The sequence below is a fragment of the Anomaloglossus baeobatrachus genome, chromosome 2 (assembly GCF_048569485.1).
Source record: "Anomaloglossus baeobatrachus isolate aAnoBae1 chromosome 2, aAnoBae1.hap1, whole genome shotgun sequence".
NCBI classification, from domain to species: Eukaryota; Metazoa; Chordata; class Amphibia; order Anura; family Aromobatidae; genus Anomaloglossus; species Anomaloglossus baeobatrachus.
In genome coordinates this window covers 719665787-719809965 of record NC_134354.1, presented here as the reverse complement: position 1 = coordinate 719809965, position 144179 = coordinate 719665787, and the positions used below count along the sequence as shown (strand labels likewise).

The 144179-nt window shown below is 47.7% G+C and overlaps 2 protein-coding genes and 1 long non-coding RNA gene across 6 annotated transcripts in view; 1 reads left to right on the top strand and 2 right to left on the bottom strand.

Annotated features, from left to right (window-relative positions):
- N4BP2L1 (NEDD4 binding protein 2 like 1) overlaps nt 1-12329 on the bottom strand; it is a 51390-nt gene extending 39061 nt beyond the window's left edge. The window contains exon 1 of the mRNA XM_075337341.1: nt 12041-12329. Coding sequence (XP_075193456.1) covers nt 12041-12213 — 173 coding nt within the window. The 5' untranslated portion in view covers nt 12214-12329. The remainder of the gene's footprint in view (nt 1-12040) is intronic.
- A 32916-nt stretch (nt 12330-45245) lies between these two features.
- On the bottom strand, nt 45246-65576 carry LOC142292171 (NEDD4-binding protein 2-like 2). 2 transcript variants are annotated; one of them, XM_075337339.1, is made up of 6 exons: nt 65470-65576; nt 53696-55029; nt 49841-49965; nt 48315-48403; nt 48135-48211; nt 45246-45959 (listed from the first exon to the last, which is right to left on the bottom strand). In XM_075337339.1, the coding sequence occupies exons 1-6, from the start codon at nt 65515-65517 to the stop codon at nt 45761-45763; spliced, it is 1872 nt and encodes a 623-aa protein (XP_075193454.1). In that variant the 5' UTR covers nt 65518-65576; the 3' UTR covers nt 45246-45760. The 2 variants fall into 2 exon arrangements, with proteins under 2 accessions (XP_075193454.1, XP_075193455.1); XM_075337340.1 differs by lacking the exon at nt 65470-65576 and adding an exon at nt 57555-57644.
- On the top strand, nt 65566-141970 carry LOC142292173 (uncharacterized). Of its 3 annotated transcripts, XR_012750588.1 has the most exons (6): nt 65566-65669; nt 67235-67370; nt 68873-68980; nt 70358-70467; nt 79238-79368; nt 141048-141970. It is a non-coding gene; the product is annotated as an uncharacterized LOC142292173 (long non-coding RNA). The 3 variants fall into 3 exon arrangements; XR_012750589.1 differs by lacking the exon at nt 141048-141970 and having other exon boundaries at nt 65567-65669; nt 79238-80325; XR_012750587.1 differs by lacking the exon at nt 79238-79368 and having other exon boundaries at nt 65570-65669.
- The last annotated feature ends 2209 nt before the right edge of the window (nt 141971-144179 follow it).

Sequence of the window (144179 nt, the reverse complement as noted above, 5' to 3'; positions counted from 1 at the left end):
TAGAAGCCTTGCAGTCCAGATCGGTCCTTACACAGGCCCCGGGCACTGTTGGATCATCGCCTCCAGGCCCCTCTCGATCTGCTCCGCAGCGTGCTCCCGGGGTGGCCCCTAGATCTCACGTGGAGGACTCCGGCACGGACCACAGTCCCAGACCGGCTAAGCGGGCTCGCTGGGAATCTTCCCCGACTTCCTCACGCTGCTCGGGGTCTCAGCTTGAGGACTCTCTGGAGGATGAGGCGGACGTCGCAGCTCAGGGCTCTGACCCTGACGTTGCTCTCAATCTTGATACACCTGAAGGGGACGCCATAGTAAATGACCTTATAGCGTCCATCAACCAGGTGCTAGATCTTTCTCCCCCAACTCCACCTATAGAGGAGTGGGCTTCGCAGCAGGAGAAACACCAGTTTAGGTTTCCCAAACGTACACGGAGTGCGTTTTTCGATCACTCTAACTTCAGAGATGCTGTCCAGAAGCACAGAGCATTTCCGGACAAGCGCTTTACTAAGCGCCTTAATGACACACGTTACCCCTTCCCCTCTGACGTAGTTAAGGGTTGGGCTCAATGTCCCAAGGTGGATCCTCCAGTCTCTAGACTGGCGGCTAGATCTGTAGTATCAGTTGCAGATGGCTCATCGCTCAATGATGCCACTGACAGGCAGATAGAGCTCCTGGTGAAATCCATCTATGAAGCCACGGGCGCGTCTTTTGCCCCGGCCTTTGCAGCCATGTGGGCACTCCAAGCTATCTCAGCTTGTCTGTCTGAGATTAATGCGGTCACACGTACCTCTGCTCCGCAAGTTGCGTCTTTGACTTCTCAGGCGTCGGCTTTTTCGTCCTACGCCATGAACGCCGTCCTGGACTCTGCTAGCCGTACAGCGGTAGCATCCACTAATTCGGTGGCAGTCCGCAGGGCCATGTGGCTACGTGAATGGAAGGCAGACTCTGCTTCCAAGAAGTTCTTAACCGGTTTGCCGTTTTCTGGCGACCGATTGTTTGGCGAGCGATTGGATGAAATTATTAAGGAATCCAAGGGAAAGGACTCGTCCTTACCCCAGTCCAAACCGAAGAGACCTCAGCAACGGAAAATACAATCAAGGTTTCGGTCCTTTCGGCCCTCAGCCAAGTCCCAATCCTCCTCGTCCAACAGGCCAGAGAAGGGCCAGAGGAACTCTTATGCGTGGCGGTCTAAGTCACGTCCCCAAAAAACCGCCGGAGGCACTGCCTCCAAGGCAGCCTCCTCATGACTTTCGGCCTCCCCAAACCGCATCCTCGGTCGGTGGCAGGCTCTCCCGCTTTTGCGACGCCTGGTGGCCACATGTCCAAGACCGATGGGTGAGAGACATTCTGTCTCACGGTTACAGGATAGAGTTCAGTTCTCGTCCTCCGACTCGTTTCTTCAGAACATCTCCGCCCCCATCTCGGGCCGGCGCACTTTTTCAGGCTGTGGGCGTCCTGAAGTCAGAAGGAGTGGTGATTCCCGTTCCCCCTCAGGAACATGGTCACGGTTTCTACTCCAGCTTGTTCGTGGTGCCAAAGAAGGACGGATCATTCCGTCCCGTTCTGGACCTCAAACTGCTCAACAGGCATGTGAGCACCAGAAGGTTTCGGATGGAATCTCTCCGCTCGGTCATCGCTTCGATGTCACAAGGAGACTTCCTAGCATCAATCGACATCAAGGATGCTTATCTCCATGTGCCGATCGCACCCGAGCATCAACGCTTCCTGCGTTTCGCCATCGGGGACGAACACCTTCAGTTCGTGGCACTGCCTTTCGGCCTGGCGACAGCCCCACGGGTCTTCACCAAGGTCATGGCATCCGTTGTGGCGGTCCTACACTCTCAGGGCCACTCGGTGATCCCTTACTTAGACGATCTCCTAGTCAGGGCACCCTCCCGGGTGGCATGTCAACACAGCCTGACCGTCGCTCTGGAGACTCTCCAGCGGTTCGGGTGGATCATCAATTTCCCAAAGTCCAAGTTGACACCGACCCAATCGCTGACTTACCTCGGGATGGAGTTTCATACTCTCTCAGCGATAGTCAAGCTACCGCTGGACAAACAGCTTTCGCTGCAGACAGGGGTGCAATCTCTTCTTCGGGGCCAGTCACACCCCTTGAGGCGCCTCATGCACTTCCTGGGGAAGATGGTGGCAGCAATGGAGGCAGTCCCCTTCGCGCAGTTTCATCTGCGCCCACTCCAATGGGACATTCTCCGCAAATGGGACAGGAGGTCGACGTCCCTCGACAGGAACGTCTCTCTTTCCCTTGCAGCCAAAACCTCTCTTCAGTGGTGGCTTCTTCCCACTTCTCTGTCGCAGGGAAAATCCTTCCTGCCCCCATCCTGGGCTGTGGTCACGACGGACGCGAGTCTGTCAGGGTGGGGAGCGGTTTTTCTCCACCACAGGGCTCAGGGAACCTGGACTCCGACAGAGTCCTCCCTTCAGATCAATGTTCTGGAGATAAGGGCAGTGTATCTAGCCCTAAAGGCGTTCCATCGGTGGCTGGAGGGCAGGCAGATCCGCATACAGTCGGACAACGCCACGGCGGTCGCGTACATCAACCACCAGGGCGGCACGCGCAGCCGTCAAGCCTTCCAGGAAGTCCGGCGGATTCTGCTGTGGGCGGAGGCCACAGCCTCCACCATCTCCGCAGTTCACATCCCGGGCGTAGAAAACTGGGAAGCAGACTTTCTCAGTCGTCAGGGCATGGATGCGGGGGAATGGTCTCTTCACCCAGACGTGTTTCGAGAGATCTGTCGCCGCTGGGGAATGCCGGACGTCGATCTCATGGCGTCACGGCACAACAACAAAGTCCCGGCATTCATGGCACGGTCTCAAGATCACAGAGCTCTGGCGGCAGACGCATTAGTTCAGGATTGGTCGCAGTTTCGACTGCCTTATGTATTTCCCCCTCTGGCGATGCTGCCCAGAGTGCTGCGCAAAATCAGGTCCGACTGTCGTCGCGCCATTCTCGTCGCTCCAGATTGGCCGAGGCGGTCGTGGTACCCGGATCTGTGGCATCTCACGGTGGGTCAACCGTGGGCGCTCCCAGACCGCCCAGACTTGCTGTCACAAGGGCTGTTTTTCCATCTGAATTCTGTGGCCCTCAACCTGACTGTGTGGCCATTGAGTCCTGGCTCCTAGCGTCCTCAGGGTTATCTCAAGATGTCATTGCCACCATGAGACAGGCCAGGAAACCAACGTCTGCCAAGATCTATCACAGGTCTTCTTATCCTGGTGCTCTGATAATGGTTTTACTCCCTGGCCCTTTGCCTTACCCACTTTTCTTTCATTCCTTCAATCCGGAATGGACAAGGGTTTGTCTCTCGGCTCTCTCAAGGGACAAGTATCGGCGCTATCCATATTTTTTCAAAAGCGTCTAGCCAGGCTTCCGCAGGTCCGCACGTTCCTGCAGGGAGTTTGCCACATAGTCCCACCTTACAAGCGTCCGCTGGAACCCTGGGACCTTAACAGGGTGCTAACGGCTCTTCAGAAACCACCTTTCGAGCCGCTGCGGGATGTCTCTTTATGACGTCTTTCGCAGAAGGTGGCATTTCTAGTGGCAGTTACATCGCTCCGTAGAGTGTCGGAGCTGGCAGCGCTGTCATGCAAAGCCCCCTTCCTGGTTTTTCACCAGGATAAGGTGGTTCTGCGTCCTGTTCCGGAATTTCTCCCTAAGGTGGTATCTCCTTTTCATCTCAATCAGGATATCTCCTTACCTTCATTTTGCCCTAATCCAGTTCACCAATGTGAAAAGGATTTGCACTCATTAGATCTGGTGAGAGCACTCCGGTTTTACGTGTCTCGCCCTGCGCCGTTCTGATGCGCTCTTTGTCCTTGTCGCTGGCCAGCGTAAGGGTTCGCAGGCTTCCAAGTCAACCTTGGCTCGGTGGATCAAGGAACCGATTCTTGAAGCCTACCGTTCTTCTGGGCTTCCGCTTCCTTTGGGGCTGAAAGCCCATTCTACCAGAGCCGTGGGTGCGTCCTGGGCATTGCGGCACCGGGCTACGGCTCAGCAGGTGTCAGGCAGCTACCTGGTCTAGTCTGCACACTTTCACGAAACACTATCAGGTGCATACCTATGCTTCGGCAGACGCCAGTCTAGGTAGGCGAGTCCTTCAGGCGGCGGTTGCCCACCTGTAAGAGGGGGCCGTTTCGGCTCTTTTTATCGAGGTATTCTTTTACCCACCCAGGGACTGCTTTTGGACGTCCCAATTGTCTGGGTCTCCCAATGGAGCGACAAAGAAGAAGGGAATTTTGTTTACTTACCGTAAATTCCTTTTCTTCTAGCTCCTATTGGGAGACCCAGCACCCGCCCCTGTTCCCTTCGGGCTGTTTGTTCTTTTGTGTACACATGTTGTTCATGTTGAATCGTTTCTTTTGGTTCATGGTTTTCAGTTCTCCGAACATCCTTCGGATTGAATTTACCTTAGACCAATTTATAAGTTTCCTCCTTCCTGCTTTTGCACCAAAACTGAGGAGCCCGTGATGCACGGGAGGGTGTATAGGCAGAGGGGAGGGGTTACACTTTTTAAAGTGTAATACTTTGTGTGGCCTCCGGAGGCAGAAGCTATACACCCCAATTGTCTGGGTCTCCCAATTGGAGCTAGAAGAAAAGGAATTTACGGTAAGTAAACAAAATTCCCTTCTTTTGTGGCAGAACTTTGGTCAAAAACTCTGCTTTGCAGTGCAAAACCCAAATGGCAAAAACAATTGACATGTTGCTTCTTTGAAAAGCTGAGTTTTTGACCAAAGTTCTGCCACAAAAAGGCAGCATTTTGAACAACATAGTGTGAACAAGAAACCCAAATTCCCATAGACTTTGCTTGAATAGAAGAACACATCCATTTTGGCATTAAACAGCGCAGAAGAAAAAGCAGCAAAAAAGCAGGTAAAAAGCAACGTGCACACATACCCTAAGGACAGCAGAGCCATAGATTAATATGAGAAAGGTAGATTACATGGACGCTGTTCATTTCAATAGGCACAAAGCTACATTTCATGCCTCCTCTGCTGCAGGAATATTAATCACTCTGTGCCAAGTTTCCCCACAAATTACAGCAAATTAAAGAGGGTCTCAGCCGTAGATAACTAACCATTAAGGGTTTGGGGTGGGAATGTCTATAGACTTAAAGGGAACCTGTCATCAGAAATTTAGCTATAAACCTAAAAGTTTCCCCCTCTGCAGCTCCTGGGCTGCATTCTAGGAAGCTTCCTATAGTTTTTGTGGCCCCTTTTATTCCAAAATAAATACTTTACAAACTTGTACCTTTTCGTATGCAAATTTCTTAAATCTTCCATGGGGGCGGGCTGCCTGATGTACGTTGCTGTCCTCCTGCCGATTTACTCCGCCCCCGAACACTGAATTTCAAACCTCAGGACGCCGCCCCTAGGCGCCCGTGGTCCCGCGCATGCGCTGTGCTACTGTAGCGGTGCCGTGCACTGTGTGACCGCTGGTGACGCTTTTGCGCGGGCACCGACTGCTCCGTCCGCTCCTCCCATCTATTTCCTGCTGCTGAGCAGGATGGGAAGGAGGTGACGTCCGGTCATCTGGCCAGCGAGCGTTTGCGCAGAACGCTGGAGGAATAGGCGAAAGTGCGGTCACGAGGTAATGGGCGGCACTTGCTGATGACACTCACAGCGCCGCCCATAACCTCGTGCCTGCGCAAAGAGTCACTAGCGGTCACACGTGCACACAGTGCACGGCACCGCTACAGTAGCACAGCGCATGCGCGGGACCACGGGCGCCCAGGGGCGGCATCCTGAGGTTTGAAATTCAGCGTTCGGGGGCGGCGTAAATCGGCAGGAGGACAGCAACGTACATCAGGCAGCCCGCCCCCATGGAAGATTTAAAAAATTTGCATACGAAAAGGTACAAGTTTGTAAAGTATTTATTTTGGAATAAAAGGGGCCACAAAAACTATAGGAAGCTTCCTAGAATGCAGCCCAGGAGCTGCAGAGGGGGAAACTTTTAGGTTTATAGCTACATTTCTGATGACAGGTTCCCTTTAAAGGGAACCTGTCACCAGTTTTTCGGCCTATAAACTGCAGCCACCACCAGTGGGCTCTTATATACAACATTCTAACATGCTATATATAAGAGCCCAGGCCGCTGTGTAGAACATAAAACACACTTTATAATACTCACCTAAACGGTCGCTCTGCGGTGGAGTTGGGTCATATAGGCGTCTTCGTTCTCTGGTATCGGCACCTCCTCTTTTGGCCATCTACGTCCTTCTTCTGAAGCCTGTGAGCATGATGCGTCCTACATCATACACACTCGCCGATCCCGTGCAGGTGCACTACAATACTTTGTTCTGCCCTGCCAAGTGCAGATTAAAGTGCACCTGCGCAGGACCTCAATGCCAGCGAGTGTGGATGACGTTGGACGCATCATGCACTCCGGCTTCAGAAGGACAAAGATGGCCGAAAGAGGAGGCGCCGCACCAGAGAACTGAGACACCCATATGACCCAACTCCACCGCACCGACCGTTTAGGTAAGTATTATAAAGTGATTTTTACTTTCTACACAGCGGCCTGGGCTCTTATATACAGCATTCTAACATGCTGTATATAAGAGCCTACTGGTGGTGGCCGCAGCTTATAGTCACCAAATCTGGTGACAGGTTCCCTTTAATCGGCATTAGGACTTTTGTTTTCCTGTTCTGTTATAAATGAACATTATTACTGCAGGGAATGGAATAGTCATATGATGGACACGAGAAGAGTTAGGTGGACCCCACTGAGTATAAAGGGGTCCATCAGGTTTTCGGTAATGCTGGTTATCATTTTATCAAGAAAAAAAAACAAAACAGTGGCCCCTCTAAAAGTAATGGAATCCGCCATGGAAGAGAGAAGCCTTTTGGAATTAATACAAGTTTTCTAGGTTCTGATATTTTTCATATTCAATCAGTGTTTGCACTATTCCTTGGATTCAGATGTGACATTCTCTGATGTGGGCCCAGATGCAGTGTGAACATGGCCCAAACCCACTGCACATAAAGTGTATGACGACACAATTATAGGGTATGACTTAGGGATGAATTTATCAAACCTTTCACATGAATTCTGAAATAAAAAGCATTGAACAGTCTTTCCACAACTCAAAGTTGAGATAAAATGTTGGCGTTCTCAGGCCATTTACACCTAAGTGGATGGAGCGGCGTGTGGTGACCACCGCTCGCCAAATTAATGGTGAGTGGCGCCATCAGCAAAGTGTACGAGAAGGTGCGCGCTGCTCGTCAGGATTCATGAAGAGGTGTATGGAGAGCACAGGAGACTCGCTCTCTACCCCACCCCCTCATCAAGACCGATATGAAGAGCCTCGATCCTGATGAATTAGGTCCAAAGTCTTACATCAACTGTGAATGTAAAAATCAACATCACTGCCCCTGCCGACAGATTATCTCAAGAGTCATTTCACTTGGCAGCGCTCTGTGCCCGTACCTGCCATGCCTGAAGAGGAAGGCAAATATTTGGATTTTAAACTCTTATGCAAATTTTTTTATTCTTCATCAAGACTGAAAACCGAACAAGTGTGAAAACGTTCCAGTGTGAATATACAATACTGCTGACAAAATCACTATATCTTTGCTTAGGCTTTGTGCGCACTAGACTTGTGAAGTTTCTCAAGAAAATTTCTTGAGAAACTTCTGGGAGTGGAAGATTTCCGGACCTCCGGAAAAAATCCGCACCAAATCCGCGGTAAATCCGCATGCGGATTTGCCGCGATTTTCCCGCAGGTTGTTCCCTGCGGATTTTGCAGGCTGTACTGCAGAAATCCGCAGGTACCTGCGGAAAAGAATTGACATGCTCATTTTCTCAAAAAATGTTCTCAAGAAAATCTTCTCAAGGAAATTTCTTGAGAAAAATCCGCAGCGTGCGCACAGCTATTTTTTTTTTCTCATAGGATTTGCTGGGAAATGTCTGCACAAAGATTGCAGACATTTCTCAAGAAATTTCCGCAGCAAATCCGCGGGTAAAACGGCCTAGTGCGCACAGAGCCTTATAAGTATAAACTCACAGCGCAAAAATTGTTCTTTAATCTGCTGGAGCCTTTGTACTGAAAAAAAACATATAGCGCAGAGACTGTAACTGCCTGCTGAATTGCTACATTTTGGACATATCCAGCGGTAATGCACTAGATGTGTTGTTAATATTTAACCCTATAAAGATAACTGCAGCTTATGTGGAGTGCTTGACTCAAAGTGACATTTGAAGACTCTGTGGTTTAGTAACACAAAAAATTATTCACCTGTAATCCGGGGATTTGTTTTTGTGCCCTTTTTAAAGAATTTAGAAAAACCTTTCTTGAGATTTATATTCAGTCATTTTAAGTAAGTTTAAAATTATAATCAAGTACTTGTATTTTTGTCTTTTTGATCCTCAGCATATGACGCCGTCGGCCGAGGCTCCATATGCTTAAATGTTATGTGACGTTTTTTAGTAGAGAATATGGGATATATTTTTTTGTGTGAGTGGAGAATAAAACAAAATAAAATACTATTTCTCAATACATTGTGGTTCAGTGCAAATTTTATATATAGGTTTCTCTATAGATTATACATATGAATTTATTTGACCCTAGGCATTAAAGGTTTTTTGCCTAGAAAAAAATTAAAATTAGTTAACTAAAAATTAGCTGCAGAACCATTGAAACATTGGGTTTAGCCACTGACCCTAATTTTATTGATATCTTTGCTTATAAGACCCTCACTAGGAGACCCCTATAGGTAATTGTAGATGGGACAGTTGTTGATCCGACAGCTGTCTCCGAGTTCCCCATACACAGGGCCGCTCAGCCTCGGGGGTGGCTTACCTCCTGGAGAACAAAAGGATCAGGTGAGGTGCCAGATCCTCCTCCTCATGGCTTTAGGGGGTACGGTATAGCCCCCTCCTCTATTACATAAACAGTGAAAAATGTAAAGGGGTATTCTCATCATGGAGATCTAGGCTATGTGCCCACGCTGCGGAAAAGCCGCGGATTTTCCAGAAATCTGCAGCACAGCTACTCCCCAGCCATTTCTATGGCATTTGGGAAATGCTGTGCCCACGCTGCGGATTTTTCCGCAGAAAAATCTGCAGCATGTCAATTATTGTTGCAGATTTTCGTGCGGATTTTGCCTATTCAATTGAATTAAAAAAAACAAACAAAAAAAAACGCAAAATCCGCAACAAAATCCGCGTCAAATCCGCACCTATGAAAAGGTGCGGATTCCGGGGGAAAGCTGCGGATTTTGATGCAGAAAAATCCGCAGATACAGAGTCCCGTGGGCACATAGCCTTAAGGGTACTTTACACACTGCGACATCGCTAGCGATCTCATTAGTGATGTGAAATTCTAGAGCGCAAGTGTGATCTTTTGAGATCGCACATAGGTCATTAATGCATGTGCGATCTCAAAAGATCACACTTGCGATCTAGAATTTCACATCGCTAGCGATGTTGCAGTATGTAAAATACCCTAGCATATCCAGAGCATGTGCTAGAAATGTGATATGGAAGGAATGACACATCTCTGGCATCGCACCAAAAAAAGACTGTGCACAAAAGAGGACGTCTATTCACTAATACGGAAATTCCCCAAAAGATAAAGGTTATTTCCAGATCTCTCATATAAAGAATAGATGGTATCAGAACTGTGGAGGAAAGAAGGCGCATAGGGTCTTACCCGATAACATCAAGGTGTAAATAATTACAAGGTGCACTCACCTATACCTGTTGTGAAGAGGTCACACAACACCTAACAATACATATTCGCTGATGGAGACAGCTGCGGACCCGCAATTGTGGAGAAGAGCCTAAAGGGTACTTTACACACTGCGACATCGCTAGCGATCTCATTAGCGATGTGAAATTCTAGATCGCAAGTGCGACCTTTTGAGATCGCACATAGGTCATTTACGCATGTGCGATCTCAAAGGATTGCACTTGCAATCTACTATTTCACATCGCTAATGAGATCGCTAGCGATGTTGCAGCGTGTAAAATACCCTTTAATAGGAAACCGGGGATCACCGCCGCGATCGTCACCAATGACACATAAAGGATATTATTCCAAGTCATTCATTTGAAGCATAAATAACAGTATATTAATAACACAGAAGATCTTCCGTGTTATTAATATACTGTCCTGAGGAAGGGGCAGAGACCCCTGAAACGTGTAGGCCTGTATTATGCTTCAAATAAATGACTTGGAATAATATCCTTTATGTGTCATTGGTGACGATCGCGGCAGTGATCCCCGGTTTCCTTTAAAGACTCATAAAGAATAAATGGAAGCACATGTGTATGTCTCTCCTATCAAGAGAGCACAAACCAGTGCCTGAGTACAGAGGTATAGGGGGGCAGTGCACTCCCTCTTCAGGTGTATACAGCCCGCTCTCCCCTCCCCCTTCAGGTGTATACAGCCCTGCTTCTCCCCCCCCCCTTCAGGTGTATACAGCCTGCTCTCCCCTCCCCCTCAGGTGTATACAGCCTGCTCTCTCCTCCCCCTCAGGTGTATACAGCCTGCTCTCTCCTCCCCCTCAGGTGTATACAGCCTGCTCTCCCCTCCCCCTCAGGTGTATACAGCCTGCTCTCTCCTCCCCCTCAGGTGTATACAGCCTGCTCTCCCCTCCCCCTCAGGTGTATACAGCCTGCTCTCTCCTCCCCCTCAGGTGTATACAGCCTGCTCTCCCCTCCCCCTCAGGTGTATACAGCCTGCTCTCTCCTCCCCCTCAGATGTATACAGCCTGCTCTCTCCTCCCCCTCAGCTGTATACAGCCTGCTATCCCCTCCCCCTCAGATGTATACAGCCTGCTCTCTCCTCCCCCTCAGGTGTATACAGCCTGCTCTCCCCTCCCCCTCAGGTGTATACAGCCTGCTCTCCCCTCCTCCTCAGGTGTATACAGCCTGCTCTCCCCTCCTCCTCAGGTGTATACAGCTTGCTCTCTCCTCCCCCTCAGGTGTATACAGCCTGCTCTCCCCTCCCCCTCAGGTGTATACAGCCTGCTCTCTCCTCCCCCTCAGGTGTATACAGCCTGCTCTCCCCTCCTCCTCAGATGTATACAGCCTGCTCTCCCCTCCTCCTCAGGTGTATACAGCCTGCTCTCTCCTCCCCCTCAGGTGTATACAGCCTGCTCTCTCCTCCCCCTCAGCTGTATACAGCCTGCTCTCCCCTCCTCCTCAGGTGTATACAGCTTGCTCTCTCCTCCCCCTCAGATGTATACAGCCTGCTCTCTCCTCCCCCTCAGATGTATACAGCCTGCTCTCCCCTCCCCCTCAGGTGTATACAGCCTGCTCTCCCCTCCTCCTCAGGTGTATACAGCCTGCTCTCCCCTCCTCCTCAGGTGTATACAGCTTGCTCTCTCCTCCCCCTCAGGTGTATACAGCCTGTTCTCCCCTCCCCCTCAGATGTATACAGCCTGCTCTCCCCTCACCCTCAGGTGTATACAGCCTGCTCTCCCCTCCCCCTCAGATGTATACAGCCTGCTCTCTCCTCCCCCTCAGGTGTATACAGCCTGCTCTCCCCTCCCCCTCAGGTGTATACAGCCTGCTCTCCCCTCCCCCTCAGATGTATACAGCCTGCTCTCCCCTCCCCCTCAGATGTATACAGCCTGCTCTCTCCTCCCCCTCAGGTGTATACAGCCTGCTCTCCCCTCCCCCTCAGATGTATACAGCCTGCTCTCCCCTCCCCCTCAGGTGTATACAGCCTGCTCTCTCCTCCCCCTCAGGTGTATACAGCCTGCTCTCTCCTCCCCCTCAGGTGTATACAGCCTGCTCTCTCCTCCCCCTCAGGTGTATACAGCCTGCTCTCTCCTCCCCCTCAGGTGTATACAGCCTGCTCTCTCCTCCCCCTCAGGTGTATACAGCCTGCTCTCCCCTCCCCCTCAGGTGTATACAGCCTGCTCTCTCCTCCCCCTCAGGTGTATACAGCCTGCTCTCTCCTCCCCCTCAGGTGTATACAGCCTGCTCTCTCCTCCCCCTCAGATGTATACAGCCTGCTCTCCCCTCCTCCTCATTAGCCTCCTGTATACATGCCGCCCCTCTCGCCCTCACTACCTGGCCAGGCTGCTCTTCCCGGAGCCCGGGAGCCCCCGCAGCAGGTAGATGTGCTTGGTGAATCTGGAGGGCTGCGGGGCGGGGCTGGGCCGGAGCGGGGGTCTGTTCTGCCGCTGGGGGCGCCGCTCATCCAGGCGCAGGTTCCCAAAAGAGTGGATGAGCCGCTCTGCCATACTGCTCTGCTGCGGCCAGCGCTCCCCGCGCCCTCCAGCTGCCGCGGCCGGTATTACTGGAGGAGATCAGGCGGCCTGTCCGGGGCGGCGCCATGGAGGAGAAGGGCCTGGTGTGAGGCGGGGACAGCCCGGGAGTATCACTACTGCGGGGGGTGGACACACACAGAGCGGGAATACTTACACAGGTTGTACAAAACCTTCCCCCCCATCACCCGTGTAGTGAACCCATCCGTGTATGGACGCGATGTCGTTCTGGAGCGTACCATGATGGGAAGCGGGGGAGTGAGTGCAGCAGCACTGACAACACATGTACTGCGTTTACTTCCTGGAGGGCTGCACAGACCAATTCCGCATTCATTCATACTCGTGTACTGGGGAAAAAACTGCACAAAAACGTATCGAGAAAATTTCACCAAAATACTTCAAATTCATGGCAATTTTAATTTAATACCAATTTCAGGTGGCGAAGTAAGGAGCAGGCGCCAAAGTCAGTGTGAGGAGCAGGGCAGGGTTAGGAGTGGGAGCTGGGGTATGGAGAGGGCACAGGAGCCGGGGTACGGAGCAGGCACGGAATGCGGGGTACAAAGCGGGAGGTGAGGTATGGAGCAGGAACCGGGGTATGGAGTGGGAGTTGAGGTATGGAGCAGCACCCAGGGTACGGAGCGGGACGTGGGGTATGGAGCGGGACCCGGGGTACGGAGCAGGAGGTGAGGTATGGAGCAGGACCCAGGGTACGGAGCGGGAGGTGGGGTCTGGAGCAGGACCCAGGGTACGGAGCGGGAGGTGGGGTATGGAGCAGGACCCACAGTATGGAGCGGGAAGTGGGGTATGGAGCGGGACCCAGGGTACAGAGCAGGAGGTGAGGTATGGAGCAGGACCCAGGGTACAGAGCGGGAGGTGAGGTATGGAGCAGGACCCATGGTAGAGTGGGAGGTAGGATATGGAGCAGGACCCAGGGTACAGAGTGGGAGGTAAGATATGGAGCAGGACTCGGGGTATGGAGAGGGAGGTGAGGTATGGAGTAGGACCCAGGGTACAGAGCGGAAGGCGGGGTATGGAGCAGGACCCAGGGTATGGAGCAGGACCCAGGGTACGGAGTGGGAGCTGGGGTACAGAGAGGGAGGTGAGGTATGGAGCAGGACCCAGGGTACAGAGTGGGAGGTAAGATATGGAGCAGGACTCGGGGTACGGAGCGGGAGGTGAGGTATGGAGCAGGACCCGGGGTACAGAGCGGGAGGTGAGGTATGGAGCAGGACCCAGGGTACAGAGCGGAAGGCGGGGTATGGAGCAGGACCCAGGGTACGAAGTGGGAGCTGGGGTACAGAGAGGGAGGTGAGGTATGGAGCAGGACCCAGGGTACAGAGTGGGAGGTAAGATATGGAGCAGGACTCGGGGTACGGAGCGGGAGGTGAGGTATGGAGCAGGACCCGGGGTACGGAGCGGGAGGTGAGGTATGGAGCAGGACCCAGGGTACAGAGCGGAAGGCGGGGTATGGAGCAGGACCCAGGGTATGGAGTGGGAGGTGAGGTATGGAGCAGGACCCAGGGTACGGAGCGGGAGCTGGGTTACAGAGCGGGAGGTGAGGTATGGAGCAGGACCCAGCGTATGGGGCTGGAGGCGGGGTATGGAGCAGGACCCAGCGTATGTAGCTGGAGGTGGGGTATGGAGCAGGGGGCGGGGTATGGAGCAGGACCCAGAGTATGGCGCGGGAGGCAGGGTATGGAGCAGGAGCCGGGGAATGGAACAGGACCCAGGGAATGGAGCAGGACCCAGAGTATGGAGCGGGAGGCACGGTATGGAGCAGGATCCAAGGTACGGAGCGGGAGGTAAGGCATGGAGCAGGACCCAGGGTATGGAGCGGGTGGCGGGGTATGGAGCAGGATCCAGGGTACGGAGCAGGAGACGGTACGGAGACAGAGTGCGTCTGTGTACAGAGTTGGTGCAGGAGCCAGTGTACAGAGCGGGCAGAGAGGCTGGTGTATGGTGCGGGAACAGGAGACGAGTTCGCTGCCTATACTGCTGCCTTCATGGTGTGAGAGGTTGGCGTGATATAGCATGTGATCGGAGCCAAGATCACAGCCATTTAACCACTTAGATGCGGTCAATTTCTGACAACGTTATTCATAGGCTCTCTATCACCAGGTCCAAATTGTCTACTTCTTTGCTGTTATGTTATTCCCGCTGCTCCCCTGAGTATTTCAGGGTTTGTTTGTTTTTTTTTAAATCCTTATTTTAATACCAGAGATCTGGCCCGCTTTATTTAGTGCTAAGATTTAGGTCTTTAAGAGGGGGCATGGGTCACGGGGTCCCATGGGGCGTAGCTCATGACATCCCCTGGGGTGCAAGGCTTGTAAATCCCTTGGGGGGTGGGTATAGGCAGCTCTGCATTACTACCTTGTGGTATAGACCATAAACATCAGCACGAAATAAAAAGACTCACGAGACAGAGAAAAAAAAAAAATAAAGAATCGATACAATGCTTGTGTTCTGACATTGTGCTTTACTCTGTACAATACGGTGTTTCCTGTGTTATTGAAAATGTTAATAAAAGTTAAATTTATAAATAAAAAAAAAAAAATAAAAGAATACTCAACAGAGCAGTGGGAATAAAATAGAAACAACAGCTGACCGGAATACATAAACCCAAGAGAGGATGGGGGGTGGGGTGGCGATTTTTTTTTTTTTTTTTAATCATTTAATCTCATTTGGATTTTCTTTCACAATTTTTCCCAAAGTTTCAGCACTTTGCAAAAAATTAATGGTGATGCTCAAAACTACATGTTCAGCAAAAAAAAACAAAACTCTTAATTGTGTGTGCACGATGTCCAGGACAGTGACGTGAAGGCTATGTGAGGCGGGGGGAATGGCTACAGACACGCAGCGACTATTTCACACCATACAGTAATTGACATCCCAACAACACGGTCGTTCAAGATGGTTCCAGACGGCTGCCGGCGACCTCGCTCTTTTATTTCAAGTAAAGGAGGCAGAAGCCATAATGCTGTTTTACAGATATTATTCTTCATCTTTACTTCCCTGGAACAGTTTTGTACGGCACCTAGAAGGAATACAGGGGAAAGAAAGGGATTTGGAAAATTATATGAAATCTATTTTAGACCACGTGCACACGCACGGTGAGTATTTAGGGTCTGTGCGCACTGGGAAAACGTGTTCTTAAGTAAAATTACAACCCTCTGGCAGAATTCCGCACCTGCGGCAAAAAAAAAAACGCACCAAAACCGAACCCAACCGCGGTTTGTTGAGGTTTTGGTACAGTTTTTCCGCAGGTTAATGGCAAATCCACAGGTACCTGCGGAAAAGAAGTGACATGCTCATTCTTTTTGCTGCAGAAATTGCGCAGCAAAACCTGTAGGGAAAAAAAAATGCAGTGTGCGCACAGCATTTTGGATTTTATAGATTTTGCTGGGGAAGGACTGCAGGAAGGTTATGAATAAAAACAGCACCTTTTCTGCAGCAAAAAACAAGGCAAAAAAACCCAGTGTGCGCACAGTGAGTTTTTTATCTCAGTATTTGTAAGAAAAAAAACAGGAATGAATAAAACGAAATAAATAAATCCAGAAATGGTGACATGTTTCTATTATACTTCTCCGACGATTGTTCTACTCCTGGTTTTTCACTTACAAATACGGAAGTAAAAAACTGACCCAATACTCAGTGTGTGCACGAGGCCTAGATGCCGAGCCTGCATTATTCCTGGCGTATGATGGCTGTGTTAGGCCACATGCACACAAGTATTTGGTGAGTTTTTACCTCAATATTTGTAGCCAAAATCAGGAGTGGAACAATCAGAGGAAAAATCTAATAGAAACACGGCACCACTTCTGGATTTTTCTTACAAATACAAAAAGGTAAAAAAAAACCTCACCAAATACTCGTCATGTCCACGAGGCCTTACTACTAATAACAGAGTTTTTATGTTCACTGTATTTTTTTTCCCCACATCACTAAACAAAATAAATCGTGCAGTTTTTACTCGGGCCACAAAACCCAATAATAATCTGACACATCTTGTTCTGCATCAAGCAATGTCTACATAGAGATAATAAAGGATCACTTCGCACTAGATGACGGTCACAGCTCACACCCCCCCCAACCTCCATCTTCTCATCTTTAGAGTTCGCTCACATGGCCGTATATTCTCGCATGTGAGAGGATCGGGCTGATTTTGTTAATGACACTGATCAGAGTTTGAGCCTTGCCAGTCACTGTGATCCATCATATGCCAGAATCGGAGCACAGGTGAGGAGATGGCGAGATTAATTTCTCCATCTTCTCCCTTGTCTGTGTTGACGTATATCAGACTGCACTCCGATTTCCACACATCCTCAGACTTGTATAGGTGCATGTCATCTGATTATCAGATGCAGTCGCAGCATGCAGGGAATTTTTTTTTTCCCATGCCGAATCAGCATGAGGGAAAAAACAAGTAAGTGGGTATTGTCCCAAAGTTAGAGCTGGGTGGACTCACAGGTAAGCGTAATTTCACCACCTTGGATTCAAACCAGCAACTTTCAAACGTGTCCAGCAGCCCTCCTAGCTTTTCTAGCTGTACAGCCACTAGGAATGACGATGTCAGAGGGAGGATTTTATATACACCGTGTGCAGAATTATTAGGCAAGTTGTATTTTAGGAGGATTTTTTTTATTATTGATCAACAACTATGTTCTCAATCAACCCAAAAGACTCAAATATCAAAGCTTAATATTTTTGGAAGTTGGAGTGGTTTTTTTTTTTTAGATTTGGCTATCTTAGGAGGATATCTGTTTGTGCAGGTAACTATTACTGTGCAGAATTATTAGGCAACTAAAACCAAATATATTCTCATCTCACTTGTTTATTTTCACCAGGTAAACCAATATAACTGCAGAAAATTTAGAAATAAACATTTCTGACATGCAAAAACAAAACCTCAAAAAATTAGTGGCCAATATAGCCACCTTTCTTTATGATGACACTCAACAGCCTACCATCCATAGATTGTCAGTTGCTTGATCTGTTTACGATCAACATTGCGTGCAGCAGCCACCACAGCCTCCAGACACTGTTCCGAGAGGTGTACTGTTTTCCCTCCCTGTAGATCTCACATTTTATGAGGGACTCTATGGGGTTCAGATCAGGAGAACAAGGGGGTCACGTCATTATTTTTTCATCTTTTAGACCTTTACTGGCCAGCCACGCAGTCGAGTAGTTGGATGCATGTGATGGAGTATTGTCCTGCATGAAAATCATGTTTTTCTTGAACGATACCGACTTCTTCCTGTACCACTGCTTAAAGAAGTTGTCTTCCAGAAACTGGCAGTAGGTCTGGGAGTTGAGCTTCACTCCATCCTCAACCCGAAAAGGTCCCACAAGTTCATCTTTGATGATACCAGCCCATACCAGTACCCCACCTCCACCTTGCTGGCATCTGAGTCGGAGTGGAGCTCTCTACCCTTTACTGATCCAGCCTCTGGCCCATCAAGAGTCACTCCCATTTCATCAGTCCATAAAACCTTTGAAAAATCAGTCTTAAGATATTTCTTGGCCCAGTCTTAACGTTTTATCTTATGTTTCTTGTTCAAAGGTGGTTATTTTTCAGCCTTCCTTACCTTGGCCATGACCCTGAGTATGGCACACCTTGTGCTTTTTGATACTCCAGTAATGTTGCAGCTCTGAAATATGGGCAAGCTGGTGGCAAATGGCATCTTGGCAGCTTCACGCTTGATTTTCCTCAATTCATGGGCAGTTATTTTGCACCTTTTTTGCCCAACACGCTTCTTGCGACCCAGTTAGCTATTTGCCATGAAACGCTTGATTGTTCGGTGATCACGCTTCAAAAGTTTGGCAATTTCAATATTGCTGCATCCCTCTGCAAGACATCTCACAATTTTGGACTTTTCAGAGCCCGTCAAATCTCTCTTCTGACCCATTTTGCCAAAGGAAAGGAAGTTGCCTAATAATTAAGCACACCTTATATAGGATGTTGAGGTCATTACACCGCACCCCTCCTCATTACAGAGATGCACATCACCTGATTTACTTAATTGGTAGTTGGCTCTCAGCCTATACAGCTTGGAGTAGGACAACATGTATAAAAATTATCATGTGATTACAGTACTCATTTGCCTAATAATTCTGCACACAGTGTAGATGAACCTAAAATGCAGCCTCTCAAACAGGATATAGAGCTCCATTGTACAGAGTAGCATCTGTGTCCTGTGATCTACAGGGAGAGGAAAAGAGATTTTTTTTCTTCAAATAAAATTACTAAAAATAATAAAAAAAAATAGAATACAGTGGAACCTCGCTTAACGAGTAACCCAGCTAGCGAGTATTTCGCTTAACGAGCAAAGCTTGCTGTAAATTTGTAACTCAGTTTACAAGTAAGCTTTGCCGTACGAGAAAAATAGTCACCGCACACACTTCCGGTTCCGTACATCCACCGCGCTCTAACCCGCTCTTGCAGTCCGCAGAAACACACACAAACACAAATATTATGCTCACCTTACCTTTCGTTCCCTCGCCGACCTCATGGTTCTTATAGTTCGCCGCTACAGGATGTGTATCGGGTAACCATGGCGATCGATGGCGGAAGTTCCGCTGTCAGCTGCTACTCAAAGGCAACGCGCTGGCCAATCAGAGGCAAGCGGCTCTGGCCTTTGACGTCAGCGCTCTGGCAGCGGAAGTTCCTCCCTCGTCGCTATGGTTACCTGATACACATCATGTACCAGCAAACTGCAAGATCCAGGAGGCCGGCAATGGAACGGAAGGTAAGGTGAGCATAATGTGGGTATTTGTGCGTGTGTGGAATGGCACAATAGGGGACCAGGATGGGACATTTAGCAAGTTGTGGAAGAAATTGTCTGCATTGCAATGATTTCCTATGGGGAATCTTGCTTTGCTGAACCAGTAACTTGGTTAACAAGCACACTCCCAGAACGGATTGTTCTCGTTAACCAAGGTTCCACTGTAATGTAATTTTATTACACTTTTTTTTATAAAATAATAAACATCACAAATCAGCAAATAACATGGACATATTTGGTGTCCCTGTAATCGTAACGCCCCAAACAACACAGCGATCAGATTATTTATGGGGGATCGGTAAATGGCGTAAAAAAAAAGGCACAATTTTTTTTTCTTTATTAAAACCCATACAAAATGTAATAAAAATGTGTTGGTGAGGCCGTGTTCACACATAGCATAAATGCTGCGTTTTTTCTGCAGATGCTCGCATCACGAGCGCAATAACAATCTTCTCTGATTATTGCGTGTTTGCGGTATTTTTTGTGCATTGTCCCCTTATTTGATACAGGTTTGGTGCAGATGTGAATCCTGAAGCTTGTAAAGAAAAAAACCCCTCAAATCCGCACATTTCATCGGCGTCTTTAGATGCAAAAAGAGGCGGAGATTTCATGACGTCTCATCCACTTTGCTTGGACAATTACTCCGTGTTCACATGTAGTGTAAATGCTGCAATTTTTTTTCTGCCGATTTTCGTATATATATATTCTGCTGTGTATACAGTAATTGTCCATGTGCATGCGATTCTATGAACAGACGCCGCTGAACTCTGCGGTTTTGGTGCTTTTTTTTTTTCCTCTAGAGGTTTTTATGTGAAGCTTAAAAAAATGCAGGAAAAGCTTCTCTGTACAATAAAAACACTTAAAAACGCAGATTCACATCTGAACCAAAAACGCATTAAATAATGGAGAAAAGGAATAAAAAATGCAGCAGAAATCGATTGTGTAGTTTGGTGCAGACAGCAACAGAAACAAAAAGAAACAGAATTTATGCAACGTGTGAACACAGCTTTATAGGCACATATAAGCAACATGTCATATAGTGACACAAGTATAAGAAAATTCTGGCTGCTATGACTACATGAATGAACAGTCCGGGACATCTGCTGAATGACCCTTACTGCCAAATGGGTGTGGCTAGGGGTGTGGTCAAAATTTGCCTTTGTCCCTCTTTCCTCTTTTCAAAAGTTAGGAGGTATGCCTTATGAGTCTATATGTATTCAGTCTCAACTCACTAAGGCCCTGTGCCCACGCTGCGGATTTTGATGCGGATTTTGACGCAGATTTTCAGAAATCTGCAGCAAAATCTGCATGTCCATTGTGAAGCCAGCAAAGTCTATGAGAATTCAGAAGTGCTGAGCACACGATGAGTATTTTGCCCTTGTGTATTTGGTGCAGATTTCTTTTTTTCTGCACCAAATCTGCACCAAATACGCAAGGGAAAAATAAGCAACGTGGGCACAGCACTTCTGAATTCGTATAGACTTTCCTGGCTTCACAATGGACGTGCAGATTTTGCTGGAGATTTCTGAAAATACGCGTCAAAACTACACAGCATGGGCACTGGGCTTAAGGCTGCTTTCACACATCAGTTATGAGCCGGCGAAAACAATAGATGCAACGGATCTGGCGAAAAAACGGATCAGTTGAATCAGTTTTTTTCCATCAGTTCCTTCAGTTTTTTGACGGATCCGTTGTGATACTGAGCATGTTCAGTTAAAAAAAAAACGGATCCGGCGGCCGTATCCGTTTTTTGCCGCATTACACTGGATCCGGCGTCCATAGACTTCCATTATAAAACACGACGTACGGCGCCGGATACGGTTTTTCGCCGGAGACAAAAAACGTTCCCCTCAGCGTTCCATCCAGCCGCCGTACAAGCAAATTGTGCTGGATCCGGCGAAACACGGATGGAACGCAAGGCCAACCGGCACAATCTGGCGCTAATAGAAGTCTATGGGGGAAAACAACAGATGCCGGATCCGTTTTTTTCACGTTTTTGCTGGATTGTGCCTGATGGGAAAAACTGATGTGCGAAAGCAGCCTAAACCTGACAGCTGCAGCTTGCTCTGAGCAATGAGAGATCTCAGCGGAAGCAGGGAGGAAAGAAACTTAGGAGTTGTCAATCAAGCATGGCGGGCAGGGATTGAATTGCATTTTTTAAACAGCCTGCAATGTCAAAGTAAGTACACCAGTCTCATCAGGTGAAGGTAAAATGTTGTGATATATAGTTTTTGTTGTGAAATCTAGACTGCTTTAATGATAAAAAAAATTAAATCAGACTCTCCACTTCCATGGAAAGCTTCAAGAGGAACCTCAAGACCCACCTCTTCCAACAAGCCTACAACCTACAATAGCCCTCAGTCCAGTAGACCACTGCACAACCAGCTCTGTCCTCACCTATTGTACCCTCACCCATTCCCTGTAGACTGTGAGCCCTCGCAGGCAGGGTCCTCTCTCCTCCTATACCAGTCTGTCTTGTACTGTTAATGATTGTTGTACGTATACCCTCTTTCACTTGTAAAGCGCCATGGAATAAATGGCGCTATAATAATAAATAATAATAATAATAAATGCAAAATTGGTGCAAAAGAAAAAGGTTGTCCATCTACTACAGTGTTTGCATTTACAAGTAAGAATGTAATAAGCTTATTTTGTGCACTTTGCAATTTTTTTTTTTAATAAGTTGCTGCAAAAACCTTGTGTGACCTTAACAAGTGTGCATTGTTTGATGTTGCTTTTTGAGCCATAGCCAGAAAAAGAAGACCTACCTCGATATTTGCTATATTGGTACATCGATTTCTCGTTTTTGTTAAAAAGAAAAATTGCATTAAAAATACATATATACTGTACCTCCAGTGACTTTTTCCATTGCAGATATATTCTTCGAGCCAGGTCATATCCAAGTGGCACAATGAAGTCCTTTGGTTCTAATGCATCTGTAGTATAACGATAAAAGCTTTCGTTTTCTGGAGGATGGTATATATCTATAAATCAAACAAGCACAAAAAGCAGCGGCGGCAGCGGCACACTGCGGGTGATGAGGGATGTGGGCAGAGTTTCACTACCCGTCACAGTACAGCATCACTCCTGCTTGCGGCGCTCTGCAGCGAAGGAGAGCGCGCGATGCTGGGCTGTGACGAGCGGTGAAACTCCACCCACAGCCCAGTCACTCAGGGAGACTGGGGTCCGCCTCGGTGATGTTAACATACATGCTAACAAGCTTTACAATGCCCAGTGTCTTGGCAACACACTACAAAGCCACATATGTTCGCGACTTTGTGCCGTTAGCATTGAGCTCCTTTGACGCCAGGTGTATGCACTCTTGCTTTAAAGGCGCAGTGCTCAGAAGCAGGGAGTAATGTGTATGACCAGAAATGCGGACAACTTCTGATCATGGGCAATGAGCGTCTTTGAAGCCAGGGTGCATACACCCAACATCAAAGGAGCTCAATGCTAACGCGTACAAAGGACTTTGTATCACATTGCCATGGCGCTGGGCATTATAAAGCATGATAGCACGCTCACAGGAGCATGATAACATGATAAGTGGGCCGACTAGCCAAGGAACCAACGCCCCTGTGACTAGTCCCTGGCCTCATTAGCATCTCATAAGCGATCTTTAGAAATACTTTTTCTAAAGGTCTCTTTATGTATACTACTAGATGCTGGGACAGTTAGGAAGGAATTAGAATATGCAACCAGAACTGCTCGTGATTCTGGGTGCACTGGGGACCTGACAGGTTCACTTTAAATTTGGTGTTATCACTCACACACACTCTTACTGGTCACTGGAAGATCAACATGGCTCCTCATGACAAAGAATTCTCTGAGGATCTGAAAGAAGAATTTGTGCTCTACATAAAGATGGCCGAGGCTATAAGATTTGGCAACACCCTGACACTAAGCTGCAGCACGGTGGCCAAGACCATACAGCAGTTTAACAAGACAGGTTCCACTCAAAACAGGCGTCGCCATGGTCAACCAAAGAAGCTGAGTGCACATGGTCAGCGTCATATCCAGAGGTTGTCTTTTCAAAATAGACAAATGAGTGCTGCTGGAATTGTTGCAGAGTTTAAAGGTGTTGAGTGTCAGCCTGTCAGTGCTCAGACTATACGCCACATACTGCATCAAATTGGTCTGCATGGCTGCTATCCCAGAAGGAAGCCTCTTCTAAAGATGATGCACAAGAAAATCTGCAAATAGTTTGATGAAGAGTATGAACGTGGATTAGTAGAACCATGTCCTGTGGTCTGATGAGACCAAGATAAACATATTTGATACAAATGATATCAAGCGTGTGTGGCGGCAACCAGGTGTGGAGTACAAAGACAAGTGTGTCTTGCCTACAGTCAAGCATTGTTGTGGGAGTGCTTTTGTTTGGGGCTGCAAGAGTGCTGCCAGCTGTGGGGAGCTACAGTTCATTGAGGGAACCACGAATGCTTACATTTACTGTGACTTACTGAAAGCAGAGCATGAACCCCTCCCTTTGGAAACTGGGCTGCAGGGCAGTATTCCAACATAATGACTTCAAACACACCTCCAAGACTACTACTGCCTTAAGAAACCAAAGATAAAGGTGCTTGACTGGCCAAGAAAGTCTCTAGACCTAAACCCTATTGAGCATCTGTGGGGCCCCCTCCAACGGAAGGTGGAGGAGCACAAGACCTCTAACATCCACCATCTCCATGATGTCGTCATGGAGGGTGGAAGAGGATCCAGAGAGTTAAAACAGTACTTGAAAATAATGGTGGTTATACAATATTGAAATAGCATATATTCAACACCAATAGGTATCAGAATGGAACTCTTACATGTGTGATTAATGTGAAAATAGCAACATGTGACATTTAAAACTTAGCTTTTAATTGGGTTGTATTAAGAAATATAGCAATAGGTGCAAACAGTGATCCACACACCAATTTAAAACCTGAAAATGATGAGGCCAATCAAGGAATATAGCGCCATCACTTTCATGCTGTAACACAGGTAAGAAAGAGGGTAGAATACCCTGTATATAAATAACCCGTCCAATATCATCAGCTGTAAGGACACTGGGTGAATGTGGCCTACAATATTATGAGAGGCTTTACAACAACCCAGAATTATAAACAGCAATGATGATATTGAGCAAAAAATAAATATATAAATAGCTGCCTAGCTGTAGAATCACAACCTGTACATTATCAGACAAAGGGACACCTCAATAGGTGTATACAATATAAAATGGGGTATCCAATAGATGGTGACTCTGGGTGGATCTAGTATGATCAGAAAAGAACCCTGTCTGTAGATAGGCAATAGGCAACAATTACTATATAGTGTTATAGACACAAAAAAAAGGAGTGATCTCACCCAATTCCTATGTCCTGTTCAGGGGTCAAATTTCTCCTGTGTTACCGAAATCCATGGGTCAGGGTGACGGGAGAAGTGACTTGGTCGCTGGCCCTGTCAGGGATAAAGCTGACCCTTTTTCACAAACTCCCGCCCTGACAAGGGCAGTCCACAGCTGGCCCTGTTGTGGCTAGCCCTAGTATCCAGACCAAGTGCCACCCGACGCGTTTCACATCGTATCATATGCTCATCAGGGGAGGTATATGGCACTTGAAAATGGCGGTAATGGCTCAATGCAGAGCTCAACCCTGTGTGGCCTGGTATCAATTATACCAATGATACCAGGCCACACAGGGTTGAGCTCTGCATCATGACATATTATATTATATATATCAGTTAAATACACTTTCCCATCTGGGTTGCCAACCATTCAGAAAATGCAGGACATTCCGTAAAAATTGGTCACTTTTTTGCACTGTCTGTAAAAAAAAATTAAGAAGACCATTATTTTTTTGAAGATGGAAAAAAAAAAACAAAAACATTTTGACTGTAATTATCATTTTACAGTGAATGCAGCTGATGTCTACATATCAGAATTATGGGCTGTATACTTGGATCACATACAGTGGGGGAAAAAAAAAAGTATTTAGTCAGCCACCAATTGTGCAAGTTCTCCCACTTATAAAGATGAGAGCAGCCTGTAATTGACATCATAGGTAGACCACAACTATCAGGGGGGAAAAATGAGAAAACAAATAAAAAAAAAAAATCACCTTTTTGCATGATTTTTTTGCTAATTATGGTGGAAAATAAGTATTTAGTCACTTAAAAACATGCAAGATTTCTGTCTCTCACAGACCTGTAACTTCTTCTTTAAGAGGCTCCTCTGTCCTCCACTCATTACCAGTAGTAATGGCACCTGTTGTTATTATTAATAATAATAATAATAATTATTATTATTATTACCTGTTTGAACTTATCAGTATAAAAGACACCTGCCCACAACCTCAAACAGTCACACTCCAAACTCCACTATGGTGAAGACCAAAGAGCTGTCGAAGGACACCAGATACAAAATTGTAGCTCTGCACCAGGCTGGGAAGACTGAATCTGCAATAGGCAAGCAGCTTGGTGTGATGAAATAAACTGTGGGAGCAATAATAAGAAAATGGAAGACATACAAGACCACTGATAATCTCCCTCGATCTGGGGCTCCATGCAAGATCTCATCCTGTGGGGTCAAAATGATCACAAAAACGGTGAATAAAAATCCCATAACCACACGGGGGGACCTAGTGAATGACCTGCAAAGAGCTGGCACCACTGCGACAAACACTACCATTAGTAACACACTACGCCGCCAGAGGCTCAGATCCTGCGTGCCAGACGTGTCCCCCTGCTTAAGCCAGTACATGTACGGGCCCGTCTGAAGTTTGCTACAGAGCATTTGGATTATCCAGAAGAGTATTGCGATAATGTCATATGGTCTGATGAAACCAAAGTAGAACTGTTTGGTAGAATCACAACTCGTGTTTGGCGGAAACAGAATGCAGAGTTGCATCCAAAGAACACCATACCTACTGTGAAACATGGGGGTAGTAATCATGTTTTGGGGCTGTTTCTCTGCAAAGGGACCAGGGTGACTGATCCATGTACATGACAGAATGAATGGGGCCATGTATCATGAGATTTTCTGTGCAAGCCTCCTTCTATCAGCAAGGGTATTGAAGATGAAATGTGGCTGGGTCTTTCAGAATGATAATGATCCCAAGCACACCGCCAAGGCAACAAAGGAGTAGCTTCGTAAGAAGCATATGAAGGTCCTGGAGAGGCCTAGGCAGTCTCCAGATCTCAACCCCATTGAAAACCTTTGGAGGGAATTGAAAGTCCGTACTGCCCAGTGACAGTCCCAAAATATCACTGCTCTAGAGGAGATCTGCATGGAGGAATGGGCCAACATATTACCAATAGTGTGTGCCAACCTTGTGAAGACTTATAGAAAACGTTTAACAAAATATTGAGATGAACTTTTATTATTGACAAAATACTTATTTTCCACCATAATTTGCAAAAAAAAATCTTGCCAAATCAGACAAGGCGATTTTCTAGATTTGTTTTCTCATTTTGTCTCTCATAGTTGTGGTCTACCTGTGATGTGACATCTTTTTAAGTGAGAGAACTTGCACAATTGGTGGCTGACTAAATACTCCCCCCCCCCCCCCTACTGTATAATTATGATTTATGGTTTTCCAATGTGTCAGTGAAAAGTACGGTCTGTCCATGATTTTTTTGATAAGCTGTCCAAAAAAAGGTAAAACATCAAGTTGGTAATCCTGCTTCCCACCTGCTTGTTTTCCTCTTTATCTTTTATAGAGCCAGAAAAGGGCAGAGATAGATGGAAAACAAGTAGGTGGAAGGTGCAGTGAAATGTTTGGCCATGTCTTGATGCACTGAGCGCCTGTACTGGCTTGGACAGTAATTCTGTGCCAACAGAGTCTTTTTAAAAAGAGGACTTTAAAGAGGTTTTCTATTCCTTTCTATAAATTTACATATGACCCCAGTGTGGTAGGAAAATAAGAAAAGAGAGTAAATAAGTTAAGTAGTTGTTTGTTAGTAAAAAGAAACAAAAAGGAATAGTTGCTAAAAGTTTACCTATTTCTACACCCGGGCATCCAAATATTTCCACCAGCTGCCTGGCAAAATCCTCTGGTAAGCTGAGTCTGGCACAAGACTGGGCACTCGGAAGGAAACCTGAGTAATTTCCTGTCTGAATATCGGAGCACACAGGGGTCATTGTGGAGAAGTCATCTTCAGAAGTACCTGCTTTCCATACACTTGTATCTTTAGCCCTATGACTATGACATGTACATCTTCTGGTCAAATCATCGTTACATTTATCAGAAACTGATCCCGTTAGGCCGTTATCTTCTAGTGGATTCTGCATTCGCAATGTTGCGTCTGTTCCTTTATGAATGTAAACTTCATCTCCATGCCCATTTGCTGAGAATATTCTTGGATGCTGGAATGTTGGCACTAATTTGCAGATTGTCCTGTGATGCTTATGGCATCCTGGCAATGTTTGCTTTGTTTCCATGTGAAGAATATTGTCCATAATCTGAGCAGCCTCATGTTCACTTATCTCCATCCCCAGATAGAGTGTAAAAGACTGGAAGATCTTCCAGAAGTTCTTCTTAGACTTTTTAGCTTGGTTTTCTTTTATTTTTATGGTAAGTTGATGTTTAAGAAGAAGGGAATTTTGTTACTTACCGTAAATTCCTTTTCTTCTAGCTCTTATTGGGAGACCCAGACGATTGGGTGTATAGCTACTGCCTCCGGAGGCCACACAAAGCATTACACTAAAAAGTGTAAGGCCCCTCCCCTTCTGGCTATACACCCCCCGTGGGAGCACGGGCTTACTCAGTTTTAGTGCCAAAGCAAGAAGGAGGAAAGCCAATAACTGGTTTAAACAAATTCACTCCGAGTAACATCGGAGAACTGAAAACCGTTCAACATGAACAACATGTGGACCCGCAAACAAACCAAAAATCCCGAAGGACAACAGGGCGGGTGCTGGGTCTCCCAATAAGAGCTAGAAGAAAAGGAATTTACGGTAAGTAACAAAATTCCCTTCTTCTTCGGCGCTCTATTGGGAGACCCAGACGATTGGGACGTCCAAAAGCAGTCCCTGGGTGGGTAACGAAATACCTCATGTTAGAGCTGCAAGACAGCCCTCCCCTACGGGGAGGCCACTGCCGCCTGCAGGACTCTTCTACCTAGGCTGGCGTCCGCCGAAGCATAGGTATGCACCTGATAATGTTTGGTGAAAGTGTGCAGACTCGACCAGGTAGCTGCCTGGCACACCTGTTGAGCCGTAGCCTGGTGTCGTAATGCCCAGGACGCACCCACGGCTCTGGTTGAATGGGCCTTTAGCCCTGATGGAACCGGAAGCCCCGCAGAACGGTAGGCTTCAAAAATTGGTTCTTTAATCCATCGAGCCAGAGTGGCTTTAGAAGCCTGCGACCCTTTGCGCTGACCAGCGACAAGGACAAAGAGTGCATCAGAGCGGCGCAGGGGCGCCGTACGGGAAATGTAGATTCTGAGTGCTCTCACCAGATCTAACAAATGTAAATCTTGTTCATACCGGTGAACCGGATGACGACAAAAAGAAGGTAAGGAGATATCCTGATTAAGATGAAACGAGGATACCACCTTAGGGAGAAATTCCTGAATGGGGCGCAACACTACCTTGTCCTGGTGGAACACCAGGAAAGGAGCCTTGGATGACAGAGCTGCCAGCTCAGACACTCTCCGAAGAGACGTGATCGCTACCAGAAAGGCCACTTTCTGTGACAGGCGAGAAAGGGAAACCTCTTTCAGAGGCTCAAAAGGCGGCTTCTGGAGAGCAACTAGTACTCTGTTCAGATCCCATGGATCTAACGGCCGCTTGTACGGGGGCACGATATGACAGACCCCCTGCAGGAACGTGCGCACCTTAGAAAGGCGTGCCAGACGCTTTTGAAAAAACACGGATAGTGCCGAGACTTGCCCTTTAAGGGAGCCAAGCGACAAGCCCTTTTCTAACCCCGATTGCAGGAAAGAAAGAAAAGTGGGCAATGCAAATGGCCAGGGGGATACTCCTTGTGCAGAGCACCAGGATAAGAAAATCCTCCACGTCCTGTGGTAGATCTTAACAGAGGTGGACTTCCTAGCCTGTTTCATGGTGGCAACGACTCCTTGGGATAATCCTGAAGACGCTAGGATCCAGGACTCAATGGCCACACAGTCAGGTTCAGGGCCGCAGAATTCCGATGGAAAAACGGCCCTTGGGACAGTAAGTCTGGCCGGTCTGGGAGAGACCACGGTCGGCCGACCGTGAGATGCCACAGATCCGGGTACCACGATCTCCTCGGCCAATCTGGGGCGACGAGTATGGCGCGGCTGCAATCGGCTCTGATCTTGCGTAAAACTCTGGGCAAGAGTGCCAGAGGCGGGAATACATACGGGAGCCTGAACCGCGACCAATCTTGGACTAAGGCGTCTGCCGCCAGAGCTTTTTGATCGCGCGACCGCGCTATGAATGCCGTGACCTTGTTGTTGTGGCGGGACGCCATTAGGTCGACGTCCGGCACCCCCCAGCGGCGACAGATTTCCTGAAACACTTCCGGGTGAAGGGACCATTCTCCTGCGTCCATACCCTGGCGACTGAGGAAGTCCGCTTCCCAATTTTCTACGCCTGGGATGTGAACCGCGGATATGGTGGATGCTGTGTCCTCCACCCACGTGAGAATCCGCCTGACTTCCTGGAAGGCTTGCCGACTGCGCGTCCCTCCTTGGTGGTTGATGTAAGCCACCGCTGTGGAGTTGTCCGACTGGACTCGGATTTGCCGTCCTTCCAGCAACTGCTGAAAGGCTAGGAGGGCAAGATACACTGCCCTGAGTTCCAGGACATTGATCTGAAGGGAGGACTCCTGCTGAGTCCATGTCCCCTGAGCCCTGTGGTGGAGAAAAACTGCTCCCCACCCTGATAGACTCGCATCTGTCGTGACTACTGCCCAGGATGGGGGTAGGAAGGATCTTCCCTGAGACAACGAGGTGGGAAGAAGCCACCATTGCAGAGAGTCCCTGGCCGTCTGGGAAAGGGAGACTTTCCTGTCTAGTGACGATGACTTCCCGTCCCATTGGCGGAGAATGTCCCATTGAAGTGGACGCAGATGAAACTGCGCAAAGGGAACTGCCTCCATGGCTGCCACCATCTTCCCTAGGAAATGCATGAGGCGCCTTAAAGAGTGCGACTGGCCTTGAAGGAGAGACTGCACCCCTGTCTGTAGTGACCGCTGCTTGTTCAGCGGAAGCTTCACTATCGCTGATAGAGTATGAAACTCCATGCCAAGGTATGTTAGCGATTGGGTCGGTGACAGATTTGACTTGGCAAAATTGATGATCCACCCGAAAGTCTGGAGAGTATCCAGCGTAATATTCAGGCTGCGTTGGCATGCCTCGAGAGAGGGTGCCTTGACAAGTAGATCGTCCAGATAAGGGATCACCGAGTGTCCCTGAGAGTGCAAGACCGCTACCACTGCCGCCATGACCTTGGTGAAAACCCGTGGGGCTGTCGCCAGACCGAATGGCAGAGCTACGAACTGAAGATGGTCGTCTCCTATCACAAAACGTAGGAAACGTTGGTGCTCCGTAGCAATCAGCACGTGAAGATAGGCATCTTTGATGTCTATTGAGGCAAGGAAGTCTCCTCGAGACATTGAGGCAATGACGGAGCGGAGGGATTCCATCCGGAACCGCCTTGCGTTCACGTGCTTGTTGAGCAGTTTTAGGTCCAGAACAGGACGGAAGGAGCCGTCCTTTTTTGGAACCACAAACAGATGGGAGTAAAAACCTTGCCCTCGTTCCTGAGGGGGGACCGGGATCACCACTCCTTCTGCTCTCAGAGAGTCCACCGCCTGCAGTAGGGCATCTGCTCGGTCGGGGTGTGGGGAGGTTCTGAAGAACCGAGGTGGAGGCCGAGAGTTGAACTCGATTCTGTACCCGCGAGACAAAATGTCTGTTACCCATCGGTCTTTGACCTGTGACAGCCAAATGTCGCCAAAGCGGGAGAGCCTGCCACCGACCGAGGATGCGGAGGGCGGAGGCTGAAAGTCATGAGGTAGCCGCTTTGGAAGCGGTTCCTCCATTTGGTTTTCTGGGGCGTGCGTGAGGCCGCCAGGAATCTGAGTTCCTGTGTTCCTTCTGAGTCCCTTTGGAAGAGGAGAATTGGGCCTTGCCGGAACCCCGAAAGGACCGAAACCTCGACTGCCACCTTTTCTGCTGTGGCTTGTTTGGTCTGGACTGTGGTAAGGAAGAGTCCTTACCCTTGGACTGTTTAATGATTTCAGCCAATGGCTCACCAAACAGTCTATCTCTAGATAATGGCAAGCTGGTTAAGCATTTTTTGGAACTAGCATCTGCTTTCCAGTCCTTTAACCACAAGGCTCTGCGCAAAACCACAGAGTTGGCGGACGCCATAGAGGTACGGCCTGTAGACTCAAGGACAGCATTGATAGCATAGGTTGCAAACGCAGACATTTGCGAAGTTAGGGACGCCACTTGCGGCACTGCTGGATGCATGATAGCATCCACCTGTGCTAAACCAGCTGAAATAGCTTGGAGTGCCCACACGGCCGCGAATGCTGGAGCAAACGACGCGCCGATAGCTTCATAGACAGATTTCAACCAAAGGTCCATCTGTCTGTCGTTGGCATCTTTAAGTGAAGCGCCATCCTCTACTGCGACTATGGATCTAGCCGCCAGCTTGGAAATTGGTGGATCCACCTTTGGACAGTGGGTCCAGCGTTTGGCCACGTCAGGGGGAAAAGGATAACGGGTATCCTTAGAACGTTTAGAGAAACGCTTGTCTGGATGAGCGTCGTGTTTCTGGATTGATTCTCTGAAGTCAGAGTGGTCCAAAAAAGCACTTAATTTACGCTTGGGATATAGGAAATGGAATTTCTCTTGCTGGGCAGCTGCCTCCTCTGCTGAAGGAGCTGGGGGAGAAATATCCAACAGTCTATTGATGGCCGATATAAGGTCATTAACCATGGCGTCCCCATCAGGGGCATCCAGATTGAGAGGGGTTTCAGGGTTAGAATCCTGATCCCCGTCCTCAGATTCCTCACAGAGAGACTCTCCTCGCTGAGACCCTGAGCAGTGTGATGACGTGGAGGGTCTTTCCCAGCGAGCTCGCTTAGGGTGACTGGGGCTGTCATCTGAGTCAGAGATTTCAGCCTGTGATGCCTGGGACCCCCTTGAAGTACGGATTAGTTCCAACTGAGGGGGACCTGGGAGCAAGGGCATAGCAGTGTCTATGGCTTGTATAACTGGCCTGGACTGCAAGGTCTCCAGGATTTTTGTCATAGTCACAGACATCTTATCAGCAAAAACTGCAAAGTCTGTCCCTGTCAACGGGGCAGGGTTCACAGGCGGCTCTGCCTGGGCAACTACCACCATAGGCTCTGGCTGACGAAGTGCCACTGGGACTGAACATTGCACACAATGGGAGTCGTTGGAGCCTGCCGGTAGATCAACCCCACATGCAGTACAAGTAATGTACACAGCCCGTGCCTTGGCACCCTTGCGTTTTGCGGATGACATGTTGCTGTCTCCTCAGAGCAATACAGGGTGTCCAGCCAAGAAGCGACCTTACAGTGCAACTATATAATAATTATATATATATATATATATATATATATGGTACCAAGTACACTAATATATCACTGAGGCACTAGTGGGGCCAGCGCTGAAGCGCTGCTTACCGCCCGCTTAAGAGCGGGTGTGTGGTCGCCAGAAATCCCTCCAGTCTGGGTCTCCCAGAGCCTGCTGCCTTTCCCCAGCCAGACCGCACGTGTAATGGCTGCCGGCGTTCTGTGAAGGGAGGGGGGCGGGCCCTGGGCGTGCACAGACAAAGAGCGGGAAGCCTGCGTTCCCCTGTGCCTAGTGAGAGGGCTGGAGCATGTAAATAAGGCTCCAGCCCTCGGCGCTGCCTATTGAGCAGCGTCTCTCCCCTACCCTGAGTGACAGGGTGGGGGCGGGAACGAAACGGCGCTAGGCCGCAGAAACCGGGGACTATAGTTAGAAGCGCCGCCGCCGTAAAAGCGCGGTCGGCGCGAAGTCCCCGGCGCACTACAGGTCGCAGTTGCGCCGCCGCTCCAGGAGCGGTCGGCGCAGTAGTTCCCACCATGAAAACGTCACTCAGCAAAGCTGCAGTGACCTAACCCCAGCGCACAGCGCTACTGTCCCCGGCGCACTACAACACTCAGCCAGTCCTGAGTGTGTCCGTGCATGCCAGGGACACCGAGTACCTGAAAGATGCAGGGCCATGTCCCTGACTGTACTCGTGCTCCTCATCCAGCAGGTTCTCTGGGTCTGTGGATGGAGCCCGGCCTCAGGGCTTGAAGGCCGGCAAGATCCCACTTCCACAGAGCCCTCCAGGGGATGTGGAAGGAAAACAGCATGTGGGCTCCAGCCTCTGTACCAGCAATAGGTACCTCAACCTTACAAGCACCACCACGGGTGAGAAGGGAGCATGCTGGGGGCCCTATATGGGCCCTCTTTTCTTCCATCCGATATAGTCAGCAGCTACTGCTGACTACAAACAGTGGAGCTATGACCTCCTTCGCACACAAAGCTTGAAAACTGAGTAAGCCCGTGCTCCCACGGGGGGTGTATAGCCAGAAGGGGAGGGGCCTTACACTTTTTAGTGTAATGCTTTGTGTGGCCTCCGGAGGCAGTAGCTATACACCCAATCGTCTGGGTCTCCCAATAGAGCGCCGAAGAAAGTTAACATTTTGCAGCTTGAAACTACCATACAATTTCAAGCAGAAGTTCATGAAGTCCTGGCCTCTGGAATGGGCCTGGTCTGTAACATGAAACATGGAACCTTTGGAACAAGCTTGAAGCCAACTAGAGAAAGGCCTTACCTGGTTTGTTCTTGTGTATAACATACCACCGACCACCAGAGAGAGCAGAAGGAGAGAACGAAAATACTGTCTATGGGTAACTAAAATTTGAGTGTTCGGTATTAACTGAGTTTCAGGACAGTCTATAAGCTCCACGAGTCTGGAAATCATTCCACATAATACAGGAATACTAATATTTGAACAACGCGGTAGTAACACAGCTAGTGCATCTGATAAATTGCTTTCTTTTCCAAAAATATTCTTCCCTTGTACTTTTTCAATTTCCTCAGCATCTGTCACACAATCCTTCACGTTACAGCTACTTGTGGTCTCTTCTGCTGCCAAGTTCTCCAGTCCTTCATCCTTTTCAGGTGACAAACTGGGTTTCCTACTTCTAATTTTCTTTCCATTCTTCCAATACCTTCTCCCGTGATGTTTCTCTCTCAGCTTGTGGGCCCTTTAAAAGATGAATAGAGAGAAGTTGTTTTTTTCTCTATATTTGTGCTCAGAAGATTTTTTTTTTTTTTTTTTTTTTTACATAATTAGGTTTTACAATTCATTTTCTCAACACATACAATTCAGTAGGAATGTAGCCTTCTAGACCGGAAGGGAAGATGCCTGATGTAAAACCTATTCCTTAGACCGTATCTAAGAATTATAACTAGTAGGACCGAACCTTACATGAATACTTCAGATGCTGTCGGTCATTAGTGGTTTGGTTTTTCTACTACAGGTCATGGACTGTCATGGGAACATCAAAATCTACAATCCAATGCAATGTGTCTACTCTGGGGAAAAGCTTATGGCTCCCAATGCAAAATCTGTAAGTGGGTGGCTCCCCATTTATAATACTGCGGTCTTGTGTAATTGGTAGGCCTTCAGTCCCCTCATCCTACAGGGCCCATGTGGCCCCTGCAATTTTCTTCTGTTTGACTACACCTGATTAGAATGTAGAGTGTGATTTTTATAAAGAGGTCTTCTGCAACTCAACTGTTAAGCGGGCTTTACATGCTACAATATATCTTACGATGTGTCGGCGGGGTCACGTCGTAAGTGACGCACATCCGGCATCGTAAGTTATATTGTAGCGTGTGACAGTTACGTGCGATTCATCGCACGCACGTCGTTCAATTGCAAAAAATTGAACGTGAGGTTGTTCAATGTTCCCAAGGTACCACACATCGCAGTGTGTGACACCCCGGGAACGATGAACAGATCTTACCTGCGTCCCGCGGCTCCCGCAGGCAATGAGGAAGGAAGGAGGTGGGCAGGATGTCCCGCTCATCTCCGCCCCTCCGCTTCTATTGGCCGGCTCCCACGTGATGTCGATGTGACGCCGAACGTCCCTCCCACTCCAGGAAGTGGACATTCGACGCCCACATCGAGGTCGTAAGGAGGGTAAGTACGTGTGACAGCAAATAATCGTTTGTGCAAAACGTTCAACAAATTGAACGTGTCGCACATACGATGGGGGCGGTTACGATCGCATATGATATCGTATGCTTAATCGTAACGTGTAAAGCAGGCTTTAGATTCAGAATTTTAGCTATTTAGGAGCTCCAATAGAAGTCAATGGAGGGAGCAGCGCATGTAAGACCACTGTCAGCGAACGATGCACATTCAAAGTATAGAAAGTAAAGCTCTATGTTCTGTGCTTTGAATGGACTGTGGAAGGAAGTATGAAGCTGGAGGTCACATCTTCACATGCTACAGCTGAGGAACAAAGCAGAATTTTAACAGTAAGTAAATTACGAAATTTCTTAATTCCTGATAAACTTTACATTGCTTTAATAATCTGTGTGATTGGAAAACCCCTTTAAATAAAACGCTTACCTCCGTATCCCATGTACAATGCTTGAATTACTAAGTATGGCATCTCCAGAAGAATATTAAATGTCAGTTAAAAAAAGGTAATAAAATTACAAAAAAGCAAATATTCATTATTCAAAAGACATTCAGTACAAACACACAACTGGAAACCCTAAATAAACCATAGAGGCATATAACTGTTGAGAAAGAATCCCATACTTTACTTTGTGATCCCTCATATTCATTATGCATTAGTTGATGCCCTGGACCAGAATATACCACATTGGGTTTTTTTTTTTATCCAGCTCACTAGTTTTTCTGTAGAAACTGCTAAAAAAGCCAAATGACAACTCATGCTGTTGAAGCAGAAAAAAAAAATTTTTTGGAAAGCTCCGTAGAATAACCGTTGCCCTGGGGCTCTCCATATTTTGACAGTGTCTTGCTTATACTATATCTAGAGACTGCTAAGGTAATATAGGGTATATCTATTCAAGTCTTATCTTACCTTCTGGGTCTCCGGTTCTGGTAGACACCATGTGACCCAAGATAGCATTCACTATTCTTTGAAGTGAACCAAATTATTATTATTAATATTTATTTATAGAGCACCATTGATTCCATGGTGCTGTACATGAGAAGGGGGTTATATACAGAATACATATAAAAGTTACAATAGACAGACTGGTACAGAGGGAAGAGGACCATGCCCTTGCAGGCTTACATTCTATAGGATTTTGGGGTGGAGACAGTAGGTGGTGTGTAGGTTGGGCGGCAGCTCTGCACGGTGGTGGGGCGGCAGCTGTGGTGGTGGTGAAGCAGTGAGGTCATTGGAGACTATAGGCATTTTTGAACAAATGTGTTTTCAAGTTCCCTTTGAAGCTTGCAAGTGCAGCAGTCTGATGTGTTGAGGCAGCGAATTCCAGACGACTGGGGATGCTCGGGAGAAGTCTTGGAGGCTGTTGCATGAGGAGCGAATGAGAGAGGAGAGGAGATCTTGGGAGGACCAGAGATTACATTTTGGAGTGTAGCGGGAGATTACATAATCACAGACGAGGATTCTTTACTGTACGAGCAGTGAGACTATGGAACTCTCTGCCGCATGATGTTGTAATGAGTGATTCACTACTAACATTTAAGCAGAGCCTGGATGCCTTTCTTGAAAAATATAATATTACTAGTTATGTATATTAGATTTTATGACAGGGTATTGATCCAGGGAACTAGTCTGATTGCCGTATGTGGAGTCAGGAAGGAATTTTTTTCCCCATTGGAGCTTATTTGACACATTGGGGTTTTTTTGCCTTCCTCTGGATCAACATGTTAGGCTACGGGTTGAACTAGATGGACTTAGAGTCTCCCTTCAACCTTAAAAACTATGAAACTATGAAATTAGTTCAGAGATATACGGAGGAGATAGATTATGGACAGCTTTGTAGGTCAGTGTTAGTAGTTTGAATTGAATACGATGGAAGATTGGGTGCCAATGGAAGGTTTTGCCGAAAGAAGCGGGGTGGTATTGAGGACAGAGGTGGATCAGTCGGGCAGCAGAATTAAGGATGGACTGGAGAGGGGTGAGCGTGTTAGCAGGGAGGCCATAGAGGAGGATGTTGCAGTAATCGAGGCGGGAGATTATGAGGGCATGTACTTGCATTTTTGTAGATTGATAATGAGGAAAGGACGGGTTATGGAAATATTTTTGAGTTGAAGACGGCAGGAGGTGGTGAGGGATTGGATGTGTGGTGTGAAGGACAAGGCAGAGTCAAAAGTCACTCCAAGGCACCAAACTTTGGGTACTGGGGAGACCATGATATTATTTATTGTAATAGATAGATCAGGTAGAGAGTGTTGGTGAGATGGAGGAAATATGGTTAGTTAAATTTTGGCCACATTGAGCTTTAGGAAGCGAGAGGAGGAGAAGGAGGATAAAGCCGATAGACACTCTGGGATTCTGGACAGCAGAGATGTGACATCTGGATCAGACAGGTAGATCTGAGTATTATCAACATATAGGTGGGTACTGAAAGCCATGCCATGGGACTTTATAAGTTGTACCAGGCCAAATATATAGATGGAAAAAAGTAAGGCCCTGTGCGCACTAGAAAATGGAATTTTCTCAAGAAAATTCTGCAGGCACTGAAAAATTTCAGCACCCGCGGGAAAAAAAAAACACAAAAAAACGCACCAAAATCCACATGCCTTTTGTTGCGGTTTTGGTGCAGTTTTTACGCAGGTTGGTACATGTGTTTTAATGCATTCAATGCAATACAGCACATTGAGAGAAAAAAAAAAAAAGGTAATTTCCTTCTGAGATAGATAGCTAGATAATGGATAGATAGATAGATAGGCAGAAGATGGTACAAAAAGCAGAAACGTGCCTTCAGGAGCAAACTCATCTTCATGCATGACAATGCACCATCTCATGCTGCAAAGAATACCTCTGTGTCATTGGCTGCTATGGGCATAAAAGGAGATAAACTCATGGTGTGGCCACCCTCTTCCCCTGACCTCAACCCTATAGAGAACCTTTAGAGTATCATCAAGCAAAAGATCTATGAGCGTGGGAGGCAGTTGACATCAAAACATCAGCTTTGGGAGGCTATTCTGACATTATGTAAAGAAATTCAAGCAGAAACTCTCCAAAAACTCACAAGTTCAATGGATGCAAGAATTGTGAAGGTGAAATCAAAGAAGGGTTCCTATGTAAGGCCTGTTAGGATGTTTTGGATTTAAAGAGCTTTTTTACTTCAGTGAATGTGACCTCCTAATGCTGTATATTCCACAAATGAGCATTTTCAGTTCTTTAAAACATATAAAATGTTTAGAAATTCTACTGTGCCTAATAATTTGGAACAGTGCATTTTGAGTTTTTTTTAAATTTTGAAGATTATACCATTATCATTGGGAGGTTTCTTCAATAAAATTAGATGTATACTCTAATGGGTGATGACTTTTATTAGACTGACTGTCATTTGCACCGACCATTTAGGAAAATCAGAGAAAAGTATCATTTGCATAATATTTTGGAACATGGTGTAATTCCTAAACCCAGGAAAGATCCGGCTGAATATTTACGTTACCGATGGTGATGGCTGGACACGGACTGTAAAAGACTGGATCCGCACGGTTTCCAACGTACCCTAGTGGCAGACCCAGGCCCGGAGTTCTCAGGGAATTCTGGCTAATGATCCGGGTCCTGCAACTCAAAAAATAAAAATAAAGAGAATAAGAATGAAGCAAGAGCTTCATACTTACCGAGATTTCGGCGAGGCTGTAACTGTGCCTCTCATTATTGCTTATCCATATGCACTATTTTCCCTGCCCACCAGCCATTCTGGCGTCTGTGATTGGTTGCAGTCAGAAGCGCCCTCAGCCTGTGTGACAGCGTCTGCCTGCAACCAATCACAGGCGCTGTCTGTGGGTCACTGTAGATTGGAGTAAAAATAAATAAAAAAAATTGCTGTGGGGTCCCACCCTATTATGATATTCAGCACAGATAAAGCATAAGGCTACAGGCTGCAGCACCCAGCCGTGCGCTGATCTTGGCTGTGTATCAAAATAAGAGGAACCACATCATGCAGCTTAAAAAAAAATAAATAAATAATAATTTAAAAAACAGAGTGCTGTCCCCACAACTGTGATCCCCAGCTATGATAAAGCCCAACAGCTGGGGGCTGGTATTCTGAGGCTAAGAAGACTCTTGCTTATTGGACCTCATCCAGTCTAAAAGCAGCATCAAGCCGACCAGAAATGCCACATCCATTTGATTCGACAATGCCAGCAGGGCTCGGGGTAATAAGGGGTTAATCGCAGCTCACAGCTGCCACTAAGCCCTAAATTAGAAATGGGAGGCATCTATTAGAGAACCCCATTACTAATCTGTAAGTGAAAAGAAATAAATACAAACACTGAAAAAAATCCTTTATTTGAAATACACAAAAAAGCCCCCTCTTTATTAACCACTTTATTAACCCCCAAAACAGCCCTGCAGGTCCAAGGTAAACCACGAGTCCCACAATGATTCCAGCTCTGCTACAACTGAACGCATAGCGATCGGCCATAGGACAATGAGATAGGACACTGAGTGAGCCTGCGCGATCAGTGGTGACATCACTGATTATTTGCGGTCACAGCTGGAGGACCATTGAAACCTTCAGCTGCGACCGCAAATCATAAAAGTGACGTCACCGCTGAGTGCATGAACTCACTGGCCTGAGAATGTCACCCCTGAGCTGTTGGGCTTTATCATGGCTGGTTATCAATCAAAATTGTGTGTGGGGGGGGGGGGGGGGACCACAGGCATTTTTAAAAACAAAATTTAAATAAAAATAAAAAAACAAAAAACAAAAAACACACATGCGGTTCCTCTTATTTTGATAGACAGCCAAGATAAGCGCACGGCTAGGGGCTGCAGCCTGTAGCCGTATCCCTTTTCTGTGCTGGGTATCATAATATGGGGGAACTCTACGCGAAATTTCTTTATTTTTACTCCACTCTACAGTGACCCGCAGACAGCGCCTTTGATTGTGCCAGGGTCTGACTGCAACCAAAGAGTTGGGGGCGTGTCTAACTGCAACCAATCACAGACGTCAGGACTGCCAATGGGCGAGATAAGTAGTAAATATGGATGAGCAATAATGAGCGGCCCCGAAAGAAGAATGAGCAGCCGCAGAAGCAGTTACAGCTGTGCCGTAGACTCGGTAAGTACGAAGCGCTTGCTTCAATTTCCCTTTCCCTTCTACCACTATTTTTAAGCGCCAGATTCTGGTCCCCATAAGACTTATATGGGGACTGGCGTCCGGCCAGATATCCGAGATCAATTCCGGAACTGGATTATTTTTTTTTTTTTAAATCCGGTTAGGTCCACCAGTCCCGGTTATCTGCGAGTCCGTTCATCACAAGTTATTGAGCTATTTCATTGTTGAATGGAGATCTGAAGATTTTTCATAAAGACCAGGTTGGATTTGGACTACTCGGCCAATCTGACATTAGACGTGATAGACATTGTGAACAGGAATGGATTGTCAAATATTTTTATTAAGCCTAAAAGCAGAAAAGGTGATCAATTGCCTATAGTGGCTATTCCAGTTTGCAACTTTAAAATGTTTTGGTTTCTTGGGTCCCTACCTGAAAATTATACATGCTCTCTACTCCTACCCAAATGCTGTGATAAAATTACCACATGCCTCCTCGTCTAATATTTCAATCAGTAATGGAATGAGACAGGGTTGTCCTCTCTCACACCTCTCATTTGTGATTTTTATAGAGCCATTGGCATCGCCGATTAGGAATAATCCATATATTAAAAGGAATTTGGGTTCAGGATCGGGAGTTCAAATTCTCGTTTTTTGCAGGAGATATCCTGTTGACCATATGTAACCTGCAAATTTCTCTCCCAAACTTACATTATATCTTGGAAAAGTATAGCCTACTTCGGGTTATAAAATAAATGCAAGTAAAACCTTGCCTCTAAATGTCCCCTATAACTTCCTGAACACGCTACGTGAAACCTATCACTATTCTTGGAAAGGCTCAGCTTTAAAATATCTTGGGATCTCGCTGACCACACCAAACCTTCTATAACATGAATAAGTATGAATAGTCCGAAACGCGTTTGTGTGAACTTTGATATCTTTGGCCATTGTGTTTTTACCTTTTTCATATGGAATGAAAGTGTTTAAGGACACTTTAATAAAATTTCTATTTAATGGATCTTGAATGCCGGATTACCTCTTTTTCTATGGATACTTTCTTTCTGTAATGCTAACTTCCTCCCACTCTTTGATAATATCAGATATTTGAGAGGCCTGAACCTCTCTCTACTGCATAGGATAGCTGCAATAAAGAGGTTTATCCTGCTGAAGTACCAATATCTTTTGGAAACTCTGCTGATCCTCAAAAACAGACTAGCCATTAGGAAATTTCAATCTTCTCTTCTGAATTTCATTTGTGCCAATGGGAGACATAGAATATCAAAATCAGTACTATTAGATAAAAAAATCTCAAGCAGGTCTATCGGTTCCAGACGTTTATACTATTTTGTGGTCCATCTCCGCAAGATACCAAAAGGGTCTTCCCTATGAGCTTACAACAAATGGACTGAGATAGAAAAATTATGGAAGGCATCTTACCACCGTAATTCACTTTTGTGGTCCTGTTCCACTAAGATACCTCATGTTCGGCTCCTTGGCTCAATATTCTTCACTAGATATACTGTGTTTTTCCAAAAATAAGCCCTAGCAGGGATTCTAAGCATTTTCGTAGCAAAGCTTGAATATAAGCCCTACCCCGAAAATAAGCCCTAGTTGCAGTTCAATAATAGTGTCCATACAGCTAAAAATGTTAAAGAATCCTGTATTACACTTCATATAAAACAGCAGACACCCCCAAAAGAAAGAAGACAGAAAACCCCGCAATCATACTCACCAGAGGCCGAGCGGGAGGATCTACAGTGGATAGCACACCCACACACAAACATTAGATCACACACACAATCACACACAAAATCGCGCACACACTCACCACATCCAGCAATACAGATTTCTTCTGGCCGACAGAAAATCCTGAGACGCAGTGCGGTGGAACGTATCAATACGTTCCATTGCCGGGTACTCCATGCGTTCCACTGCACTGCGTCCCATCTTTCCCGGCTGGCCGGAAGCAATCGGTATTGCCGGATGTGGTGAGTGAGCGAATCTGATGTGTGATTGTGTGAGTGATCTGATGTATGTGAGTGTGTCGGCCAAAAGCAGGGGATGAAGCATGGAGATTACCTGCTGGGAGTGCCCTAAGAAGATCACAGGAGGACCTGGGAGCCATGCAGACGTCTGGGGTCTGGTAGGTATGAATCTCCTTCCAAGAGGGAAGTCAACTTACCCCCAACCATGTTTCTGCAAGGATAAAACCTATCCCGAAAATGAGCCCTAGTGCTTTTTTTCGGGGCAAAAAAAAAAAAAAAAAAGTATAAGGCTATGTGCGCACGTGTGCGTAATTCATGCAGTTACGCTGCGCTTTGTAGCGCAGCGTAACTGCATGCGTCCTGCGTCCCCTGCACAATCTATGGAGATTGTGCAGGGGCCGTGCGCACGTGGCGTATTAGAGCGCAGTGCTTTGGCTGCTGCCCGAAGCGCTGCGTTCAAGAAGTGACATGTCACTTCTTCCGTGCGCTTTGCCGGCAGCTCCTGCTCTGTCTATGGCAGGAGCTGCAGGCAGAGCGCATGGAATCGGCTTTTTTTTGTTTTATCTACAGACATTTTCTGCAGCGATTTGAAGTGCACGTGTGCGCTTCAGATCGCTGCAGAAATTTCTGCAGGGCTAGTACGCAACGTGCGCACATAGCCTAAGACAGTGTCTTATTTATGGAAAAACACGGTATTTGACTAATACCGTGTTTTTCCAAAAATAAGACACTGTCTTATATTTTTTTTACCCCCCCAAAAAAGCACTAGGGCTTATTTTTGGAGGAGGTCTTATTCTTGGAGAAACACGGTTGGGGGTAAGTTTACCCCCCAAAAAAGCAGACCCCCCCCACTTCCCAGGGGACTCATACTCACCAGACCCGGACATCTGCGTGGTTCCCAGGTCCTCCTGTGATCTCCGGTCGGTGCTGCACGCCGTCCTACCCTGCTGCTAGCTGACACACACAGCAGATCACACACAGCAGATCACACACACAAACACACACACAAACACACACAGAGCAGATCACACACACAGCAGATATACACAGCAGATCGCAGGCACACACAGCAGATCGTAGGCACACAGCCGATCACAGATAAACACATCCGATCGCAGGCACACACACACAGCAGATCACACACACACACAGCAGATCACACACACACACACAGCAGATCAGATCACACACACACACACACAGCAGATCAGATCACACACACACAGCAGATCAAATCACACACACACACACACAGCAGATCACACACACACACACACACACACACACACAGCAGATCACACACACACACACACAGCAGATCACACACACACACAGCAGATCACACACACACACAGCAGATCACACACACACACAGCAGATCACACACACACACAGCAGATCACACACACACACACAGCAGATCACACACACACACAGCAGATCACACACACACACAGCAGATCACACACACACACAGCAGATCACACACACACACACAGCAGATCACACACACACACACAGCAGATCACACACACACACACAGCAGATCACACACACACACAGCAGATCACACACACACACAGCAGATCACACACACACACAGCAGATCACACACACACACAGCAGATCACACACACACAGCAGATCACACACACACACAGCAGATCACACACACACACAGCAGATCACACACACACACAGCAGATCACACACACACACAGCAGATCACACACACACACACACAGCAGATTGCAGACACACACACAGCCGATCGCAGACACACACACAGCCGATTGCAGACACACACACACAGCCGATTGCAGACACACACACACAGCCGATTGCAGACACACACACACAGCCGATTGCAGACACACACACAGCCGATTGCAGACACACACACACAGCCGATTGCAGACACACACACACAGCCGATTGCAGACACACACACACTCACATCACATCCAGCACTTATGGCCGCAGGGAATGAGAGCAAGTCACATGTCCGGCCGCAGGTCCTGTTCGTTGTGCTCCACTGCACTGCCTCTCAGGATTCTGCCGGCGAGAAGAGATCGGTGTCGCTGGATGAGGTGAGTGTGTATGCGATCCGATGTGTGTGTGTGGTCTGACTGTATGTGTGTGAGATCTGGTGTGTGTGTGTGTGTGTGTGTGTGTGTGTGTGAGAGAGCTGATGTGTGTGGGGGTGTGATCACTGCAGGTCCTGCCGCTCAGTGTTGGGTGAGTGTAATTGCAGGGTGCCGCTGTCTATAATGATGTGTCCTGCAGTATCTGTATCTGTTTTAGCTGCACGGACACTTCATTATTGATCCGCGACTAGGGCTTATTTTCGGGGTAGGGCTTATAGTTAAGCCTTTCTCCGAAAATGCTGAAAATCCCTGCTAGGGCTTATTTTTGGGGGAGGTCTTATTTTTGGAAAAACACGGTAGCAACATGAAATTCATGTTAGCGTCTCCAAAATCGCCAATGATTTTGTTTCTATTTACACCACATTTACCAGATAGCACAATTGCAAACATGACTTGCCCGTGGATCAAGGCAGGCCTTCTCCATTTTGCTGATATTGTAGACCTATTTTCTAGGGTGCACCTCTTCATGAATTTGAACAATCTGACTCCACCGCGTCCCCTCATCAAGAACAGTGAGAAAATCCCTGCTCTTGATGAATCTGAGCCTATATGTTGCTTGAGCAAAGTCCAGAGTCCAAAGTTCTGACCAGACTCCTGCAGGGAGCAGGAACATTTGCATTACATATTACCACATATACTGTATATTACAAGTTTTATATTTCGAAAATTATCTTTTTCGGAAATGGTTTTTAACTTTTCTAACTGTAAAGTAAGATAGGTGATAATTATCAATTCTGGGCCGAATCCTTCGAGGTAAATTTACAGGGAATGGACAATAAGTATCTAATCATTACATATTTGCATGACTTAAGACATCTTAAGAGTGAAAATTTATTTTCAATACGCAAAATAAATTAGTATACAATTTACAGTACGCCAACAAGAGGTCCCGTTTTTATTAGTTTTGCTTTTTTGTTTGTTTGGGTTTTTTTGTTTTTTTTACAAGAAAATGTTTACCGAGAAGTCTTTAAAGTCCTGTGCTGTCTTCCAAAATGCAAGACATAAAACAGATACTGATAAAAATAGGTTGCCTTTTGTAAACAGAAGAAATAAATGTGAACTTGCCCTGAGAGCCTTATTAAAATACATTTTTACAGAATATGGTTTGGCTTGCACCATAGTAATCTTCTAAAATAAAAAGATGTTCGTGGCATAAAATCTGCTGGACAACACTTGTGCGCGTCTGTAAGGTCATAAATTAAAAAGGGGGAAAAAAGTTTGTGGGGTGGAGGATATGCACTTTGTCATACGCAAGCAGAAAAAAAAAAAACTGATCTCACTTCTAGAATTTGATGTCTGTCTACTGCTAGCGCAATTGCAGACTGCTGACTGTTATCTGCTATGGAATGATGAGCTGTTATGTGAACAGTCAACAGAGGCTCCCCACCTCGGCGGGGCCTCCGGAGGTGGGCGATTAGAGCGAACACGACGGGGTTCCACCGAGTTCATAACCACAGGGACAGTCATATCATGCTCATATCGTTCCAACATTTGGGAAATTTTGTCTCGTGGGACTCTGTGTGTGTTCCTCCTGAAAAAGAAAGAAATTTAATGTATTTATTTCAACCACTAGCAGAGTTGTGAATGCATTTGTGGATTGTAATACATTTGGCGAAAAGCGATCAACAAATCATCCGACCCCATGGGCCAACCCACTGCCGACCCCATGGGCCAACCCACTGCCGACCTCATGGGCCAACCCACTGCCGACCTCATGGGCCAACCCACTGCCGACCTCATGGGCCAACCCACTGCCGACCTCATGGGCCAACCCACTGCCGACCTCATGGGCCAACCCACTGCCGACCTCATGGGCCAACCCACTGCCGACCTCATGGGCCAACCCACTGCTAGTGGAAGCATTTGAGCATGCTCACTGTAGAGCCAACCACGCCCTTCTTCCTTGTTCATATAAGCAGGTGCTCTGTTAAAATAAAGCCTGTTTGAAGCTGTGACATTCTCTGATCAAGGAGAGCTTACATCCGACTGTCTGATATTCTTTTGTGCATGCACTTTATCCATATCCATTAGGTCAGGAGCAGGCAACTCGGGAACACAGCTAGTGTGCACCCCAACACAGTACCCGTAGTGACCTGAAGAATTATGTTATAACGTCACTTTTAACACACTTCATAAAAATAAAATAAAAAATGGTGGGTTTGTGTTTTGTTGTTTGTTTTTTTAACCATGTCATCCCACTTGGATTTTGCCTGATATTTCAATACATTAAAGGGGTGGAAATTAGCTCCTTCCTATGAACAGTATAGGCAAAAACTTGATGAACTGTGTGGGGCCAACCTGGTTTTCATTGGCCAACCCGTTTAAGTGCTAAAGTGAGTAGTAAAACTACACCTCGTCCACCAAAAAAAACAAACCCTTACAGGGAACCTGTCACCAGGATTTTCCCTTATGAGCTGCAGCCAAAACCAGTGAGCTCTTATATATACAGTATTTAAGAATCAAGGCCGCGCTGTATAACATAAAAAAGATCTGTATAATACTCACCTAGGGGTGGTCCGGTCAGCGTCGCTGCTTCTATTGCATTGTCTCTATTGCATTGATCAATTCAGTAGCTAAATTTCTCTTTATTCATATATTCATGGCAGTAATGCAGATTCCATTTTTCACATTTCATCCTTACATATAGCTATTGAATTTTTCATGTCAGTATTCACACAGCAGTTTCTGCTATTACATGTATTCCCCTTGCATAGTCACTGGTGTGCATACCTTATCTCCCCATAGCGTCGCTGCTTCGGCACCTCCTCTCTGCTGTGCTCACCGGCCTCTTTCCCAGCTCTGTGTAGATGACCGTCCTACATCATCCACACGGGCTGACATTGTGGTTCTGAGCAGGCACACTCACAGTATTGGAGTGTGCTTGTGGTCTTTGACCTTACCTCATGCCTGTGCCTTACAGTACTTTGAGCTGCCCTCAGCAAGACAGATCAAAGTGCCCTTGCGCAGGACCGCAATGCCGGTCTGTGTGACTGACATAGGAAGAAAAACGGTGATCGCAGGAGTGAGGAAGCAATAGACCCGCGAGCAGCAACACCCATCAGACCGGCCCTCATAAAGGTGTTTTTTACGTTATACAGAGCGGTCTGGGCTCTTATATACAGTATTCTAGAATGCAGTATATATAAGGGCTCACTGCTGGTGGCCGCAGGTTATAAGGGACAAATCTGGTGACAGGTTACGTTTATACACGTGTTAACACAGAAGTTAAAAAGTTATGACTCTTAAGAAGCAGAGGACAAACTAAGGCACAAGAATGAAGACTTTGGGGTTAATTTCCTTCCAAGACTGAGTGCTATGTCTTGTATATGCAGAGTCCCTGTAGACACTTGCACAAGTCTAACTCGGAGCGAACCAAACATGAATGGTTTTTCTACAGAGCTGTGCTCCTGACCACGCACAGCGCATGAAACCGTACCATCAACCTATTCAAGTGAATACGGCCGGCTGCAGGTCCCTGTGCAGATGATTTGCTAAGAGCACAGCCCTCAACACGTCAATTAAAAGCTGGTCCGACTTGCCTAATCCCTGAGAATCCACAAATAGTTTGAGAGCAAACATTTGTAACATTACCAGACATTCAGATATGGCATGAGTAAGCCGGGACCAACAGAGCAGAAGCCGCTATCCATTTTGGCTCATAGTGAGGGGTCCGAGGAGCTGTTTGTTGATATAAACAAGGTCTTACTTTTCCAGTTCTTGGGCATCTTGTTTCCACCAGGTATCTGGCTCCAAAAATTCTACATCATAGCCCCTGTCTACAGCCTAGAAATAAAAAAAATAAATAAAAAGGTTAAAGTTAAAAGAGTGGAGCTGTTTTCTGCAGATACGTGTTCTCTGCCGTGACCTAACAGCTCAGGATCCTCACCATCTGTACGTACGGCTTCATTTCCCAGGCCTTGATATTAGTGTTATCGATAACAACAGGAGACCGTCCATCATCCATCGCCCTTCTGGCTGCAGAAGAAATAATTTCGAGCTTACAAGAGAACAGATCGCTCAGATATTTCACATTACAGCATAATACAAGGGATAGGACGTGCAACATTTTATCTGTCAAAAGCGTAAAGACCAGAAAAGAGGTAACGGGACCGGAAATGTCTCTGCAGCACTTCAGCCCCAGAGGCTTCCAGACAGAAGAAAGCATTAATGTTCCTCGGTTGCTACTTTTGTCAGAGTCCAAGAAAGGATCCATTTTCTCATTATGGCAACAATTCCAGACCACTTAGACTGAACATTATGGCTTGAGAACCAACAAAAGATACCCAATATTAAACTTGGGATCCTAAGCAAAGACACCCACCCTCAGGCTTCAGAACTTGCAATAAAGAGACCACCCGCGACTTGCCTTGCACGGCTATCGGCCATGGCTCCTAGGCGATGGGGCTGCCAATTCTCAAAAGACAGCATTATTACAATTCTTAATAGGATTATAAGACCAATTCTTAGGGAATTGGTTGTGGTATAACCACCATGGACCAACGCAAGGGTTTGAATAGTGCAGTTACCATTCATTGCGTATTAATAAATAACACCTTTGACCTGATTTGACCGTGATATTGCAGCAATGCAAAGTCATGTAGATGTTTGGTGTACAGGGCAAAGCACCAGTTACTATTGGTTTTTGGTCTTGAGTTATATATGGGCAAAGTTAGGCATAAATTTTATGCGACACGTTTTACAAGCTACTTTGACACAAAATTGTGGCTGAAATATTGTTTTGTCATAGCCGGTAATAATTTTATCGTGTTTAGCAGCAAAAGTTGAGCTAGTATGCCAAATTTCAGCATCATAGCCAGTATTAGAACTCTAATGGCTATGTGCCAAAGTTTGCAAAATCCTCTTAGCTGAAGCCGCAGGCTTGGTGGGACCTCCAGTGAAAGGTCAACAGTGCCCAATGTATTTGAGATCTTGCCCTAAAAATTTACAGAACCTCTTTTCAAACATACATGTACATCCTTATAAATTTTCAGCAAAATCGGAGAAGGTCGAGTGGGGACCACTGGTCCACTTGACATGGAATGACCCAAAACATAAAACTGCAAGTTGGGCTACACAATGATTTTGCCAATGGAACAAGTCAGATGGCCAAAGATCTGTGTGTGCCGCTGTCGCACTGCTGACCAGCAAATCACAGAAGAAAGTCCAACTCGTTCGCACTTTTTGCAAGTTTTCAATGTTCTACCCCCGGTTGAAAGCACAGGAGGCACATTGTCAGCACAGCCACCAGCGCCTGTACCGGACAGTAGATGACTGCTGGAGGCTCCATAGGCGATACCCATACAGCCGGTATCACCAATACAGGGTGCTGGATCCATACTAAACACACTATCTAGAGCTCTGTGCAATGAATAAAGCCTTCGTCTACATCCAGCCCCAGTATTCGTCACTTACCTCTGTTGTGATTCCAGTTATGGGCATCCCCGAGCAATTTCACATCGTACGTGTATCCATTTTCCAGGCTGAAGTAATCGTCGGTGCTGAGGACAATGCCGTCAGGAGACTGGTGGAGCACAGTACTGTGAAATTCCAGACATTAAACAGCTGGATCACACTGAATACAACACAGGGTGTAAGACAACAAACAAAGTGCTTTTGCATGGTATAACACTCCTATATAAAGTGAGTTTAATGGAAACCAGTCGCCAACCTCTGAGCCCATAAACTGGACATATAGTCCGGGAGAGCGTCAGAAATCAGGCTCCAGCAATCACGATCTTTGCCAAATATTTTCATGTGCCGTATAGCAACAGGTCATCCACTAGGTGTGGCGTGCGGCATAGTGCTTTCCCCTCCTGGCATCCCTCAGCCAACTCTACATACACGAGGTCCCAGGTGAGTGCACTGGGTAGACGCAGAACTGAGACCTTTCCTACTCTCTGGCCGCATTGTTGTCCTGCACAGCACTCTGCATACAATAGGTTTGCACAGGGCTTGATAAGAGACTTTGGGATATCAGGATGGACACAGATGTCACCAATTGTCCAAGATCCATCTAATTTCTAGTCGGCACTCGTAGCTAGAAGACATTGGTGCTCTATAGTAGGGAACATACCTCAAAAGGATAGTGCAAAACACCTCAGCACTCACATACATATGCAATTAAAGTGTAAGTGTACGTTCCCATGATCAGTGCAGCGTTTTGGATGCAGCGTTGTACAGTAGAAGCACGGTGGATGGGATTAATAATAATTCCATGCCCAATGTGTTCTTTTTTCTGCAGCGTAAACTGATCTGCAGGGCGACTTTCTGAGCCACTGAATGTCAATTTATGCTTGCAGAGACGTGAGTGTCCTCAGCGGGGAGAGCACAACGAAAGTCCACAGTCCAGACTCCTGATCGTTGGGAACGGACCGATGTATTCTCCAGTGGAGAGCACTTGCGTCTGCGCAGGAGGAATGACATTGTGTCCAGAATACAGTGTCTCCGGATAGTGGGCACGTATCCCAATTGACATGTCAGCATGTGGAAATTGCAAGGACGCCCAACAGTTCGGTCTGTCCTAGACCTTGATCACAGCCTTATGTGCTAACTCGTATAGTCCGGAACTAAGACGTAGAGACTGGAGCGAGCTGCCAAGCTGAGGCATTACTCCCAATCATCATATAGGAGGGGAAACATTATGAAAAGGTGAAATAGGAACAGGACAGGTCCTTTTAGATGACAATAGTGGTTTTACTTGGTTAAATGGTGCTGAAAGGTTCCCTTTAGGATGGCTGTAGACGAGCTTATAAGAAACTATGAGTTTTATCCACAACACTTGGAAGTTTTTTTTTCTAATTTTCATCCATGTGCCTATTTATTTACATCCATGTGCATCAGTTTTCATACAACTACATTAAACAATCTACATGATCAAATACGGTTTCCCAGGTTTATAATAAAAATATATCCATACAAATCAGAGGTCACAAGGATGTTGTGTGTGGGATCTGATTGTTCTACGCAGCCATACACTTGGGTGAGTCTCATCCGAGACTCGGAAGAATGTAGTGCATGCTGCAATTTATTCCTCACGGACACTCAGAAGAAGAAAAATTAAGAAGGGTCAGTGTGCAGTCCGGGGAGTGTCTTTCCCCTTTTCATAGCATTTAAGAACCAGGATTTATATTGTGATAAGATAGTTGCAGTAATAGTACATTTTATTAATAGGGGGAAAGTAGTGATTTTATTATTTTTACTTTTTATATGTTTAAAAAAAAACCCTTTTTTTTTTAAATGTAACTATTTTATAATTCCCTTTAGATGACTTAAATTAGCAGCCATCCGATCACTTCAGCTATATGCTGCAATAACGCAGTATTGCAGTTTCCTAGGATCACCAACAGTCTCCTATGAACTCCAGCCACAAGCTGGACTTCACATCAGCAATGACATGGCAGTCACAGAGCCCTTCATTAGGCACTCATATCCCATGGCAAAATATAAGCACCCAGCGATCGAGTCACGGGGGGTGTGGGGGGGGGGGGCAATTGGCGCAGAGCCCCCCAGGCTTCTAATACCACTGTCAGAGATTGGCAGCAGCATTTAAGGAGTTAGCAGCGGCAGGATGAGCTGCTGCTTATTAGCGGCAGATGCTGTGTAGCTAAACCCAAAAACAAAGCCAAATACAATATAGTTCCAAGAAAGAAAAAAAAATAACCAAAAAGACTTCTTGGAAATTCAAAAAGGTGCCAATTTTTATTAAATAACAAAAAAATTTACATAAAAGGGTAGCAGAATAAACACAGACGCTGCTTCTTGAGGGGCGAAAAAGCCAAAGCAAAACGCACGTCAGGGTGGCTGGACTATATGCTGATAATAACTATCATTATATATTTTTTACATGCAATGCATGTGATTGAAGTTAGGGATACATGTCCCAATTAGGAACAGTAATCATTTAGTTCTGTTGGCTGGAGTGATTATCTTTAAATTTATTTTTTTTGTGTGTCGAGGTGGAATTTGAAAGCACTGTTTTCATAAACTTTTTGTACATAGCACTTTGTTAGCACTGTTTTGTGGTGCTTGCTTGTACTAATGAAGTATGGTATATATGTATATTGCACATAGCACTTTTTTGGTGTAATTGTATTTAAATTACTGCATTTTTGTACAAATACAACCGTTTCTGTCACATTTTTCTCTTTTCCCTCATGCTTTATTAATTGCACATAGCACTTTAGGCTAGTTTCACACTTGCGTTCAGCGCATTCCGTCACTATGGAGAATAGCGCAGTCCGTTCGCACTGCGCTATTCTCCATAGACTTGTATGGATGACGCACTGTAACGCAAGTGTCTGCGTTGCATCCGCTGGACGACGCAGCGTCGTTATTTTGACGCGGCGTCGGGCGGATGGAACGCAGCATTTAACGTTTTTCTGCGCTTGGCGGAGTGTCAAAAAAACGCAACCTGCAGGAATCCGTTAGGCGTCCGTTGTTTTTATAATGGACGCCTATGGTTGCGGATTCCGTTAGAATGTGTCATTTGACGGATTCCGTTAACGCAGCTGTCTTTACACAACTGCGCATGCTCAGATGTGTAAAGACAAGGAAAAAAACTACAATGGATTGCTTTATTTTGTACGATCTGTAGCATGCGTTGTGCCACTATATGCAACGCATCCGTTGCATGCGTCACACAACGCAATGCTACGGATCCCGTCCAATGCAAGTGTGAAACTAGCCTTATAGGTATTTTGTATCACATATTTTTCATGAATTTTAGTATAATTTTATCTTCATTAGGGAATCATTCTTACACTATTTTTTATATCTGTTCCTATAATTTATGGACTGCAATTTTTGTTGTTTTTTTATATTTATGGTTATTCTTGCGTGATTTTGTATCCAGCCCCTTTGAACCGTCTGTGTTTATTCTGCTACCCTTTTATGTGAAATATTTTTATTGTTATTTAATAAAGATTATTGGCACCTTTTTGAATTACCAATGCGAGTGGAATGCAATGTTTCTCTCGCCCCATAGACTTGAATGGGTGCGAGTGAAACAGGATCGCGTTCCACTCGCAGCATGCTGCGATTGTTTTCTCGGTCTGATTAAGGCTGAGGAAATAATCACCTAAGTAAGCTGCCCCATAGAGTAATATTGGTCTGAGTGGAATGCGATTTTTTTATCACATTCCACTCGCTCCATATTACTCGATGTGTGTGCTGACCTTTAAGGTTAAAGAAACAAGAGGGGAAAAAAAAACCGAACACTTTCTATGGTTTCAACATTTCCCTACAGATTATGGTCATGTTGATACTAACCGAGCCAGCGTACTTTTACCCGAGCCAGGAACTCCTCTTAACAGCACCATTCTTCTTCTGCCGCTATCCCTGAATTTGCCAGAATACTGTTCCTGCGACACATTATCCGTATGCGGTAATATCCGTTCACCCAACTGTCCATCTTCCGGTCTACAATGATCACTCTGCTGAGGGTCTTGCCATGTCCTTTTACTTGTGCTTTGGGAAAATGGTTTGATATAAGGAATCTCTGGAGAGGGGAACCGGCTTTCAGGAGGTGCAGGTGGTCGGTGCCAAGGTGGAGCCTCATTTCTAGTGACATAACTAAAATTTGGACGTGGTGGTGGTGGTGGTGGGGGTAGGGTATTACTTGGCCTTTGAAAAGTCACTGGATAATTAAATCGTGGTGGGGGAGGACCATAAGGGACTATGAATGTAGGAGGATGGGTACTGTCAAACCTTGGAGGTCCCCTTGGAGGAGGGACTGCTTGGCTTACAGATGGAGAAATTGCTGGATAATATGGAGCTTGACCATAACAAGAAAACTGATTATTAGGAGGTAGTGGAGGTCTTTCAAGTTGTGGTCTTGGTTCTTCTCTTGCATGGCAGGTAAGTGATAGAAAGTGTGAAGGTACACTGGGGAAAGGCCCGAATGGCAGTGAGGTAGGCCCTTGGCCATGGTTGGGAGGGTACAAAGCTGGTGTCTTGCCAGGGTAAGAATCTATATGTTGCGTACTATCAACTTCTGTGCAGGTTTCCTTCTTCGTTTGGTCTTCAGCCACAGCTTCGAGCTCGTCTAACTCTTTATAAAACTGCCGCAGCTCGTAGTCCATGCCGTCCTGGCCTTTCGATTGACTGGCCAATTTACCCAGCTCAACAGTGGCAATTCTGAAAGAAGAAGCAGCATTTGCATTACTTGGTACTTCAGGTAAAGGTTTTGTTTGAGGAGATGGCTTACATAGTGGTCCGATAAAAGAAGTGCTGGTTCCTGAAAACATCACGTCTGAGTTGTTCTCCGGTTTCTCACTTTTAGGCAGTAGACTTGCATGCTGGTTGGTTTTATTGCCGCCTCGTTCTCTGGCGTCACTTTGACCCAAGCGATAACATAGAGAGTCCGACTCATATTTTACATCTATATAACCACTATCTCCTTCACTTCCACACTTGTTTGATTGATGGCATCTTTCCTCTGAGCCGGTGAAGAAGTCCCAATTTTGGGACTTTGCACCACGTTCTTTGCTCAGAGCAGCGTCTGTCCTATCACATGAGGAGGCCTCTTGTCTGGACTTTTTCAAGCAAGGTTCAATGGATGAATCGGGTATGTAGTGTGACAAGTTCTTTTCAGCATGAGGCATCTAAAAAGGATAAATATGGGTACAAATATAATTAATAAGGGTAATCCACATCTCAGGAACATTAAAAATATTCATGTATGTGTCACATCTCTAACCATCAAGGGGAGTCCACACGTACAAACCTGATGCAACACCTGAAGGTAACACAGACAAAAATCTGCAGAGGACAATTTCCACTACACGTAGACATATCCTTACAGTCAATGGAAAAGATATTTATGGTTTGGGGTCAGATTCTGCAGACACATGTAACATGATGGCATCGGACCTCATCCTTGGTATTAAATGTTAGGTTGATGTACAAAGCCTTAAAAAAGTTGGTCCAGTAGTGACAAATTTTGGAATTTTTTTTTTTAAAGCCCATGAAGCTAATATTCTGACTCTTAGCAGGGCAGTGTTGGTCTCTAATTACTTGTCCCATATGGACACTCCGGAAATGCTGTTCAGTCAATCCCTGGCTCAGGCGAGTCCCCATTGTGACCAGAATAGGCATTTACCAGTTGTATTGAAAAAGGACAAGTTGTAGGAACCGAGAAAACGGGACTGGTACTAAAAGGGGGTGGAAATTGCTGAGAAGAGTATTATGTGCTTCATTTTCACTCTGAGCCCTTTGAGGCCTTGAGCCCACATTGCGTATTTTCTAGCGTTTTCCTTGTTTTATTTTAATCAATAAAAGCAAGGAAAAAGCATCCCAGCAAAATCTATGAGAATCGTGACTTGTTTTGCACAAGTCGCTTTTTTTTTCTTTTTTTTTCTTTTACAGATTTTGTTGCTGAAGAAAGCAGCAGCATTTCAATTATTTCTGCGTTGCTTTCCTGCATTTCTATAATCCCCTGCAATGCTTTATCACTACAGGGGATTATATTGCAGCACTTCGCCTCATACACTATGCATACAGCATGGTATGCGAGGCTCTCCATAGCTCAGTAACCCAGGGTCGTCATGGTGATGACCCAGGGTTTCTATGGCAGCGATCGGGTGCTTGTGATTGTATTCCAGGGACCTGATTGCCAGGGAGAGGTAAAAGATCTTACTCCGAGCAGAGAGAGACAGGTCCCGACTGTGATTTCAGCTAGAGACCAGGCAGCGATCGCAGGGGAGGGGTACAGAACCTGAACCCCTGTGGTTGCCATGATTACAAAAAGCATGGAAAAAAGAATATGAAAAAAGGCGCAAACGCAATAAAAAAAGTGCATTTTCTCAGCTGCTTTTTCCTATAAAAGCATTCGTTTTTATGTGCAGATTTCCTGTAAATAAAAACCCAACATGGGGATATAGTCTAAGTAAAAAGGAAACCGTGCTGGCGGACTGGCCACGGCTCTCCTGAGCCATATAAAGAGGCTGTGGAGGTCTGGTCAGGAGACCCCCAGCCAGGCCGTACAGCACAGTCTGTACTCACACAGTGCACGGATGTGTGCAACCATCTGGATACAACGATGGTCAGCTAACTACACCACTACCACCGAATACTGCATCAAATTCTGGGTAGCTGTTGTTCTGCACCAAATGCTCCTGCACCTGCGTCCCCCTAGTATCAGCTTTTCTCCCTTAAAATCCCTGTTGATATTTTAATACTGAAAGAGCCTAACTATTTAATCATTTTTTTGAGGGATGCCCTTGTAAAAATAGGGATTAAAAAAAAATTCTTGCTACAACTCATTAAGGACCACCTTAGGAACCGTAACATTTTTTTTCTCCTGATGTTACTAAGTTTCTTTAGAAAAGTTACCGCAACATCACTCAATGGCTTTTGGGTGAGAGAACAGATTTTCAAATTTGCTATTAAGAATTCACTGTAAACGGAGACGTCTATTACTTTCACAGAGCCGAAAATTGCAGTTTTTGGGAACCCTGTTTTTTGGGAGCAGGTGCTGGGGAGAACGGAGGGATGGGATATCATCGGAGACGGTAACGGGGGGAGGAGAGGGGAGGGGAGCCGGCACCTACTCACACATCCCGGCGGTTGACAGGGGTAAAGTAGAGCAAACAGCACACGCTGTGAGCTCCACAATGATGGCGCTGATCTCCTCCCTCTGCTGTGATCTGGACAGCCCAGGGGGCGCGTCCAGGTCCCAGCAGACGCCCACTGTAACGTTACTGAAGGGGTCGGATTCCGACCACTGTTCTCTATGCACAGGGGCTGCCATAAAGGAATGAGTTACTGTCGTTACACACACGGCAAATCCAGCATGGACCCCAGTGCCTCCAGTAAAATAAGAATTAAATAAAAACTAAATAAGCTGCGATTTTCATTTTGTATTAGAAATACTTTATTTCATAATCACTATTTTTAATACAAAAATAAAAAAACGCGATACCTTACCTTTAACAAAAAGCAAATCATGTAAATAATGAGTGAACAGAGATTTAATCCAAGGCACATTGTTTAGGCAAACCCCTCATATACAGTATAGGGGCCACCTGCCATAACGGATACTGACAGCCCCTGACAACAGTTATACAGAATATATCCAATAGAGGCAACTGCTAACCCTCTAAATGTGCTCTATGCAGGGTATATATACCATTAATCCTAGAGAGGACATAGTAGTACGTGTACTTTCAGTTTGGTCGCTTCTCGGGCGTGTAGGGTGTCACCGGCCGACTTCGGTCTGGTATGCTCCTGAGGATGTCAGTTAAACGGCCGGTCATCCGTGAGCCACCAGCATGTACCGTAATGTCCTTGTGCCACATGATGCCAGCCAGGACTCAGGCGACACCAACCTGAAAGCTTTTCATTTTTTGCAGTTCAATAAAAGTCAATAATTAAAAATGTCATCTTACACAGAAGTTCACATCTGTGGGGTGTGAGCAAAGACCCCTACCAATAAAGCTGGTTTCATATATCTATCATTATGATCCATGTGTGGACTGTGATGTCCAAAGTAGCCGAGGACCTCCTAAGGCTACTTTCACACATCAGTTTTCTGTATTCAGGCACAGTCCTTTTTTTTCCTGATCCAACGGATCCTGAAAAAAAAGTGAAAACCGTATCCACCGGATCCGTTTTTTAACGGATCCGTTATGCCGGATCCGTTAAAAAACGGATCCGGTGGATACGGTTTGCATCCGTTTTTGCATCCTTTTCGTCCGTTTTTTGGCTGGATCCGTTTTGTTAATTACATTGGAGCATGCTCAGTTTAGAAAAACGGATCCGGCGGCCGCATCCGTTTTTTACCGCATTACGCCGGATCCGGCGTCCATAGGCTTCTATTGTAAAACACGCCGTATCGCGCCGGATCCGGCGCGATGCGTTTTTTTTGCCGGACAAAAAAACGTTGCAAGCTACGTTGCCTCCGGCCGCCGCTTTAACTAATTTTGCCGCATCCGGAAAAAAACGGATGCAACGCAAAGCCATCCGGTACAATCCGGTACCAATGCAAGTCTATGGGGAAAAAACGGATGCGGTACCGGATCCGTTTTACCCGTTTTTTTCCGGATTGAACCTGATGGCAAAAAACTGATGTGTGAAAGTAGCCTAACCCCAGCCAGGTGACCTCATTATATGTCCACAAAGAAGTCAAGTTTGGGTCAGGAGACCCTCAGCCGATCCAGGCATCGTGGTTATATATGGGCTGTAAATAACAGATGAGTGAAACTGGCCTGATCAGAATGGTGCACTATGGCTTTTTTGGGGGAGGTAAAGACTGTAGTTTATAACTGGTCTGCCCCCTCAGCAATGAACCCCACATCATCTAATGCCCAGCCCTCTACCCCCTCAAAAGGGGTATTCCAGCCTAAACAAGTGATCCCATATCCTCTGAATAGCTTGTAACTGTAGAGATCTCCACTGATCGTCCCGTTTGCCTTTATCCATAAGACTGTGGCCAGGAGCTGAATGGTGCGGAGGGTACATGAGCGCCATCCCACTGTGGTCACGTCAGTGATACTGGAGGAAATTGCCGAGAGCTGTGCTCATCTGTGGAGCGTCGGGGACCATTCATCTGTGTGCAGCCACAGTGACATTGGGGGACCCCTCCATGCGCCTCACATTTATCTAATAAGGCCAATTCACATGAGGAATAACAGAGCAGTATAACAAGTCTGGATCCAGTTATTTACTTTAACTGTAATGGGGAACACTATTATTATAACAGAGCAGGATAGGCGACAGGTCGTCCGGAGAGGCCCTCGCCGGTATGAAGCGCTTGGCAGCGTGAAACAGCCATTGCTCTTTTTTTGTCTGTCTCCTCCATCCGGTATGTAATAAAGGAATAACTTTTTAGCGACTCTTTTCTCTGTTCCGATTTTTAATGAGTACTGATTATTATTATTAATACCTAGGTTACCGGCCATCTCTGCAGGTAATCAGCAGTGGCTCGTTTCCTATAAAGAGTGCAGTGCTTACAAGCTCTGTGCTATAGACCTGTGTACGCTGCTTTAAAGCTTAAGTCTCCTGCGCGTCCTCTGCTTCCTGTATGGGACCGCATAATTCAGGACAGAGATGTAATAATGAAGCTGATCCCAACTGTGAATCAATCAGGAGTGCTGGAGGCAGGGAGGTGGGTAGCAGAGGAGTGGCTCTTTTGCTTTACAAGATGAGATAATCCTGTTCTATGGGAAAAGCTATGACTAGTAGAGATGAGCGGACCCGTAGAAGTTCGTGCTCGATGTTTTCAGTTGGACTTTAGATAAAGCTGGAGTCACACTTGCAAGTAACTCACGCGACAGGAGCGTCTCTCAGCTGCATAGAAATACATGCAGCTGATCCGCTCCTGTCAGGAGAGTGTCAAGTCGTGCCGGGGGAGGCAATAAGAGACTCGCATGCGTTTAACGCGAGATACTTGCAAGTGTGACTCCGTCCTAAGGGCTCATTCAGACGACTGTTCCGTTTGTCCTGGTCAGTTCCTGTTTTTTTTGCGGACCTAATGACAGGACCATCTTTTCAACAACTTTTGTTTAGGATCAGATGGCACAAGGAAGCACTTCCGTGTGCACCCGATCCTACAAAAAAAAAACAATACATCGGATGCTGTATGTCTGCTCCGTTATTATGCAACATGTCCTATTCTGTTCCGTAATAACGGACCATGACTCAATACAAGTCCATGAATCCGCAAAATCCCCGGAAGCCGCATGGAAGCACTTCCGTCGGGTGCCCCTGCAGTCTGAGTCCCGCTCCAGTGCCAGCCGCGCAGCTGCTCGCACTGCAGTGTGTCAGCAGCTGCGGGGATGACGAACGCCGACATTAGGAGATTAGTAAAGTTCATTACCTGCGGCGATGAAGTCCTGCACTCCTGACGTCAGCACTTGTCAATGACTTCCATGCCTGCCGCGTTCTCACATCAAGTATCGCGAGTGGCCCGAGACTGTGACTAGCGGTGACGTCACGGGCTCCCGCGATACTTCGCTTGTTAACACGGCGGACAATGGAAGTCAGTGACGAGCGCTGACGTCAGGAGTGCAGCGGCTTCCATCACCCAGGTAATGTACCTAGCTAACCTCATGAAGTCAGCGCTGGTCATGCCCTGCAGTGACCTGGGCTGACCTATTGATATTAGCTCAGGTCACTGCATTGCTCTCCCAGTCAATGGGGGACATTCTGTTCTTCATTTACTGGGACAGTGAGTATGGATCGTCGTGGGACCCCCTTATTGGACTACGTCGGAACCGGATTTGTTTTTTCTTTTCAATAAATTATTAAAAGGAGGGAATGTGTTGGGGAGTGTTTTTTCAAAAAAATATGTGTTTGTCGTCTATTTTTTTTTTTTTTATTACTGGCTGGGTTATGATGTCGGGTATCTGATAGACACCGTGACATTACTAACCCCAGGGCTTGATGCCAGGTGACAATACACAGATGGTGTCAAACCCATATATTACCTCATTTACCACTGTCGCATCTAATGAATGTGGCAATTATGGCCGGCTGCTGGTTGATATTTTTAGGCTGGGGGCTCCCAATACCATGGGTCTCCCCAGCCTGAGAATACCAGCCAGCAGCTGTGAGGCTTTATCTTGGCTGGTATCAAAATTGGGGGGGGGGGCTGCATGTCGTTTTTTTTTAAAATTATTTATTGTATTGTATAATATAGACCCGCCCAACCGGCAGCTGTGATTGGTTGCAGTAAGACAGCTGTCACATAGCACGGGGGCGTGTCTGACGGCAACCAACCACAGATGCCTGTGAACAGGGAAGCAGTGAATATGAAATGAGTCTAATGAGCAGCCGGTTTGGGAAGAACAGAGAGCTGCCACGGGAGCAGTGTGACAGCTGTGCTGGTGATCGGTGAGTATGTAGCACTTGCTCCAACCCCTTTGTGTCGGATTCTGTTCCCCATTGACCTTATATGGGTACCAGCAATTGGACGGATAGATACCCTAGACCAGGGTTCCCCAACTCCAGTTCTTGAGGGCCGCCAACAGTGCATGTTTTTGGGATTTCCTTAGCATTGCATGGGTGTTGGAATCATCAACTGTGCAGGTGATTAAATTATCACATGTGCAATACTAAGGAAATCCTGAAAACATGCACTGTGTTGGCGGCCCTCGAGGACTGGAATTGGGGACCCATGCCCTAGACTGTATGTAACTCTCCTTCAGGTTTTTTTTGCGGTTCCCAAAAAAATGGAAGTCACATGGATGACACACAGACCGTATATGGAACAGGACGGATGCGGTTGTCACACAAATGCATCCGTGGAAAAATAGGACCGTTTATTGCGGACTGCAAAACGGAACAGTTGTGTGAATGTAGCCTAAGGTTCAGTTTGTGACCTGGACTTAACCGAAACCTGATCCCAGAGCCCAAACCCCATTGGAAGGGAGGGGTGCACACTACATCCAAATCATGCTATTACCCCTACTGTGAGCTGATCAAACAAGTTGTTTGCATATGCAAAGCACCCAACTGCAAAATTGTTTTTTTTTTTTGTTTTTTTTTTTAAATAAGGGTACTTTCATACTTGCGTTTTTTTCCTTCCGTCACAATCCGCCCTTTTGGAAAACAGCGGAATCCGTTAACGGATTCCGCTGTTTCCCATAGACTTGTATGGATGACGGATTGTGCCAAAGGGACCTGCGTTGCTTCCGCTGGGCGACGCTCCGTTGCTTCCGCCCAGCGGGAGGAACGCAGCATGTAATTTTTTTGAGCAGTGGAATCCTCAGGATTTCACTGTGCATGCTCTTGCTGGCTCCCTGCACCCGTAACCAGGGTAAATATCGGGTAACCAAGCAAAGTGCTTTGCCTAGTTATACCTGAAATTTACCCCCCTGGCTACGTATGCAGGGAGCCCGACAGTTCTCTGCTTGGCTCCGCCCCCTCCCGCACTCCACTCCGCATGTATACACACACAAACACACACACACACACACACTCACCTGTCCTCAGCGCCATGGCCCCGCTCGGCTCCACCCACCCCGCCCCCGCACACATTCTCGGTGGCCGAGCGATCAGCTGATCACCCGGCGGCCGGCTGCAGGGAGCGATCAGCTGATCACCCGGCGGCCGGCTGCAGGGAGCAATCAGCTGATCACCCGGCGGCCGGCTGCAGGGAGCAATCAGCTGATCACCCGGCGGCCGGCTGCAGGGAGCAATCAGCTGATCACCCGGCGGCCGGCTGCAGGGAGCAATCAGCTGATCACCCGGCGGCCGGCTGCAGGGAGCAATCAGCTGATCACCCGGCGGCCGGCTGCAGGGAGCAATCAGCTGATCACCCGGCGGCCGGCTGCAGGGAGCAATCAGCTGATCACCCGGCGGCCGGCTGCAGGGAGCAATCAGCTGATCACCCGGCGGCCGGCTGCAGGGAGCAATCAGCTGATCACCCGGCGGCCGGCTGCAGGGAGCAATCAGCTGATCACCCGGCGGCCGGCTGCAGGGAGCAATCAGCTGATCACCCGGCGGCCGGCTGCAGGGAGCAATCAGCTGATCACCCGGCGGCCGGCTGCAGGGAGCAATCAGCTGATCACCCGGCGGCCGGCTGCAGGGAGCAATCAGCTGATCACCCGGCGGCCGGCTGCAGGGAGCAATCAGCTGATCACCCGGCGGCCGGCTGCAGGGAGCAATCAGCTGATCACCCGGCGGCCGGCTGCAGGGAGCAATCAGCTGATCACCCGGCGGCCGGCTGCAGGGAGCAATCAGCTGATCACCCGGCGGCCGGCTGCAGGGAGCAATCAGCTGATCACCCGGCGGCCGGCTGCAGGGAGCAATCAGCTGATCACCCGGCGGCCGGCTGCAGGGAGCAATCAGCTGATCACCCGGCGGCCGGCTGCAGGGAGCAATCAGCTGATCACCCGGCGGCCGGCTGCAGGGAGCAATCAGCTGATCACCCGGCGGCCGGCTGCAGGGAGCAATCAGCTGATCACCCGGCGGCCGGCTGCAGGGAGCAATCAGCTGATCACCCGGCGGCCGGCTGCAGGGAGCAATCAGCTGATCACCCGGCGGCCGGCTGCAGGGAGCAATCAGCTGATCACCCGGCGGCCGGCTGCAGGGAGCAATCAGCTGATCACCCGGCGGCCGGCTGCAGGGAGCAATCAGCTGATCACCCGGCGGCCGGCTGCAGGGAGCAATCAGCTGATCACCCGGCGGCCGGCTGCAGGGAGCAATCAGCTGATCACCCGGCGGCCGGCTGCAGGGAGCAATCAGCTGATCACCCGGCGGCCGGCTGCAGGGAGCAATCAGCTGATCACCCGGCGGCCGGCTGCAGGGAGCAATCAGCTGATCACCCGGCGGCCGGGAGCAATCAGCTGATCACCCGGCGGCCGGCTGCAGGGAGCGATCAGCTGATCACCCGGCGGCCGGCTACTGAGAGCGATCAGCTGATCACCCGGCGGCCGGCTACTGAGAGCGATCAGCTGATCACCCGGCGGCCGGCTACTGAGAGCGATCAGCTGATCACCCGGCGGCCGGCTACTGAGAGCGATCAGCTGATCACCCGGCGGCCGGCTACTGAGAGCGATCAGCTGATCACCCGGCGGCCGGCTACTGGGAGCGATCAGCTGATCACCCGGCGGCCGGCTACTGGGAGCGATCAGCTGATCACCCGGCGGCCGGCTACTGGGAGCGATCAGCTGATCACCCGGCGGCCGGCTACTGGGAGCGATCAGCTGATCACCCGGCGGCCGGCTACTGGGAGCGATCAGCTGATCACCCGGCGGCCGGCTACTGGGAGCGATCAGCTGATCGTTCACAATAGTCTGCCGCCGGTAAAACAGAAAAAAAAAATCAAAACTGATTCCGTTGTTTTGCAGCATCCGTTGCGCCACTACATGCAATACATCCGTTGCATCCGTCACACAACGCAATGCAACGGATACCGTTCAACGCAAGTGTGAAACTAGCCTAAGTCTGTGTTCGATACAAACACCAAACCACAGGTTCACTCATCTCTAGCTATGACCTAACGTGACCTGAGGGTTATCCTCTATCTGTAGGATCTGGTATAACTTTCCTATCGCTAGGCCCCCTGCAATATCAATATTTAGGCTTTGCTGACCCCCCTGGAGCGGATGTGCACATGCTCAAACACCTCTCCATTCATTATCTATGGGAGTGCTGGACATAGTGAAGAGTTGTACTCCCCGGTTGTCCCATACACTATGCAAGGCCTGAGCTCCACGCCACACAGGGGGCTGCAGAGACGAGAGCCCATGCATCACAGCTCATGAGTCACGGCCGTCAGACCCCCAGATATCAGTAAAATATCCCCCTAGCCAATGCTAAGGGACTTACTAGCTTAGGAATACCCATTTAAGATGGGGACAGCCCTTTAAAGGGAACATGTCACCACTTTTTCGGCCTATAAGCTGCAGCCACCACCAGTGGGCTCTTATATACAGCATTCTAACATGCCCGTGTAACATAAAAAACACTTTATAATACTTACCTAACGGTCACGTGGTGGGCAAGATGGGTGTCTCCGTTGTCCAGTCCCGGCGCCGCCTCTTTTGGCCATCTTTGTTCTCTTTCAAAGTATTGGCAGATCAAAGTATTGTAGTGCGCCTGCGCAGGACCGGTGAGTGTGGATAACATAGACGCGTCATGCACCCAGGCTTCAGAAAGAGGACGAAGATGGCCGAAAGGGGAGACAACCGCACCGGAGGACGAAGGCGCCCATAAGGCCCACTACACGACCATTAGGTAAGTATTATAAAGTGATTTTTAATGTTATACCCCCGGCCTGGGCTCTTATATACAGCATGTTAGAATGCTGTATATAAGAGCCCGCTGGTGGTGGCCGCAGCTTATAGGCCAAAAAAGTGTCTCCTAACACAATTGTGCCAGTGGTGAAGCTACAAGACAAACATGGCGACCGACACAGCTCTCCTGTATACACCGCAGAAACCAGGAACATGACTGCAAAAGCAAAGTGACAACAGCCAGGGGTAATGATGACATTCTGCACTCAGGTGTCTGACACAATGTATATATACACAAAAATGGCGCCACCCGGTAATGTGGGCGTAATGGCCGGAGCACAGCACAGCCGCACTGCACGTTACCTCAAGGGAACAGTCCGCCGACCCCAGGCCCCGGAGCGGCCGCCACATCCATACACCAGGCCCAGCACACAGCGCTCCATACACAAGCGTCGCGCTGTGACGTCATCAGATACGGCCGCAGAGAATGCCGGGAAGTGTAGTCCTGCCTGCAGCGTCGCGTCCTGCGCTCTGTCTGCGCCGGGCGGAGGTGGAGGGCAGCGGTGAGGTTTGCTGTAATAATCTGCATCCTGTGTGATCCTGTGTGATCCTGTGTGATCCTGTGTGATCCTGTGTGATCCTGTGTGATCCTGTGTGATCCTGTGTCCTGCACCTTCTCAGAATACACTTCATTTTTTTTAGAAAAAAAAATAAAATAATTTCTAGTTTTCCTACACAGGCAAATATATATAATGTAGTGTCATGTAAGGAATTCTATCCATCTATTGCAATGAATAGATGAGAATAAGAGATTTTATTGTAATTACAATCCTGGAAAAAAAATCAAAAGACGTTTGGGACTTGTAGAATCAGATCAGCCCTTCACCAGATGCTGAAAATAATGCAGAAAAACTATATGGAGTCATTAAATACAAAGAGCAATGTGACGGAGAAATGAATACATAATCAGTACCTAGCGATGATTTACAGCTAGAGACAGAATAATAGAAAACCAGATCAAACCTACAGTCCCTGACAGAAGTTCTGTCTTATCCATGTTATGTAAATAAAAGCTAATAACCTGACTTTAACCCCTTCAGCCCCCGGGCACTTTCCGTTTTTGCGTTTTTGTTTTTTGCTCCCCTTCTTCCAAGAGCCGCAACTTTTTTATTTTTCCGTCAATCTTGCCATATGAGGGCTTGTTTTTTTGCGGGATGAGTTGTACTTTTAAATGAAACCATATGTTTTACCATATGGTGTACTGGAAAACAGCAAAAAAATTCCAAGTGTGGAATAACTTCAAAAAAAGTGTGATGACACTATAGTTTTTGGGATGTTTTATTCACGGTGTTCACTATGGTAAAACTGATGTGTCATTATGATGCCTCAGGTCGGTGCGAGTTTGTAGACACCAAATATGTATAGGTTTACTTGTATCTATGGGGTTAAAAAAAATTCACAAGCTTGTCCAATAAAAGTGGCATACGTTTTCCGCCATTTTCCGAAACCCGTAGCGTTCTCATTTTTGGGGATCTATGGCTCAGTTATTTTTTGCGTCTTGAGCTGCCGTTTCTAACGGTACCATTTTTGCGCAGATGCTACGTTTTGATCGCCTGTTATTGCATTTTGCATAAAACTTGCGGCGACCTAAAAATGTAATTTTGGCGTTTGGAATTTTTTTGACACTACGCCGTTTACTGATCAGATTAATTGATTTTATATTTTGATAGACCGGGCATTTCTGAACGCGGCGATACCAAATATGTGTATATTTTTATTTTTTTAACCCTTTAATTTTCAATGGGGTGAAAGGGGGGTGATTTGAACTTTTAGGTTTTGTTTTTTTTTTATTTTTTAAAACTTTTTTTTACTTTTCTTTTAATTTTACTAGTCCCCCTAGGGGGCTATAGAGCAGAGCGATCGGATTGCTGATCACTATCTGCCTCCACTGAAGAGTGGGCTCAGTATGGAAAGGAGAGGGTAGTGTGTGGGGCATGTACCATAAGAGGGACAGTGTGAAGTCATATTTCGTGCAGAGAACACAATGAGGGGTCATTATTTATTCTGGGGCAAAGTGTAGGGCAGATATTTTTAAATAGAAGTATTCTAATCATTCTGCTATTTTTAGGGGCATCGTGCTGGGATGTGCTGCAGAGGACCGGAGAGGATGGAAATCTGCAGAGACGAGATGTGAATGTGAAAAGTCATCATGGCTCAAGATGAAGAATAGAAATAAATTACCCCGGGACAACATCATCTATAAGGTACCTGAATGGAAATGTTTATTTGTGATACTGACTGTGTCTCATCATTAGGCCTTTGTCCCACTTGTGCATTGCTTTTGATATGAGTGCAATGGGACCCCCACTGATGAGCTGTTCTTGGTTCATGTGGCTGGAAATGCTTATTTCTGGATCTGCTTTGTCCTCTGATAGTGTCTGTGGCCAGGTACTGCACATCCGCCTCATTGATTTTAATAGGAGGCTGATGCCACTATCCAAAGATGGAGCAGATCCAGATCTGAGCACTTCTGACCACCTGACACCACCGGCACAGCACCTAGAACAGGCGATGGGTGGGGTTGCCAGGTGCCGGACCCCGACCAGTCAGACATTGGTGACCTATCCGAAGGAAAGGCCATCAATGTGAAAGTAGTGGACAATCTCTTTAATAAAGTCTTTTGCCGTCTAATAAGTTAAGGGGTTACTATGTTTTTATTTATGTTGTTAGGACCATTAAAGGGGTTGTCCATGTTTGTGATGAGCCTGCAGTCACTCCGTGTGTCACTCTATGTGACTGTAGACTTCTGAATTCCCACAGTGTGCACACTGCACGCTGTCAGGATTCTCTGTTGCCGGTGGTGACAGTGGGAGGTTACGAAACTGCAAGTATGCGATTTACATAGATGTGGTCACGTGCTGAACAGACATGCATGGCCTCGCCCAAAGAAAATGAATTGACTGAGGCCGGACACGTCAAATCAGAATGTGGCCAGAAATATACAAATCTCATACTTGTGCTCACATGATCATCCACTCTTGTCACTGGCACCGGAGAATTCTAAAAGTGTGCAGAGCATGCGTTGTAAGAATTCAGAAACCTGAAGTCACGAATAGAGACACTGCAGACTTTCATCTTAAACCTGGACAAACCCTTTAATTATAAAATTAAGCCGTGTTGTATCCTCAGTTCTAACAGCGTGTAATATACTCAGTGTCGGGATTCAGCTCTGCTTGCTGGGTCCAGCAGTCAAAAATAGCTGCTCCACTGATATGTGTTTCTCATACTTGCATGTGACAACCGGCTTTTCTTCCCACGTTTCTCATTGAACATTGAGAGAATTATTAAGAGAAGCTCGTCATCACGTGACTGTAAGTGTGCAAATCACAAATGAGTGATTGGTCACATGACGACCACCCAAACTGCCCGGGGTGGGGGGGGTCGTCAAACTGAATTCTTGCCCCGGGTGCTGGAAAGCCTAGATACACCTCTGCTTGTGTGGTCCACTATCACCCTCCCCCCTTCAGCCTACATTATATTGGTAACACTGTGCCATATGTAGCTAGCTGTACTGCCATCTTCAGGCTTGTCTTGGTACTGTGTGTGTTTCTGGGCAAGTTTTTTCCAACTTTTTTTGCCACCACTGTGCACTTTGTTCACATTTTTATTCTGATCAATAAAATATATTTGTATTTGATTATTTATCTCTGTGGTCCTTTTTTTCTGTGAGTCCCTTGCACTGGCATTCGTTTATATTTTATTATAGGGAGTCACAATTTTGTGGTTTTGTAACCAGAGAAAAGGAAAACTGGGCAGCACATTTAGAGACCCCAAAAGATGAGACAAAGGATTGGCATGCATGAAGAAATTATGAGTAAGTAAATGAAGTAAATAAGTGCTGCAAATACTTAAAATGTGCACATACCTAAGAGTAGTCATTATGTAATAAAGAAAAGTTCTATACATAATAGAGAAAATAGAGAATAATAGAGAAAATGTTATTTAATAAGGGATTTAATAAGGGATGGCATTATAAATAAGAGAGGATATTGTGTAATAAGGGACAGTCTTTACATAATATGAGAAGATGTTTTGTAATAAGGACAAGGCTACACATAATAATAGAGGACACTATACAATAAGGTACGGAGCTATACATAAGGATACTATGTAATAAGGGATGGTGTTATATATAACAAACATAACAAAAAAGAGACTATGTAGTAAGGTATGGTACTATATGTAACAAGAGAGAAGGCTATGCAATGACAGATGGTTATATACATAATAAGAAACATTATACAATAGGTGACAGCACTATACATAACAAGAGAGGACAATATGTAATTAGGTATCAGAAAGCAATAGAGAAGGGTGTTCAATTGCCGCGCCAACAGATCACTCGTTCAGATGATGAAGACCAATGTCACTTTATTTGCATATAGGTCTACGCGTTTCAGGAGCACCTGCTCCCTTCCTCAGGACCGTCAGGTTAAAAATAACATCAAATCTGATTTTAACCTGACGGTCCTGAGGAAGGGAGCAGGTGCTCCTGAAACGCGTAGACCTATATGCAAATAAAGTGACATTGGTCTTCAACATCTGAACGAGTGATCTGTTGGCGCGGCAATTGAACACCCTTCTCTATTGCTTTCTGATATCTGCCACTGGGTGGCTGCAGCCGTGGATCGTGTTGTACATGCACATATAGTAGTTGTGACTGTCACAACTACATCAGGTGAGTAAGATTACTCCCCCCTCCCCACCCCACACAAATTGGGGTAAGACCCTATTTGCGCTTGTTTATCCACAGCTCTTTTCTATAATATGTAATTAGGGACAGCGCTATACCTATCAAAATGATGTTACGTAAGGGCTGGGGTTATACAGACACTTTCCCCAAACTAAGCAAAAACTGCAAACGAGGATGAACCTACACAAGCACACTATAAAGAATACCTGTGGAAAAACATTTCTCGGGCCCAGAACACAGTATGATAGATTTAAAAGTCTTAATACTGAAAGGTTAATTTAAGGAATGCAGAGAGAGAAAAATCTGGGAATGCAGGCTAAAAAGGATATTCAAGTATTTGGCAATAGGACTCAATTTAACACCTGTATTTATTACTCACTACATGGACACACTTCACACCTCCACCAAACAGACTCCAGATCACCAAGCCATCACTTCCACCAAATCTTCATTTGTAACAAAAACCTTAATTTTATTTCCTTGGCTTATCGTTTGGAGAAAAAGAGAAGTCCCAGAAGACTAGAGAAGAGCCACTGCCCCTATCTTCTTAAAGAGGATGAAAGTGAACCCAGAGAATTATAGGCCTGTGACCCTGACTTCTATACCAGGTAAGATATTTGACCAAATTATGTAACAACGTGTATGTAAGTACTTGGATAACAATACAGTAATTAACCAGAGCCAGCATGGGTTTTTAACTAATAAGTCATGTCAGACTAACTTAATTTCCTTCTATGACAGAGTCACTGAATGGGTGTATCAGGGAAATGCAGTAGCTATAGTATATCTTGACTTCACATAGCATTTGACAAAGTATCTCATACTATGCTTATTAAACAAATGACCAAGTATGGAATGGATAAGGCAACTGTTAGGTGGATTCATAACTGGCTCAGTGATCGGAACTAAAGAGTAGTCATAAATGGCTGTACATCTAGTTTGAAGAATATCTCAATTGGGGTACCACAGAGCTCTGTACTGGGCCCCGTGTTGTTCAACATCTTTAGCAATGATTTAGATGAAGGAATTGAGGGTGAAATGATTTAATTTGCTGATGATACAAACCTAAGAGGAATAGTTAATACTAGAGGAGAGAGAGAATTCAAGGAGATCGAAACAACCTGGAAAGTGGGCTTTACACACTACGATATCGTTAATGTTTTATCGTCGGGGTCACGTCGTTAGTGACGCACATCCGGCGTCATTAACGGTATTGCAGCGTGTAACACTTACCAGCGACCTTAAACGTCCTCCAAAGTGGTGAAAATCGTTCACTATGGAGAGGTCGTCCTAAAACCAAAAATTGTTAATGGTTATTTATAGATGTTGTTCCTCGTTCCTGCGGCAGCACACATCGCTGTGTGTGACACCGCAGGAGCGAGGAACCTCACCTTACCTGCGTCCCACCCGCAATGAGGAAGGAAGCAGGTGGGCGGGATGTTATGTCCCGCTCATCTCCGCCCCTCCGCTTTGATTGGCCAGCCGCTTAGTGACGTCGCGGTGACATCGCCGTGACGCCGAACGCACCTCCCCCTTGAGGGAGGGATTGTTAGGCAGTCACAGCGACGTCGCTGACCAGGTAAGTGCGTGTGACGCTGCCGTAGCAATAATGTTCGCTGCGGCAGCGATCACACAATATCTCATCCACGACGGGGACGGGTGCTTTTGCGTACGATATCGCTAGCAATTGCTAGAAATATCGTAGCGCGTAAAGCCCGCTGAATAGTGAGCAGCAACTAACAGAATATTTTTTAATAGGGAGAAATGCAAAGTTCTGGGCAAGAAGAATCTGGGCAAAAAAAAGCATATACAGAATAGAAGGCTTAGGACTAAGCAACAGCTCGTGTAAAAAAGACTTGGGCATACTAATAGATCACAGACTAAACATGAGTCAACAGTGTGATGCAGCAGTAAAAAAGACACAGTGTAGCGCCCATCCCTGCCGGGTCCTGGGGGGGTGCCCCTCCTCTCACCTGCCCAGTTCCAGCATGGCTCCCACGCGTGCTCCTGCTCCCAACCTCTGGCAGCGGCGGCCTTCCTCTCACCTGCCCCACAGCTCTGCAGCATCCTCTCCTGCTCCAGGTCCTGCTGCGGTCTCTTCACACTCCCAGGCCGTGCGCTCTGCTTCTGTCCCAGAGTCTGCTGCAAACTCTTCCTGCTTCCAGGCCACACACATGACCTCTGTAAGTGCTCATAGGGTGCGTGTGCGGCCATGCCCCCTTTCTTAAAGTGGTAGTGTCCCATTACCTGAAAGTGACCTCAGAGGTCACCTGTTACCTAAAGGGTATTTTAGTCCGCCTCCCCTGACAGTCGGTGCCTCAACAACATTGCCTGTAGCGCGTTGCTAGTTCTCAGGTTCCCGGTTGTTACTATGTCTAGTCCCTGTTCCAGTCTCTAGTTACTAACCTCTGTCTCATCCTAGAGCCTGCTCACCTCCATTGTCTGTGTGCCGTCACATCATAGCCTCTACTGCAGTGTCGTGCAACTGAGCTATGTGCGCACGTTGCGTAAATACATGCAGTTACGCTGCGCTTTGTAGCGCAGCGTAACTGCATGTGTCCTGCGTCCCCTGCACAGTCTATGGAGATTGTGCAGGGGCCGTGCGCACGTGGCGTTTAAGAGCGCAGCGCTTCGGCTACTGCCGAAGCGCTGCGCAAAAAGAAGTGACATGTCACTTCTTTCCTGCGCTTTGCCGGCAGCTCCTGCTCTGTCTATGGCAGGAGCTGCAGGCAGAGCGCATGGAATCGGCTTTTTTTTTTTTTTCACTACGGACATTTCTGCAGCGATTTAAAGAGCACATGTGCTCTTCAGATCGCTGCAGAAATTTCTGCAGTGAAGTACGCAACGTGCGCACATAGCCTTACCGCACCTGAGTCTTCACCATAGTGCCGTCTCATCCAGATCTACTCTTCAGTGCCATTTCGTCTCTGCCTCCATCTTGATGCCACTATATCCCAGACTCCTGTACTGGACATTGTAACTGTATCCGTCTGTAAGAGACGGCCCCCCTCTGGTCCCTGGCTGCCATGCATTTAGGCCTTCTGTTGGAAGTGCCGCACAGTCCCTGTATAGAGGTTCGCTGCTGGTCGCTTTCTCAGGGGAGTCCGGTGCACGGTCCAGTGGGTCCACCCCCGGATGCTCACCGCCTTTCATTGGGCGTCACACATAGTTCTGGGATTTATTAACAGTCTAGATCACGTAAAGTAATTATCCCCCTTTACTCCTCTTTGGTCAGACCTCATCTGGAACACTGTGTCCAGTTCTGGGCACCACATTTTAAAAAAGCCATCGAACCCACTGCAGAAAGTTCAGAGAAGAGCAACCAGGATGGTGACCGATCTGCAAACCATGTCCTGTGAGGAACGGTTACAGGATTTAGGAATATTTAGCTTGCATAGAGAGGAGACGTAGAAGATGTCTACATATGTCTCAAGCCCTGTCATACTGAGAGATCTGCCCCATTTTCATTTGTATAAGAAAAGACTAGAAGCAATGGGATGAAACTGATTAGGAGGAGACACAGATTAGATATTAGAAAAAACCTTGTGACGGTGATCAACGAGTGGAACCGGCTGCCACAAGTGGTGGTGAGTTCCCCTTCAATGGAAGTCTTTAAAAAGAGACTGGACAGACCTCTGTCTAGGATGACTTAGTGAATCCAGCTGTGAGTAGGGGGCTGGGCCAAATGATCCAGGAGGTCCCCTCCAACACTACCCTTCTATGATTCTAGGCATCTCGCCATCTTTCCCATGCACAAATGTCCTGTTGTAACACCTTTTAAAGGGAATCTCTCACCAGGTTTTTGCTACCTCATCTGATAGCAGCATAATGTAGAGACAGAGACCCTGATTCCAGCGATGTGTCGCTTTACTGAGCTGTTTGCTGTCATTTTCATAAATCACTATTTTCTCTGCTGCAGATCTAGTAGTTATACAGAGTACTCCATGAATATGCTGGACTACCTGCAGCACACCAAGTAGTCCGCTAATGATAATCTCCAGCTTATTAAACAGTGATTTTATCAAAACTACACTAAGCAGCCCAGTAAGTGACACATCACTGGAGTCAGGATATCTGCCCCTACATTATGCTGCTCTCAGATTAGGTGGCAAAAACCCTGGTGACAGGTTCCCTCTAAATCTTGTGCTTTTGTCTCAGTAATTCATTTCTAAACCTGCTTGAAAAAGGAGCCTTTGTGCTCTGCAAATATAATTTTTCTAGTTAGCCAATAAAGATACTCCGCCTAGAATACTTTTGGTCATATTTTTAATCTTTTTATTGAAAAATTCCTTAGACTAAAGATTACAAGCGTACAGTAACAGTATAAATTCAGATTCATTACAAACAGTTACACATTCAACACAATGATACACATGCAGGGCCAGATTAAGGTTGGTGGGGGCCCCTGGGCAGAAAATCTGGTGGGGGCCCCATAACGTTAACATTTTTAGCCATAACAGTAGAGCGCGAACTGTAGCATTTAGATATAAATCCAATGAACATGTATCTTATCCTGTTCTGCCACAATCAGATTTACAGTACTACAATACAGATACAGTCCAGGATCACTCACAGCAGACACTTATACACACAGTACAATACAGATACAGTCCAGGATCACTCACAGCCGTCACTTATACACAGATAGTAGAGTTAGGCTATGTGCGCACGTTGCGTAATTACATGCAGTTACGCTGCGCTTTGTAGCCTGGCGTAACTGCATGCGTCCTGCGTCCCCTGCATAATCTATGAAGATTATGCAGGAGCCGTGCGCACGTGGCGTCTTAGAGCGCAGCGCTTCGGCTGCTGCTCGAAGCGCGCGTTCTAAGAAGTGACATGTCACTTATTCCGTGTGCTTTGCCGGCAGCCCTTGCTCTGTCTATGGGAGGAGCTGCAGGCAGAGCGCATGGAATCGGCTTTTTTTTTTTTTCACTACGGACATTTTCTGCAGCGATTTTAAGCGCACGTGTGTTCTTCAGATCGCTGCAGAAATTTCTGCAGTGACTGTACGCAACGTGCGCACATAGCCTTAAGCCTGCTTTACACATTTCAATTACATATGCGATCTCGTATGCGATCGCACACGCCCCCATCGTATGTGCGGAACAGTCAATTTGTTGCCCATGTCGCACAAACGATTAACCCCTGTCACACGCACTTACCTTCCAAACGACCTCGCTGTGGGCGGCGAACATCCACTTCCTGAAGTGGGAGGGACGTTCAGCGTCACAGCGACGTCACACAGCGGCCGGCCAGTAGAAGTGGAGGGGCGGAGATGAGCGGGACTTAAACATCCCGCCCACCTCCTTCCTTCCACATTGCTGGCGGGACGCAGGTAAGCTGTGTTCATCGTTCCCAGGGTGTCACACGCAGCGACGTGTGCTGCCTCAAGAACGATGAACAACCAGACGTTCAATTTTTAGAAAATGAATGACATGTATGCGATCAACGTTTTAACGCACACTTAGGGTCGTTCGTAGCGGTCACACACTACAATATCACTAACGATGCCGGATGTGCGTCACTTACGACGTGACCCCACGCCGACACATCGTTAGATATATTGTAGCGTGTAAAGCTTTACTCACATATTTTTTATTAATCCCAATGTTAAGGCAGCCAGGGCCGGCTCCAGGTTTTTGTGGCCTCCGGGTGAAAGAGTCTCAGTGGGCCCCATCCACACACAGACACGCACATACACATACAGGCATACGTACATATACATATTTGAAGACAAATTCAGAAAAATACATATAAACAGACAAATATATGCACAGTCATATACACTGACATACATGCAGACACAGACGCATTAGGGCTCGTGCACACGTTGCGTAATTCCATGCATTTACGCTGCGTATAGCACTACAGTGTAAATGCATGCGTCCTGCGTCCCCTGCACAGTCTATGAAGATTGTGCATGATACGTGCGCACGTAGCTTTTATGAACGCAGCGATTTGGGTGCTAAAATGTAGACCCAAATCTGTGCGTTCATGAAATGAGCATGTCAATTATTCCGTGCGCTATGGATGCAGCTCCCACTCTGTCTATGGGGGGGGCAGCAGCCAGAGCGCAGGAAATCGGCTTTTTTTTGTACAGAAAAACTGCATCCATTATGCAGTGTTTCTGCAGCGATTTGAAGCGCACATGTGCTGTCAAATCGCTGCAGAATATTCAGCAGTTACGTGCGCATGAGCCCTTACAGGTATTAATAAGGGGAAGTCGCCAGCAGCCTCACTCACCTCTCCCGCTTGTTTCCGTCCAGCTCCTTCAGGACATGTGGCTGTGTTTCACGATGGCTGTCACTAACAGACATGACTGCACACTGACAGCACTGCTGTATATACATCACAGGAGGGGCAGGGGGCATAGACATTACTGGAGTGGAAAACAGCTCTGGTGGTGTACTCATTACTGGGATGGGTGACATAGCGCTCTGGGGGACCCATATAGTTCTGGGGGGGGGCCCACAAACTGCTCTAATTCATATATACACACACAGTACTGCTTCTTACACACACAGCTCTGACACACACACTCACACACACAATACAATGCAATGCACCCCCCATTACCCCTCCCCCCACACACACAGTTCTGACACACACACACACACACACACACACACTACAATGCACCCCTATCACCCCCTACACACACACACACACACACACACAATACAATGCACCCCCCCACACACACAATACAATGCACCCCCCTTCACCCCCCCCACACACACACACACCCCCATCATCCCACACATGCACACAATACAATGCACCCCCCATCACCCCCTACACACACACACACACAATACAATGCACCCCCTACACACACACACAATGCACCACACACCACCTCCTACACACACGCACACACAATACAATGCACCCCCCATTACCCCTCCCCACACACACAATGCACCCCCCATTACCCCTCCCCCACACACAATACACCCCCCCATTACACCCCCCCATTACCCCTCCCCCACACACAATACACCCCGCATTACCCCTCCCCCCACACACAATGCACCCCCCATTACCCCTCCCCCACACACAATACAATGCACCCCCCCATTACACCTCCCCACACACACACACACAATGCACCCCCCATTACCCCTCCCCCACACACAATACAATGCACCCCCCATTACACCTCCCCACACACACACACACAATGCACCCCCCCATTACCCCTCCCCACACACACAATACAATGCACCCCCCTTCCCCCTTCCCCCACACACAATACAATGCACCCCTCATTACCCCTCCCCACACACATAATACACCCTCCATTACCCCTCCCCCACACACAATACAATGCACCCCCCATTACCCCTCCCCCACACACAATACAATGCACCCCCAATTACCCCTCCCCCCACACACAATACAATGCACCCCCCCATTACCCCTCCCCACACACACAATGCACCCCCCATTACCCCTCCCCCCACACACAATACAATGCACCCCCCATTACACCTCCCCACACACACACACACAATGCACCCCCCCATTACCCCTCCCCACACACACACAATACAATGCACCCCCCTTCCCCCACACACAATACAATGCACCCCTCATTACCCCTCCCCACACACATAATACACTCTCCATTACTCCTCCCCCACACACAATACAATGCACCTCCCATTACCCCTCCCCCCACACACACAATACAATGCACCCCCCCATTACCCCTCCCCCCACACACAACACAATGCACCCCCCATTACCCCTCCCCACACACACAATACAATGCACCCCTCATTACCCCTCCACACACACACACAATACAATGCACCCCTCATTACCTCTCCCCCCACACACAATACACCCTCCATTACCCCTCCCCCCACACACAATACAGTGCACCCTCCATTACCCCTCCCCCACACACAATACAATGCACTCTCCATTACCCCTCCCCCCACACACAATACAACCCTCATCACCCCCTACACACACAAATTACACTGCCCCATCCCTACACACTCCTGCCTCCCCCTCCCTCGGAATACAGTTCTCCTCCTCTGCCTGTCACAAAGCTGTGTCTCCTTCACAAATGTTCCCCGTTATGTGTCCTGAGCCCCTCCCCACACATCTCCATTAATTTAACCTGTCTCTTAAGCTCCTTCATGGAGCGCTCGCTTCCTAATGTCCCCTGTGTGGCGCCCGCAGCACAGTGATGACGTCAGCATCAGCAAGGTGCTGATCTCATCACGTTGCTGCATGTCGGGGGCGGGGCCCAGTCCCGGCGCGCTGTTCAAATGTATTTACGTCTGAAAGACGCAAATACATTTGAATAGGAACGGAAAGAGGAAGCTGCGGTCATCGGCTCTGCTGCGCTCCTCTGCAGTGTACATGCCGGCACACAGCACACAGCAGAGCCGGCACAGCGCGCTGCCTCCTGCTCCTGCTAGTGTGTCTGGCATGTACACAGTGTAGAGGAGCGCAGCGGGGACAGCAGATACAGCGACCCACCACACCGTGCCCCTGCTTTTGGGGGGGGGGGGGCATTAGCACACCTCTGACCCCGGAAGTGCAAGCGGCCGCTGATACTTCCGGAGTCAATCAGCGTCCTGTGCCCGCAGTTTGTTTTTGCGTCTTACAGACGCAGATGCAAATAAGTCGCGGTGCTCCAACACCCCACGGCCCCCCCCCCCGAAAACACAGCTGATTTACGGAGGGGGAGAGGGTGTGAAGAAAAAAAAAATGCTGACAGGTGCCTAGTGCCAAGTATGGTGGGGGCCCCCTTTAGAAGCTCTTTTGGTGGGGGCCCCTGGGCTGGAGCCCCGCCTATAATCCGGCCCTGTACACATGTTATACTCTCAATGATGAACATTAGAATATAATAGGATATATTACTTTATAAAGCATTGCACTCCTTAACAGAATCAGTAGATCGCACCGTGAAGGTGGAGGTATATAGTAATTTAATGCCATAACAAAAAAAACAAACATTCTGCGGACCGTTTATATCAGGAATCTTATTCCATAAATTTAGGGACCTGAAGCACATCAGGGTACATATTGTGAGATTGAAGAAGCCATAGCATTGCGGGATAAATGCGTTAGTGGAGAATCACACCATTTTTCCTGAATTCTGTGGAACGTCTAGAGGCATCCTTTCTTTCTATATACTATATTCTCATATGGTATTATATCGTTCATCAATGTTTTCCGTTGATTGATAGTGGTTGGCTTCCTTCCCATCCATTTTAGTGCTATCGCCTTCCTGGTAATAAATGTAGCCTCACGGATAAATCTGCTATCATAGTGTGGCCATATGTCACGATTCATATATGACTACTCTGCAAAGCCTTTGTATATGTTTTTGTTTCTGCTGTCTGTATTCTCCAGGGTCAGGTCCAGTGGGAGGAGCCTATACTGCCGGAGCCTCGTTCCTGGGGTCATGCTGCGTTATCTTGGTTCTGATTCCCTTGATACGGCGCAAGTTATAGTTCCTGCTGCACTGTGCGCCTCTGGTCCCTGTAAGTCTGTTCTGATCCTGTCTGCTACCCAGTCCTCTTCTCCCTGACCTCCGTCCTCCCCTACTCGTCTGTCCTCCTCACTGTCTCCCTACCCACTCTCTGTTTAGTTATCCCATCTCCATGCCCTCTTCCTACTGACTTGTCCTCTCGGTCCCCGACTTCAGCTTGTTACCTGACAATGGCTCAGTTCCCCTCCGGCTCCTGACAATACCTCCTGGCTTCCGACTCTTGGCTCCCATGTGACTCTGGCTCCGCCTACTCCTCTGTACCTACGTGACTTCCTGGCTCTGACCTCAGCTTGTACGACCACTCTATTGCATCCTGGCTTGGATGCTAGTGACCTCTAGTGGACTTGCACCTAATTACACCTAGAAGCATCACATCTCGCCGGAGTACCGGCTCCCCCTAGTGGCAACTTCACACCATATTTCTTCATCCACAATTCCCGGACCACAAATTTCTGTGGCGCAATCAATTGGTGCCCTAATTGTCAGTGCTAATTTAGATATTACTTCTCTCCAATATTTCCTTATTATCCCACGATTCTATATAAGATGGAAAAAATCTGTGCCCGGTTCCCCACGCTTAAAACACTCATGAGGTAATCTGCCAAACCTACCGTATATTGTTTAATTGGGGCTAAGTAAGACTGATGCAAGATATATAATTGTATTAATTTGTTATTTGCGGCTGGCGATAACACCGTGTGGGCCTCTATAGCATCAATTCATTGTTCTTCACTTATCAAGGGTATTAATTGTCTCCACTTGCTCTATATGGGAAGTTGAGTAGATGCAATCATGGAATTCAATAAAAAGGTGTGTAGGATGGATATTAGGCTATGTTCACACACTGCGTTTTTCACCTGCGTTTTTGGTCCGTTTTTGGTCCGTTTTTGCTGCAGAAATTTCTTGAGAAATTCTTGTAACCTTTCTGCAGACATTCCCCAGCAAAACCTATGGCAAAAAAAATTAGCTGTGCGCACACTGCGTTTTTTTCTTAAGAAAATTCTTTCAGTAGATTTTCTTAAGAAAAAGAATGAGCATGTCACTTGTTTTCTGCAGCTAACTGCGTTTTTTGCCATATATAATTGGCACAATAACGCAGGGAGCAACCAGTGGTAAAAACGCACCGAAAACGCACCAAAAACGCACCGAAAACGCGGCAAAAAGGCAGGTGCGTTTTTGGTGCGTTTTTTTAACACAGGTGCACTCTTAAGAAATTTCCTAAGAAATTTCTTAAGAAAAATCATTTTTCTAGTGTGAACATAGCCTTATACCTGTGGGGTCTTGAGTAGTGAGCAAAGAGTATCTTGATATCCGCATCCCAGGCTGTGAAAACTGATGCATTATGGCATGTCCATAAAAGTCCCTGTTGGGGACACTATATTTTATATGAATTTGTTCAAATGATAATAGAGTTTCATTTTCAAAAATATGACTAAAGGGGGCTTTACACGCAGCGACATCGCAAATCGCTGCCCGTGGCGTACAAAATCGCTAGTACCCGTCACACATACTTACCTTCCTAGTGATGTCGCTGTGGCAGGCGAACAGCCTCTTTTCTAAGGGGGCGGTTCGTGCGGGGTCACAACGACGTCACACGCAGGCGTCCAATCGAAGCGGAGGGGCGGAGAGCAGCTGCATGAAAGTCACGCCCACCTCGTTGCCGGAGGACGCAGGTACGGTGTTGTTCGTCGTTCCTGGGGTGTCACACGTAGCAATGTGTGCTGCCTCAGGAACGACCAACAACCTGTGTCCAGCACCAGCAACGATATTTGGGAAATGGACAACGTGTCAACAATCAACGATTTGGTGAGTATTTTGCATCGTTAGCGGTCGCTCATATGTGTCACACGCAACGATGTTGCTAACGAGGCCGGATGTGCGTCACGAATTCCGTGACTCCAACGACATCTCATTAACGATGTCGTTGCGTGTAACGGGGCCTTTAGTGTTGTTAGTCCGTATTGCTTCCAGCATAATGGTTCTTGTAATGTTTTAAGGTGTGGGAGCTCTGGGTTATCTCATATCTGAGTCTCACCTATTTGGTCAATAAATTTTAATATTCATTTACTTTCTTGCCAAACCTGTATTGCTAAGCTGCCTGTAGGATCTTTCTCTTATTGCCCACACCGAGTTCCCATCTGAAAACTGCATAAGATGAGCTTCTGCATTAGTTAGATTATTTTGTTTTACTTCTGCACACGCGCCCCTGCTGCTTATAGTCTTCGCTGCAGTGTCTTCAATAAAATGGCACTGGAGTTTCCGGTACGCGCATGCATGCACTCCGGTACCATTTTAATGCAGACAAAATTACTGTGGCAATACGCACGCACCGCCAACAACAGCAATGTCGGCGCGATACTCAAATAAAGAAAAGGGGGCGAACTTGGAGGATGCCAGAGGAGGAATAAAGGCAGAGGACCCAACCCACAAAAGCCTACCCATGTTGCACACATCAATTAACGTGCAGGGCATTTCTGCAACTTTGATTAAAGATATTTCAGCAACCAAGCATCCGATCTTTTTACAACATGGATTCAGCATGTTAGTGCCAGTATGGCACCGCCTTTACTTCATATCACAAAATCCTGGTGGTTGGTTCTCTTTAAGTAATGCAGCTGGACAGCTAGATAGTATGAGTAGATTAGGTGCCATATGCCTACCTTGGTATTTGTATCACTTTTGTCATTTTTGGGCATAAAAATATTTACCGTATTTTTCGCTTTATAAGACGCACTTTTGTTCCCCCCAAATTTTGGGGGAAAGTAGGGGGTGCGTCTTATAATCCAAATATACGGGAGGGGGGGTGTAATATATATATATACACACACACACACACACACACACACACACAGAGTCCAGTGGAGGTGCGGGCAGCTCTGGAGCGGTGCTGGGGACTGCTTGGGGCTGGGAGCGGCAGCGTTTGATCTCCTGCTCCCGCTCGTATAATATGCACAGCCGCTGTCCATCAGAAGCGTGGTGCTGAAACTGCATCACGCTGATGGGCTGGGGGAGCTGTGCATATTATCTGCCTGTGCTTACCTTTGATCGCACAGGATCCCCCCTCCCCCTGTGTTAGCTATAGCCTCCCGTGCTGCTGCCCATAGTAAAATAATAAACTCTTTACTCACCTCCTCCAGCGTCTGCCCGGTCTCCCTCCTGCTGGCTGTGATTAGGCACGCAGAGATATCTCTCTCTGCTGTCCCGATCACATGACCTCCACTAGAACTAGGAAGTAGGAAGTGCAGGAGACAGACGATGCTGAAGTTGGTTTCTTATTCATCAGTTTCTTATTCGGCAATTTAGTTTTTTCAGTTTTTTATGCATTTATCAACAAAAAAAACACATCACAATAATAAAATACAATGCACAGGTGTGCCCAAATATAAGTACACTCAAAACCAGCTGCGAAAATTATAAAACTGGCAAAAAAATGGGCATCAAAGTGGGCACCAAAGTATGTTAGTGAAAGGGTTAAATGGCTTTGGGCCACTGATCTAACACCACAATTGCATATCTAGTGATGCCCCTAATCAAACTCAAGTGACTCCAGCCTGGCCCAAAGGGGTTCTGGGCATCAAAACTGGCATCAAAGTGGGCAAGCAGCCAATTTTCACAGATTTGAATAAGTAACTGGTGTTTTTGAGGGGTTAAATGGCTTTGGGCCACTGATTTCACACCACATTTACATACCTAGTTATACCACACATCAAATTCAGATCACTCCAGCCTGGCCTAAACAGGTTCTGGGCATCAAAACTGGCATCAAAGTGGGCAAAATCCCAGTTTTCACAGATTTGAATAAGTAACTAGTGTTTTTGAGGGGTTAAATGGCTTTGAGCCACTGATCTTACACCACAATTACATACCAAGTGACTCCACACATCAAATTCAGATCACTCTAGCCTAGCCCAAACAGGTTCTGGGCATCAGAACTGGCATCAAAGTGGGCAAAACCCACTTTTCACAGATTTGAATAAGTAACTGGTGTTTTTGAGGGGTTAAATGGCTTTGGGCCACGGAACTCACACCACATTTACATACCTAGTGATGCCACACATCAAATTCAGATCCCTCCAGCCTGGCCCAAACAGGTTCTGGGCATCAGAACTGGCATCAAAGTGGGCAAAATCCCAGTTATCACAGATTTGAATAAGTAACTGGTGTTTTTGAGGCGTTAAATGGCTTTGGGCCACTGATTTCACACCAAATTTACATACTTAGTGATGCCACACATCAAATTCAGATCACTCCAGCCTGGCCCAAACAGGTTCTGGGCATCAGAACTGGCATCAAAGTGGGCAAATGGCCAGTTTTCACAGATTTGAATAAGTAACTGATGTTTTTGAGGGGTTAAATGGCTTTGGACCACTGATCTCACACCACAATTACATACCAAGTGACTCCACACATCAAATTCAGATCACTCTAGCCTAGCCCAAACAGGTTCTGGGCATCAGAACTGGCATCAAAGTGGGCAAAACCCCAGTTTTCACAGATTTGAATAAGTACTGGTGTTTTTGAGGGGTTAAATGGCTTTGGGCCACTAATCTCACACCATATTTACATACCTAGTGATGCCACATATCAAATTCAGATCACTCCAGCCTGGCCCAAACAGGTTCTGGGCATCAGAACTGGCATCAAAATAGGCAAAACCCCAGTTTTCACAGATTTTAAGTAACTGATGTTTTTGAGGGGTTAAATGGCTTTGGGCCACTGATCTCACACCACAATTATATACCAAGTGATGCCACACATCAAATTCAGATCCCTCTAGCCTGGCCCAAACAGGTTCTGGGCATCTGAACTGGCATCAAATTGGGCAAATGGCCAGTTTTCACAGATTTGAATAAATAACTGGTGTTTTTGAGGGGTTAAATGGCTTTGGGCCACTGATCTCACACCACATTTACATACCTAGTGATGCCACACATCAAATTTAGATCACGCCAGCCTAGCCCAAACAGAGGTTTTGCCCAACTTGATGCCAGTTCTGATGCCCAGAACCTGTTTGGGCCAGGCTGGAGTGATCTGAATTTGATGTGTGGCATCACTAGGTATGTAAATGTGGTGTGAGATCAGTGGCCCAAAGCCATTTAACCCCTCAAAAACACCAGTAACTTATTCAAATCTGTGAAAACTGGGGTTTTGCCCACTTTGATGCCAGTTCTGATGCCCAGAACCTGTTTGGGCCAGGCTGGAGTGATCTGAATTTGATGTGTGGCATCACTAGGTATGTAAATGTGGTGTGAGATCCGTGGCCCAAAGCCATTTAACCCCTCAAAAACACCAGTTACTTATTCAAATCTGTGAAAATTGGCTGCTTGCCCACTTTGATGCCAGTTTTGATGCCCAGAACGCCTTTGGGCCAGGCTGGAGTCACTTGAGTTTGATTAGGGGCATCACTAGATATGCAATTGTGGTGTTAGATCAGTGGCCCAAAGCCATTTAACCCTTTCACTAACATACTTTGGTGCCCACTTTGATGCCCATTTTTTTGCCAGTTTTATAATTTTCGCAGCTGGTTTTGAGTGTACCTATATTAGGGCACACCTATGCATTGTATTTTATTATTGTGATGTGTTATTTTTGTTGATAAATGCATAAAAAACTGAAAAAACTAAATTGACGAATAAGAAACTGACGAATAAGAAACCAACTTCAGCATCGTAGGAGACAGGAGGAGTTCAACCCCAAGGAGGGACACACGAGACAGGACTGTGCTGCAGAAGGTAAAGAGTTTATTATACTAAAAGCAGCAACATGGGGGCGATATGTAACAGAGGGTGATGTGTGCCTGCCACAGTGGGCCTGTCTGCCTGCCACAGTGGCCCTGTCTGCCTGCCACAGTGGGCCTGTCTGCTTGCCACAGTGGCCCTGTCTGCTTGCCACAGTGGCCCTGTCTGCCTGCCACAGTGGCCCTGTCTGCCTGCCACAGTGGCCCTGTCTGCCTGCCACAATGGGCCTGTCTGCCTGCCACAGTGGCCCTGTCTGCCTGCCACAGTGGCCCTGTCTGCCTGCCACAGTGGGCCTGTCTGCCTGCCACAGTGGGCCTGTCTGCCTGCCACAGTGGGCCTGTCTGCCTGCCACAGTGGGCCTGTCTGCCTGCCACAGTGGGCCTGTCTGCCTGCCATAGAGGATGTGTGCCAGCCATAGGGGAAATGTGGCATCACTGGGGGACGTGTTCAATATAAGGTGGCCATATCCAGATTAAGGGGGCTAATTTTAGGACGAGGGGGCTATGAGGGACATATACCCTATATTATTTGTTAGACGGACACTGGCATTATAAGACGGACCCCATTTATTAAAAAATTCTCTATTCCTTCACCAAATTTGGGGGTGCGTCTTATAATCAGGGGCGTCTTATAAAGCGAAAAATACGGTACATACTTTTTCTGGCTAACACGGTACCACAATATAATTTTTGTATTGTACATTTGAAAGAGAATCTGTCACCAGGTTTTTGCCACCTAATCTGAGAGCAGCATGATGTAGAGACCCTGATTCCAGCAATGTGTCACTTACTGGGCTGCTTAGTGTAGTTTTGATTAAAATCACTGATTAATCAGCAGTAAATTATCATTAGAGGACTACTTGGCGTGCTGCAGGTAGTCCAACATATTCATGATCTGTGTATAACTGCTAGATCTGCAGCAGAGAAAACATAGATTTTATCAGAATGACAGCAAACAGCTCAGTAAATGACACATCGCTGGAATCAGGGTCTGTGCCTCTACATTATGCTGCTCTCAGATGAGGGAGCAAAAACTGGTGACAGATTCCCTTTAAGTCAGATGTAAAACAAGAAGCTTTTAGGAGATAGCTTTAAATAGACTGACTTTAATATACAAAATTAGTAGCTAATTTCAGAATCTTACTTTCCTGGAGATTTTGTTAGAGGAGCTTGATATGTTTTATGTGTTAATTATCAAAATTTGCAGCAGACAGGTTGTAAAAATAACATAGTTTAAAAAAGTGTAACAAGTAAAAGGGAACACAGTATATACTTATGTCCAAAAGCTATGTGTCTTCCATTTTTTAGAAAAGCAGGTTTCCGAGCTAATGCACATAGACGAATTTATAACAGCCCGTGAAGCAAACACCAATGGCAGATGTTAAATTTATTGCAACTTCCACATGCTCCAAATTATGATCATAAATGATAAAATCTCCCAACTACTAACTAGCGAACCAGTTACAGCGATTAGCTTTGAACTAGAAATGCATCTAAATCACGGTTGAGGAACTTTTACAAAAGCCATTTGGATAATTGTAACCTCATTCACAGGCCATACAAAATGATCAACTTAAAGGGAACCAACCACCAGGATTTTACTATATAAAGTAAAGGCAGTGCCATATTGGCGCTAGGATGCTGAATCCAGGCATACCTTTTGATTAAAGATCCGATGGTTGGTTGCTGAAATATCTGTAATCAAAGTTACAGAAATGTGCTGCACCTTTGATTGGCGTGTGCATTGGGGGCGGGCCTTTGTGGGTCTGGTCCTCAGTGTAAAATCCTCCTCCAGTATCCTCAACAGCAGCAATGGGGTGTGATGCAATATTTAAATAAAGAAATCGGGGCAAACCATAGAGGACGCAGGAGGAAGACTTTACACCAAGGATCTGACCCACAAAGACTCACCCCCGAAGCACATGCCAATCAAAGATGAGGTGCATTTCTGTAACTTTGATTACAGATATTTTAGCAATCAAGCATCCGATCTTTCCACAAAATATATGCTTGGATTCAGCATCCTAGTGCTAGTATGGCACTGTTTTTTCTTTATACAGCAAAATCCTTGTAGTTGGTTCCCTTTAACACTAAAACTACTGCACTCGTGACACCTATATAGAAATACATAGTGCAAAGTAGTCAAAATGACTACCTCAGTAGTTCTAGTGTTAAAAATATGTCTGTTGCATTTGGTCAAACAGTTAATTAACTCACTCCTAATGTGATGGCTGGAGCTGCTTCTCTTTGGTGAGACGTGTGATGTTAGGTGGTATTGATGATATTGGTACTCACAGCTCTTTTTACCGGTTTGTGTCAGTTGGGAGCCCAGTCAACTCTTTACAGTGGTAAGTTTTGAAAAGAATGTCTCACACCAGTAAGTTTTTGTGAACACATAGGCATATTACACTAAAGTCTCCTCAAAATGGGAAATTCCTCACTGCTCATGTAACATTTTCAAAACTCAAGCAGTGAGAGGTCTGCCATATATATCACATTGGAGAGACTAAAAATGCTGTGTACAATACATAGAAGTTACCAAGACTGCTGTATACATCCCATTGCAAATACATAAACTGCTGTATATACATCACATAGGAGACAGAGTCTGTTGTATATATTACATAGGGGATACTGAGACTATTGTATACATCACACAGAAAATACAGAGACTACTGTATATACTTCACACGGGAAACACCAAGACTGCTGTAAACATCACATAGGAAATACAGAGTTTGCAGTATAAACTTCACATAGAAGACAATAAAACTGCTGTATACCTCACATAGGATACAGTGCGACTGCTGTATACATCACATAGGAGATACGGAAGCTGCTACATACACACATACAGAGACTGCTGTATACTTTATATAGGGAACACCAAGACTGCTGTATATGTCACATAGAAACACTGAGACTAGTGTTTACATACCATAGGAGCCACTCAGACTGGTGTATATATCACATAGGAGACACAGAGTGCATACCATCACTTAGGAGATACTGCGATATGTATTTCATAGGAGATACCCTGATGAGCAAAAGGGTAACAATGATTTCTGGTGGTGGAAAAATCTGTTTCTTCCTGTATACTACAAATTACAACCTGTTCTCACATTCCCTAATAGCTCAGTGTGTCATTAGGATGATTCCCAAACAAAAGGTCACTGTTTCGAATTGAGGAGCAACCATGAAGAATATTTCTCAAGAAAAGAGAAACCGCATCATCCAGCTCATTGGTAACGATGTCTCGGCCAAAAAAAAATTCCGAAACTGCATCATGTGAGGCCATGAAAGTTGGAAGAATAAGAAATGAAGTCCATCCATTCAAAAGCAAAGAGGTGAACGTCCAGGCACAATATTGGTGTCAACAAGTTGACTCATCACAAGGTCTATCAGTCTTGGCGCAACAAACACAGCAGTGTAGATAGCTCGTATGCTTCATAATAGTGAGATAATAGCTATCCATACAAGCACCGTGTGACACACATTACACAAGTTTTGAATGGTTACTCGAAAAAAGGTGAAAAAGCCTTGACTTCAATATCATCATAAGAAGCATTGGCTCAAGTTTTCAAAAAAGTATGAAAAGTGTATAGTAGAAAATTGGAAACGGGTGATTTGGAGTGATGAGATGAAAGTCAATAGACCCATCACTCTGATGGGTGAAAATGGGTCTGGAAGAAACAATGGAAAAAGGGACTAATGGATTGAGAAATTGAAGGAACTGTCAAGTTCAGTGGAGGAAGCCTGATGATATGGGGTTGTTTCACTAGAATCAATGGTGGTCTCAATGCTGAGCTATATGTGAGTATCCTACAAGACGAGTTACTTCATACTCTTGAGTACTACAGGTATGAAAAGGACGATGAGTCTTCCAGCAGGACAACGACCTGAAACATGCGTCGAAATTGATGAAGAAATGGTTTAATGACAATGAAATAGAGGTGCTGGATTGGCCCCACAGTCCCCAGATCACGTCCCAATTGAACAAATGTGGATAGAGTTAAATAAAAAGCTTTGTACATACCCAAGTGAGTTGACCAGTATGCACCAATATTGGGAACATGTCGAAGAGACTTGGGATCAGATTTCGATCGAGACTTGCTTGAATCTGATTGCGAGCATGCCCAGAAGGATTCAAGCAGTGTTGTAAGCCAAAGGTGGATTTACAAAATAACATTTTAAATTTTGATTTTTAGGAAGAAAACTGTAACAATGCAGTGTCATGACAAGAATCTGCATAACTAATCATGTGCTAAATAGTTGCAAGTAAAATTTCTGTATGAGATAGGAGTCGGACAAGTCAGAGCACTAACTCTGCCAACAAAGAAGATCCTAGCTTTGGCCAGTGTTAGGATGTAATCCAACTCGATAATGTCCCAAAAAGTAGCACTCTCCATCCTTATAAAAAAAAAAAAAAATTTATTCTATAAATTCATATTAAAAAACATGAACATAGGAAGTAGCTGGAAATCCATGTGGATTTCCATCTACTACCTATCTTCATGTTTTTTATATGAATTTTTAGAATAAAAGGATTTTTTTTATAAGGATGGAGAGTGCTACTTCAATTTTTGCTTGTTTTGGGACATTATGAATATTGTCTTTGAAGTTTAGCACCTGTGTATCCTTTGGAGTCGTTCCATTTTTAATTAGAGGCATGTGAGTAGTGCCGAATTTTCCTCTGGTTACTTTACCTGTAATCCATCTCGGCGCTCAACAGAAAAATTAAAGGGTCAACAGCTAGAAAATGGGTCTGATGGCCCAAGCACTGTAGGTCATGAAGGATTGGCCAGAGACACTAATGTTTTAGAGGCACGGTGGCTCAGTGGTTAGCACTACAGCTTTGCAGCGCTGGGGTCCTGGGTTTGAATCCCACCAAGGACACCATCTGCAAAGAGTTTGTATGTTCTCCCCGTGTTTGCGTGGGTTTCTTCCGGATACTCCAGTTTCCTGCCACACCCCAAAGACATACAGATAGGGAATTGAGATTGTGAGCCCCAATGGGGACAGTGTTCCTGATGTATGTAAAGCGCTGCAGAATATGTTAGCGCTATATAAAAAAAATAAAGAAAGAAGAAAGACGTGAAGTTTATAAATGGCACTGTGGGTACTTTGCTTTTGTGATGATGGAATATGGGGGTTGTGTGGGTTCCTATTTTGGGCATGGTGTTCTGTCCATTCTGTGTACATTTACATTATCCTGTTTGCCAGTTAATCCCTCCCCTGCCGAGCTTTTGTTCCTAGGTCTGGGGGAGAGGGCCTGGGATCCACCTAAACTCTCTGTTTACTGGGAGATTGGTCAGTCTGTTTGAGAACTTCAAGAGAGAAGGAAGAAGATTGATTCTCTGGGCTGAAGCTGCGGCTTCTCAGAGAGACCTGGACATTTATCGCTTTCTGGACTATATTTGTTTTTCTGGACAATTTTACCCTCTGTATGGTGGATTATTGTATGGACCGTTTGATTTGCTTGGAATAAATGTTCTTTGGAATGTTCAGCCATCTCTCGCTCTGTTGATTGTGTGATATCGGAGAATGACCCTGTGACAGCTTTGGTATATCAAACTTGACAGCTGTCCTTTTTAGCTCATTTCAATAAGAGTATACAAGTTGCTTCTATATTCTGCTGGTACTATCTACCAATCTGTTATCTTCTTTTCTCTAGTGGTAATTCCTATGGTACTACAGGCCATAATCATAAGATGTATTGGCACTAGAACTCAGGGTGAGCGTCGTGGGCTATATACAGACTGCACAGCAGCTATGAATTACTTGGGGGTTGTTAACTGTAGGATTCTTTTAATCCAGAATAGGGCATTTCTTTGCATGCTGGATTAGCAGGATGTTTGGGATTGGTGGTTCCTGGAGAAAAAAAAATTTTTTTTAGGATTTTTTTTATAACAATTCCAAAAATAAAAGCAATTTATGTTGAATATTTTACAGTCTGAGCCATAAAAAAATCCTTCAGAATAATACACTTTAATATTGCTGCTATATAAAATAAGACTTTAAAGAAAATTCTGCAGAGATGACGAATGCGCACAGGAATAATGCCTGACATTTGTTTAGTCTGTTGAGCACGCTGTCAGCCAGGCATTACACATTGGAATTGCAGTAACATTAAATCAGCGAGCCGTGTATTGTAACAGCCTTTACACCGTTTCCAGTGTGTGAATCACATTATAGCAGCGAGGAGCCAAATGATGAACATTATTGATAAATCATACACATTGCTGCAACCTACAGGACCACGGCTTCTAGAACAAGATTACTACTTGTAAAACATGTTTAAGGGCTGCCTCTGCCTGAAACGAAGAAGAAAAATGTTTTGGTGCAGTAAAACAAGTAAAATAAAATAATCAGCATCGCTTCCTTTACCAAACCTGTTATTTTCCAAGGTACAATGTTAAATGGAAATATATGTAATTAATATTACCGTATAATATCAGGGTATGTGCACACTGTGTGATTTTGACGTTGGTGCAGCCAATGAGTCTTCCCGGATGAAGCTGCTTCAGCGTCGTTACCGTTGTGCTTGTAGTGGCTCCGCAGCTTTCACACGACACTGTAAAGCGGGCTTTACACGTTTGCGACATCGCTAATGCGGAGTCGTTGGGGTCACGGAATTTGTGACGCACATCCGGCCGCATTAGCGATGCCGTTGCGTGTGACACCGATAAGCGATTTTGCATCGTTGCAAAAACGTGCAAAATCGCTAATCGGCGACATGGGGGTCCATTCTTAAAAATCGTTACTGCAGCAGTAACGAAGTTGTTCCTCGTTCCTGCGGCAGCACACATCGCTGCATGTGACGCCGCAGGAACGAGGAAGCTCTCCTTACCTGCCTCCCGGCCGCTATACGGATGGAAGGAGGTGGGCGGGATGTTACGTCCCGCTCAGCTCCGCCCCTCCGCTTCTATTGGGCGGCGGTTCAGTGACGTTTCAGTGACGTCGCTGTGACGCCGCACGGACCGCCCCCTTAGAAAGGAGGCGGTTCGCCGGTCACAGCGACGTCGCCGGACAGGTAAGTATGTGTGACGGCTGTTGTGCGACACGGGCAGCGATTTGCCCGTGTCGCGCAACAGATGGGGGCGGGTACCCACACTAGCGATATCGGGACCGATATCGCAGTGTGTAAAGTAGCCTTAAGGCTATGTGCGCAAGTTGCGTTTTTTCATGCGTTTTGAGCTGCAGCGTTTTAATGCAAAATTGCGTGCGTTTTGATTTCCAGGCAAAGTCTATGGAAATTTGGGCTTTATTGTGCGCACAATGCTTTTAAAAACGCAGCGTTTTAGGTGCGTAAAATTTGTCAAAATCTCTGCGTTTGAAGAAGCAGCATGTCAATTGTTTTTGCCATTTTGGCAGCATTTTACTAACATTAAAGTCAATGAGAATTATCAAAACGCATCCAAAATCAAAATTCAAGCGTTTTACATGCTTTTTTGATGCTAAACGCGTGCTTTTTTGACAAAATTTAAGCATGCGTTTTTAGCATTAGAGTGAGGTCAAGAGGTTTCCATTTGCCCTCACATGCAGCCCGACTTAAAATAAAGAGTCAAACAAGAAGATTCATTTATTTTGAACATAAATATTAAATCTCAATAATCTTTTTATGAAAATTATCATTATAATGTTTGATTTAAAGGATATTTTTTTTTTCCACTTTTTCCTAGTGTTTGAATGTGCAAACTTTATTTAGTAGTGTCTTTGTATTGAAAACGCATCCCATTTTAAGCACTGAAAAAGCATGGAAAACGTGGCAAAAACGCGAGAAAAACGCATGCATTTTTCCTGCGTTTGTGTGGTCACAAAGAAATTTGACATTGACAAATTCTGCCAGAGGATGCGTTTTTAACTGCAAGGTACAGGACGCAACATGCGCACATGGCCTTAAAAAGAATCTGCCAGCAAGTTTCCCAATATACATTAAGCCATCACCCTTGACAGTTCTATTATCGTAGGATCTGCGGTGGAACGCATGGAGGACCCGGCGGTGGAACACATCGATAGCAGGTCCCATATGCGTTCCACCACACTGTGTCCCAGCATTCTCTGCTGGCTGGAAGTAATTGAATGTGGTGTATCTGTGCATGATTATCGTGTGTGCGAGCTGATGTGTGTTTGAGTGCATGAGTGTGTGTGATCTCATGTATTTGAGTCTCAGCCAGAAGCAGGGGAGAACCGCCTGGACCTGCTGGGAGCACCCACCGAAGATTGCCGAAAGACCTGGGAGCGACGCAAATGCCCAGGGTCTGGTAAGTTTGATTCTCCAATGAAGGTGATCTGGGGGGGTGAACTTTCCCCCAACTGTGTTTCCCCGAGAATAAGCCCTACCCCTAAAAAATATATAACACAGTGTCTTATTTTCTAGGAAACACGGTAGTGTGATTTTTACAGGAGCTAAGTGTGACGACATGGACACCCAATGCCTAGCATGGGTTAAAGTTTCTTAAAATTCAGCCAGACGTATTGCTCTTCTGTGTGCTAACTCATGTTTGCTAAACTATTGTTTGGGACCAGACCCTCTGAGCATTCATTGTAATGTAGTTGTGTATTGCTAATCTAATGTAAATTACCTTAGTAGCCATTGTCTAGTCTGTGACTTGCAGACTCCATGTAGATATCCTCAGTCTTTCTATCCACATCATTTTAATGAACATTATCCATGCAGCTTGAAATTCATCCAATAAGAGAAGCAATCTTGTACAACCAATCCGATAAGGGCACAGTATATCCATAGGGAATGCGCGGGCTATAAAAAGGGGACTTCTTTAAGTCACCAGTTGATGGATGTGCATGATCCAGTCTAAGCTCTTAGGAGCTGGCTAGGGGATCAGGACCAAGATACCTTGTGGACTCAGTCTAGGGACTTTGGCTCCAACTAGAGGATCACTTGGCTACATGGCTTCAACCTACGGACTCCGGTTCCAATTGGAGACCATATCCACAGTCTAGGGATTTCGACTCCGGCTGCCAGGATTATATCATCATACCAGAGACTACTTAAGGAGGAAACCCAGGTTGGGACAATCCAGTCACCTGGCTACAGACTTTGCAGTCCTCAGCCAGCTTCCTAAATCTGGCATTATTCCAGTCTTGGTGGGTGCCCGCCAAAAGCGGGGTGCTGCTTGATTGGAGTAAGTAGCCCTGGAAGCTCTGAAGCACGGACATTCAAATCCCTGGTGAGCCAGTGGAAGGGTGAGACTCTGTTGCCTGTTACATTTGTGTGTTTTGCTGGTTATGTGTTATGTGCCGTTAATATTTTGGGGATCCAATAAAGTCTTAATATTGTGATTCCCTCACCCTGTGTTGTCTGAGTAGAGTTCCGCCCACGGTTAAGGAGTAGTGATGAGCGAGTACTAAAAAGCTCGGGTGCTCGAGGCTCGGGCCGAGCATCCCAAGATACTCGTGTACTCGGCCCGAGCACCGAGCCCAATGTTATCCTATGGGAGACCCGAGTATTTTTATGAAATGACCCCCGGCAGCATGTAGAAACCCTAAAAATGTCACAAAAGTCTCAGAAGAGTGCTCAAATGACATGGCAACAGCATGGGGAAGACCCCTTGAAGCATTTATTACTCAAAAGTCACAGCTGTGAACAATTTTGTCCGCGTTTTACGCCATTTTTACGGACTCACCAGAAAACCTTCAAAATCGACACCAAAATTAATTTTCATGGCGGAAATGTTAAGGGCACATACCCAATAGTGAGATAGAGCTGGTGTAGGTTACTTTTGGAGATTACATGAAAGATTTTACGTGAAAACATTGTGTGGCACTCCGATGTCCCTGAGAAGAGATGTACATGAAGGCCTCTTGAGTCTAATGTGCCCATTTTGAGGAAGTGAGTCTTTGTAGTATTTTCCTTTGCCAGGGCAGTCCAAAATTGTGAGGTTCACCAATGCCCCTGCATACAGACGTGCATGAGGGCCTGTATACCTGAAGTGCCCATTGTAAGGAAGTGGGTCTATTGTAGTATAGCCCTTTGGCAGGACAGCCAAAAATTGGGAGGCTCCACATTGTCCCTGGATAGAGACATGCATGAGGGCCTGTAAACCTGAAGTGCCCATTGTAAGGAAGTGGGTCTATTGTAGTATAGCCCTTTGGCAGGACAGCCAAAAATTGGGAGGCTCCACATTGTCCCTGGATAGAGACGTGCATGAGGGCCTGTAAACCAGAAGTGCCCATTGTAAGGAAGTGGGTCTATTGTAGTATAGCCCTTTGGCAGAACAGCCAAAAATTGGGAGGCTCCACATTGTCCCTGGATAGAGATGTGCATGAGGGCCTCAAAACATTGTTCCCATTGCAAAGGAGCGGGTCTCCTGTCGTTGTAATGTCCATTCTGAAAGAATGGGCGAAAAAATTTACCACTGGGGGTATACCTGAAACAACGGCCTAACTATTGTAACGGTCATCATGGTGGCGCATGAGGAGAAGGAGGAGCAGTCCAGCGATTATCCAAAGTCCAGAAGTGTGTACCCATGGGTGAGTGGAGGTACATGGCAAACTCCCGTTACAAACTTTAAATTCCGCTCTCATTTGCTGGTGGTGTGGTGAAGTCTGGCCCAATCCAACCCTTGTTCATCTTGATCAGAGTCAGCCTGTCAGCATTTTCAGTTGACAGGCGGGTGCGTTTATCTGTAATGATTCCACCTGCGGCACTAAAAACACGCTCTGACAAAACGCTAGCGGCAGGGCAGGCCAGGACTTCCAAGGCGTAGAGAGCCAATTCATGCCACGTGTCCAGCTTGGATACCCAATAATTGTAAGGCACAGAGGAATGTCGGAGTACAGTTGTTCGATCTGCAAGGTACTCCTTGAGCATCTGGGCAAACTTAGGATTTCTTGTGGCACTACCCCGCACCTCAGGGGCTGTGGTATGTGAGGGGCTGAGAAAACTGTTCCACATCTTAAAGACTGTTCCCCTACCTCTGGCGGATTGGACTTGTGCCCCTCTCGGCTGTACGCCTTGGTTGTCCACTGATTCCTGACCTATGCCGCTAGCGTTTTGTGAGGGGAATGCTTTGCCTACTTCCGTGACTATGGCTTTCCGGAACTGCTGCATTTTGGCTGACCTCTCCGCCTCGGGAATAAGAGACATAAAGTTCTCCTTGTAGCGTGGGTCTAACAGTGTTACCAACCAGTAATGATTGTCGGCCAAGATGTTCTTAACGCGAGGGTCACGAGACAGGCAGCTTACCATAAAGTCAGCCATGTGCGCCAGACTCTTAACAGCCAGGACTTCAGTAGCCTGACCAACACGATGACTGAACATGCTGTCCTCCTCCTCCTCCTCCTCATCTACCCTGTCCTCTGGCCAGCCACGCTGAACCGAGGATATGACTGGTGTGCATGTCATATCCTCAATTTGGCCGGAGAGTTGCTCCATGTCTTCATCCTCCTCCTCGTCATAGTCCTCCACTGCACGTTGTGAGGAGACGAGGCTCGGCTGTGTGTTATCACCCACACCCACTACTGTTTCTTGCTCCAACTCCTCGCGCTCCGCCTGCAATGCATCATGTTTGTTTTTGAGCAGAGACCGTTTTAGAAGGCAGAGAAGCGGTATGGTGATGCTAATAATGGCGTCATCCCCACTCACCATCTTGGTGGAGTCCTCAAAGTTTTGGAGGATGGTACATAGGTCGGACATCCATCTCCACTCCTCAGGTGTTGTGTGGCGTTTGACCCATTTCCCGACGGCTTAGGTGATGCAGGTACTCAACAACTGCCCTCTTCTGCTCACATATCCTGACCAACATGTGCAGAGTTGAATTCCAACGCGGTGACATCACACACCAGTCTGTGAGCCGGAAGATGCAAACGGCGCTGAAAGCCGGCAAGGCCGGCTGAAGCAGTAGGTGACCCTCGAAAATGTGCAGACAGGCGGCGAACTTTTACCAGCAGATCAGACAGCTCTGGGTATGACTTTAGAAACCACTGAACCACGAGGTTGAGCACATGGGCCACGCATGGAACATGTGTCAGCTGGCCTCGCCTCAAAGCCGCCACCAGGTTCCGGCCATTGTCACACACGACCTTTCCTGGCTTTAGGTTCAGAGGTGTGAGCCAGTGATCTGCCTGCTGTTTCAGAGCTGTCCACACCTCTTCTGCATTGTGGGGTTTGTCACCTATGCAGATTAGCTTCAGCACAGCCTGTTGCCGCTTCGCCGAGGCAGTGCTGCAGTGCTTCCAGCTTGGGACTGGTGTGGAGGGTAAAGTGGATGAGGATGCGCAGGAGGAGGAGGAGGCTGAGGAGCATGACATTCCAGAGCTGTAGAGTGTGGGTGAAACCCTGACTGAGGTAGGGCCTGCAAACCTTGGTGTGGGAAGGACGTGTTCCGTCCCTCGCTCATACTGGGTCCCAGCTTCCACAATATTAACCCAGTGTGCCGTCAACGAGATGTAGCGGCCTTGCCCACAAGCACTTGTCCACGTGTCTGTGGTTAGGTGGACTTTGGCTGAAACAGCGTTGTTCAGGGCACGTGTGATGTTTTGTGACACGTGGTTATGCAATGCGGGGACGGCACACCGGGAGAAATAGTGGCGGCTGGGGACCGAGTAACGTGGGACAGCTGCCGCCATCAGGTCGCGGAATGCTTCTGTCTCCACCAGCCTAAAAGGCAACATTTCCAGCGCAAGCAGTCGCGAAATGTTAGCATTTAGAACTGTGGCATGTGGGGCGTTGGCAGTGTATTTGCGCCTGCGTTCAAAGGTTTGCTGAATGGATAACTGAACGCTGTGCTGGGACAAGGACGTGCTTGATGATGGTGTTATTTCTGCGTAGGCAACTGCAGGAGTAGGACCGGAGGAGTCTTGTTCGTGAAGCGATGGCCGAGAGGACCACCGCGGTGCAGAGTAGGTTACAGTACACAAGACGAGGTGCGAACAACAAGGGTGTATTTATTAACAGGCGGGGAAAGATGTGGAGAAGGCAGGTTCAGGCACGGGGTATACAGTGGCAAAACGTGATTTAACAACACCTTTGTATTCTCTAGCTGGTCCGCTCAATAGCACGGTGCTCCAACTATTACAGGTTCAAGAAACACAAAAACAGTCAGGTACAATGCCACTCTACACGTAACCTCTCTGGCCTCTGCTAAACGGGCCACACGGATGCCGTGTTCTACCTACTGAAGCCTACTTTAGCCCCTAGTATCTGCACAATATTCAACTCACAGTGATGCTGGGGATGTGGATCCAGTCCCGGGGGCCCCCCAACAATAGTCTCATCTGAAGGTGCGCACTTCTCCTGGGACGGGTTAAGGAGATCAAAATCTTCTTCTTGCTTTAGATTCCTCGCTGGTTCCCTGTTATCTGCAAGTCTCTCTCTCGATTCAGAAGAAAAACTCCAATCCTCCGAGACACACCGGCTGTGTGTTCCTTCACACGCTTCTAAAATCAAAACAGAAACTCACTTCTCTTCTTACACTCGGGCTGTCCATTAGCACACTTTCTGCAGGGGGAGCAGAACATTCCATTACCCCTCAACACAGGGAGGTTTCTGTCTCTTAAAGTGGCAGCGTGTTTCTTATTGTCCATAGCAGTAGCACCCCCCAATATGCCTCCCCACTTAATGATGGTCGTCCTCGGCCATCACAGCTTCGAGCCCACTGTGTTTTGAAGGAAGGTTCAAACCTCTAGAGGAGACAACAATGGCAGTACAGCAGACCTAGTACATTGTTCAACATATCGGATTGGTGGAACCCCTGCAGTAGACCTCTGAGATCTTCTAAGATCTTGACTATCAGGCCCGGCTTGACTAGCTTCTGGAGGAACACTTGCTGTGGGAGCTGCAGTGGAATCTTGGCTGGTCTCTTCTTCCCGTGGCAGTAGTGGCTCATCCATGGGATCTCCGTTTCCGGAAGGCTGAGGATCCGCCCCTGCATCGGGGACTGTCCACCAGTCATCATCGACTTCACACACAGATGACGTAATTTCAGGGAGTGGGACAGAGACTGCAGGAGATCTTGGCGTAGAAAGAGCTTCAGACCGGCATGGTCGCAACATATTTCTGTGTAGTACTCTAGGGCCAGACGCTCCATTCTCAATTTGCACCTTGTAGACCGGGCCGTCAGCATACACCTGTTCGATTACTCTGTAGGGTTGAACTTCCCATCTTTCACTCAGTTTACCCTTGGGGCGTTTCTCTCTGACTAACACTCGATCTCCAGGTTGAAGCGGTATCTCTTGAATCGGTTTAGGGCTCATATGTTCTTTCTTCTGTAGCTGTTGACAAGCCAACCGATGTATCGTCTGTAATCGTTGTCGATGTTCTTTCACCCACGAAGTGACAGTTCGTTCCATGAAATCCTCTGGCTGCTCCAAATTCAGCTCGATAATTTCTCGCCCAACTCTTCCAAACAGCAGTAGATATGGGGTGTAACCTGTAGTGGAGTGAACTCGGTTATTGTAGGCCCAGACCAGTTCTTCCAGGTAATCCGGCCAACATGCCTTCTTATCTTCCTCTAATGTTCTCAGCATTTGAAGTAGAGTTCGGTTGAAGCGTTCACATGCTCCATTGCCTTGGGGATGGTAAGGTGTAGTCCGAGATCACTCGATGTCATACATACGACATAATTCCTCCATCACCTTGCCTTGAAAACATGCACCTTGATCGGAGTGGATCCGCTTCGGGCATCCATACACCCGGATGAAGTCTTGGCAGACGGCCCGTGCCGCTGACTCAGCAGTCTGATCTCTAGTCGGGGTGACTACAGCGAACTTGGAGAAATGGTCGGTCATAACCAAACAGTATTGTAGTCCCCGAGTGGAGTGTCCCACGAGGAGATAATCAATCATCAACAGATCTAGCGGTTCTTTGGTCTGTATGGTCTGAACGGGTGCCCTTTGTTCGGTGCTTTTAACGAGGTCGCATACTCGACATTGCCGGCAAACCTCTTCCACCACAGACTCCAACCTGGGGCAGTACATGTACTGCTGTAACCATTGGTAGGTCTTTGCAGGTCCAAAGTGAGCGCCAAACTCGTGAGCTTCCTTAGCTACCTCTTGAGCCATTTTTCCGGGGATGACCACCTGCCATCTTGCTTCTATATCTTTTGGCTGTTGTCTCTTACGATATAACACTGATCTTCGAACTTCCAGTCTATCCCACTGGTATAAGACACTCTTCATCTCGGCGTCCAGGTTAGCCCTTTCTTGTTTGTCTGGCTTCTGCTTCTCAGTTACCCAGTGTTTCATCTGTTGCAGCCCTTCGTCTGCATCTTGAGCACGTCCCCATTCTTCATTGGTTCTCCCCAGGGACCGGGGCAGTGTGCAAGCCTGCCTACTCAACTGGGACGCAACCACCGAGGGCCCAAACTTGCTAAAGTCTGGCGTTTCTTCCTCCTCTAATCGTTCATCAAGATCCCCCACTGGGGTCTCCACCGTCACTCTTGACAGCCCATCCGCATTTGCGTTTTCGGTAGCAGGGCGATAACAGATGGTAAAGTCAAACTTTGCAAGGCGAGCCACCCACCGTTGTTCCAAGGCTCCCAATTTGGTATTCTCCAGGTGGGCCAGAGGATTATTGTCTGTCCGGACCTGGATCTTGGTTCCTGTCAGGAAGCCAGCAAATTTCTCTGTCATGGCCCACACTAGGGCCAGGAGCTCTAGTCGAAAGGAGCTGTAATTGTGTGGGTTTCTTTCGCTGTCCCGCAGGGACCTACTGGCGTAGCCAATGACTCTCTCATGTCCATTTTGCATCTGAGACAATACGGCACCGAGTCCATGAAGGCTACCATCTGTGTACAGCAGGAATGGTCGGTTGAAGTCCGCATAGGCCAGGATCGGGGCTGAAGTAAGGGCATTCTTCATAGCCTGAAAAGCCTCATCTTGTCTCTGAACCCAAGAGATGCCCTGGTTCTTCGACACTCCGGCGGTCCCCCTCAGCAGCTCGTTCAAAGGACCCGCCACCTTTGCGAAGTCTTTGACGAACCGGCAGTAATACCCGGCGAGTCCAAGAAATGCCTTGAGTTCCCTCACCGTTCGAGGGACTGGCCACTTCTGAATGGCCGCCACCTTTTCTGCGGAGGGTAGGACTCCATCTTGTGACACTGTGTGGCCCAGGTACTCGATCTCTCTCTTGAAGGGGTGGCATTTTTTGGGCTTCACCTTCAGGTTATGAGCCTGCAGTCTCCCGAGTACCTGTCCAAGCCGGTCAAGGTGTTCTTTGAACGTGGCCGAGAACACGATGATGTCATCCAGATAGATCAGGGTTGCTTCAAAATGTAGGTCTCCCAAGCACGTTTCCATTAGCCGTTGAAACGTGCCCGGAGCATTGGAGAGTCCGAAGGGCATCCGGTTAAACTCAAACAATCCCATCGGGAGGATGAACGCGGTCTTGGCTTTGTCTTTTTCCGCCACAGGTACTTGCCAGTACCCGCTTGCTAGATTCAAGGTGGAGAAGTACTTGGCCTTCCCCAAGGCTGTCAAAGATTCTTCGATTCGTGGTAATGGGTACGAGTCGCGAACGGTACAAGCGTTGAGTTTTCTGTAGTCTACCCAGGACCGGATGGTTCCATCCTTTTTCTTGACGAGTACCACCGGGGCCGCCCAAGGGCTCTGGCTGCCCTGCACTATTCCTGAATCCAGCATCTGCTTCAGTAACGTCTTTACCTCTTGGTACATCTTGGGAGGGATCTGTCGGTACCGTTCTTGAATCGGACGAGCTTCCCCGGTCGGTATCTCATGCATGATGGCTTCAGTGCAGCCGAAATCTTCAGCGTGGCGAGCAAATGCGGCCTGGTTCTCCCACAGCATAGCTTCTACTGCTTGCACACGCTCAGGGCCCAGCGAATTCACATCCACTTCCATCTGATCGAGGATGGCCTTTCCACTCCACTCTGGGGATGGCATCTCTTTGGCCCTCGCAGAGACTGCTAGGGTCCATCCCACACCTTCTATCGGCGATAAGGATATCTCTTTATGACTCATTACCTCGCCTTTATGTACGTACACCAGGGCCAGATCCGTCCCTCGAGGCAAGGTGGCCTCACCGGGGCCCACATTCAAGGCTCTGATAGGGACGCGTCCTTGTTGGACCACAGCTACCGTACGAGCTATCATAACTTCTTGGTCCACTCTTCCGGTTGCTACAGGCTGAACAATCACTTCTATCCCATCGAGATTGCGATAGGTTCCCACTGGGAGGTGTAATATACTTTCTCGGCCGGGAGGCAGGATTATAGGTTCCTTCCCAGGAGCCCTGATGACCCCTACCGTCTGATGAGATGGCACACTCTTCTGCGTCCCACAGACGCGGATCAGCCGTTGAAGTGCTTCCTGTGTAGGCTTATGTGTAGTAGCTTTCTTCCAGTATCCGGGTCCCCGTTTGGAGAACATAATCTGATCTAATTCACGTAGGACATTCATCCCCAATATTACAGGTACATCTTCGTTGATGGGCTCGGGGACTAGTAGGATCCCTTTTTTCCCCACTTCTTGCCCACAGATTCGAACATTCATCCACACAACTCCTGTGACCGGGATCGGTTGTTGATTAGCAGCAATCACTCGGATCAGGGTCTCTTTCTCTGGCCTGGCCAGTGTCTGGAAATGTTGATTGAAATATGCTTCTGGCATCGTCGTCACTTGTGACCCAGTATCTATCAAGCAATTCACTGGGACACTCTCGAATTCAGCACGTAGGATGGGACAACCAGCGATCAAATGTTCGTTATGATACGGAGCGGCCTCCCTTCTCGCCTCCCCCGCAGAGTGCCGCACTACTGCGGGGGTTGGTAGTTTAACGATGGCTTCCGTTGGCTTTGAGTGTTATTCCGGCACCCCCTGGCAATATGCCCCCGACCTCCACATCCCCAGCAGTGGATGTCTTCTCCTCGCTGGGGAATACCTCGTGCCTCTGGTGGCTGACGAGAGGAAGCCTGCAGCCTCCAGTCCCCCATTGGTAGAGCCGAGGAATTGTTGCGTGAGTATGATGGGCCAGGTTGGAAGGAGGAAGATACAGCTGGGTAGGGATGTTCACCAGACAAGTCCCTCATTCTTTGCTCCATCTGGGTCAGCTTCTCCTGTACGTTGAGAACGGATTTCTGTAAATCTTGCACCACCTGGACCAGTCCCACCTGGCAGTTTGGGTCCACTCTGGAGGTGGTGGTTTGGACGCGCACCACCCCAGATGCGTAACTTTCTTCTTTACTTCGGGCTACTGCTTCTGCTAGGATTTGACGAAAAGTAAGAGCCGGATTCGCTCGGACCCGTTCTGCCAGGGCTCGCCGCAAGGATACGCTATGCAATCCCAGAATAAACTGTTCCCGGAGTATCCGGTCGGTAGAGCCCATGCCGCCGAGTCCATCTGACTCCTTTCTCTGGACCTCCGCTAACACTTCTTATAGTGCTGTTGCATACTGAGAGATCCCTTCTTCTTCCCGCTGCAGCCTCGAAAAAAATTTGGCGCGAAGATGTCCTGCGCTAGCAGTCTTGCCATAGATCTCTTCCAAGAATCCAACTAACTCTTTCAGGGTACTACGGGTGGGTTCTGGTTGTAGACAGACATTTCTACACGCTTCTCCCTCTAGGGCAGTCAAAGCGATGTCCACCTCAAGCTCTGGGCCGATGTTATACACTTTTAGGGTGCTCTGCAGCCGGGACACCCAGTCGCACAGTGCCATATTATTGCCATCGAATTTTGGTAGCACACTAAATATGGTGCCCATTGGAAGTGTCCTTGCAGGGGTTCCACCATTGCCCACAGCACCCCCATTAATATTAGCGTTCCCGCCGTTGCTGTCTGCTGCCTCCATCTTGGTGACTGTACCCTGCTCGCAGCGCCACTTGAAGCGATGGCCGAGAGGACCACCGCGGTGCAGAGTAGGTTACAGTACACAAGACGAGGTGCGAACAACAAGGGTGTATTTATTAACAGGCGGGGAAAGATGTGGAGAAGGCAGGTTCAGGCACGGGGTATACAGTGGCAAAACGTGATTTAACAACACTTTTGTATTCTCTAGCTGGTCCGCTCAATAGCACGGTGCTCCAACTATTACAGTTTCAAGAAACACAAAAACAGTCAGGTACAATGCCACTCTACACGTAACCTCTCTGGCCTCTGCTAAACGGGCCACACGGATGCCGTGTTCTACCTACTGAAGCCTACTTTAGCCCCTAGTATCTGCACAATATTCAACTCACAGTGATGCTGGGAACGTGGATCTAGTCCCGGGGGCCCCCAACAGCAGTCTCATCTGGAGGTGCGCACTTCTCCTGGGACGGGTTAAGGAGATCAAAATCTTCTTCTTGCTTCAGATTCCTCGCTGGTTCCCTGTTATCTGCAAGTCTCTCTCTCGATTCAGAAGAAAAACTCCAATCCTCCAAGACACACCGGCTGTGTGTTCCTTCACACGCTTCTAAAATCAAAACAGAAACTCACTTCTCTTCTTACACTCGGGCTGTCCATTAGCACACTTTCTGCAGGGGGAGCAGAACATTCCATTACCCCTCAACACGGGGAGGTTTCTGTCTCTTAAAGTGGCAGCGTGTTTCTTATTGTCCATAGCAGTAGCACCCCCCAATATGCCTCCCCACTTAATGATGGTCGTCCTCGGCCATCACAGCTTCGAGCCCACTGTGTTTTGAAGGAAGGTTCAAACCTCTAGAGGAGACAACAATGGCAGTACAGCAGACCTAGTACATTGTTCAACATATCGGATTGGTGGAACCCCTGCAGTAGACCTCTGAGATCTTCTAAGATCTTGACTATCAGGCCCGGCTTGACTAGCTTCTGGAGGAACACTTGCTGTGGGAGCTGCAGTGGAATCTTGGCTGGTCTCTTCTTCCCGTGGCAGTAGTGGCTCATCCATGGGATCTCCGTTTCCGGAAGGCTGAGGATCCGCCCCTGCATCGGGGACTGTCCACCAGTCATCATCGACTTCACACACAGATGACGTAATTTCAGGGAGTGGGACAGAGACTGCAGGAGATCTTGGCGTAGAAAGAGCTTCAGACCGGCATGGTCGCAACATATTTCTGTGTAGTACTCTAGGGCCAGACGCTCCATTCTCAATTTGCACCTTGTAGACCGGGCCGTCAGCATACACCTGTTCGATTACTCTGTAGGGTTGAACTTCCCATCTTTCACTCAGTTTACCCTTGGGGCGTTTCTCTCTGACTAACACTCGATCTCCAGGTTGAAGCGGTATCTCTTGAATCGGTTTAGGGCTCATATGTTCTTTCTTCTGTAGCTGTTGACAAGCCAACCGATGTATCGTCTGTAATCGTTGTCGATGTTCTTTCACCCACGAAGTGACAGTTCGTTCCATGAAATCCTCTGGCTGCTCCAAATTCAGCTCGATAATTTCTCGCCCAACTCTTCCAAACAGCAGTAGATATGGGGTGTAACCTGTAGTGGAGTGAACTCGGTTATTGTAGGCCCAGACCAGTTCTTCCAGGTAATCCGGCCAACATGCCTTCTTATCTTCCTCTAATGTTCTCAGCATTTGAAGTAGAGTTCGGTTGAAGCGTTCACATGCTCCATTGCCTTGGGGATGGTAAGGTGTAGTCCGAGATCACTCGATGTCATACATACGACATAATTCCTCCATCACCTTGCCTTGAAAACATGCACCTTGATCGGAGTGGATCCGCTTCGGGCATCCATACACCCGGATGAAGTCTTGGCAGACGGCCCGTGCCGCTGACTCAGCAGTCTGATCTCTAGTCGGGGTGACTACAGCGAACTTGGAGAAATGGTCGGTCATAACCAAACAGTATTGTAGTCCCCGAGTGGAGTGTCCCACGAGGAGATAATCAATCATCAACAGATCTAGCGGTTCTTTGGTCTGTATGGTCTGAACGGGTGCCCTTTGTTCGGTGCTTTTAACGAGGTCGCATACTCGACATTGCCGGCAAACCTCTTCCACCACAGACTCCAACCTGGGGCAGTACATGTACTGCTGTAACCATTGGTAGGTCTTTGCAGGTCCAAAGTGAGCGCCAAACTCGTGAGCTTCCTTAGCTACCTCTTGAGCCATTTTTCCGGGGATGACCACCTGCCATCTTGCTTCTATATCTTTTGGCTGTTGTCTCTTACGATATAACACTGATCTTCGAACTTCCAGTCTATCCCACTGGTATAAGACACTCTTCATCTCGGCGTCCAGGTTAGCCCTTTCTTGTTTGTCTGGCTTCTGCTTCTCAGTTACCCAGTGTTTCATCTGTTGCAGCCCTTCGTCTGCATCTTGAGCACGTCCCCATTCTTCATTGGTTCTCCCCAGGGACCGGGGCAGTGTGCAAGCCTGCCTACTCAACTGGGACGCAACCACCGAGGGCCCAAACTTGCTAAAGTCTGGCGTTTCTTCCTCCTCTAATCGTTCATCAAGATCCCCCACTGGGGTCTCCACCGTCACTCTTGACAGCCCATCCGCATTTGCGTTTTCGGTAGCAGGGCGATAACAGATGGTAAAGTCAAACTTTGCAAGGCGAGCCACCCACCGTTGTTCCAAGGCTCCCAATTTGGTATTCTCCAGGTGGGCCAGAGGATTATTGTCTGTCCGGACCTGGATCTTGGTTCCTGTCAGGAAGCCAGCAAATTTCTCTGTCATGGCCCACACTAGGGCCAGGAGCTCTAGTCGAAAGGAGCTGTAATTGTGTGGGTTTCTTTCGCTGTCCCGCAGGGACCTACTGGCGTAGCCAATGACTCTCTCATGTCCATTTTGCATCTGAGACAATACGGCACCGAGTCCATGAAGGCTACCATCTGTGTACAGCAGGAATGGTCGGTTGAAGTCCGCATAGGCCAGGATCGGGGCTGAAGTAAGGGCATTCTTCATAGCCTGAAAAGCCTCATCTTGTCTCTGAACCCAAGAGATGCCCTGGTTCTTCGACACTCCGGCGGTCCCCCTCAGCAGCTCGTTCAAAGGACCCGCCACCTTTGCGAAGTCTTTGACGAACCGGCAGTAATACCCGGCGAGTCCAAGAAATGCCTTGAGTTCCCTCACCGTTCGAGGGACTGGCCACTTCTGAATGGCCGCCACCTTTTCTGCGGAGGGTAGGACTCCATCTTGTGACACTGTGTGGCCCAGGTACTCGATCTCTCTCTTGAAGGGGTGGCATTTTTTGGGCTTCACCTTCAGGTTATGAGCCTGCAGTCTCCCGAGTACCTGTCCAAGCCGGTCAAGGTGTTCTTTGAACGTGGCCGAGAACACGATGATGTCATCCAGATAGATCAGGGTTGCTTCAAAATGTAGGTCTCCCAAGCACGTTTCCATTAGCCGTTGAAACGTGCCCGGAGCATTGGAGAGTCCGAAGGGCATCCGGTTAAACTCAAACAATCCCATCGGGAGGATGAACGCGGTCTTGGCTTTGTCTTTTTCCGCCACAGGTACTTGCCAGTACCCGCTTGCTAGATTCAAGGTGGAGAAGTACTTGGCCTTCCCCAAGGCTGTCAAAGATTCTTCGATTCGTGGTAATGGGTACGAGTCGCGAACGGTACAAGCGTTGAGTTTTCTGTAGTCTACCCAGGACCGGATGGTTCCATCCTTTTTCTTGACGAGTACCACCGGGGCCGCCCAAGGGCTCTGGCTGCCCTGCACTATTCCTGAATCCAGCATCTGCTTCAGTAACGTCTTTACCTCATGGTACATCTTGGGAGGGATCTGTCGGTACCGTTCTTGAATCGGACGAGCTTCCCCGGTCGGTATCTCATGCATGATGGCTTCAGTGCAGCCGAAATCTTCAGCGTGGCGAGCAAATGCGGCCTGGTTCTCCCACAGCATAGCTTCTACTGCTTGCACACGCTCAGGGCCCAGCGAATTCACATCCACTTCCATCTGATCGAGGATGGCCTTTCCACTCCACTCTGGGGATGGCATCTCTTTGGCCCTCGCAGAGACTGCTAGGGTCCATCCCACACCTTCTATCGGCGATAAGGATATCTCTTTATGACTCATTACCTCGCCTTTATGTACGTACACCAGGGCCAGATCCGTCCCTCGAGGCAAGGTGGCCTCACCGGGGCCCACATTCAAGGCTCTGATAGGGACGCGTCCTTGTTGGACCACAGCTACCGTACGAGCTATCATAACTTCTTGGTCCACTCTTCCGGTTGCTACAGGCTGAACAATCACTTCTATCCCATCGAGATTGCGATAGGTTCCCACTGGGAGGTGTAATATACTTTCTCGGCCGGGAGGCAGGATTATAGGTTCCTTCCCAGGAGCCCTGATGACCCCTACCGTCTGATGAGATGGCACACTCTTCTGCGTCCCACAGACGCGGATCAGCCGTTGAAGTGCTTCCTGTGTAGGCTTATGTGTAGTAGCTTTCTTCCAGTATCCGGGTCCCCGTTTGGAGAACATAATCTGATCTAATTCACGTAGGACATTCATCCCCAATATTACAGGTACATCTTCGTTGATGGGCTCGGGGACTAGTAGGATCCCTTTTTTCCCCACTTCTTGCCCACAGATTCGAACATTCATCCACACAACTCCTGTGACCGGGATCGGTTGTTGATTAGCAGCAATCACTCGGATCAGGGTCTCTTTCTCTGGCCTGGCCAGTGTCTGGAAATGTTGATTGAAATATGCTTCTGGCATCGTCGTCACTTGTGACCCAGTATCTATCAAGCAATTCACTGGGACACTCTCGAATTCAGCACGTAGGATGGGACAACCAGCGATCAAATGTTCGTTATGATACGGAGCGGCCTCCCTTCTCGCCTCCCCCGCAGAGTGCCGCACTACTGCGGGGGTTGGTAGTTTAACGATGGCTTCCGTTGGCTTTGAGTGTTATTCCGGCACCCCCTGGCAATATGCCCCCGACCTCCACATCCCCAGCAGTGGATGTCTTCTCCTCGCTGGGGAATACCTCGTGCCTCTGGTGGCTGACGAGAGGAAGCCTGCAGCCTCCAGTCCCCCATTGGTAGAGCCGAGGAATTGTTGCGTGAGTATGATGGGCCAGGTTGGAAGGAGGAGGATACAGCTGGGTAGGGATGTTCACCAGACAAGTCCCTCATTCTTTGCTCCATCTGGGTCAGCTTCTCCTGTACGTTGAGAACGGATTTCTGTAAATCTTGCACCACCTGGACCAGTCCCACCTGGCAGTTTGGGTCCACTCTGGAGGTGGTGGTTTGGACGCGCACCACCCCAGATGCGTAACTTTCTTCTTTACTTCGGGCTACTGCTTCTGCTAGGATTTGACGAAAAGTAAGAGCCGGATTCGCTCGGACCCGTTCTGCCAGGGCTCGCCGCAAGGATACGCTATGCAATCCCAGAATAAACTGTTCCCGGAGTATCCGGTCGGTAGAGCCCATGCCGCCGAGTCCATCTGACTCCTTTCTCTGGACCTCCGCTAACACTTCTTATAGTGCTGTTGCATACTGAGAGATCCCTTCTTCTTCCCGCTGCAGCCTCGAAAAAAATTTGGCGCGAAGATGTCCTGCGCTAGCAGTCTTGCCATAGATCTCTTCCAAGAATCCAACTAACTCTTTCAGGGTACTACGGGTGGGTTCTGGTTGTAGACAGACATTTCTACACGCTTCTCCCTCTAGGGCAGTCAAAGCGATGTCCACCTCAAGCTCTGGGCCGATGTTATACACTTTTAGGGTGCTCTGCAGCCGGGACACCCAGTCGCACAGTGCCATATTATTGCCATCGAATTTTGGTAGCACACTAAATATGGTGCCCATTGGAAGTGTCCTTGCAGGGGTTCCACCATTGCCCACAGCACCCCCATTAATATTAGCGTTCCCGCCGTTGCTGTCTGCTGCCTCCATCTTGGTGACTGTACCCTGCTCGCAGCGCCACTTGAAGCGATGGCCGAGAGGACCACCGCGGTGCAGAGTAGGTTACAGTACACAAGACGAGGTGCGAACAACAAGGGTGTATTTATTAACAGGCGGGGAAAGATGTGGAGAAGGCAGGTTCAGGCACGGGGTATACAGTGGCAAAACGTGATTTAACAACACTTTTGTATTCTCTAGCTGGTCCGCTCAATAGCACGGTGCTCCAACTATTACAGTTTCAAGAAACACAAAAACAGTCAGGTACAATGCCACTCTACACGTAACCTCTCTGGCCTCTGCTAAACGGGCCACACGGATGCCGTGTTCTACCTACTGAAGCCTACTTTAGCCCCTAGTATCTGCACAATATTCAACTCACAGTGATGCTGGGAACGTGGATCTAGTCCCGGGGGCCCCCAACAGCAGTCTCATCTGGAGGTGCGCACTTCTCCTGGGACGGGTTAAGGAGATCAAAATCTTCTTCTTGCTTCAGATTCCTCGCTGGTTCCCTGTTATCTGCAAGTCTCTCTCTCGATTCAGAAGAAAAACTCCAATCCTCCAAGACACACCGGCTGTGTGTTCCTTCACACGCTTCTAAAATCAAAACAGAAACTCACTTCTCTTCTTACACTCGGGCTGTCCATTAGCACACTTTCTGCAGGGGGAGCAGAACATTCCATTACCCCTCAACACGGGGAGGTTTCTGTCTCTTAAAGTGGCAGCGTGTTTCTTATTGTCCATAGCAGTAGCACCCCCCAATATTCACAGGCAGCATGGACAGGGGATTGGCTCGCATGCACAACAAGCGAAGACGTAGCAGTGACATCAGCAAGCACTGCTCCTCGACTCTGTTGTACCTCCCACAAAGTCGGGTGCTTGGCTGACATGTGCCTGATCATGCTGGTGGTGGTCAGGCTGCTAGTTTTGGTACCCCTGCTGATGCTGGCACGGCAGGTGTTGCAAATTGCCTTTTTAGAATCCTCTGGAGCCAACTTAAAAAACTGCCAGACTCGGGAAGACCTAACATTTGTATAGGCACCTTGTGTCGTGCTGTTGTTCCGGGGAACAGTTGCCTGACTTCTGCCTGGGGCCACCACCCTGCTTCTTACTGCCTGTTGGGATGCTACGCCTCCCTCCCCCTGTGCACTGCTGTCCTCGCTCTGCATATCCTCCTGCCAGGTTGGGTCAGTTACTGGATCATCCACCACGTCGTCTTCCTCTTCCGCACCCTGCTCCTCCTCCTGACTTCCTGACAATTGTGTCTCATCATCGTCCACCCCTTGTTGAGACACGTTGCCAACTTAGTGAGAACGTGGCTGCTCAAATATTTGGGCATCTGTACATACGATCTCCTCATGACCCACTTCAACAGGAGCTGGCGAGAGGCCAGAATGTGCGAATGGAAACGTGAACAGCTCTTCCGAGTCTCCAAGTGTGGGATCAGTAATGTCCGTGTACGTGTACTCAGCCTTGTGGTAAGAAGGAGGATCAGGTTCTGAAATGTGCGGTGCAGTATCACGGCTACTGACACTTGACCGTGTGGAAGACAGAGTGTTTGTGGTGGTGCCAATCTGACTGGAAGCATTATCCGCTATCCAACTAACAACCTGTTGACACTTGTCTTGGTTCAAGAGCGGTGTACTGCTGCGGTCCCCAAAAATTTGGGACAGGACGTGCGAGCGACTAGATGTGGCCCTTTGTTGTGGCGAAATTAGAGCTTGCCCACGACCTCGGCCTCTGCCTGCACCACCATCACGTCCACTTCCTTGTTCGTTGCCAACGCCCTTGCTCATTTTGCAATGCTGTGCTGACGTGTATTCACTAGACTTGTGCGTTATATCCAAGTTTGTGCAAAACGCACACAAGTGCACTTGTACGCTGCCACCGACAGGCACACACGTGCGGTTTTTAAATGCAAGCACGGACGCACTAAGAACCTAACAGGTTTTTAGGAGCGACAATTACTGAGAAGTTTGACACTATCAGACACTGCTGACTGACGTGTATTATATTCACTAGACTTGTGCGTTATATCCAAGTTTGTGCAAAACGCACACAAGTGCACCTGTACGCTGCCACCGACAGGCACACACGTGCGGTTTTTAAATGCAAGCACGGACGCACTAAGAACCTAACAGGTTTTTAGGAGCGACAATTACTGAGAAGTTTGACACTATCAGACACTGCTGACTGACGTGTATTATTCACTAGACTTGTGCGTTATATACTAGTTTGTGCAAAATGTGTACCTGTACGCTGCCACCGACAGGCACACACGTGCGGTTTTTAAATGCACGCACGGACGCACTAAGAACCTAACAGGTTTTTAGGAGCGACAATTACTGAGAAGTCTGACACTATCAGGACTGTTTTAGACTGTGTACACCAGCCCCAGATATGATGAAGGCTGGTATATGGTCACCACTAGGAATGGCTATATACCCTGCCTGCCTGCCTGTATACAGCTACAATAGTCCTGAGAAGGACTCTTCTGGTCACTAGCCTGTATTCTGACCTGGCTATACCCTGCCTGCCCTGCCTGTATACAGCAACAATAGTCCTGAGAAGGACTCTGCTCCTGTACTCCGACCTGGCTATACCCTGCCTGCCTGTATACAACTACAATAGTCCTGAGAAGGACTTCTGGTCACACTGTTTGCAGCCCTGCTACGGAAATAACTATAAAGGGCCGCAAACCTTTCCCTGAAGCAGCAACACTCTCCCTGCACTGACTGTCTGGATGGCTGTGTGTAGAGCACAGCGCACCCGCCGGTATAAAGGCTCGGTCACGCTGTGCAGGCCGGCCAATCACTGCAATTCCACAACTAACAGGGCTGTGGCATTGCAGTGGTCTGCCAGCCAATCCCTGCATGAGGGCTGGCTCTCAAAAGAGCGCCAACATACAGGGATGAAGACCACGAGTACAGCACGAGTATCGCGAGATTACTCGGTCCCCGCCGAGTAGCCCGAGTACAGTGATACTCGTGCGAGTACCGAGTAGTGACTAGCATACTCGCTCAACACTATTAAGGAGGTTGTGCGTTCAGTTGGGATGAGCCCTGAGCCACACTGTCTTTCTAAAGGCGGTTGGGCCAGTGGACAAGAGCACCCACTGAGCCCCGTGTCTCCACAATTGGTGGCAGCAGTGGGACACTACTCAGCCTGGTTTACCCAGGAGAGCTGCAGAGGACTGGTGTTTGCGGACACCGTCCAGGGCTCAACAACCAGGAAGGTACATAAGCAAACCCAGCAGGCTATAGGGGAGGCATTCATGTTTCGGACGCTGCCATGTCCAACCCCACCAGCTCAGCCATGGGACAAGGACCAGAGAGGAGATACGACCGAAACAGTAATTGGATTCTACAGGATCTGTGCCAGAGGCAAAAGATTGACTACAGGATTGCTGACACTCGGTCAGACTTGATCCGGAAATTAGTCCGTTGGGATGCCCAGAATGATGCAGAGGATGATGAGGATCCCGCCGATATTGACCCAGAGGATTTAATCTATGTGCCACATCATGGATCTAGTGACAATAGGGAATCAACTTGGTCCAAAATGGCCCAAGCCACAGTGTTGTTGACTGCATTGGGGCCTAAATCCTCAAGAGAAGAGAGGGCTTGTGTTCTGGAATATGTTTATGGAGTTCCAGCTGCCGTACTGCTAACACCAGCCGCTCGAGAAGGATGGTCCCAGCAGCAGCTGCACCGAAACAAAGGTCTACAAACAGGGCCTGTGACTTGCCCAATCTACGGCGCTGTTATACATGTGGGCGCCATCGACATATCGATAAAGATTGTCTCCAAAACAGAGGCCGCATGCTTGGAGCCCGTCTGCCAGTCCAACCAGTCAACATATGCTGAGATGAACCAACAAGACCTGAGGAATGCTACTCCTGAGAAACACCAATAGCTGAGGAAGTAGTTTACCGAGTCCACACCCTACGGCAGGCCGGACACCGTACACCAGCCAACCTCCATCCCCACATCCAGACGGTCAAGGTCGGTGATATACAGGCTCAGGGACTTCGAGACACTGGATCTTCCATCACCCTGGTCAGCCCAGATATTGTTCCCACAGAACATCATTTACCTGGCCGCCAAGTGACCATCACCCTTGCTGGGGGCCAGCGCTCGGACATCCCTCTGGCATGTGTGCAGTTGGACCTAAGGACCGACCAGGGAGAGGTCGAGGTGGAGCTTGTGAACAGCCTCCCCACACCTGGTATTATGGGGACTAACCAGGAAGTGATCGATGTGGGACTTGTGAACAGCCTCCCCATACCTGTCATTGTGGAGACTGACCAGAGAAAGGCTGATGTGGAGCTTATGGACACCATCCCCACCCCTGTTATTTTGTGGTCTGACCAGGAAGAGGTCCATATGGAGCTTATGGACAGCCTCCCCACACCCAAGTTGAAGTGGGGTTCATAGATGGCCCCACCAAGCCTGTTGTTTCGGATACCACTCAGAGGGAAGTGAAAGTGGGGCTTGTGGATTACCCGCTCACACCAGTCATTTTGGAGAATGACCTAGGACAAGGACTATCCAGCCAGTTTGTTACCGCCATCCCCGCAGCCAAGCCAAACACCATCCTTGTGCAGATGTTTCTACCAACCCATCCGAGGGGAACCCTCCTCCTCAATCTTCAGCCTCCTCCTCAGATGCAACGAATGTGAGTACTTCAGACCCAACTGTGGCCATTGACTGGGGGGAGACAGAGCATAAGGAATTCAGGGAAGCCCAACTCACGGACCCCACCTTAGTGCTTGTCTGCAATATGGCTGCTCAACCTGGGGGAGATAATCAGGGGGAGGTGTATAGATGCGAGCCTCTGTTGCTCACCGTTAAAAAGGACAATGCCGTCAAGAGGAGAAGGGTGATCGGAAGCCCATCCTGTCTGGCTAATATTAAGAAGGGGGAGGAATGTGACGACATGGACACCCAATGCCTTGCATGGGTAAAAGTTTCTTAAAATTCAGCCAGACGTATTGTTCTTCTGTGTGCTAACTCATGTTTGCTAAACTACTGTTTGGGACCAGACCCTCTGAGCATTCATTGTAATGTAATTGTGTATTGCTAATCTAATGTAAATTACCTTAGTAGCCATTGTCTAGTCTGTGACTTGCAGACTCCATGTAGATATCCTCAGTCTTTCTATCCACATCATTTAAATGAACATTATCCATGCAGCTTGAAATTCATCCAATAAGAGAAGCAATTTTGTACAACCAATCCGATAAGGGCACAGTATATCCATAGGGAATGTGCGAGCTATAAAAAGGGGACTTCTTTAAATCACCAGTTGATGGGTGTGCATGATCCAGTCTAAGCTCTTAGGAGCTGGCTAGGGGATCAGGACCAAGATACCTTGTGGACTCAGTCTAGGGACTTTGGCTCCAACTAGAGGATCACTTGGCTACATGGCTTCAACCTACGGACTCCGGTTCCAATTGGAGACCATATCCACAGTCTAGGGATTTCGACTCCGGCTGCCAGGATTATATCATCATACCAGAGACTACTTAAGGAGGAAACCCAGGTTGGGACAATCCAGTCACCTGGCTACAGACTTTGCAGTCCACAGCCAGCTTCCTAAATCTGGCATTATTCCAGTCTCGGTGGGTGCCCGCCAAAAGCGGGGTGCTGCTGGATTGGAGTAAGTAGCCCTGGAATCTCTGAAGCACGGACATTCAAATCCCTGGTGAGCCAGCGGAAGGGTGAGACTCTGTTGCTGCTGTTTTGCTGGTTATGTATTACGTGCCGTTAATATTTTGGGGATCCAATAAAGTCTTAATATTGTGATTCCCTCACCCGGTGTTGTCTGAGTAGTGTTCCGCCCACGGTTAAGGAGGTCGTGCGTTCAATTGGGATGAGCCCTGAGCCACGCTGTCTTTCTAAATGCGGCTGGGCCAGTGGACGAGAGCACCCACTGAGCCCCGTGTCTCCACACTAAGTCCCTTATATCACTGTATATGTGACGCCCTGGACTAGCCAGGTAGTCACAGGTAGGCCCTTGCACAAACACCCGTCCCCTGACAAGGTAACAGCAGCCAACCTAAAAACCCTGAGTCACCCCTCTCAGGTCTTGACGTTCACACCAGGGGGCGGAGCCAGGCGGTTGGCCACGCCCACCGAAGAGTTCGGATAGCCTGAGGCGGGAAAAACACAACAGAGGAGAGAGAGATCTGATAGGAAGGAGAATAGTAGCAAGGTGTAAACGTCTGTCAGGATCTGGGTCGTAGCCCGGATACCCTGTGACCAGGGAGGCAGATGATGGTTGCCACCTGCAGGAGCCGGGAAGATGGCTGGTGGAACCGGAAGGGACCGGGACAGGGTAGTGGCCCGCCTGTACCGAACCGGGGAACCAACTGGAAACCGGAGCACCAGGAGGGGTACTCAGACCCAGAACGAGGTCCAGAAGCCACTGGACCACGTCGAATTCACTGATTGAGGTCTGGACCTTAGGTCCTTTCCCGTCCCAAGACCCGAAAGACGGCAACAGCCCACCGAGGGGGATAGAAAGCCACCGCACAGGCAGAGAGATCCCACGGGCCAGCGCCTGCGGGCAAACGGGTTCTCCGACACACATAAAGCCAGGGAGCGGACTACCGTTGCTGAAGCATAGGCAGTCAAGTTCTACAAAAAGAGGTGCAGGAGAAAGGCAGGAACCACCAAACCGGGTGGGGGACCAAGCGCAGCCGGCTGCGGGCACCAACCACCATCCTTTTGGTTTACCAGAGACTACGATGTATCTGTCATAGTGAGTACAACAGTGCCCTCGGGCTGCGCACCGCACCAACACGCCTGCACCTCGCAACCACCGGGGTCCCACAGAGGGGTCAACACCAGAACACCAGGCTGCACAACCCCGTCCCCGGGAGCCTAGTTAATGGCAGCGGTGGTGTCCACACTCACCACAACCCGTGGGTGGCGTCACGAACTTACATCCCTAAACACCACGGCCGCGGCCGTGAACCTCCCCACCGAAACTCCTACACGTAGCGCCAGCTTCCCTTCAGAGCGACGTGACCCCCGGGTCCGGAGGCACTCAAGCCACCCACCAAAACGAGCCCGGATCCGAGCGGCTCGGCCGGCAGCCGAGCACTTGGCGATACACATCGACTCTTCTGGCGTCACGAACAGGATTGAACCCATCCACTTACCGGTGGAAGTGCGCCTTGAAGTAGAAGTCAGCGGTGACCCATTGAAAAATTTCAGAATCCGCCATCTTGTCACTATCCCTTGGCGCGAAGTTTCCCGCCAGACCCGTCTTCCCCGCGAAAAGAGCGCGAGAGTTGAAGCCCCGCCCCCTGGGAACAGAGCGGTGCAGGAAAGCGCGCGGCTGAAAAGTGTAAATGAGCAGAAAGAGTGTCGAGTGCCGCGATAAGACCAAGGGGGAGAAGCAGATGGAAGATGTTTGCTCCTAAACCTGATGCCGGCTCCGCGCCAACCACTGGAGCGGCGGCGCCCGCAGAGACTGCCGCTGGCGAGGAGGAAGCTACAGCTCCCGCTCCGGACGCAGGAGCGGCGGTAACGGTGGTGACTCCCCATGCAGCAGCTGTCGGTGACCCGCCTGCCGCAGGAAGGATGTTGGCTCCGGCAGTCCGCCCGACCGTGATGGGGACGGTGCCTGGTTTGGAGGACCCCCGGATCGCCAGCTCAGAGTTGGAGGCAACGGATGGCAGCAACTCAGGGGATGACACGGAGTCCATTTCCGGAGATGAGGCCCCGCTTATCATCGGCTTCTTTGGGAACACAATGATGGCGTTCTGCAGGTACTGTCGGCAGCTTGGGCACTTCGCAGGCATGTGCCCTGAGAACGGCCATCCTTACGGAGCCGCACCGCAAGTTAACCCCTTCAGTTCCAAAGTTTTAAAGTTGAATGTTTTAAATTTTTAAAGGACCTGCTCCTGCAGTAAACCTCCTGCCTTTGTTGAACGTCCCCATGTTCCCGGGAGATGCCATCCAGCACACGGGTGGAAGGAGGAGGACCCTGCCCGACTTGTTGAACGCCAATGCGGTTGGAGCCCCAGAAGGCGCCATCAGGGCTTGGAGCCCCTGGTGGAGTACGGCAGGGAGTTAAAGAAGTGAGGAAAGTTCCCGTTCCAGAGTCCGATTCACCGTACCCGCACTGCAGGCAGTGGGAGACGGGGTCTTTGTGGACAGTGTCGCCTGTGAGTCATGGTGGCATTGGGGACCCGAGCTGCCCTGTGATGGACTGTGGCAAAGTGACTGGAGAAGGCTGCATCGGCAGCAAAGTTCTGTTTGTAAATAAGTCCCGGACCACCCTTTAGGTCCCACCGCCTCCAGAGAGGCAGACTGGAGGAAGGGCCTGCGGGAATGTGATGGCCGAGACCCTATTACCAATGCAACTGGTGACGACCCTCTGGGTCAGGGGTCCCCTGGACGTGGGGCCTCTGAGAGACTGCCGGGTAAGGAACTTTTTTGTTTGGGCAACACCTGGACCCGTTCCTGTTCCTGGACTGGGGAAAAGGAGTGCTGCCTGTTTCTTAGAGGCAGCATCAAGGCTAGGTTTGCTTGGGTGGGCAACTGGAAGGACCTGGTCCCGTTTTCCGTTAATAAAAATGTTTTATTTATGTGCAACGTTCAAGAATGTGCCTCCCGCAAGGGATGATTTCCAAAACTGCTTGAAATGTAAAAAAGTTTAGTATACTTGTACCTGTTTTACCCGTTTATCTTTTACAGCAAACAAAAATAAACGGTAGTGGTCGGGCAGCCCATGGATGGTCTGCATTAAACCAAGGGGGAATGTGACGCCCTGGACTAGCCAGGTAGTCACAGGTAGGCCCTTGCACAAACACCCATCCCCTGACAAGGTAACAGCAGCCAACCTAAAAACCTTGAGTCACCCCTCTCAGGTCTTGACGCTCACACCAGGGGGTGGAGCCAGGCAGTTGACCACGCCCACCGAAGAGTTCAGATAGCCTGAGGCGGGAAAAACACAACAGAGGAGAGAGAGATCTGTTAGGAAGGAGAGTAGTAGCAAAGTGTAAACGTCTGTCAGGATCTGGGTCGTAGCCCGGATACCCTGTGGCCAGGAGGCAGACGGTGGTTGCTGCCTGCAGGAGCTGGGAAGATGGCTGGTAGAACCGTAAGGGTTCGGGACAGGGTAGTGGCCCGCCTGTACCGAACCGGGGAACCAACTGGAAACCGGAGCACCAGGAGGGGTACTCAGACCCAGAACAAGGTCCAGAAGCCACTGGACCACGTCGAATTCACTGATTGAGGTCTGGACCTTAGGTCCTTTCCCGTCCCAAGACCCAAAAGATGGCAACAGCCCACCGAGGGGGATAGAAAGCCACCGCACAGGCAGAGAGATCCCACGGGCCAGCGCCTGCGGGCAAACGGGTTCTCCGACACACATAAAGCCGGGGAGCAGACTACCGTTGCTGAAGCATAGGCAGTCAAGTTCTACAAAAAGAGGTGCAGGAGAAAGGCAGGAACCACCGAACCGGGTGGGGGACCAAGCGCAGCCGGCTGTGGGCACCGACCACCATCCTTTTGGTTTACCAGAGACTCCGGTGTATCTGTCATAGTGAGTACAACAGTGCCCTCGGGCTGCGCACCGCACCAACACGCCTGCACCTCGCAACCACCGGGCCCCGGGACTATCACCCCCTGTCCACGGAGAGGTTGACACCAGGCTGCACAACACCGTCCCTGGGAGCCTAGTTAACGGCAGCGGTGGTGTCCACACTCACCACAACCCGTGGGTGGCGTCACAAACTTACATCCCTAAGCACCACGGCCCCAGCCGTGAACCTCCTCACCGAAATCCCTACACGTAGCGCCAGCTTCCCTTCAGAGTGACGTGACCCCCGGGTCCGGAGGCACTCGAGCCACCCACCAAAACGAGCCCGGAACCGAGCGAATCAGCCGGCAGCCGAGCGTGGGGCAGTACATATAACTAGCTTATTATGCATTTTGGGATGACAGACTCCTTTTTAGGGAGTGGTGTTACCATTTTCTGAGATGTAAGGATTGGGATAAGGGTGGGATATATGTGGGCTGGAGTGGTCTGTATACCAGGGCTGATTTTAGTTAAGGCGTGTCCAAGCCCCTGAGAAACATTTCTTTATGCTCAGCATTCCAAAGCTTTATTGCCTGTCAGTAATAACCTGTCAGGCAATATATTGGACTGTGCATTTGTCTTTGTCTAGTAGGAAAAATAGCCATAACAGGTCTTTATTAGACCTCTGGCTGTCACAGCAACCCATTGGCACGCTGAGGAAATGGTGATGAATGTTTGCTTATTAGAGGCCCCATCGCTGGGTCCCTCATTGATCATGAGTTTTTTTGCTGTTGGAAAATCATTACAACATTACACAGTATCCACTTAAATCAGTAGCCTGTCCATGTAATCCATGTTGAGCAAGAGACTATCTTTGAAGCTGGTTACTTCTGTGGGGGGCACGGGGCAGGCAGTGGTAGTTGTATGTACAGGGGAACCCAGGCCGCAGCGCAGCCGCTCAGTAACCCCTTGCCTCCCAGTCGCCACACCACTTAAAGGATATTTCCGCAACAGTCCATTCTTTACTCCATTCTCACTCTGAGTCATTAAACTGCACACCGTAATATTCTTTTCAAACAACGAAACTTTACTTCTTTTATTCACAGCATTTACAGCATCTATCTTCTTAACTTTACTTCTTATCTTCACCGCATTTATAGCATGTATCTTCTGCACTACACGGGCACCGTTCTTGGTCCCGACGGGGTTCTCTCCAGACTCCACTTCACAATACAATATAACGGCCAACTGCATTCCTGGCACCTGGGTTCCATAAGACACCGCTAAGCCCCTCATTCTCCTGTCTGACATCACACTGCATGAACCAATTCAAATAGTCCTTAAGTCTATCCATCCCATCCCATCCATCTGTGTTTTGGACAGGCTACGTATGACAGCACTTTTCCGTTCGTGTTTAGGCCAGGACCTACCCTTTTCAGACAAGGGCCCACTGACCTTAGGTCTTGCAGGGCATTTCTTAAGGTATACGTATCCAGGAAAACGGACGCCTCCCCGACTGACCGGACTATACCCCGCTTTTGGGGACGCAGTTGCACAGTCCTCAACGTGCAGGACCCCACGTGTTCGCAATCACAGGGGTGACCCTTAGAATCGATAATTAAGTCTATAGATTTTGGCCTTATTCTCTGTATCTCCTCCTGGGGACTCTCCTACCCTACGTTCATATCCTGTCCTATTTATGCACTACTCTCCTCCTCTTACTTAACCCTTTGACTGCCTACCCAGGTGCCAGGACTACTGTCCCTAAGCCACACTGCCATTTGGTGACCATTTACAAAATATATCACACATTACATTGTATTACACAAAACCTTAGGTGTGGTGGCGACTTCTGCAGGGGGTGGCATAATCTTACCCCCCACCACTTCTATGGCTAATATACACTGGAGATCAAAATTAGAGAACACACAATTTCCTAAATCTTAAAGTCATTGTGTCGTCCTATGTGATTATTTCCTAACATGAGGAAACTAGCAATATTTTAAGCTTATTTCATAAATTGAATTTATTGCAAAGCACATAATAAAAATGTAAATGAGATAAATGAAAAAGAACACTGATCAAAATTAGAGAATACTTTCAGATACCTGCAAGTTACTGGTGTAAATCTGGCACCTGGTGCTAATTTTCTTATTTATGTGACAAAGCCTATTTATTTGGCAGCCTAACTTTCCAGTTTGCACTGAATTTGCAAAAATGATATGCCGCTTTAAAGTGACTGAAACCCTCCAGCAGCAAGTTGTCCAGATTAAGGCCAAAGGGGTGACCCTATCAGCCATAGCAAGAGAAGTTGATAGTTCCAAGTCTGTGATTTTGAGAAAATTGAATCTTTACAACATCACAAACTTTTTTAATTCCCCCAAGAAGGCTAGTCGCCCTCGAGAGACAAATGTAAGAGTGGACAGGATAATGCAGAGACTCACCATGGGTAATCGTTTCAACACTGCAGCTGGAATTGCTAAGCAGTTCAGTTCTGAAAAGGGTAAGGAGCTGTCTCGTCACACAGTGTCACAACCTTTAAGAGCATTTGAACTGAAAGCCAACTCTGCAGTGACCAAACCTATCATTAGCAGAAAGAATCAAAAGACTAGACTCACCTTTTGGTGAGGAGCATGTTGTGTGGACAGAGAGTGGTCCACAGTTCATTTAGTGAAAGCAAGTTTAATTTATTTGGGTCTGCTGGGAAGCATTTTGTTCATCGACAAACTGGGGAAAGACTGAACCCAAAGTGTGTTAAGAAGTCAGTGAAAGGTGGTGGAGGAAGTGTCTTGGCTTTAGAATGTATTCTGCAGCAGGATTTGGACTTTTCATACAGCTACATTGCAGTGAATGCAAGTGTGTATCAGAACCTTCTTCAACAACACGTGGTTCCTTACTTGCGTTCATCACTCAATCAGCAGCAATTTTCATGCAAGACAATACCCCCTGTCACACAGAAAAACGGATAAAGCAGTTCTTTAAACAGAAAACATTGAAACAATGAAATGACCAGCCCAGAGTCCTGATCTAAACCCAATAGAAAACTTCTGGAAAATCCTTTGTGACAAAGTTATCATCAAAGAAACCCAGAACAGTCAAAGAACTGTGGAAGAGACTGCAAGAAGAGTGGACCAAAATCACACCAGAGCAGTGTGAGAGGCTAGTGATGTTCTGTGGCCGCAGATGTGCTGAAGTCAAAGCAAAGGCCTGTACACGTCCTACTGATCCGTGACTGTTGTTACCTTCAGAAAATTTAGTTATAACCTTCTCTGTGCTACAGTCATTGCTGTTCTCTAATTATCATCATCACGTTTAGGGCAAAAAAAAGGTTTTATGTTGGTAAACTTTGGATCTTTTGTAAAACCCTGTTCTAGTGGCATGGTGCACCCCTTACAAAAAAATCCTTCAAATGTTGATAAATAAAAAAAAAACAAAAAGCAGCACCAAATGTGCACTACAGCACTAAACATTCCAAACTGTACTTATTTTAAAAATTTTTGAGATTTTTGGCAAAAAATTGCAATTTCTTGAGCTGCTTCGCCACGTCACGGCAAATCTCATTTGAAGCAGTCCTACACTAAAATATTTTTATAAAATGTGCCATACGGCCTCACATATGAATAGTAGAACTGCTCTTAGCAGCACTCACCTGGTCTATTTCAATCCCGTACCCATGACTGAGTCATGGCTGTGGGCGGGACAGGTCCAAGCAAATGCTGCATGAAGTAAATAGCCTGTGGACAAAGCCTGATGACTTAATGTGAACAGTCACCAACCGCAAAAATTGGGGTGCAAAGCAAGGTGGAGGTCAACCACCGACCAATTCAATGAAGAAAAAACAAAAAGCAGCACCAAATGTGCACTACAGCACTAAACATTCCAAACTGTACTTATTTTAAAAATTCTGAGATTTTTGGCAAAAAATTGCAATTTCTTGAGCTGCTTCGCCACGTCACGGCAAATCTCATTTGAAGCAGTCCTACACTAAAATATTTTTATAAAATATGCTGCTTTTTGTTTTTTCTTCATTGAATTGGTCGGTGGTTGACCTCCACCTTGCTTTGCACCCCAATTTGGGATGTATTCCATCTGTCTAGATTTTTGCGGTTGGTGACTGTTCACATTAAGTCATCAGGCTTTGTCCACAGGCTATTTACTTCATGCAGCATTTGCTTGGACCTGTCCCGCCTACAGCCATGACTCAGTCATGGGTACGGGATTGAAATAGACCAGGTGAGTGCTGCTAAGAGCAGTTCTACTATTCATATGTGAGGCCGTATGGCACATTTTATAAAAATATTTTAGTGTAGGACTGCTTCAAATGAGATTTGCCGTGACGTGGCGAAGCAGCTCAAGAAATTGCAATTTTTTGCCAAAAATCTCAAAATTTTTAAAATAAGTACAGTTTGGAATGTTTAGTGCTGTAGTGCACATTTGGTGCTGCTTTTTATTTTTTCTTCATTGAATTGGTCGGTGGTTGACCTCCACCTTGCTTTGCACCCCAATTTGGGATGTATTCCATCTGTCTAGATTTTTGCGGTTGGTGACTGTTCACATTAAGTCATCAGGCTTTGTCCACAGGCTATTTACTTCATGCAGCATTTGCTTGGAACTGTCCCGCCCACAGCCATGACTCAGTCATGGGTACGGGATTGAAATAGACCAGGTGAGTGCTGCTAAGAGCAGTTCTACTATTCATATGTGAGGCCGTATGGCACATTTTATAAAAATATTTTAGTGTAGGACTGCTTCAAATGAGATTTGCCGTGACGTGGCGAAGCAGCTCAAGAAATTGCAATTTTTTGCCAAAAATCTCAAAATTTTTAAAATAAGTACAGTTTGGAATGTTTAGTGCTGTAGTGCACATTTGGTGCTGCTTTTTGTTTTTTCTTCAAATGTTGATAAATGTAGATTACATAATTTCAGAAAAAAGCAAGTGATCATACATTGTTGTCTAATTTTCATCTCCAGTGTACAGTATAGCCATCATGTATAATGTAAACCTCCTGTCTGGGGAAAAAAAGAGTTGGAATATCAGGATTGCAAACTGCTTTTGGGACAAATTACACAAAAATTGTGGAAAGACCACGTTTTTAGGGGATAAATTGGTAAGCTTTTGTGACAGCCCTATCTTGATTTGCTCCAGCGATGTCAGCTTCTGTTTCCAGGTGCCGCTGTATACAAGAGATATCATGGCCATTATCAGTAAATGATGCAGGCTGTAGCGTCAGAGTCCCTGCATTACCCTGTCTCTCCGCAGCAGGGATGCTGACTCGCTCACCACCACGTCCGGGCTGCGTCCTTACCCCACTCTCCAATGGTCATCCACATATGCTCCCCATCCTCCTGGGGGCCTGAGGACGCAGCACCGGTCCCCCAGGAGTGAGATGCACACCTGCCCTCCTCTTAAGGGTAAACCCGGGTTCCCCCTGTGGTCCAGTGGGTCCACTTCTACTCTTGCTCGCTGCCTACACACCAGCAGTGAGCTTTATACAGGTACTATCCAGACAGGTATACTAGAGCGGCTGGGACTTGTGGTACCACCCAGACAGACAGAATGGGTGTTTGCTGTCCACCAACTCAGCAGGTGTATTCTGTTCCCTGCTGCAGACAATGGGGAAGCACCACATGCTACTTAAACTCTCAGCATAGTGCTGGTAGGTGCCAATTATTGTGATTGGTTTCTCATATACTGTATATCTGATGTTATATCTGTTGATATTCTGATTGTGAAACAGATTGATTCTGTTCTTGTTTGTTCTGTAATCCCTCCTGACTTTGAATCTAGCTAGACTGTCTTCACTTTCCACAGACCTCCTGGTATCTAACCTTGGTTATTTTTTGGACTTTGGAATTTGTTGGAATACTTCCCTGGTTCTGTCCTTCCATTCAATGTCTTGACTAGTTTGACTACTCTTGCCTCAAATTCCTTTCCCCGACCAGCATTTACTGCTTGGATACAATCCAAAGGCACCCGTTGTTGTAAGTCTAATTCCCTGTTTACAGTGGAGAAAAAAAGTATTTAGTCATCCACCAATTGTGCAAATTCTCCCACTTAAAAAGATGAGAGAGGCCTGTAATTGACATCATAGGAGGACCACAACTACACTCCCTGTCTTAAGTTCTGTCGCTTATCCATGTTATGTAAATAAAAGCTTATAACCTGACTTTAAATTAATCCGTAGGTTTTATATATTACTCTTTTGAAAGCTGAAACCCTCCCAAATTTGGTTTAGGTTATCAAAATAAAGTTGCTGCAAAGCTGAAATATTGATCATTTAATGAACACAGAAAGGTCAGATTTTGGCAAGACAAAAGTTTTGTCGCCTTGTCATATAATGCACCCAATTCTAGTTTACATCCTCACTTGTGCTCACTAAATGAGTGATGAAAGAGGAAGCTTGGAAGATAAAACCAAAGAATCTAGATGAACTCTGAGAGGCATGTAAGACTGCATTCTTTGCTATTCCTGATAACTTCATCAATAAATTGTATGAATCATTGTTAAACCGCATGGCTGCAGTCCTTCAAGCTCATGGAAGTCACACAAAATATTAAATATGGCTCTAATAGCACCACAACTTCATTCCCCAATGTTATGCAACATATCTTTGTATTAGAAATTAATTATTTGTTTGAATTTCACATTACTTTCTGTGGGCAACAAAACTTTTGTCTTGCCAAAATCTGATTTTTCTGTGTTCATTAAATGATCAATATTTCAGCAACTTTATTTTCATAACCTAAACCAAATTTGGGAGGGTTTCAGCTTTCAAAAGAGTAATTTATAAAACCAAAGGATGAATTTAAAGTCAGGTTATAAGCTTTTATTTACATAACATGGATAAGCGACACAACTTCTGTCAGGGAGTGTACTGTATGAGAGACAAAATGAGAAAACAAATCCATAAAATCACTTTGTCTGATTTGGCAAGATTTGTTTTGCAAATTATTGTGGAAAATAAGTATTTGGTCATTAACAAAAGTTCATCTCAATATTTTATTATATATTCTTTGTTGGTAATGACAGGGGTCAAATATTTTCTGTAAGCCTTCACAAGGTTGGCACACACACACACACGGCAAACTTTGGTTTCATCAGACCATGTGACATTCTCCCAATACTCTTCTGGATAATCCAAATGTTCTCTAGCAAACTTCAGACGGGCCTGGACATGTATGTCACGTCTCCACCGGATTCCGCTCCTGCGACTTCTGCTCCGGTCGCCGGACGGCGCTGTGTTCCCGCCGTGGGTGGTGCTGGTGATGGGAGAGGAGTCGGTGCCCATGGCTCTGCGGGGCGCGGGCTTCGCTCATCCGCTGGGCTGAGTTTCCCTGGAACCTGCAGTGCCACTGGCTGACTGTGGGTGGCGTGTCTTCCAGCTGATGTTGCAAACATTCACCTGCGGTCAGTGGGAGGATACCACACCCTTCTTGTTTCCCCTCCTGTCACATGACCACTGCCGGAGATAGTTCTGCACTCCTGGCTCATGTGCTGTTTGTATTGTGATTCCTGTGCGCTGACCTTTGTTTGTTGTTAACTACCCTCCTGCCTGTCGTTTTTGTACCATGCTGCCAGTTCTGGATTTGACCTCTGCTTTGTCTCCTCACTACGCCCTTGCCTGCCGATTCTGTTCCTGTTTTGCATCTCCTGGTTTTAGACCCTGCCTGACGACCACGGACTACAGCCTGCCACAGGTAGTGATCTCTGCGGCTCTGTGTAATTGTATAGGGGTTAAAGGGTTGCAGAGTTCTTGGGGTCCTGCTTTGTGAGCAGCCTTACTCTAGACTCCTCTTACAGCCAGTCTGAGTCTGTGGCTACACTCAGGCATTACATTGTACTGGCTTAAGCAGAGGAACACATCTGGCACTGGAGAATCTGAGTCCCTGGCAGCGTAGAGTGTTACTGATGGTAGCCTTTGTTACGGTGGTCCCAGCTCTATGCAGGTCATTCACTAGGTCCCCTCACGTGGCTCTGGGATATTTGCTCACTGTTCTTGTGATCATTTTGACCCCACGGGGGAAATCTTGCGTGGAGCCCCAGATTGAGAGAGATTATCAGTGGTCTTGTATGTCTTCCATTTTCTTATTATTGCTTCCACAGTTGATTTCTTCACACCAAGCTGCTTGCCTATTGCAGATTCAGTCTTCCCAGCCTGATGCAGGCCTACAATTTTGTTTCTGTTGTCCTTCGACAGCTCTTTGATCTTCACCATAGTGAAGTTTGGAGTCTGACTGTTTGAGGTTGTGGACAGGTGTCTTTTATACTTTTATATAACAAGGTCAAACAGGTGCCATTACTACAGGTAATGAGTGGAGGACAGAAGTGCCTCTTAAAGAAGAAGTTACAGGTCTGTGAGAGACAGAAAACTTTTATGTTTTTAGATGACTAAATACTTATTTTCCAACACAATTTGCAAAAAAAATCTTGCCAAATCAGACAAGGTGATTTTCTGGATTTGTTTTCTCAATTTGTCTTTCATAGTTGTGGTCTACCTATGATGTCAATTACAGGCAAATCTCATCTTTATAAGTGGGAGAACTTGCACAATTGGTGGCTGACTAAATACTTTTTTTCCCCACTGTAGGGGTTAAAGCAGAGGTGTAGCTAGGGGTTCGGCTCAGAGGGGGCGAATCTTCTGAGTGGGCCCCTAACCAGGTAACCACATTTACATCTATGGTGTTGCAGCCTAATAGCTTGTGTAGACAACCGTATTTTTGGTCCAAGTGCGATCCAACAAAATATTGGATCACACTCGGACCAATGTTTTCCAATGAGGCAGTGCACATGTTCGATTTTGTGCTCGGACCGAGTGGTCTTAGGAAAAAAAAAATAAATTGCAGCGTGCATGCGCAGACTGGTACTATTAAGTGTAGCAGCAGGGCCATAGTTGGCGTTCATACTGTTCTAAGCACTTAAATTGATCACATACCCTGCCAATAAGTCAGACTAAAGCCTCATGCAGATGTGACTAGAAGTATGCCAATCGCACTCTTGTGGTTATATGACGGCTAATCTGAGACCAGCATAACGTAGGGGCAGAGATCCTGATTCCAGCTATGTCACTTACTGACCTGCTCAGTGTAGTTTTCATAAAATAACTGATTAATTAGCAGTAGATTTATCATTACAGGACTACTTGACATGCTACAGGTAGTCCAGCATATTCTTGAGCTCTGTATGACTGCTAGATCTGCAGCAGAGAAAACATTGATTTTATTAAAATCACAGCAAACAGCTTAATAAAGCCCGCTTTAGACGCTGCAATGTATCTTACGATGTGTCGGCGGGGTCACGTCGTAAGTGACACACATCCGGCATCGTAAGGTACATTGCAGTGTGTAACAGCTATGTGCAATTGAACGGTTAGGGCGGCTTTGCACACTACGACATCGCAAGTGCGATGTCGGTGGGGTCAAATCGAAAGTGACGCACACCCGGCGTCACTTGCGATGTCATAGTGTGTAAATCCTAGATGATACGATTAACGAGCGCAAAAGCGTCGTTATCGTATCATCGCTGCAGCCTCCGACATTTCCATAATGCCGGTGCAGCGACAGGTGCGATGTTGTTCCTCGCTCCTGTGGCAGCACACATCGCTGTGTATGAAGCCGCAGGAGCGAGGAACTTCAACTTACCTGCCGCCGGCTGCAATGAGAAGGACGGAGGTGGGCGGGATGTTTACATCCTGCTCATCTCCGCCCCTCCGCTACAATTGGCCGCCTGCCGTGTGACGTCACTGTGACGCCGCACGACCCGCCCCCTAAGGAAGGAGGCGGGTCGCCGGCCAGAGGGACGTCGCACGGCAGGTATGTGCGTGTAAAGCTGCCGTAGCGATAATAATCGCTACGGCAGCTTTCACTAGATATCGAACGTGCGACGGGGGCGGGACTATCGCTGCAGCATCGGTAACACATTGTTACCGATGTTGCAACGTGCAAAGCCCGCCTAAAACGTTCATCGCACGCACGTCGTTCATTCCTCATGAATTGAACGTCAGATTGTTCATCGTACCCGGGGTAGCGCACATCGCAGTGTGTGACACCCCGGGAACGATGAACAGATCTTACCTGCGTCCTGCGGCTCCTGGCCGGTAATGCGGAAGGAAGGAGGTGGGCGGGATGTTTACGTCCTGCTCAGCTCTACCCCTCCGCTTCTATTGGCCGGCTGCCGCGTGACCTCGCTGTGACGCCGAACGTCCCTCCCACTCCAGGAAGTGGACGTTCCCCGCCCAAAGCAAGGTCGTATGGACGGGTAAGTACGTGTGACGGGGGTTACTCGTATGTGCGGCACATTCAACAAATTGAACGTGCCGCACATACGATGGGGGCGGTTACGATCGCAGGCTTAAGTGACACATCACTGGAATCAGGGTCTCTGTCTCTACTGTGAGGTAGCGTGGTCGGCTGCGCAGCAGAAGACACGGGATCCAGGCAGTAAGGTTCACAGCACACGGTTTAATGTCCAAACAAAAGTCCACAACAATATACATGTGCCTCTCCAGCAGAGAGCTCAGGGAGTTCTGTTCACTCCCTCACACCCGGCACACCTGCCCTTGTTCCTGTTTCCATTTAACCCTTCCTTCAGCCTGTAGGGAAACAGCATTAACCCTGGAGTGGATCTACTTTCTATCATGGAGTGAGCACAACCGGGCCGAGACATACCGGCCGTCATAGATAACCCCGGTCACAGTCTCACACTACATTATGCTGCTCTCAGATAGAAGAGCAAATTCCTTCTGACAGATTCCCTTAAAATTCAGCGATTGTCCAGTATAAATGCTCCCTTAGATCCAGGTACCGTATTGGCGTCTTCTTCTCTGATTGCCTTTTGTCTCACTCCATTCTTTTTCATCTCATCCAGGTGACATGATGACTTTGGACGTACACAGCTTCTTTCCGCGGACTTCCATTTTCTCTGGTTTTCCACAACATATCCCAACATGATGCCCTAAAAAATGAGTGTCATTATTATATCTAAATAAAATTTATCCGCACATGCTGTGCACTAAATAACCCTTATACTGTGCACCTGAAAAAATATTTCCCCCACTATACTCCCTGACCAAAAAGTGACCCCCTACCCTGTCCCCCTAATACATGGCCTCCACATTGTGCCTTTCATATACTACAACCACTGCACCATCCCTCCACCATGAATTATGACCGCCACACTGTCTTTCTTTATGAAAAATATCCATAAAACCATCCCCCCTCATTAACCATGTCCTATATGCTTTCCATACAAAATAATGTACCTGTGATATAAACAATGGCCTCCACATTGTCCACACCTTCTATACCACTTTCCACACTACCTCCTCTCCATACTCTGCTGTCTTTTCACACCGTACAGCCTTTACTATTTTCCCTCACACTGTCCCTCGTATACTGCTCCTCTCCTGCTGTGCCCTCACATTGTCCCTCGTATACTGCTCCTCTCATACTGTGCCCTCACACTGTCCCTCGTATACTGCTCCTCTCATGCTGTGCCCTCACATTGTCCCTCATATACTGCTCCTCTCATACTGTGCCCTCACACTGTCCCTCGTATACTGCTCCTCTCATGCTGTGCCCTCACAATATCCCTCGTATTCTGCTCCCCTCATACTGTGCCCTCACACTGTCCTTACTGCCTCCCATAATGAGCTGTCACTCTGTATACTGAGTGAATGCTCCTATTTCCCCTCCCACTCTTTACAGTAAAAGTTCCTCGCATCTACAGCTCCACAGTGGAGCACTTACCTTGTCCCTCATCTTTACCTCCTTTGTGGTGCTCTATCTCACACACCCTGCACCCCCATATTCCACACACATCCTGCACCCCCATATCCCACGCATCCTGCATCCCATATCCTACACAGCCTGCAACCCATATCCCACAAACCCTTCACCCCAGCCTGTACCCCGATATCACACACACTGCATCCCCATATCCCACAGACCATGCACCCCATATCCATGTATCTCACACAGCCTGTATCCCAACTTACCCCTCTCTCAAACACCCTGAACCCCCATATTCCACACAACCTGCATCCAGGGCCAGCGTCAGGATCTGGCAGACCCGGGCAAATGCTGAGCCCTGGACAGCTAGGGGGTCCACTCGCCGTCTTCAGTCCTGTGGGCCCCGGGCTGAGTTCTAGGGACTGCAGTGCTTGGGTTGGCAGCCGCACTATCCTGAATCCTGGATAGTGCAGTTGCTGGCCCTTTAATCCACACTGGCACACAGCATTCACTGTTGAATAGAGATGAGCGAACTGGCCGTTGTTCGGCTCGAGTTCGGTTCGCCGAACGGAGGTCTCGTTCGAGTTCGGTTCGTCGAACGTTCGACGAACCAAACTCGAACCAATAGGATATAATGGGAGGCAATCACAAACACATAAAAACGCATTATAAATGTACACATACAGTTAATAAACATTGCCATAACACTTACCGGTCCCCGCAATCCCTCCTGCACTCTGTCTCCTGCCGCTATTCCATCCGATGATCGCTGAATCCTCCCGGTGACTGGCACTGCCAGCAGTGATGCAGGACCTATCGTGACGTCAAAATAGCCATGTGACCAGTCACGTGGCTATTATCTCATTGGCTACAGACTGGTCACATGACTATGACGTGTCATGTAGGACCTGCGAGTGCATCTCTCCGGTACACGTGCACATTTGTGTATCGCCGTGTACCGGCGACATGCTCTAGCACACGGTCGACTCCCCGTTCCGTTTGGGATCGGCTGACACAGCCGGTCATTAACGGAGATCACCGTTGCCATAGCAACGCAGTTAGCGGTGACGTCACCGCTAACCGCGGCTCCGGGAGCACTGTTGCTATGGTAACGCGTCTGTCAGCGTTACCGCTGTTACCGCTGACAGCCAGCAGCACTGATCACTCACGGAGTGAAGGCTGCACGCTGCTTCCCGTGCAGCCTTCACGGAGTGAAGGCTGCACGGGAAGCAGCGTCTTCCCCCATGCAGCAGTGATGGAGCAGAGCTTCATTTGTTGAACGAGAAAGACAGAAGACCATGGATCGTGGAGGGCTGACAGGGGGTAATAAAGATGGAGTCTCTAATGTGTCTGTGTATTTATTTCTATTAAAGTATTTTTTCTCTGTGTGGTGTCTTTTTTTTAACCCTTTATTGGAGATTCTTAATGGCCGGGTCAAACGTGCCTGACATTAAGAATCTCTGGCTTAATACTAGCTAGTAAAACAAAGTTAGTATTAACTCATTATTACCCAACAAGCCACCCGGCTTCAGGGCTGTTGGAAGAGTTGGATACAGCGCCAGATGATGGCGCTTCTATGAAAGCGCCATTTTCTGGGGCGGCTGCGGACTGCAATTCGCAGCAGAGGCGCCCAGAAACCTCGGGCTAACCTGTGCTGCGGATTCCAATCCCCAGCTGCCTAGTTGTACCCGGCTGGACACTGTATCCAACTCTTCCAGCACCTGCCTGCTATACCTGGCTAGCATACAAAAATATGGCGAAGCTCACGTCCTTTTTTTGTAGTTTTTTGGCAAAAAAAATAAAAAATGCTTCCCTGGATTTTCCATTGCCAGTGAAGGTAACACCAAGCAGTGGGGGTTAGCAGCCAGTAGCTGCTTGGATTACCCTTAGCTAGCAATACAAAAAACGCAGCGGGAGCCCATATATATATTTTTGTAATTATTTATTTAAATAACTAAAAACAAAATGGGCTTCCCTGTATTTTGATTGCTGGACATCACAGTGCTGTAAAAATAAATCTTTAACAAAAATGACGTAGCGCTCCGCGGTATTTTTGATTCTCAGCGCAGATAAAGCAGACAGCTATGGGTTGCCACCCCCATCTGCCTGCCGTTACCTTGGTTGGCAATCAAAATACAGGGAAGCCCATTAATTTTTTCTATTTAAAAAATAGTTAAAAAAAAAAATGACGTTGGGTCCCCCCATTTTTGATAGCCAGCTAGGGTAAAGCAGACGGCTGTAGCCTGAAAACCACAGCTGGCAGCTTTACCGTGGTTGGGGATCAAATGTGGAGGTCCCCCCAGGCTCTTTTTTTATAATTATTTTATAAATATTAATAATTACACAAAAAAAGTAGGGTCCCCCCCAAATTGGATCACCAGCCAAGGTAAAGCGGACAGCTGTGGTCTGGTATTCTCAGGGTGGGAAGGTCCATAGTTATTGGGCCTTCACAGCCTAAAAATAGCAGGCCGCAGGCACCCCAGACGTGGCGCATCCACTAGATGCGCCAATCCTGGCGCTTCACCCCAGCTCATCCCGTGCCCTGGCGCAGTGGCAAACGGGGTAATAAATCGGGTTGATACTAGCTGTAAGGTCACCTGACATCAAGCCCAGCAGTTTGTGATGTCATGGCGTCTATTAGATACCCAACATCATAAACTGTCAGTACTAACAAAAAAAAAAATCGACAAAAGAAATTTATTTTAAAAAACAGTCCCCAAAACATTTCCTCTTTCACCAATTTATTGTAAGAAAAAAAATAAAGGGGTCCCATGACGACTCTGGACCGTCTAGAATATGGGGGGGAGACACTCAGGGAACGTATCCCCCATTTTCTAGGAGTGCAGACCCTTCATATGAGGAGTGTGGGTGCAATGAATCTGCACTCACTCTCCCCGGGTCCACAGCAGCAGAGTCCATGTCGTAATGGTTGCTACCAAAGTTGCAATGCCCTGATCATGAGGTAAGGGCATGCCTAATCAGGAGAACTATTCTACATTTCCAAATATTAGTATTTGCTGATATTATTGCTATTCCACCTACTATATATTGGGGATAGGATCTTGGAGATGGAATACCCCTTTAAGTCCAGTTATCCAGCTGAATGAATACTTAACAACAGAGCTCGCTATTTAGATGTGTTTTCTTGTGGCGTATAACGGACTCTCATGTTTGGTAGTCGTTCAGCAGGGAAACTATAAAAGCAAATCCCTCCATTTGGAAATGTAGTATATAGCTCTCCTGATCAATTATGTTCCTTACCTCATGAGCAGGGCATTGCAGTAATAATAATAATTTATTCATTTATATAGCGTTATTAATTCCATAGCGCTGTATGTCTTTGGAGTGTGGGAGGAAACCGGAGTACCCGGAGGAAACCCACGCAAACACGGGGAGAACATACAAACTCCTTGCAGATGGTGTCCTTGGTGAGAATTGAACCCAGGACCTCAGCGCTGCAAGACTGCAGTGCTAACCACTGAGCCACCGTGCCGCCCATTTAGCTTACAGATGCATAACCACCACTCACTGTGTCTGAACACAGGAAGCTGAGCTGACAGCCGCTCTGTGCATGCGGCAGCGTCTATTGTGAAGGAGAGGGCCGTGGGGGGATCAACGCTGCACAGGTACCGTGGGACACCGGGAAACACTGGTGGGGTTATAGGGGGTGACCTGGCAGGGCCTGGGGAGGAGTTTTCTGTCGCATGTGTCATGGCACATGTGACAGAAATCAGAGGAGTAGGGTGAATGCGGCCGGCGCGCTGTTGTGCGTGCGGCCATCTTGGATTTCTGGGAGGGCATCAGGGGGGGCACTTTGGCGACACCGGGGTACCGGAGGGGACCGGGGAGGAGATTTATCATGTTTGTTCATGCCAGATGGGAGATAAATAATTTTTTACCGGCGCTGTCATTTACTGTAACGTGATCATCGGTGTACGGTGTATACCTGTGATCACGTGAGCGGGGACCGGAAAAACCGTCCTGAATCATGATCTCCAGGGTCTCAGCTAGCCCTGAAACCCCGGAGATTTTCTGACGCTGGGGGGCGTTATTCACTTATTTCTGCCTGCTGTTTATAAACGGCAGATCAGAATAAGGCTACATTAACACGACCGATCCATTTTTGCGGTCTGCAAAAAACAGTCCGTTTTTTTTCACGGGTGCATCCGTGTGGCATCCGTTTCCGTTCTGTAGACGGTCCGTATGTCATCTGTTTGTCATCCGTGTGCCTTCCGTTTTTTTTGTGTACTGCAAAAAAACTGAAGGAGGGTAAATGCATAAATTTACCCAGGATCCATAGCTTCATCCTACATGAGGCGGTCACATGTTCACTCCAGTGCCATTTTCTACTGCTTTTCACAGCGTAGAGCGCTCTGGTGGTTTTCTTGTGCTTGTGCACTTCATATCACTCTTTTCTGTCATTATAATGGCAGAAAGACACATAATGTCCCACTCTCCTGCATTTTGTAATTTTGCACCCTTTGGTGCCTTTCATGTGGCACTAAGGGGTGCTTAGCTTTGTATTTAGCCAAAAAAATGAAAAAAAAAGACGTAGGGTTCCCCCTATTTTTGTAGCCAGCTAGGGTAAAGCAGACGGCTGCAGCCTGCAGACCACAGCTGGCAACCTCACCTTGGCTGGTAATCCAAAACTGAGGGCACCCCACGCTGTTATTTTAAATTAACTAAATAATTAAAAAAATAAAAACACGTAGGGGTCCCCCCAAAATTGGATCACCAGCCAAGGTAAAGCAGACAGCTGGGGTCTGATATTCTCAGACTAGGGAGGTCCATGGTTATTGGACTCTCCCCAGCCTAAAAATAGCAGGCCGCAGCCGCCCCAGAAGTGGCGCATCCATTAGATGTCCCAATCCTGGTGCTTCGCCCCAGCTCATCCCGCGCCCTGGTGCGGTGGCAAACGGGGTAATATATGGGGTTAATACCAGATGTGTAATGTCATCTGGCATCAAGCCCTGGGGTTGGTGAGGTCAGGCGTCTATCAGATACCCGACATCACCAACCCAGTCAGTAATAAAAAAAAATAGACGACAAACACATTTTTATTTGAAAAAACACTCCCCAATACATTCCCTCTTTAACCAATTTATTACAAAGAAAAACAAATCCAGGTCTGGTGTAATCCAAGGGGTTGCCATGACGATCCACACTGTCCCAGTCTATGAAGAGCAGGATGTTCCCCATTGGCTGGGAGAGCAGTGCAGTGACCTGAGCTAACATCAATGGGTCAGCCCAGGTCACTGCAGGGGATGACAAGTGCTGCTGTCAGCGAGGTACATTACCTGCGCTGATCTCCTGCACTGCTGACAGCACCTGTCACTGAGTTCAATGACCGCCGCCTTCACAGCCAAGTATCGCGAGAGGCCCGTGACGTCACCGCTAGTCAGTCTCGGGTCGGAAGCGAGAGAAGGTGATGTGACAAGCGGCGGCCATGGACGACAGTGACAGCGCTGAGGTCGGGACTTCATCACCGCAGGTAAGCCGAGCGGGACCATGTGTGCAGAGTGCAGAGTGCAGTGTGCAGAGTGTGTGTGTGTGTACATGCCGCGTACAGGAGGAAGCGGGGCGAGCTAAGCGGGGAAGTGTGGGCTTCCTGCACGTAACTAGGATAAACATCGGGTTACTAACCAAAGCGCTTTGGTTGGATACCCGATGTTTATCTTGGTTACCAGCTTCTGGCTGGCTGCCAGCGATGGCTCCTGCACACTGTAGCTGTAAAAAGCCCTGCTTTTTGCTGCTAGAACCGTTCTCGAACGTATCTAGAACTATCGAGCTTTAGCAAAAAGCTCGAGTTCTAGTTCGATCTAGAACAGCCCCCAAAATCACTCGAGCCGCGAACCGGAGAACCTCGAACCGCGAACCGCGCTCAACTCTACTGTTCAATGCAGGAGGTGCATAGAGCATTCAAGTTTATCTGTGGGCTGAGCTACTGAGCAGTGTGCTCCAGTCTCACATATGAAGAGGAGCCGCAGCGCAGCTCCAGCCAGCGTCCCCCAGCACACTCAACACAGCATATGCACAGCATATGTCCTCCCACACTGTATGCCCCCCTCCACCTGAGGTATATGTTTCACCCCCGATCTGTATGGGGCCCCCCTCCTGAGCTGTATGTTCCCTCCCCTGATCTATATGGGACCTTCTATCATCTGAGCTGTATATTCCACCCCCCCATTTGTATAGGCCCCCACTCCTGATCTGTATGTGCCCCCTCAGAGCAGTAAGTGTCCCCTCTTGAGCTGTATGGAACTGCCAGAGCCGTATGTGCTGCCACCTCAGAGCCGCATGCGCTGGCCCCACAGAGCATATGCATTGCCACCTCAGAGCTATATGCGCTGCCACCCCAGAGCTGTATGCCACCCACCCCAGTGATGTGTATGCCCCCAGAGTTGTATACTACCCCAGTAATATCTATGTCCCCAGGAATATGTATGCACCTCAGTAACATGTATGCTCCCCAGTAATGTACAGTATATGCCCCAGCCCCTCATTGTCATAAATGTCATTTATATGCTGTATCCCCCAGCCCCTCCTGTGATGTATATACTGTAGCTCTAGCTCTACCTGTGATGTATATACTGTAGCTCTAGCCCTTCCTGTGATGTATATACTGTAGCCCTAGCCCTTCCTGTGATGTATATACAGCAGTCTGTGTGCACTGTACGCGGCCATGTCTGTTAGTGACAACCATCACACAGCGCAGCACAGACACATGCCCGGGAGGAGCTGGATGGAGGCAAGCAGGGGATGTGAATGAGGCTGTTGCTGGCTTCACAAAATTAATAATATCTGTAATGCGTCTGTGTGTGTATGTATAATGTGTATCTATGTGTGTCAGTATGTATGACTGTGTATAGATTTCTGTCTGTTTATATGTATTTTTCTTCATTTCTCTTTAAATACCGTATTTTTCGTTTTATAAGACACACCGGATTATAAGACGCTCCCCATATTTGGAGTAAAAAAAAATAAATATGGGGTCCTTACCAGGGAGGGGAACTGGCAGAGGAGCGGGGGTTACAGGAGGAAGGAGCGGTACTGGGGTACGGCGATGCTGTGAGTGGTACAGAGGGGGGGCCACTGCATGGCTGCTCTGTTCTTGGCTGCTCTGCTCGGCTCTGTGCTGCTCTACTCGGTGCAGGTCTGCTCTGTGCGGCGGGGCGGTAAGGCACCATCCATTCTGAAGATGTTAGTGGTGAGGGCTTCTTCAAATAATGGCGGTTGCAGACCGCGCGTGTGCAGATGAGAGCTTGAGCTGCGAGCTCCATCTGTGCACGAGCCGACTCTAGGCGCCATTATTTGAAGAAGCCCTCACTGTCAACATCTTTATAATGACCGGTACCTTACTGCCCGCCGCACAGAGCAGCCCTGCACAGAGCAGAGCCACGGCGAGCAGAACAGCCCCGCATTGAGCAACCCCACACAGAACAGAGCCATGGCGAGCAGAACAGCCCCACACAGAGCAGAGCCACGGCGAGCAGAATAACCCCGCACAGAGCAGATCCACGGCGAGCAGAACAGCCCTGCATAGAGCAGCCCCTCACAGATCAGAGCCATGGTGAGCAGAAGAGCCCCACACAGAACAGAGCTCCGGCGAGCAGAACAGCCCCGCATAGAGCAGAGCCGCCCCACACAGAATAAAGCCGCACTGCAGAGCAGAGCGAGTCACACAGAGCAGAGCCACGCCGCACAGAGAAGAGCCACATCAAGCAGAACAGCCCCGCACAGAGTAGAGCAATGGCGAGCAGAACAGCCCCGCACAGAGCAGAGCCGCCCCACACAGAGCAGAAACACACTTAGCAGAGCAATCCAGCACAGAACAGAGCCGCGCTGCACAGAGTAGAGCCACAGCGAGCAGAACAGCCCTGCACAGAGCAGAGCCGCCCCACACAGAGCAGAAACGCACTTAGCAGAGCAATCCAGCACAGAACAGAGCTGCACTGCACAGAGCAGAGCCACGGCGAGCAGAACAGCTCTGCACAGAGCAGAGTCGCCCCACACAGAGCAGAAATGTGCCGAGCAGAGCAGTCCAGCACTGAGTAGAGCCGCATCGCACAGCGCAGATCCACGGCGAGAAGAACAGCCCCACATAGAGCAGCCCCGCACAGAGCAAAGCCATGGCGAGCAGAAGAGCCCCACACAGAGCAGAGCCGGCCCACACAGAGCAGAGATGCGGCGAACAGAGCATTCCCGCACAGAGCAGAGCCGCAGTGAACAGAACAGACCCACACAGAGCAGAGCTGCGCTGCAGAGCAGAGTGAGTGGCACAGAGCAGCCCCGCGCCAAGCAGAGCAGTCCCACACAGAGCAGAGCAGAGCCACACAGAGCAGAGCCACGGCGAGCAGAATAGCCCCGCACAGAGCAGAGCCACGGCGAGCAGAACAGCCCTGCATAGAGCAGCCCCTCACAGAGCAGAGCCATGGCGAGCAGAATAGCCCCACACAGAGCAGAGCCACGGCGAGCAGAACAGCCCTGCATAGAGCAGCCCCTCACAGAGCAGAGCCATGGTGAGCAGAAGAGCCCCACACAGAGCAGAGCCGGCCCACACAGAGCAGAGATTCGGCGAACAGAGCATTCCCGCACAGAGCAGAGCCGCAGTGAACAGAACAGCCCCACACAGAGCTGCGCTGCAGAGCAGAGTGAGTGGCACAGAGCAGCCCCGCGCCAAGCAGAGCAGTCCCACACAGAGCAGAGCAGAGCCACACAGAGCAGAGCTGCGGCGAGCAGAACAGCACCGCACAGAGCAGAGCAGAACAAGTTGCACAATGCAGAGCGAGCCATACAGAGCCGAGCCCCGCACAGAGCAAAGCCACAGCAAGCAGAATAGCCTTGCACAGAGCAGAGCCGCCCCACATAGAGCAGAGCCACGCCGCACAGAGCAGAGCAATGCCGCACAGAGCAGAGCCCGCTGCAGAGCGAGCTGCACAGTGCAGAGCAAGCCACACAGAGCAGAGTCGCGCTGCCTGATTCACAGAGCAGCGCCGGCAACACACCGCATAGCATTGCCCCTGCCTTCTTTGACCCCTCTCCACCTCCAGGTAAGCTACATTCAGTTTTAAGACGCACCCCTCATTTTCCTCCAAAAATTTTGGTAGGAAAAAAATACGGTATGTATATGTACGTATGCCTGTATGTGTACATATCTGTATGTGCATGTCTACGTGAGAATGGGGCCCACTGGGACTCTTTCGCCCGGGGCCCACAAAATCCTCCTGCCTGCATCCCAATATGTCACACAGCCTATACCCCAACTTACCCCTCTGTCAAACACCCTGCACCCCTTCACACCATTTTGTCACAGTCTGCACCCCTCATATGCCACTCACCCTGAACCCCCCTCTTCTCTCATTACCGGTCACACCATCCCATCTCCTTTAGGAATCAGTATCTCCTGATGTTTGGTTTCTGACCGGCAACTGTGGCTCCTCCCACTCGGTCACATGGGCATGGACATGGGCAGGTCCTGGCAGCACCACTAGGATGTATTTTCGTCACCTGGACAAGAGTCTCTGCTCTGCCCCTGCAGCACTGATAAGTTGTAAGCGCCTAGGGCGCCCCTTCTGAGCACGGGGCCCGGGGCAAATGCCCCCTCTGCCCCCCCCAGTAGCTACGCTACTGGGTTTACGGGATCAGCTAGACAACGTGACTAACGCCAAGTGTGTCTGAGATTACCTTTTTGAGCTGAAGGCCTCTCACAGAAATAACAGCTACTTTATCAATGGATTATAAATGTTACGTCATATCATAATTATATACTAATGTTAACAAATGGGCATATAATTCACATTAAATAATATTGTGAACTATAAAATACTGATAATTATTATGATAAGTTCATAACATCTTGCACAACCTGTTACAGCTTCATAAAGTCATTTTTTTCTTCTTATAAAAAAAAATATATCTTTTCTTACAGAATCTCCGTGAATTTGCAGATGGTCGGCAATCCTGCTTGATATGGACAGGAGCACGTGCTAAATAGATTTGTAAGAAAAGCGAACAAGAAAAAAGGTATCAACACAAAAAGAACAATGCTGGAGTCGCTGAGAAGAATGAGCCGAATGATCGCTCCGGGATTACTGAGAAAATGCAGCATAAATAATAGAAGTGGAAATGTAGAAGAACAAACATCCTGAAATCTGAATTCATTGTGTGCAACTATCTCCTACACCGAGAGGTGACAGAGGCTCATCATCGCCTTGTCTGCCCAGGATTATTTACTCCATTTACCCAAGTCTATTATCACATGGTTATTCTTCTTGGAATATAGAAATGTTTTACTACTGGTCATATACAGTTACTATATCAATTATTGATCCTGAAGAGCAGGCATAATTATTCCTTAACTTTTTTTTATTTTTTTATCCACGTAGCCAGGGTTTGTTTTTTGTAGATCAAGTTGTACTTTTAAATGGCACAGTTCATTTTATCATGTGATTTACTGGGAAGCGGGGAAAAAATTAAAAGTGTGGCGAAATTGCAAAAAAAGTGCAATTCCACAATTGTTTTTTGCGTTTTTTTCTATTCAATGTTCACTATATTGTAAAAATTACTCCGTAATATGATTCTCCATGTCAGTAGGAATACGGCGATCCCAGGCATGTATAGTTGTTTGTTCTTTTTTTTTTTTATTATTTTAGTGGTGTACAAAAATTCAGAAACTTATAAAAAAAATAAATAAAATCTGTGGAAGGATACCATGTTTGGCATAGGTGGTCTCCTTGTCTGGAGACTGCCCTTCCCGTGGTTGTTCCTTCCCGGTGAAAGACCTGGCTAGTTTCCTGCCAGCGTTGAGAAACATGTGATGGTGTCTCCGCAGGCTTTCTTCTTTTGAATATTTCCCAGGGGGCATTGCTCTAGAATCACTGCGTTGAGAAACACGTGGTGGTGTCTCCGCGGTGTTGGATGTTGATCTCCCTAAGGTCAACCATCCTTGCTTATGTGTACCGCCCTGAGAGGGGCTCGGCCGCTCCCTGGCCGGGCCGAGCCGCTTGAGGTCCGGGCTCGGGTTGTCAGTGGCTCGAGCGCCTCCGGACCGGGGGCCACGTCGCTCTGTTAAGGGGAGGCAGTGGGGTGGTGGTATGGAACGAGGTTCGCAGCCGGGGGCCGCGTTGTTGTTGTACGGGTCGTGACGCCACCCACGGGTCGTGGTGACGGGATGCACCACCGCTGCGGCTGGAATGAAGGGGGCTCCCGGGATCGGTGTTGAAGGCGCAGCCTGGATGTTAGCCCCTCCGTGGGTAGGGGTGGTGTGTCCCGGGGCCCGGTGGGACGGGCGATGATGTCGGGGTGCAGGGCGCCGTGCTGTGGTGCGATATCGTGCCCGGATGGCACTGGTGTACTCACTATTAATTCACACTCAGAGTCACTGGTAAACCAAATTTCGGTATGGTCGGGTCCCGCAGCCGGCTGCTTGTGTCCCTTGTGAGGCTGATGGTGGCCCCTTTCCCTTGCACCTCTTGATTTGACTTTTGGCTCCCCTGCCTGAGCAGTGGTAGCCCGCTCCCTGGCGTTTAGCTGCCGGAAGAGCCCTCGGTTGCCCGCAGGCGCAGGCCCGTCGGATGTTTGGCCCTTGGCGGTGGCTCTCACCCGGTATCGGTGGGCTGTTGCCTTCTTTCGGGACTTTGGGTGAGGATGAACCCGTGAGGTCCAGACTGCAATCAGTGAATTTGCCTAAACTCAGTGGCTTCCAAGCTAGGACAGGGTCTGAGTACCCGGTTACTGGTGCTTCGATTAGCTGTTGACTCCCCGGTTTAGGTCCGGCAGGTTCCAACCCTGGCCTGGTCCCTACAGTTCCGCCGGTCGCTATACCGGTACTCCTGCAGGCAGCTACCACCGTCTGCCTGCCTGACGTTGCGGGGGTCCCAGGCTCCAACCCGGGTCCCTGACAGCTTTTCTCCTCCACACCTCCTGTCAACTCCAACTCTCCAACTCCACTCTCTACTACTCCCTGACTCAAACCAAACTCCTTGAATTTCCTGCCTCAGGACAGTAGTCTCCTCGGTGGGCGTGCCTTTCTGCCTGACTCCGCCCACCTGGTGTGCCCTACTGGCCCTGAGGGAGGCATCAGGTCTCCCTTTCGGGTGACGGGTGTGTCCTCACAAGGGATGGGGTGTGTGTGTGTTGTGTGGTGGTTGTTGTTACCTGTGACCCCTGGGGTCCAGGGCGTCACATATGCATGTCAGGTAAAGGCACTGGGGAGATGGCTGTCATTACATCTTCAATAAATGCCCCCGTTTACATTGAAATGTTGGACACTTTTCTTCTCCCATCAATTGAAAGGATGTTTGGGGATGATGAAATAATTTATCAAGATAATAATGCATCCTGCCATAGAGCAAAAACTGTGAAAACATTCCTTGAAAGAAGACACATAAGGTCAATGACATGGCTTGCAAATAGTCCGGATCTCAATCCAATTGAAAATCTTTGGTGGAAGTTGAAGAAAATGGTCTATGACAAGGCTCCAACCAGCAAAGCTGATCTGGCAACAGCAATCAGAGAAAGTTGGAGCCAGATTGATGAAGAGTACTGTTTGTCACTCGTTAAGTCCATGAATCAGAGTCTGCAAGCTGTTATAAAAGCCAGAGGTGGTGCAACAAAATACTAGTGATGTATTGGAGTGTTCTTTTGTTTGTTTGTTTTTCATGATTCCATATTTTTTTCCTCATAATTGAGTGATTCCATAATTTTTTCGCCCTGTTTGGTCTTGAAAAGTAACTGTTACTGGCTAGCACATGACGTTTTCATGATTTTTTTTAGTGTTTCTTAAAGTCAGAAAGTTTCCATTTGAAATGACTTTAGTTTTGTGCCATGTCTGTGATCTGCTTTTTTTAAACAAAAGTAAACAACTGAATGAACATCCTCAGAGCCAGGCGAGTCCATAATTTTTGCCACGGGTTGTATATCTGCAACCGAGAAAACAGTGATTTTATCAAAATCACAGCAAACAGCTCAGTAAGTGACATGTAAAGTGCCAGAGAGGGGCAGTTGTGGGCAAGGGTGGCAGTCCTCAACCCACTAAGGCACAATACAGACACGGAGGCAG

What these genes read in the sequence shown, in the direction of transcription:
- LOC142292171 (XM_075337339.1), bottom strand. Translation starts at nt 65,517, where the DNA reads ATGTGGCGGCCGCTCCGGGGCCTGGGGTCGGCGGACTGTTCCCTTGAG. An exon ending in CGGCGGACTGTTCCCTTGAG is followed by an intron (nt 55,030 to 65,469) that starts GTAACGTGCAGT and finishes TATCCTTTTTAG; the next exon opens with ATGCCTCATGCTGAAAAGAA. An exon ending in GATGCCCAAGAACTGGAAAA is followed by an intron (nt 45,960 to 48,134) that starts GTAAGACCTTGT and finishes TTTCTTTTTCAG; the next exon opens with GAGGAACACACACAGAGTCC.